At 45.6% G+C, this 142007-nt stretch overlaps 3 protein-coding genes and 1 pseudogene across 14 annotated transcripts; all 4 read left to right on the plus strand.

The window, feature by feature from the left end:
* Nucleotides 1-2241: 2241 nt before the first annotated feature.
* On the plus strand, nt 2242-79090 carry Fbxo42 (F-box protein 42). 5 transcript variants are annotated; one of them, XM_074081230.1, is made up of 12 exons: nt 2242-2447; nt 19731-19789; nt 25065-25093; nt 29725-29991; nt 36188-36304; nt 46191-46325; nt 69203-69356; nt 70561-70671; nt 72146-72242; nt 72722-72778; nt 73614-73730; nt 74239-79090. In XM_074081230.1, the coding sequence occupies exons 4-12, from the start codon at nt 29742-29744 to the stop codon at nt 75352-75354; spliced, it is 2154 nt and encodes a 717-aa protein (XP_073937331.1). In that variant the 5' UTR covers nt 2242-2447; nt 19731-19789; nt 25065-25093; nt 29725-29741; the 3' UTR covers nt 75355-79090. The 5 variants fall into 5 exon arrangements, with proteins under 5 accessions (XP_073937331.1, XP_073937330.1, XP_073937329.1 ...); XM_074081229.1 differs by lacking the exon at nt 25065-25093; XM_074081228.1 differs by lacking the exons at nt 19731-19789; nt 25065-25093.
* LOC109688108 (large ribosomal subunit protein eL33-like) lies at nt 36965-38743 on the plus strand (annotated as a pseudogene).
* Nucleotides 79091-87249: 8159 nt separating the features above from the next.
* Nucleotides 87250-92745, plus strand: Cplane2 (ciliogenesis and planar polarity effector complex subunit 2). 4 transcript variants are annotated; one of them, XM_020166380.2, is made up of 6 exons: nt 87250-87409; nt 87682-87795; nt 90005-90157; nt 90737-90861; nt 91209-91345; nt 92113-92745. In XM_020166380.2, the coding sequence occupies exons 2-6, from the start codon at nt 87684-87686 to the stop codon at nt 92360-92362; spliced, it is 777 nt and encodes a 258-aa protein (XP_020021969.2). In that variant the 5' UTR covers nt 87250-87409; nt 87682-87683; the 3' UTR covers nt 92363-92745. The 4 variants fall into 4 exon arrangements, with proteins under 4 accessions (XP_020021969.2, XP_073937340.1, XP_073937341.1 ...); XM_074081239.1 differs by adding an exon at nt 89728-89807 and having other exon boundaries at nt 87269-87795; XM_074081240.1 differs by adding an exon at nt 89731-89807 and having other exon boundaries at nt 87269-87795.
* Nucleotides 92746-97083: 4338 nt separating this feature from the next.
* Nucleotides 97084-119623, plus strand: Arhgef19 (Rho guanine nucleotide exchange factor 19). 5 transcript variants are annotated; one of them, XM_074081234.1, is made up of 17 exons: nt 106114-107098; nt 109120-109241; nt 110247-110690; nt 111076-111360; nt 111522-111630; nt 111704-111771; nt 112102-112364; nt 112847-113007; nt 113114-113266; nt 113504-113633; nt 113766-113840; nt 114050-114139; nt 114287-114447; nt 115942-116100; nt 116525-116604; nt 117949-118053; nt 118341-119620. In XM_074081234.1, the coding sequence occupies exons 3-17, from the start codon at nt 110276-110278 to the stop codon at nt 118496-118498; spliced, it is 2412 nt and encodes an 803-aa protein (XP_073937335.1). In that variant the 5' UTR covers nt 106114-107098; nt 109120-109241; nt 110247-110275; the 3' UTR covers nt 118499-119620. The 5 variants fall into 5 exon arrangements, with proteins under 5 accessions (XP_073937337.1, XP_073937336.1, XP_073937335.1 ...); XM_074081233.1 differs by having other exon boundaries at nt 109164-109241; XM_074081237.1 differs by having other exon boundaries at nt 106119-107098; nt 109164-109241; nt 111076-111339; nt 118341-119613.
* Nucleotides 119624-142007: the final 22384 nt, after the last annotated feature.

A 142007-nucleotide genomic window follows, 5' to 3' on the forward strand; every position in this document is an offset into this window, starting at 1 on the left:
CAGAAGAAAGGTTCTACAGAGTTTAAGATCATAGGCTTTGAAGTGAAATCTGTTGGGTTCAAACCCTGCCTATGGCCATGGGTGAACTACTTAATCCATATGAGCCTCATCTGTATGAGTCTCTTCATCTATAGAACAAGCACAATAGTGGTACCAACTTAGCAGTGTTTGATACCTAATAAAAATATCAGTAAGCCAGATGCAGGTGGCTCATACCTGCAATCCTAATTACTTAGGAAGCTGAGATCTGGAGGATTGTGGTCCGGGACCAGCCCAGGCAAATAGTTCACCAGACCCCATCTCCAAAATAACCAAACAAAGCAAACCAAAATATTAAAGAAAAAAGAAAAGAAAACAAACAAAATAACCAAAGCAAGATGGACTGGAAACTGACTCAAGAAGTAGAACACCTGTCTTGCAAGGGCAAAGATCTGAATTCAAACCCCAGTCCTACCAAAAAAAAAAAAAAAAAGAAAATCAGTAAACATCAACCATCTTGTTATTTGCTCTAATAATACTTTTGTATTATTTTTGTATTACACGCTCACAGGAGCGTGTAAGAGCCCTTCATGAGGGCTATATTTAAAAATACACGTCATGTTCTCTGGTACATATTAGGTGCTCACCAAATGTGTTTACAGAATGCCATTTTAGTTTTCAAGTTCCCAATTTATTTGTTTTCTTATTTTTGGTGGAACTGGGGTTGGAACTCATGGCTTCATGCTCTACTGCTTGAGCCACACCTCTGGTCTATTTTGCTCCAGTTATTTTGGAGACGGGGGTCTCTCAAACCAGGGCTGGCCTTGAACCATGATCCTCCTGATCTCAGCTTTCCAGCTCTCACCTAGAATTATAGGCATAAGCCACCACTGCCCAGCTTTTTTGTTTTTTTAAGCTGTCGTGCAGGCTAGTAAGCGCTCTGTCACCGAGCTACTCTCCCTTTCCCTCTGTGACGATTTTCAGGTTTTTAATGGTATGATTTAAATATTTCTTTTACCAGTTATAATCGCCAAATGTCTCTTGTGGTGACATTAAGACTACAAGTTTCTTTCTTTCTTTTTTTTTTGGCAGCACTGGGTTTGTGAACTCAGGGCCTTACACTTACTGGGCAGGTGCTCTTACTGCTTGAATCACTCTGCCAGCTTTTTTTGTGATGGGCATTTTCAAGATAAGGTCTCAGGAACTATTTGTCTGGAACTGACTTTGAACTGCCATCCTCCGCTCTGTCTCCTGAATAGCTAGGATTACAGGCATGAGTTACTGGCACCAGGCTGAAAGACTGGAGTTTCTTAATCAGCTTCTTGTGGTAGGGTGCCATGAATGTATTCTCAGGGGTCTTGGCATTGTTTGAGAAATTTAAGTGCTTTCAATAGGGCCTGAGCTGCCAAGTTGAGAGAGGACTTGGCTTTTTTCACTTGGAGATAGGGTCTCCCTATGTTGCTCAGACTGGCCTTCAACTCATGGGCTCAATCTATCCTCCTGTCTTAGCCTCTGGAGTAGCTGTGACTATTGAAGTGCCACCAGGCCCAGTGGAACTTGCCTTCTGATCCAGCCCTATGTCCCTAGAACCTAGCCCAGGAGCTGTACTTTATCCCAGGGAAATCTGCTAGCAGCGCTGAGTAGCTGAGTAAAGACTGAAGCCCTTGAGATCTGTATTTGCAATTTCCTTAGACCACATCCTGTAAAGTTGAGCTTCCTTGAAGGGGGTATTTTCTGGACTCCATTCCCTGGTGATACTGATAGTGGAACTACAGGGGCTTGGGAACCACGCAGACCTGTGGGTTCCCAGGGCCCTGTTCACTGCAAAGTGGGTGGCTCCGTACCTAGGTCTCCTCATCTGGTAAAATGGAGTAGTAACAACTCATATACTGATTGGTACAGTTTCCAGAGGCTCCCCTTGCACAACCTAGGCAGTGAGATTCCTTCAACCCGGCCATACCCAAGGCACTTTGGCCACAGCTCTCCTCTATCCTCATCACGCCTTCAGGGATACAAGTGAATTAATTTCCTGGTTAAAAGTCTATAATTGCCCAGTTGTCCAAACTGTAGTGGAGGGTGGATGAAGGTCACAGGCTAGCCCTTGGGAAGCTTCCCTCTCCCAGGATACGTTCAAACCTAGGGAAAATCTTGCCCTTCTCAACATGGCGCCACTCTGAGGCCGCCGCGCGGCGGCCCGCCGTGGTGACGTCAGTGTGTGAGCGCGCGCGCGGCCTCGGCGCATGCGCAGTGGGTACTGTCTTCTCTTGGCTAGAGCAGCAGCGGCAGCGGCGGCGTTTGAGTGGAGGAAGATGGCGGCTCCTGGCGGTCCTGGGTTCCGCCAGCTGTGAGGACTGCCGAACACGGCCAGCAAGGCCTGAGGCAGAGAACCTCTCCTCTGGACCTGTCCCTGGCGCCCTCACCACCGTCGCCAGCGAAGCGAAGCGAGAGCGTGGAGCGGGCAGGGCCAGGTGAGGCCTTTCCCGGCTTCTGGGGCCGCGGTAGGAGCCGGCTCCTGCTGCTCTTTTATGCCTCGGGGGACCCTGGACGCCCCGAGTCTTGAGCGGGCCCTGTATCAGTAGTGGGCAGTGGGGGGCTCGGGCCTGTAGAGTTTTGTTGTCGTCATCCTCTATACCCCTGGGGTGAGGCGGGGAGGAGAGTCCCCTTCCAGCCAGACCTTGGGATGGGTGCGAACCTGTCTTCTGTTTCAGCAGAGCGATTCTGGGCCCCACAACCCGGCCCTCGAAGGTGCGTAAGGCTAGGGCAAGGATGGTTTTAGGGGTGTCATACAGTCTCATCCCGCCCTCCACCCCACCCCGAACCCTTAACTCTTTGCAAGAAGAGCTGGAGACGGGTGCGCTCTAAAATTGAGGCTGCCGGCTGCAAAGGGTTGATTTTGGAATTGGCTTCGAATATAAAGCCTTTCCTAACCCCTGGCTTCTTGAGTGTTCTGTTAGAAGTGGGAACTGCGGACCTCCTAGCTTGAAACAGCAGCAGCCCACGTTGTGATTGAGGACGGCTTTTCCTGGTGAGAATTTGTGCCGAGGTGGAGGGTGGGGACGAATTTGTAAATGAAAAAAATAAAAATCACAATCGCTGGTCCTGGTGGTCTCTGCGGAGTAACTTCAGTGTTAATGGAATTCCGTTTGGATTGTTGAGCTTCGGAATAACCGATTGCTTTGTCTATTGAATCTCCCGACTTTTATTAGGAAAAGAAAAGCCTCATTTTTAAATTGCCAAGTCTTTGGACTTTTCGGTGGTGGGATTCCTATCGATCTAAACGAGGATAAGACACATTAGCAGTTTTCACTTGCTGGCAGTGACATTAGACCGGTGCTTGGTTTTCATTTTTGAGAACAACTTTTTGTTGATGTTGTTCATATGCTAATTAGGAGACTCACATTTTGTTTCTGTCAGGTAGGGAAGCCGGTTTGATGCCCTGTGGTCTCTTCTTTAAGGAAGGATAGCTTCAATTGGAATTGGGCTTTGGGAGAATTGTTGGGGCCATTGCTTTTGCTTGGACATACCAAATAGCTTTTGTAACAAATCGGTCTTGCTAGTGCTTAAGAATGATGACATCATGGATTTAAGGGACAAAGAAAATTTGAGAAGAGATCCCATCTTCTAGAACCCACTCTATAGCTCTTACACTGTGTAGGAATGTGTCAAATTCCTAACTTTGAGTTTATTCAGGTGTACAATCTGATTAGGTGTCTTCTATTATATGGTTACTATTTTATACCCTGGACCTGCTTGCTTTTGACAAAATCAATATATTATCCAGTCTACACTGAGCCATGGGTGTGTTGTGCACTACAAAAAGTTTTTAATGACATTTATTGTTGAATGATGACTATATACTTAATATTAGCTAGTTCTTTGATCATTGTTCCCTCTTCTATTAAATCAAAGCGTTTTGTATAGAAATTTGTATATTTTCTCTGTGCATTTGGTAAAGATATAAACTTGAACAAATATGAAATTGGAGAGCCATTCTGCATATTAATTTGCTAATAAAGTGTCATGAAATCAATGCAGTAGTTTGACATTCTTCTTGGCATAATATATTGCATTGTTATGCTAAATCATCATCAGGTATTGATGCAACTTGATGACATCCATGACATCATTTGCTGTCCAACCTTTTGACTTTTATAATTCCTTTCCTTTCTGGGTTACAAAAAGAACGGGATCAAGAAAAATAGCTTAGAATTCTTCTTAATGTCTCATTTTTAGAAGAGTCTTTGTTTAATAAGCCTTCATGTAGTGTAATCCCATCAGTAAGATTCAAGGCTGTGTGATAGCTGCCTACTATAAAGAACAAGCAAAGAAAAGGCTAGCAAAACCTTGAGTTTTATGAGTGCATTGAGGTCACAAGTAGAAGCTATCTCAAAAATGAATGAATTTGTGACTGTCTTTGTATTTATTCGGTGTTTTCATTAGTGAATTTTCAACTCTAGAGAACCAAGTCATTTGGTTAAATAATGCTATTCCTATTTTACAAGATTGTAATGTAGATCAAAAGAGGCAATGTTTATGAAAGGGCTTTTTGTAAAATATGAAATAAAATTAAATAGAAAATTGACTGTTTCTGTTCTGTGCAACACCTATTGAAGGATCCTCTAAGCATTTTGGGAGGGAAGTACTGATGATTCTAAGACAAGACAGTACTGACCTGAGGTTGTGAGTACCTGGGAGCCAGACTAGGAGACCACCATGCTTATTGTAGTGTATGAAATGCATTGATATAACCAGGGGAATCAAGGGAGGCTTCTCAGAGCTTTGAGTGCTTTCTCCACCTTTTTCCTGTTATTCTGCCGAAAAGTCTGGTTTTTGTGAGTGACTTGCTTTTTGGGAAAACTCATTTTATTTTATTTTTTAATTTTTGAGACAGTCTCACTGTGTAGGCCAGGCTGGGCTTGAATTTTCCATATTCCTGCCATAGTCTCCTGAGTGCTGGGATTATAGCCCACTGTGCCGGGCTTATAAAAACTTTACAAAATTTTTGTCATGAGTTTTGTTTTCATTCACTGTTGTGACACTTCCCACACAGTATGCCCCAGTTATGGTTTCTAGATTCTTGAAACTCCAGCAGTCTTAGAAGATCCTTTCTAAGTGAATCGTAGGTCCAGGCAACACACAAACATTGCAGCTGCAATTAAAGTTTGTCAGATTACTAAATGATGACAACTTTGGAGTGATGCGTTTTTGTTTTGTTTTTCTTTTGTAAACTAGCATAAGAGACACTATATTCTTAATTTGTTCACATTTGGTTAATAAGTGTTTAGTAATCCTCCTTACATTTTTTTGTTATTTGGTTTTTGAGGCAGGATCTTGGTGTATCAACCAGGCTGGCCTAGCCCAGGCTGGTTCAAACTTATCATCCACCTGTGTCAGCCTCCCAAGTACTGAATTACAGAGGTGTGCCCCATCATGTCTGGCTTGTTATTTGAGATGGGGGGGTCTCACTAACATTTTTGCTGAGGTTGGCCTCAAACTGCTACCCTTCCTATCTCTGTGTCCTGAGTAACTGAGATTATAAGCGTGCGCACCACTACCCCCTGCCCTGCCATTAATCTTTTTTAAAATTGTTGTTTGGCCTGTATAAGCCTCTTTTAGCTGGTGTATGCTTTTGACATGCCTCATTATTCTTTTGGTGCTTCCCTGTTATTTTGTTTGTCTTGTTTTTGTAGTGCTGGGGGATTGAACCTAGGGCCTCATGCATGCTAGGCAAGTGCTCTACGAATGCACTACACCTTCAGCCCAGCTTCCTTGTATTTTATCACAACAAGCTATCACAGGTTTGTCTTGTACTCTTTTCTTTCTTTCTTTTTTTTTTTTTTGTGGCATTGGAGTTTGAACTCCGGGCCTCATAGCTTGCTACACAGGCACTCTTAACTGCTTGAGCCACTCTACCAGCCTTTTTTTGTGAAGAGATTTTTCAAGATAGGGTTTGAAGAACTGTTTCCCCAGGCTGTTTTGAACCTTGATCTTCCTGGTCTCTTGCCTTCTGAGTAGCTAGGATTGCAGGCATGGTTCCTGGCTCCTTGTACTCTTTCTGTTGTTAACCTGAAACCAGTTTTTCTAAGAAGACCTGTCTATTACAGGGAATGCCATTAGGGGCTGGAGGTGTGGCTTGAGCAGTAGAGCACCCTACTCTACTGCTTAGGGCAAATGGGAAGCCCTAAGTTCAAATCCCAGTACCACAAAAAAAAAAATGCCAACAGGGAATGCCATTGGGAAAAAAGATCTAAGTGCTAGGGAAGCTCACATCTACAGGGTTTTCATTTGTTTCTAGGTCCTTTCAGTAACTAGAACTAGAAAATATGTTTATTAGAAATCATAATTTCAGACTCTGAGCCCTATTCTGACCAAATCATGATGATGAGTAGTTGAGGGGGGGAGTAGATGGGTCGGGGGAGGGGTTCTGGAAGGGTATGGAACCAGCTTTTTCTGTACTTTGTATTGTATGTTTTCTTCAACATGTAGCCAGTCAGTATCACCTGACTGATCAACCTCAAAAAAAATCCTAACTTCGTATTGACATTTACAGTGAAATTTTATTACAGGAGTTTTTTTCTCCCTTTAGATTTTATATTTGTTCCCTTTTACATTGAAAATCTTGGTTTTAATAATGTTAACATTTACTTGTTTTGTCCTATGTATATATAAGGTTTAAGTGCAGGCCATTATGTATTTATAAATTTTAAGCTCAGACCTGTAATCCTAGCTACTTGGGAGGTAGAGATGGAGATTGAAGTTCAAGTTCAGACCAGCCAAAGAGTTAGCCAAACCCTCATCTCACCCAATAAAAAGAAAAAAAAAAAGCTGGGTGATGTGGCAGTGCCTGTCATCCCAGGTATGTGGGAAGTATAAATACAAGGATCCAGGTCTGGATGGGCTGGGGAAAAGTGAGACACTATCTCAAAAATAACCCATGTGGTTCTCACTCCAGAGGCGACCCACTTTCAGTCTGTTGAAAGTGTATTCCTTTTTAAATAAATTTTAGTATTACTTTTACTATAAACAACCAAAGCAAAAAGGGGGGGGCATGACTCAGTGGTAGAGCTCCTGAATATTAACCCCCTGTACTGCCAAAAAAAAAAAAAGTCCATATTATTACTAACAAAATTACTGAGACAGATTTAATATGTTTAGGGTGGGCACTGTGAGATACATGTATAATCCCAGCACTGTGGAGGGTGAGGGAGGAGGATTTGTGAGTTCCTGGCCAGCCTGGACTCCAAAAAAACAAAGAAACTTTTTTTTTCTTGTGCTAGGGATTCAACCCAGGGCTTTCCCATGCTAAGCAAGTGCTGTATCACCATCCTACATCCCCATATTTTGATTCTTTGTATCCTTAGAATATTTTATCCATCAGGATCCAGTGGAAAAACTCAATGTACTAGGATTTAAACAGAGAGGTTTAATAGAAGGGGTGGGCAAAATAAAAGAGAAGGTAGGGTAATTGAGAGATCAGTAACTATGTATAGGATGAAAAGGTTACCTCAAGGGTTGGAGGGAACAGAGGGGAGGAGATAGTATTGGAACTTTTAAAATAGAGGAAATGTTATCACCTCAAACACTGTTGCCACTTTCAGCACTTGGGTCACATGACTGGTGCTTGGCCCCCCTCCTCCTCCTATTTTTTTTGTTAGTTTTTGTTTATCTTTCATTGTTTGTTTTTGAAAAATAAGCAAGTATCTACATACATGTATTTCTTTTTTCTTACACAAAAGATTGTCCTACTACATACACTGTTCAGCACCTTGCTTCTTTTACCTAATAAATTCTGGAGATTGAGCCATACTCGATTGGGTAATCCTTATTCATTTTTACAGTCTCATTGGGTGCATATACCAGAGTTTGTTCAACTCTTCACATTTTAATGGATGTCAGTAAGTAATGCTTTACTGCTGAGCTTTTATTTTTGTCATTTTTAAATTTTGGAGGGGTCTTGGCTTTTAAATTTTTTCTCTGATTTTTTTTTTTGTTTATTCATATGTGTATACATTGTTGGGGCCATCTCTTCCCCCTGCCCCCTTCTCCTTCCCCCTCCCCCACCATGATGTTTGAAAAAGACTTTTGGGTATGGTATAAGTTTTAGGAGTGTTATTGGTGTTCTTCAGAACTTGTACCTTGGTGCTTGTTAATAAGACTCCTGGATCCATCCCTATATTTTGAAACAATCTTCAGGAATTCAATCCACTAGGTGATTTTTTTTTTTGGCAGTACTGGTGTTTGAACTCAGGGCCTACACCTTGAGCCACTCCACCAGTCCTATTTTTGTGTTGGGTATTTTTGAGATAGGGTCTTGAGAACTATTCGAAGGGGCTGGCTTCAAACTTTGATTCTCCAGATCTCTGCCTCCTGAGTAGATAGGATTACAGGTCTGAACCACTGTCACCTAGCTGCTAGGTGATTTTTCTCATTAAGCAAACGTGTGAAGCAAAGATTTACTTTATGTCCTTTTGGTTTCCTGGGAATAAGAAGCAGTGAAGAAAACTACCTTTCATGAATTTATAATGTGGTTATGGGGGAAAGTACACATTAAAAAAAAAAAAAACCCAAAAGATTGGTGATGGAAGGAAGTACTAGAAAGTTGAGTGTTCTAGGTAGGCAGGAGCTGGAGAGCACTGACCACTAGAAAAAAGACCAGTGGACATGAAAATTTCATCCCCTCCCTTACAGCTCATTAAAATGTATTGTGTTTTTGCACAATGCTTGAGCATGCCAATGGGGAGACTTCTTTATATCAAATAGAGATTTAATTGGAGTAGTGTGGACTTGTACTTTGAATTCTTCTTGAAATACCATTTCCCCATGCTTCTGTCTGTTTATACTTAGTGAATTCCTAGAGACTATAGAACAATTTCTAGAAGAAATAGATAGGGCAGGAGATTGGAGTCAGGGAAGTTTGATAAATGCCTGCTACTGTCATTTCAGTGTGGATGACAGTGACTGGCCTAGCAGGGGAATAATGTAAAGGGAAGGACTGTTTTTTTCTTTGCAGGACTGGGATTTGAACTCAGGACATTGCTTGTAAGGCAGGTGCTTTATTGCTTGAGCCATGCTTCTAGCCCTTTTTGCTCTGGTTATTTTGGTATAGGGTCTTGCTTTTTGGTCCAGGCCAGCCTAGACCAAGATGCTCCTGTTTTAAGTTCACCACCACCTTTGCTGGGATGGTAGTTAACATCCATATTTCCCCCTACTCCCTCCGGATCTCAGCTTCCTGTGTACCTTGGAGTGATAGATTTACTCCACTACTCCCAGTTACTGGTTGAGATGGGATCTCAAGAGCTTTTTTCTCTGACTGGCCTCAAACTGATCTCATCCTCTCAGCTAGAATTACAGTGTGAGCCACTGGCACTGGCTTTCCTTTCTTTTATTTAAGTTTAGGGTCTCACCATGTTGCTCAGTTTGTCCCAGAACTCCTAGATTCAAGTGATTCTCCTCATTAAGCCTCCTTAGTAGCTGCAACTACCGGCATGTTCCACGATTCCTGGGTTAAATTAATCTCAGTGGTTATTTCATACTATCTCTCTCTTTTTTTTTTTTAAATGAATGGCTGGGAATATAGGATAGTGGTAGAGTGATTGCTTAGGATGCATAAGGTCCTAGTTGGGATCTCCAGCACAGAGAGAGAGAGAGAGAGAGAGAGAGAGAGATTATAGAATTGATTCAAATTCTAGCTCTTTTTTTTTTTTAAATAAAGCTGTAATAGTGGACTAGTTCATTTATCTGAGTCTCATCTGTAAAACACAGCTAATATGTTCTTCATAGAGTTGAAGTAAGGGTTAAATGAGAAGGTACCTGGCCTCCTGTGCTTTCCATACATTTCCTTTTTTTTTTTTTTTTTTGCAGTTCTGGGGTTTGACCTCAGGGCGTCACACTTGCAAAGCAGGTGCTCTACCTCTTGAGGCACAGCTCCATCCACTACCGGGTATCTCCTTTCTCATGTAGTCTCTTTGGTGGTGGTGCTGGTGGCAGTAGCTGAGAATCTAATCCAGGGCCTGGCACTTCTAGCCAGCCAAGCACTCTACATTTGAGCTGTATTCCCATTCCCTGGATGTGTGTGTGTAGCATATAAATTTTTTTTTTTTTTAGTAGTGAAGCTAAATTAAAAAAAAAAAAGTCTGACAAGTTTTGAGTAATTTTAACTACTACATTAAACCTTGATGTTTAGATCTCTTTGGAAAGCACCCACTGGTACAGGGTTGCTTGGTTTGTTTTTCCCATTCCCTCCATTTGGGGATACATAGTTGTCATATGTAGATCACTTAGTACTTTGATTCTAAGTATTACAAAATTGTTATTTTTTTACAGAAATGTTGTAGTCTTGGATGCCTTTTGTTTTAAAATTAGACTGTAGACTGGGAGTGTGGCTCAATGGAGCGTTAGCATTAGCATTCTGGAGGCCCTGGGTTCAATATTTAGCACTTTTTTTTTTTTTTGATGGTACTGGGGTTTGAACTCAGGGCCTATATCTTGAAACACTCCACCAGCCCTGTTGTGTTAATTATTTTTTTATTTTTCAAGATAGGGTCTCACAAACTATTTGCATGATCCTCCTCCTCTCGACCTCCTGAGTAGTTTACAGGTGTGAGCCACCTGTGCCTGGCTAGCACCAAAATTTAAAACAAAATATATAATTAATGAAAATAAATACAATTACGCTATAGAGTATATTAATTTTATATGATGTATTATAAACTTAAAAGTCAGAACAAATTAGATTTATTGAAAAATTAAGACAGGTAAATATATTGTAGACTAGATACTTGTAACCCAGTAAAGTATTAAAAAGTGAATTCTTTATTCAAACTGCCACACGTAACAGAATTTTTTTCTATGGTTACAAAAATATATCCTCACATTGTCAGGCAAAATAGCCTTTTATTTCACAATATGTTATAGAATATTCTTTTGACATTATTAATAAGTATCCATTTCCTATCAGCTGTTTAGAATTACAGTTATATCAGAGTTGCTTATCTATTCTGTTATTAATGAACATTTTTTAAGTGTTAAGACAGCTCTACATTAACATACTTTTTGCAGTTGTGCCAAGGCTTACTTCAGACATATTCCTAGAAATAGAGTGCTTGGGTCAACTAGCATATGTATTTAAAATATTGACAAATGACACCTTTTTGATATTTTAGCAGTTAAAGGTAAACCTGGGAAATGTTATGCTATGTGCAGTAAGAAATATTGTATGATTCCACTTGCATGAGATACAGATTCATAGAGACAGAAAGCACAGTGTCAGTTACTAGAAGCTGGGGAGAGGGGAGAATGGGGGAACTGATGGTGGATGAGTATGGAGTTTCAGTTTAGGATGATAAAAATTCTGTAGTGAAGAGTAGTGATAGCTATCCAACAAGCGAATACTCTTGGTGTCACTGAACTGTACGTTTAAAAATAAAGTGGTAAGTTTTATATTTTAGTGCAATGAAAAATTTTTAACCTAAAACCTGTCATGCTAATGGCCTTGAATTTTTAGAACAAACATCAAACAATTGATAAAAGTTTATTTTTACTTCTCTTATTCTTAGTTTTTAGACATGGTCTTTCTATATAGCTTAGGCTGGCCTTGGACTCCATCCTACTGCCTCAGCCTCTCAAGTGCTGGGGTTACAGGTGGTCACCACTGTGCCCCAGTTTTGATGGCAGGTTGGGTTTTTTTTTTGGTACTGGGGTTTGAACTCAGGGCCTCATGCTTGCGTGCTTGCTATGCAGGAGTTCTGCCACTTGAGCCACTTGGCCAGCCTTTGATGAAAAGTTTTTGATCCAGATTTGCATTGTGAGAATTAACCCTGCACCAAGGGAGAGATTGGAGGGGAAGGAATAAGGAGTAAGGAGGTGGGAAACCAGGCAGTACCCCCTGTAGATAAGAGGGGGTATGGGCCTGGTATAGTGCAGCAGTTGGGGGTATTGGAAGGAGGGGTGAATGAGAGAGAAATTAGATAAGTGGCTAATAGTGGGAGTAAAGAGATAAGCCCAGGACTGGGAAAATGCTCAGTATGAGTTGTTGTTAGGTGTCCAGAGGAAACTGAAAACATGAAAAAGGCCTGGAGATGAATTTTGGTGCCATCCATCCATCCATCCATCCTTTTGAGCAAATCTGAATCTACATCTTTGGCCAGACCTCAGATGAACACATCAGTCCCTAACTTCATAGATATCACAATCTAGTGAGTCATTTTCTCAGAAATTATATTTGAATTTTTTTTTTTTTTTAGTGGTACTGGGGTTTGAACTCAGGGTCTAATGCTTGCTAGGTGGGAACTTTACTGCTTGAGCCCCTCCCCCAACACCAGATAAATTATATTTGAAACTCTGTAGTTTCCCCAGGAGAAAATGTAACAAGGAAAGAGGCAAAAGGGAATCTTAGAGGCTACCTCTTATTTAGGGTATGAAAGGAGAAGAGAAAACATAAAATGAGAGGTCAGAGGAATAGTAAAAACAAGGGGTAAGGAGGACTGGATGTGTGGCTCAAGTGGTAAAGCACTTGCCTAGCAAGCACGAGGCTCTGAGTTTACACCCACTACTGCCAAGAAAAAAAAAGAAGAAGCTACATTTGATGGGCATGGCAGCCCATACCTGTAATCCCAACTACTTGGGAGACAGAGACGGGAGAATGGCAGTTTTAAGTTAGCCCAGGTGAAAATTTGGGGAGACCCTATATCAAACAACAAGCCAGACATAGTTGTTTATAATTGTAATCCAGCTACTTAGGAGGCAGAGATAGGAAGATTGCTAGACCCTATCTGAAAAATAACTAAAGGAAAAAGGGCTGTAGGAATGGCTCAAGTGGTAAGAGTGTCTGTCTAGCAATCTCAATCTGGAGTTCAAACTCCAGTACCAGAAAAAATAAAAGAATTAAACTGAATTTGAGGAACTACAATAGTGATAACAGGTGAAGTTGAAAAATTTCAAGTATTTTTTTCATTAAAAATTTAAAGTTTGCTTTGTTCTTAGCAGTGGTGACAGAAAGCAATCTTAAATTTCCTTTTTTTCTTCTACCATTTATGGTATTTTTAAAGCTTCTGATGGATTTTCTTTTTTGGTGGGATTAGGGTTTGAACTCAGGGCTTTGTACTTGCAAAGCAGACACTCTCAAAGCAGGTGCTCTACTGCTTGAGCCATACTGCTTGAGTCCATTTTTCTGTGGTCATTTTGATGATGGGGTCTCGCAACCTATTTGACCTGGCTGGCCCAAACCTTGATCTTCCTGATTTCAGTCTCCCAAGAAGCTAGGATTATAGTCTTGAACCACTTTGCCATCCCTTTTTGCATTGGTTATTTTATTTATGGTTTGGGGAAGCAGCATTAATCTTTATTGTAAGCCAGATTACATATGTAATAAAATCTTATAATTAAACAAAAATTTTCTTTATACAGTGTATTAAGATATCTAAATACAATATTGTTTTTAAATGAAGCCATAAAGGGCTAGTGGAGTGGCTCAAGCGGTAGAGTGCCTGCCTAGCAAGTTTAAGGCCCTGAGTTCAAACCCCAGTCCCACAGAAAGAAAAAAAAAAAAGTCATATATATGTAGCTATATTCATAAGGTAAGGATGCTAAATTGAAATCTATACAACAGTAACACTAACTGGGCAAATGTAAGTACAAATGAAGACACTCCTTAATTTCCACACTTCATTGAGCATCAAAGCCCAACACATTTTCAGCCCTTATACAATATTCCACATTCTCTATATCTGATTGGATCCCTGGATTTTGTTTCATTTGCTTTGTGGCATTCTCCATAGATATATATCATTGGCTGCTCCTTTGAGGGTTGAACATCCTTCTTGGTGTCCTTTGCCCCCATACTGTCAACCACCAATGCCCTGTGCACATAGCACAGGGAAACTTCACTCACTTGAGTTGGTTACTTTTGACATAGGTCTTGCTTTATGCCCGCAGTTCTGGATCACATCCCTCCTATTTATGCTTCCCCTTGTTACTAAGATGACAAGTATGCACTGACTTGACCAGCCATCCATCACCCTTTTTGCCTGGACTGGCCTTGAACCTCAGTCCTCCTAATCTCTGCCTCCCAAGTAGGTAGGATTATAGGCTTGAGTCACCTTGCCTGGCCTAAATGCTAACTCTTAAACTTGAATGAGAGTGCTAATGATTTGTGGCTTTCACACTACATATCTGAAGTACATTTTATTAATAGCACACTTAAAATCAAGGACAGTTGGCACTGGCAGTTTTCATATTCCTGACACCATTCCTTAAGGCTTGTTTTCTGCTCTAAGGCAAAATTCTGGCTGTGCGTGCTGCATCTTGATTACCTTTGTGCTGTGCTTTTGTCTTTACTTCATTGGAAACCATAGCAATGAGAAGTGATAATGGGTTTTAATTAGGCAAGGAATAATGAGCAGAATTGCAACTTGTGATGTGGTGAAAGGTGGAAACCATTTGAATTATTTATCAAATGTTGGCTTCAGTCTTGTAGGCTGCTTCACTCAACAAATATTTACCTAACTCTAAGATAATGAAGATATTGTATAAAGGAGTAGAAGGCAGAAGGAGGACTTAATTGGCTGAAGGGAACAGAGAACCTTACAGAAGAGGTAATTCTTAAGTAATGAGTAGGAATTCACCCTACTGGCAAATGGAGAAGGGTGTTTCTAGAGGGTGGCCAGCAAGAGCAAAAGCCAGCGATGGGAAAAGACTTTAGGATAGTTCAGGAACATGCAGCTCAAATGTCTGAACTGACATGTGTAGGGGAAAGCCACTAAATCTTCTCATTGTTAACTCCTCAGTATGCTGTGGTAACTCTTGCCTGATAATTTTATCAAAATCATTTGTGTCGTTGGACTGGAGGAGTGGCTAAGTGGTAGAATGCCTGCTTAGCAAGTGTCAGGCCCTGAGTTCAAACCTCAGTACCACCAAAAAACAAAACAAAACAAAAAAATTTGTATTGATGATAGGAATAATGAAACCAAATTAGATTTATTTTTCAGGGCCCAAGAGAATAACCTCATTTGTTTACTGTCCGAATGATTTTTTTAAAAAAGTGTTTTAGCAGTATTGGGGTTCAAACTCAAGATCTTATACTTGCTTGACAAAGACTCTACCATTTGAGCCATACTCTCAAGTGATGTTTTAACAGGATTTCACCCATTAAATCTTTTTTTTTTTTTTTTTTGGTGGTACTGAGGTTTGAAGTCAGGGCATCATGCTTGCTAGGCAGGCACTCTACCATGTAAGCCACTCTACCAGCCCACAGGGTATTTTTGAGATAGGGTCTCTCCAGCTATTTGCCTAGGCTGGCCTTGAACCTTGATCCTTCTGATCTCTTCCTCCTGAGTAGGTTCTTCCTCCTGATTATAGGTTGAGCTACAGGTCCTTTAGATCTTTTCATCTGTTTCATAAATGTTCTTTCTTTGGAGAGAGATATGTTCTCTCTTCCTTTACTCAACAATAATAGTAATAATAGTACTCAGCCTTCTTGCTGTATTGGGGAAATTTTAATTTTTCATCTATAAATACGGTTTTTTTTTTTTTTTGACATGAGATCTTGGCTTATAGTCCATTCTGACATTGAATTCATGAGCCTTCTGCCACTGTCTCCTGGGTGCTGGGATTATGGAAATATACCACCATGCCTGTCTGTATCTTAGCTCAGGCTTCTGTAACAAAACACAATGGGCTTGGTGGTTTAAGGAACAGAAATTTGTTTCTCTCTTTCAGGGTGCTGGCAAGGTAGATTTCATGTTGGCTCAGGACTATAATCCTGGCTACTTAAGAGGCTGAGATTGGGAGGATCTCAGTTTGAGGGCAGCCCAGGCAAATAGTTTAAGAGACCCTACCTTCAAAATAACCAGAGCAAAATGGAGTGGAGGTGTGGCTCAAGCTGTAAAGCTCCTGCTTTGCAAGCTTGAAGTCCTGAGTTCAAACCCCAGTACCACCCAAAGAAAAGTGGGGGGGGACTATACAAAGAATCCAGGTTTCATAGATCTGTGACTGAATAATGACAATTATTTTATTTATTTATTTTTTGCAGTACTGGGGTTTGAACTCAGGACTTATACCACCAGCCCCTTTTTGTGATAGGTTTTTCAAGATAGGGTCTATGGAACTATTTGCCCTGTCTGGTTTGAACTTCAATCCTTCTGTTCTCTGCCTCCTGAGTAGCTAGGATTATAGGTGCCCGGCCATGGCAATTATTTATAATCTGGTATAGAGTAGTAGCCTTGCATATTCCCTTCCCCATTTATATTTGTTTTCCTTATTTATTTTACAGTTTTTTCCTCGATTATTGATTCATCTGGATAAAGTTCAAGTGCAGCAGTTAGTTTGAGATTTACTTTTATTTTAGTAAATTCATCAGTGAAGAAAAACTAGTTTTATGCTGTGCTCCCAACTAGGGGCTCTTAGAAAAATTATAGGCATTGTCCCTCATGAACATAGGTGCAAAAATCCTAAACCAAGTATTAGCAGACTGAATCTAGCATTGTAAAAAAGCTAATAAGACATGGCCTAGCTCACTTTATCAGAAGATATTAGATATTAAAAAACTAATTAATTCTCATTTAGCACCCAAGACTAGAGGAAAACTATATCCTGTTTTAATAACTGCAGCAAAACATTTGATATACTTCAATGCCCACTTACGGTTTTCCCCCTGAAGATAGGGTCTCATGAACTATTTGCCCAGGCTGGCCTCTAACATCGATCCTCCTGCTTTCTGCCTCCTGAGTAGCTAGGATTATAGACGTTAGCCACCAGCATTTGGCTGCCATTTGTGACTTTTAAGTCATTTAAATTCAAATCAAGTTAAATGTTACAGGTGAAAGTATACATTGGAGTTATCACTTTGGAAGACAGTTTGACCTTGCCTAGTAAACATATATACCTGTGCCCTGCAGCCTGGCAGTTTCAGTCCTAGGTGTGTACTCATCAAAATTCTTTTTTTGCTTTCTTTTTTTTTGATGGGGAAGAGGGAGAGTTGAGACAGGTCTCACTGTGTAGTCCAGATGGATCTCAGACCTGGGATCCTTCTTCTGCTGCAGCTTCCTGAGTACTGGGATATAATCCCGGTGTGTACCATCACAGCTGCCTACAGCATTTTTCATCCTATAGCTTGCAACCGATTACTAAGAATTCTTGGTAGATACAATGTTAAATACAATAAAAATACCTGTGTACCTCATTGTACGGGTATTATTTTTATACATTCGTTCCTAGTTATGTACCCTTATGTGAATATGTATAGAGGTACTGGTTTGGATTGACCTAATGTGTATTTTACTGTAGTGCAGTCAAGAATGTTTGAAAGCCACCACTTTAGAGAACCTTAAAAATGTTCATTATTTCATAAGAGCTAGGCACTGGAACCTTTGATTTCTGTCTATGGTAGAATGGATAAATTGCAGCATATGCACACAACGAAGTTTTACATTGTAAGGAAAATGAGCTCCAATTATAGCCAGCAGCTGCACAGTATACTCCTTAGGGATATATTCTTATGTCCTTTTGTGGTAATATATAAAGATAAGCAAGAAGCTGGGCACCACTGGCTCATGCCTATAATCCTAGCTACTGAGATAAATTCAAATAGTGTACGAGACCCCATCTCCAAAAGTAACCAGAACAATACAGGCTAGACGTGTGGCTCAAGTGGTAAAGCACTTGCTTTGCAAGTATGAAGTCTTCAATTCAAATCCCAGTCCTACAAATAAAAGAAAATGATAGAATATGGTTTTATTTATGTTTTCAAATGATGTGCCTGTATAGTTTTTTTTTTTCTTTTTGTGGTACTAGAGTTTGAACTCAGGGGTTCACACTTGCTAGACAGGCACTCTACCTCTTGAGCCACTGTGCCATCCCTTTTTTGTGATGGGTAATTTTGAGATAGGGTCTCAGGAACTATTTGCTCAGGCTGGCCTCAAACCTCGATCCTCCTAATCCCTGCCTCCCAAGTGGCTAAGATTATAGGCATGATCCAGGAGAATCCCAGCTATAGCTTTTAAAAAATAGTGAAAAATGTGCATTACGAGACCGGGTGTGGTGGTACATGCCTGTAACCCAGTACTCATGAGGTTGAGGCAGGAGGATTGTGCCAGCCAGGCCTGCATATGAGTTTGGGCTACATAGCGATATCCTGTCTCGAAGAAAACAAATCTCTTTCTCGACATATACATATATATTTGTATATATATTTATATATCTAATTATACACATGCGTAAGAAAATTTCCCACTTTTAGTTATTTAAAGTTTGGTGGTGTTAAGTACATTCACATTGTACAACCATCACCACCATCCATCTAGAACATTTTCATCCTCCCTTAAACAACTCCCCTGGTAACCTCCACTCTACTTTATATGAATTTGGCTACTCTAGGTACCTCATATAAGTGGAATCATACAATGTATATCCTTTTATGCCTATCTTGTTTCACTTAGCAAAATGTCAGCTTTTATCCATGTTGTAGCATGTACTGGGATTTCTTTCTATGTTAAGGTGGAATAATAGTACACTGTGCAACCCACTTCATTGCCAGCAGCCTACAGGCAGAGGTCAGGCAGTGATTTAGAGTCACAGTTTTCTCTGGCATGGGACACTGTTTATTTATTTATTTTGAGAAAGGGTCTTTTGGTGTAAGATAGCTGGCCTCAAACTCACAATCCTCTTTTCTCAGCCTCCCAATGCTGGAATTACTGGTGTGTGCTACCCCTCTGGGCTTCCTCATTTTGTTTCATCCATCCCCCAGGCAGTGGACATATAGTTGATTTCACCTTTTGGTTGTCAACTTTTTTTTTTTTTTATGGTACTGGCATTTGAACTCAGGGTCTTGTGCTTGCTAGGCAGGCAATTTACCACTTGAGTCACTCCTCTGCAGTCTTTTTTGCTGTAATTGTTTTTGGATAAGGTCTTGCCTGGACAGTGATCCTCCTACTTTTGTCACCTGTGTAGCTGTGATCACAGCTGTGTGCCATCATGCCCGGATTATTGGTGGAGTTGGGGTCTTGCTAACTTTTTACGTGGGTTGTCCTTGAACTTTAGTCCTCCCAAAATCTCTGCCTCCTGAGTGGCTGGGATTACACCTGTCACTGCTCAGCCAGATGATACTCTGAACTTTGATGTATGTTTTTCTAGATAACTTTTATTGCACTTGTGTGTACCACATGTAATTTACTTAATGTGACTATATAATGGGATTATGTTAATCATACTAATTTGTGTTTTCTTGCATTATGGTTTTTCTTGGAAATCTTTTCCCATCAATCTATGCCAAAATAATATTTTCTTCAAAACTGGATAATTAAATTCTGTAGCTTTGTTACAGCATAATTTATTCATTCTCCCATAATGGACAAGTTTTGAAAGTTTTTAGTACTGTAAAGAAGATGCATCAAACTTCCACTTGTGTATACATTTTTGTGCACATTTGTTGCTATTTGTGTTGGAAAGATGCCTGAAAATTACCTTGCTTGAGTCAACTTTCCCACCCCACTTTGCACATTTTAAATTGATAAAGATTGCCAAATCCTCAAAAAAAAACCTAAAAAAATTGTCAAATCCATTATTTTTTTTAACTTTTCCTTCCTGTTTTCATTCTGCCTGAGCAGTAGAGAAATAATAGGATGTGCAGATGTATTTATAAGAAATGTAGAGTGGCCTTTAAATTTTTTAATTATGAGAAAAAACATTTTATGATGCAGAACTCATTATGCAAAGTAAAATGCATTAAATTAATAAAAATATTCCTTTTATTGCAACAGATCTGCAATGGACGAGCGAACCAGAAAGATGTCCTTCTTAAAACTGAAGCCATGAAATGGTGATTGTTTTAGTCATTTTTAACTCAGGGGAAACTTTTTTTCTTACCTTTTTTTTTTCTTTTGGTAGTAGAGAGTGACTTATTAGGAAAGTGGAATCACATCTCAATGGGTGAAATGGGCAGTTTGGGTAAAGATGACATTTATTTTTGTATATAGATAAAATATGTAACATATGAGCAAAACATAAATTGGTACTGCCAACTGAGAAAAGAGCAGTTAAGCAATTTCTAGAAGAAAACAGGTTACCTTCATCTTTGCAGTTTGTTTTGCAGTTTTGCCAGTAGCCATCATCACATCATCAGCTATAATATTGGGGGTTGAACCAAGGCCCTTGTGCTTGCTATGCAAGCACCCTACCACTTGTTCTATGTCTCCAGCCTTTTAATGTCCTCCTAGCATAGCTGAGAAACAGATGGTTTTAATTTAAATTGGCTTTAAAAATAATCTACACACTTGTTAAAAATAAAATTTAGATTTTATCTATCTTGTTTTTAATTGCCTGTTTTTCACCCCCACAGAGCAAGTAAATAGCAAAATATATTGTCATGACTGAAGAATGGTTCCCAAAAATACTACAAGTTTACATTCTCTTAAGGATTTGTATATATATGTATGTGTCTAAAGGTTCCCTTCTTTTTTCTTGTTTTTGGTGGTACTGGGAATTGAACCCAGGGCCTTGGGTTTGCTAAGCAGGCATGCTAGAATTGAGCTCCATCCCAGCCCCTGTAGGGTTTCCTTTTTTTTTTTTTCCGTTAGTTTTTAATATCCTTTATTTGTTCCAGGGAGCTCATCCAAGATAATACATTTCTTTTCCTTTCTTGGTGATCATGACCTTCCAACATGTTCAAGGTTTTGTGCAAGGTACTGGGGCTTGAAGTAAAGATCTAAAGACCTACCTTCCCCCCCTACCTTTTTTTTTTTTTTTTTTTTTTGCTTTATTTTTCTGGTAAGGTCTTACTTTTATACCTGGGCTGAACTGGACCTTGAGCCTCCTATTTAGGCTTCCTGCATAGCTGGGATGACTGCTGTGTACCATCACACTCAGCTTTTATTGGTTGAAATGGGGTCTCTACTAACTGTTTGCCCTGACTGACCTTGAATAATGATCCTCTTAATCTCTACCTCCTGAGTAGCTGAAATTATAGGCGTGAGTCACTGTACCTGGTTGTTACTGTGTGTTGTGTGTGTTTGTTTTTATTTTTGTTTTTCCTAAAGTGATTCTGGGGATTAAGCCCAAGGCCTCACATGCTAAGCATGTGCTGTACCACTGAGCCACAACTCTAGTCCCTTGTTCAGGTTTGTTTTGGTTTAATTTTTGTTTGAGACAGGGTCTTGCTGTGTTTTCCAGGCTGACCTTGAACTCTCCATCCTCTTGTCCCAGCCTCCTAAGTGCTGGGATTGCAGGTGTGAGGTACCTGTGTCCTTTTATGAAACTATGATATTAGATGGTAAGACTGTGTGTTTTTTTTTTTTTTTATCTTATTTGGAAAAGAAAAGGGGACTGTTAGTCCCCTCCATGCCCTCCACCCCCAAATTGCTGATCTGTGGAATTCAGAAGTCTGGGGACCATTGTTTGTTTGTTTGTTTTTGCAGTCCTGGGGTTTAAACTCAGAACCTTTTGTGCTCTATCACTTGAGGTACACCTCCAGCCCATCTAGGGACCATTGTGATAAAATCTTTTCCCAAAAGGCTAGGAGAATCCTGGCATACAAAATAGAAAAGGCCTAACATTTTAAAAATAGTAATGATCTACTTATTCTATATTTTGTTTTTAGATTCTACTTATTCTCACTTCATTTTTAAGCTCCCTCCTTTATTTAGGTCTTTATCTGAATTCTGTGATTTTATTTTATTTATTTGGGGTTTGTGGGGGGGTTTTTTTTGGCAGTACTGAAGCTTGAACTCAGGGCTTCATATTTGCTAGACAGGCGCTTGACCACTTGAGCCACTCAGTCAGCTCTGTTTTTTAATTTTTTTTTTTTTTTTGAGATAGGGGCTTAAGAACTAATTGTGGGAGCTGGCTTTGAATTGCAGTCCTTCTGATCTCTGCCTCCGAGTAGCTAGGATTACAGGTGTGAGCCACAAATGCCTGGCTTACTATTTTTTAATAGGAAGTTTTTGTTTGTTTCTCATCGTATAGCTAGTAATTAAGATTCGGGTTGTCTTGACTTTAAAATGAATTAATAAAGTTGTGCTTGTTTAATTCATTCAGCAAGCAAAGATTGTGTGTCAGGAAATAGTATTGTTTTTTGAGGTGCTGGGAATGCAGGCCCTTGTGCTTGTAGGCGAGTAATCTACCACTAAGCTACATCCCCAGTCCCTGTTTTTGATTGTGTTCTAATGGGAGGAAAGGGGAGAGCCAAGCTCACAACTGCAATATAGTAATTCTTAGTATGCAGGCAAGAATTTAGTATTATGGGAGCAGAGAGGGGGAGGTGAGGTGTGCTGTAATTGAGTGTTTCTGTACAATAGCAATTTTGAGCATACTTGTTACACTGCACTTATTTGCATTTTGTGGGTTTTTCCTCCTTGGTTTTGCATTTGTCTTGCTTTAAGTAATTGCTTGGGGGATGGGGCGGATATCATGGCATTTCCTAGCCTCCAAACAGACACATTTTTGCTAGGTATGGTGCATATGGCTGTAATTCCAGCACCTGGAGGCTGAGGCAGGAGGTTAGTGAGTATGAGGCCAGCCTAGGTTATATAGTGAGACTTTGTTTCAGAAAAAAACAAGGCATCTTCTTCCAACTTCCCTTTTCATTTGTACTATGTCTTACGTTTAAAGCCTTCTGTATAAAATTACTATTACAGGCTGGGCCCTAATGGCTCGCTGATGTAATCCTAGCTACTTGAGAAGCTAAAACCAGGAGGATTGCTGCTTGAGGCTAGCCTGAGCAAATAGTTTGCAAGACCCCATCTCAAAAAATCAGAGCAAAATGAACTGGAGGCATGGCTCAAGCAGTAGAGTGCCTACTTTACAAGCATGAAGCCCTGAGTTCAAACCCCAGTCCCAGCAAAAAAAAATTACTATTATATGTTAGTTATAATTAGAATTATTCCATACTTTGCATAATTTTACCATCAATAAAAATTCACTCTCACAAAAATACAAATTTGAAGATTACAGTTCCTTTTCTACCAAATGAAACATTCTTTTGAATGTAGAATGTATGGTTCTCCATACAAGAATTTTAGAACCTAGAGTATGTCCATTGATGATTGAAACAGTACCTTTTTCTTGACCATTTGTACAGTATAATGGCAAAACCTTTGACTGCTCAGGGGAGAGTGACCCTGGGATAGAACTAGTTTTACAACTACTTTGTAAGTCATCAGGTGTTTTCATTTAATATAATAATTTTAAAGAATGTTAAGAAAGTATACTGATGAGTAGTTTGGGGAAATACTTTATTTTTCTGTTTCATTAAAGGGAACATTAATTGGGGAACAACAGTGTATTAACCATTAAAAAAAAACAAAACAAAACTCCAGCTGACATCTGTTACTAAATTTGGAATGTTTTGTAGAAAGAGCTCAGAATTGTGTCAAAGTACTTACAGTTTGCTAATAGCAACAGTAGTTATGCCAAATTATTTTATTTCTAGACTTTTCTTTGTCAAAACACTCTAAGGAGTCTCCAGTTCTGAGCGTCTGTTAATGTAGAGAAAGTATTAAATAGTATGTGCATGTGGTCAAAACATCCATTTGAGTACAAAAGGGGTTTTTGTTCTTATGTCTAAAAAGGTAATTCTGTAAGTAACAAAGAGTATCAGTTTAAGAAAAAGTTATTTGAAAATCTTTCATTGGTCTACCTTCCCCTATTTTCATTCTCTGAAACAAAGTCCAGCTTAGTGCTTGCCTCTTTGTAACTTCTTTTTTTTTTTTTTTTCTCTATGTAACTTCTTATCACAGGGGCTGGAGGCCATCTCTTTCCCTGACCTGCTCAAGTTTGTTTTGAACCATAGGTCATTTATCATATAATGTCTTATGTTGGTATTGTTGACTTAGGTGTCCCTAGCTTTTATTGGGATAATATCTCTGAGAGTGAATAGTGGCATATCCCCTTTTTCTATCTTCTTTTGGACCTAAGCACAGTAATTTTACATACCTCAAATATTATGCTGATGTTTGTTGAACGCATAATATAAGGTAGAGTTTTCTATTTTATCACTTTTCCACTTTCTAGAACTTTTCATTTGATGTGGTACAAGGATGATGATAATAGTGATAATAGATTAATAAGACTTATAGTTGTGAGCCACTGGCACCTGACTCTGAATTACATTTTTTAAAACCCTCTGAAATTTGAAGAATGGACTTACTGTATTTTAATTCTTCATGCTCTATTTTAAGTAAATTAAGTGAATTCCAACTTTAATAAAATATGCTTGCTCCAAGAGGGTTGTGTAGTTGTATAGAAACCAACCACACAAGTCAGATATGGTACTAAAATCTCACAGTGGCTTTTTATGCATACCAAAGTAATTTCATTGCCATGTTGAATTTCTTTGAGTTGATTTTACCTCTCCCACATCATGAATTTCCTCTAGTGGATTGAGAGCATTTGGTATCTTCAAAGAAAGTAATCCTTACATGAAGTAGGTGAAGGACTTTCCTTACTTAGAGATAGAGAGGTTTTGCCCTGGCTCACTTAACATTAAAGCTAGAAATTGTATCCAAATCTCCCAGTCTCAAAGTCTTAACCCTAATTTATACTTCAAAAGGGCAAGGTTTTTTTTGGATTTTGTTTGTTTATTTTTGGTACTGGGGTTTGAACTCAGGACCTCATGCTTGCTGGACAGATGTGCTACTACTTGAGCCATTCCACCAGCCCTATTTTTGTGTCAGGTATTTTCTTTTCCTCTTTTCTTTCTTTCTCTCTTACTTACTTTGTTTATTTAAAGGAAGGCATTCTCAGTTTTTATGATTGCTTTTTTTGGGGGAGGGGACAGCACTGGGGTTTGAACTCAGGGCCTCACACTTGAATGGCAGGCACTTTTACTATTTGAGCCACTCCACCAGCCCTGGGTCAAGTTAGGGTCTCCCGAACTATTTGTCTGGGACTGGCTTCGAACCTCTATCTTCTTAATCTCTACTTCCCCTGTAGCTATGAGTAGCTATGATTGCAGTCATGAACTACCGGTGACTGGCTGGTATTTGGATTCTAGAAGCTGATTTGTATTGAATTGAACTTAGTATAGTATTTTTTAAAAAAATCTTTTGAACCAATTAAATGGTTTCTTCAGCACTCTCCCTCTTTTTCTTTGTTCTTAGAGATGGAACCCAGGGCCTTGCCTGTGCTAGTAAGTACCACTAAACTACACCCCCTGCCCAGCATCTTCTCTGTTGACCTGGCAAAGGGTGATTGGGTGTCAGACTCATGAGAGTCTGACAGTAGACTCTTAGGCGAGAGTATACCTTAAGAGGTCAAAATTTCATGGGACCAAAAAGGTATATTCTGACCAATAAAATACCTTAACAACACCCAATGACGTAAGGGTAAGAGCTGCTTTTTCCTGAATGTACTAATGATGTTATTTTTATATAAGGTAATGTGAGAGCCACATAAAGGTGCTCTTAGTAAGGAATATCATTAAACCTTTTGCTCATTTGAATGCCTCCTTCCAGGAAGGCAAAGATGCCTAGGCGAATTCTTTTAAGTGTTCAGATTGTGTTTTTTTCCAAAGACTTCATCACTTTGGGAAAAGTGAAAAGGCTAACACAAATGGAAGAATGGGGAGATTTCTTTTAAACTGTTTCATGAAAACCACATTCACTGAGTTAATGTACTTTACATGTGAAATGTTTTATAGGGCTTCTTTTGGCATGAAAACAAAACTTGGAGCTTCAAAATGCCTCTTATGTCCTCAGGGACTATGAGTGATGATTTCATTTCTTAATCATGGAAGAGAAAATGAAGCCATGTATAAATTGGTGCTGGGCATATAATTACCAAGGAATTGCATCTGAGCCCACTCCTGTGTGTTCTTGGCCTCTGTGCCCCTGGGAGCATGGCCTGATGTTTTTGTGAATAGTGAAATGGCTGAATGGTGGAAATTACTTAAAACTGGCTTTGACAACTGTGTGAAGCCTTTATTACGCTTGCTAATTGTACTTTTAGAATATTTGGATAGGGAGTAAGTTGTTCTATTGAGTCAAACATTCATTTTGCTTGGGAAGAAATAATTACGTAAATGAACTTTTGTAGTCTGCACTGATGCAGTTCGTTCTGAAGCAGACCTTGGGCGCACAGTCTTTTGGTGTTTAGTGTTGTGCAAGGGAACAACTGTATTTCAGATTCTGCCTGATGAAACCAAACTTGAGTCCGTTTCTTTGGACTTTTTTGTTTGATGAATCTTAGAGCAAAGGGGGTTAATGAGAGAGTTGATAAGAAGATAGACAATGGGAAATAATAATAAGCTGGGGGAACAAATAGGAGGAATGCTGAAAGTGAGGTTTTTTCGATTCATATAAGGGACCATTTTTTGTTTGTTTTTGTTTTGCTCATTTGTTTTTGCCAGAAAAATATTTCTGATTTTTACTTTATATTTTACATAACTGCCTATTTTTTAGGAAATGGAAGTATCTCTTGATAAAAGGCCTTCGTCTGGGAAGTTATACACACTAAAAACAGCTCATTCAAACAGGAGTGGAAATGGCCTAACATCCTTTATCTAATATAATTTTCAGCAAACTCATTACAGTATTCCTGTCTGTTTGGGGGAATGGAGAGAAATGCTGCCCTTCTCAGTCACTGCCCCTCCCCCATACCACCAGGAGGATTTAGGCCATGTCACTACCAAGGAGCTAAGATTCTAGCAGCTACTTTGCTAAAACACATTTTTAAGTATCATGAACTGTAAACTTATTTGATAGGTAAGTGATCTTTCTTTGGAAGCAATGAAATCTTCTCCCTTCCTTTTTTCTCTTTCTTAAATATTTATTTTTTTCCTGTGTTGCAGATAGGCTTGGTACATGCTGGGCAAGTGCTCTACACTGTGCTGCATCCCAGTCCCACTGTCTCCCTTTTTTTTTTGAAAGCTATTAAGACATTTAATCATAGGATTCTGACATTTCAGAACTTGAGGGTTTGGAGTTTGTTGGCTTAATAAGCCAAATATTCTTTGGCTTTCTACTGGCAGGCTATAGATAACATTGAACAGGTTCGGTCATCTTTTCATGAGGAACATAACTCTTCCTTTAGCATAATAATTTTTAAGGGAAATATATACATTGATTACCAAATAATAAATGAAAGACCAGAAGGGCAGTTGCCTTTCTCATTTTTTTCCATGATTAAAAAAATGTTTAAGGGTTGGGGATTTAGCTCAGTGGAAGAATGCTTGTCTGGCAAGCGCAAGGCCCTGAGTTCGGTCCCCATCACCAGAAAAAAAAAAATGTTTAAGATATTTTTAAATGTACAGTCTTGACCTTTTATTTTATTTACATTGTTTTGGCAACAGACAGGGTTACGTAACAGTGCAGTCTCCTACCAAATAGGGCTGGGGGCAGGGCTCACTATTTAAATTTAGAAATCATGAATGTTTAGTTGTACAGGAATTTGTATCCCCTGTCTCCCTTTTAAAGTATAGACTATTTCACAAATTTCTTGTGTCATTCAGGGACCATATCTTCTCTGTATTGAGCAATTTTTTTTTTTTATAGTAGCCCATGTCTCAGACTCCCAAGTGCTGGGATTACAGAAGTGCTCTACCACTCCAAGCAAGCAATGAGGTTTTTGTTTTTTGGGGTTTTTTTTAAAGTTTTAGCAAGGATTTATTTTAGTATAACAGGATAAATTAGGGAAAAATGGGTAAGGGCGAACATTTCTTGGTCCCCATGCAGGAAATGAGAGTAAAGACTCCAAACAATGAGTTTTGGTTCATGTTTCCAGTTCCTTAACTGATTATTCTTCCAGTTTTTAAAGATGTATATAATGAATATATGAATTACAGCAGTGGTAGAGATGAAGTAGGTCTCTGTTCTCTGTTCTCCCCTCCTGCTCATCTTTTGGAACACTTCAGATCTTTTTCAAAGTCCCAAACTAGATTTTCTTTCCATTATTTGTCTTTTCTTGTTTTTTTGTTTTGTTTCGTTGGGTGGTACTGGGGATTGATCTGCTGGGCAAGGGCTCTGCCTCTTGAGCTACACCCCCAGTCCTCTTTCTGTTAATTTTCATCTGTGCTGGGGGGGAATGGTGAATATTTGTTAAGATGGAGTAGCATATTAAATGGTCTGGGTAGATGAGTATGGAGCAAGGTGCATAAATGTATTAAAATAATAAAATTAACTCAGATGTCCTTTTAAGAAGGGACTTGGCTGCCCATCTCTAAGAAGTATAGCTACAGTGTTTGCCCCTTCAGGGTCTTCCTCTCCTTTGGAGCCAAGGTGGTCATGGTCTTGGTCCAAAGCTGTGACTAAGCAAAGCAGTGATACAGGTGCTTCACCCTGCCCACCCAATACTGGCCATCTTTGCCCGCTCATGTCAGGCATTCTTTGTCAGGTCTGTGTCGTGGTCTGAGGGCTCCTCCTGCCAATCCTGCTTTCTCCTTGTCTCTAGGAACTTCTCCCCATTAAACTTTTTGCATTCCTCATTCTCTTTAGCATCTGCTCAGGGCTCCCCTTAGAGTCTAACTTGGGATGAAGTTCTTTTTTTTTTTTTTTTTTTTTTTTGGTTCTGGGGTTTGAACTCAGGGCCTACATCTTGAGCCACTCCACCAGCCATTTTTTGTGGTGGGTTTTTTTCCAGATAGGGTCTCATCATGAACTCTTTGCCCAGGCTGGCTTTGAACTGTGATCTTCCTGATCTCTGCTTCCTGAGTAGCTAGGAAGGGTGAGCCACTGGCACCCATCTGGGATAAAGTTCTTATATAAATCACATTTTTGTTTTCCTATTTTTACCTCAGGCTTTGCACATATAAGTGAGTTGCTGATCTCTATGTTTTAATATATTCTGGTCATTTTGGAAAGCTTAGGAATATAAAATAGCACAAAAAGGAAATTTTAAAAAGTACCCATAATATCACCACAAGAAATAACTACTTATAATAGCTTATTTTGATAAACTCTAAAAGTGTGAATTTTTCACAGTACCCAGTTAGGAAATAGAACTTTACCAGCCTTTTAGGAGTTTCTCACTGGTTACTTCTGGTAACTACTTGAACAGCACAAACTAATTTTGCCTGGTTTTGAACTTGATGTAAGTATAATTGTATAGTATATATTCTCTGTCTTCTTTTGCCTGGCGTTGCGTTCAAGAGGTTGACTTGTGTGTGTGTGTCCCTGCCATTTTTAGCTGTGAAGTAGTGCATTGTGTGACTATTTCCACTTACTATTCTGGTTTCAATTTTTTATTGCCTCAATCCCCTGTGATGTTTTGTATTGTAAATGTCTCCTAATAATTTATTACTCCCTTAAGTGAATTGTCTTGTGTAAAAGCTAGAAAAACTTATGTTTTGTTTTCATAGTGCTGGGGGTCGAAACAAGGTTTTATAATGCTTGGCAAGCTCTCTACCACTGAGTGCTACTGAACTAATATTTCTTTTTTTTCCTTTTTGGTTTTTTCTTTTACATTATTTGAGACAGTCTTGCTATGTAGCCCATGTTGGTCTCAAACTCTCAATCCTCTTGCCCCAGCCTCCTAATTATAGGTGTGAGGTCTTTGGGTTGTTTTTATTTATTTTTTGGTGATACTGAGGTTTGAACTCAGGGCCTTAAGCTTGCTAGGCAGGCATTCTACCACTTGAGTCATTCCTCCAGCCCAAAGCAACTGTTATTTATTTCTTAATTCATGTCAGTACAATGTGCTTAAGCTCCTACTACTCTTTGCAGGACCCAGAATTAGTTTTTCTTCTTAAGTTTGATCAATTTGAGTGCTGAGTTATTCCTGAGTTTCTGACAGTTGTATACTGATGTGTGTTTCTTACTACTATAGCCATCAAGTGGAATGTCATGGCCAGCTCCTCAGACAGTGAAGATGACAGTTTCATGGCCGTGGACCAAGAAGAAACTGTGCTGGAAGGGACAATGGAGCAAGATGAGGACTCCCACCCTGTATTGGAAGTTGAGGAGACTACACATAATAGGTCCATGTGTGAGCTGCCAGAAGAGGTTTTGGAGTATATCCTGTCCTTTCTCTCACCATATCAGGAGCACAAAACTGCAGCTCTTGTCTGCAAACAGTGGTATCGACTTATCAAAGGTACTGTGGAATAGAGAAAGATTTATTTCAGTTGTTGTTGAATGACTTTTAGGCTCCCAATTCATTTTTCTGTTTTGTCTCTTAAATGTATTATGGTTATAAAAGTTAGTGTTAGATAATTATCACATTTTCTTTTTCTTCCTATTCTGGTTAGCTTGAACATATAGTTTTTCTTTTTTTCCATTTGGGGATTCTTTTTTTAAAAAGCAAAAAAAAAAAACAAAAAAAAACAGGGTCTTTGTAGCACACTCAGTTTATCTTTTACTTTTTAAGATCTATTTATCTTTTCTTTTGGTTCATTGTTTCAACTGTTAGCTAAATGTTGAGGTTGCCAGCCATGCTGTATTTTTACTTAAGAGATAGCAGTTATTTGACTTTAGTTCCTTGTTAGAAAGGACCCAGGTTTCTTTTTGGTTTTTTGTTGTTTTGTCTTTTTGGTCTGAAGATGGCCAGGCCAGTTGAAAAATATTTGGTCAAAGCACAGGTTGTATAAGTTTGTTCTTTTCTGATAGGAAAAAAGCAACCAAAAATAGGACAAAGAAAAATCTTTTGATCAGAATCATCCAGCTTTAAAATATTTTCCTTGCGTGAAGGTGGTTCTCATGGGGAGTAGGGTCTTTGTTAACATCCAAAGTACACCTAGAAATTAAGGACCAGCTATGTGGAGACTGCTTGCCCGGTTCTTGCTCACTCCATCACTATTGGTAATACTAATACCCACAGCCTGCTTCGGTTTTCTGAGTCACTTGGCTGTTTAAGCAAGATTGGCTATATTGTAGAAATGCCATGTCACCTCAGAAATAAAAGTGGAGGGCTGGTGGAGTGTCTCAAGTAGCAGAGTGCCTGCCTAGCAAGCATGAGGCCCTGAATTCAAACCCCAGTACCATAAAAAATAATAAAAGTTGAGTATTCAGAAGAGAAGGGACTATAACTAAATATATGGCTCTCTCTGTGTGTGGGTGTGTATGTTTATGTACTTGGGTTTTTTTTTTTTTTTTTTTTTGGCAATCTTACTGTTTTTATTTTTTTATTTAGTTATTTTGGAGGCAGGGTCTGGCTATATAGGCCATGTTGGCCTCAAACTTGTCAGTCCTTCTGCCTCAGCTTCCTGAGTACTGGGATTACAGGCATATGCCACCATATGGCATATGCCATATGGCTGTATACTACTGTTTTTATATTACGTTTTTTTTTTTTTTTTTGTGGTACTGGGTTTATTTTACTTTTTTTTTTTTTTTTTTGTTCTGTACCTGGATTTGAACTTGGCCAACCCCTTGAGCCACTCCACTAGCCCTTTTTTATGTTGGGATTTTTTTGAGATAGGGTCTCTGGAACTATTGTCCGGGCTAGCTTTGAACCATGATCCTCCTGATCTCTGCTTCCTGAGTAGCTAGGATTATAGGCATGAGCCACTTGCACTCAGCATTATTTTACTTTTTAAAGAAAGTGGAACCCTAATTTAGTGTTCATTCTTAGATCTTCTTGTGGAAGATATTGCCAAGATAGTTTAGATTTATTGATTGATTGATTTAAGTAGTCTGTTGTTATTTGGCAGTAATTGAGGTTAACTCAAGGCCTTGTGCTTACTAGGCAGGGGTTCTACCACTTGAAACCCACCATCAGCCATTATTTTTGAAATAGGGTCTTGCTTTCTGCCCAAGCTGTCCTGGACTGTGATCCTCCTGTTTATATTTTCCTGGATAGCAGGGATGACAGGTACATGTCACCATATCTGGCTTTTGTTGGTTGAGATAGTCTTTTGAACTTTTTGCCCTGGCTTTCCTCAAAGTGCCTTTGAACCTTGAGCCTTCTGATCTGTAGTGAAGATTACAAGCTTGAGCCACTTTGCCCAGCCTAAACTTTATTTTTTTGGAGAATTTTTAGGTTCATAGCAAAATTGAGCTAAAAATACAGAGATTTCCCACGTACTTCCCGCCTCCATGCATGATAGCCCTTCTATTATGAACATTCCCCACAAGAGTGGCACATAGATTATAATCAGTAAGCCTCATTGATCATCACCACAGTTAGACATTAGGTTTAGTTGTTGGTGGTGTACAGTGTATGGGTTTAGACAATGTATAGTGATACATATCCATCATTATAGTAGTATATAGAGTAGCTCTACTGCCCTAGAAATTCTGTGCTCTGCCTATTCATCCTGCCCTTCCCCCAAGCCCTGGCAACTACTAATCTTTTTACTGTCTCTGTAGTTTTGCCTTATTTCATAGTGTCATACAGTTGGTGTCATACAGTATGTACCCTTTTCAGATTGGCTTCTTTCTTTTTTTTTTCTTTAAAACTTTTTGTTAGCATAGAATAGTTGTATATGTGGACACATTGTGTCATTTACATATGTGTTTACGATATATCTTAATTAGGTTCACCCCCTCAGTTGATCTCCCTCATCCCCCTTCCTCCTCTTGTTAGAACAATTTCAACAGGTTTCATTGTTCTATTTTCATACACAAATATAAAATAGATCCACCATATTTGCCCTCCTTCACTATCTTCTTTTGCCTTTCCTAGATTGGCTCACTTGGTAATGAATACTTAGGTTTTTTCTCCTGTTTTTTGTTTGTTTGGTTTTGGTCCTGGGGTTTGAATTCCAGGCCTTGTACTTGCTAGGCAGGTGCTGTACCACTTGAGCCACGCCCCAGTCCTCCTCCTGTCTTTTCATGGTCTGTTGGCTCATTTCTTTTTTTCTTTTTTTTTTTTTTTCATTTTTCTTTTATTATTCATATGTGCATACAAGGCTTGGTTTATTTCTCCCCCCTGCCCCCACCCCCTCCCTTACCACCCACTCCACCCCCTCCCGCTCCCCCCCTCAATACCCAGCAGAAACTATTTTGCCCTTATCTCTAATTTTGTTGTAGAGAGAGTATAAGCAATAATAGGAAGGAACAAGGGGTTTTGCTGGTTGAGATAAGGATAGCTATACAGGGCATTGACTCACATTGATTTCCTGTGCGTGGGTGTTACCTTCTAGGTTAATTCTTTTTAATCTAACCTTTTCTCTAGTTCCTGGTCCCCTTTTCCTATTGGCCTCAGTTGCTTTAAGGTATCTGCTTTAGTTTCTCTGCATTAAGGGCAACAAATGCTAGCTAGTTTTTTAGGTGTCTTACCTATCCTCGCCCCTCCCTTGTGTGCTCTCGCTTTTATCATGTGCTCATAGTCCAATCCCCTTGTTGTGTTTGCCCTTGATCTAATGTCCACATATGAGGGAGAACATACGATTTTTGGTCTTTTGAGCCAGGCTAACCTCACTCAGAATGATGTTCTCCAATTCCATCCATTTACCAGCGAATGATAACATTTCGTTCTTCTTCATGGCTGCATAAAATTCCATTGTGTATAGATACCACATTTTCTTAATCCATTCGTCAGTGCTGGGGCATCTTGGCTGTTTCCATAACTTGGCTATTGTGAATAGTGCCGCAATAAACATGGATGTGCAGGTGCCTCTGGAGTAACAGTCTTTTGGGTATATCCCCAAGAGTGGTATTGCTGGATCAAATGGTAGATCGATGTCCATCTTTTTAAGTAGCCTCCAAATTTTTTTCCAGAGTGGTTGTACTAGTCTACATTCCCACCAACAGTGTAAGAGGGTTCCTTTTTCCCCCGCATCCTCGTGTTGGCTCATTTCTTGTTAGGGCTAAGTGATATGCCTTTGTCTGAATGTACTACAGTTCCCACTGAAGGACATCTTAGGTGCATCTGAATTGGGCAATTAAATGAAGCTGCTATATGCAGGTTTTTGTATGGGTATAAGTTTTCAGCTCCTAAATACAAACGAGCACAACAGATGAATCATATGGTAAGAACAAGTTTAGTTTTGTAAGAAGCCCCCAAACTTTGCTATAGAGGCTGTTTATATTCCTATCAGCAATAAGTTAGAGTGCTTGCTCTTCTATATCCTCTTTATTATTTGCAGTTGTCTGGTTTTTGGAATATCCCCGTTTAAGTAGGCAGCAGAGGATCTCATTTTAATTTGCATTTCTGGAACGGGGGAGGAGGGAGGTAGCCCGAACAATGTATACACATGTAAGTAAATGTAAAAATTATAAAATAAAAGAAAGAATAAAAGAAAATAAATTTTAAAAATTAATTTGCATTTCTCTGATGACAAGTGATGTGTGTTTTATATGCCTATTATCGTCCATACATTTTTTTCTTTTGAGCTTGCTCTACCACTTGAGCCACTCCACCAGCACCTTAGCTTTTATAAATCTTTTTTAAATTTTTTTAATTTTTGGTGGGACTGGGGTTTGAACTCAGTGCTTCATGCTTACAAAAGCAGATGCTCTATAGCTTCAGCCATGCCTCCAGCCTGCTATAATCACTTTTTTAAAAAAAATTTGGATTTTACCGTGATAATTCCATACATGCATACAGTGTACTTTGAATAAGTCAACTCCTTCACCATATTTCCATTTCTCTTCTCCTCCTTTCAGACAGTGTTTGGTGGGTTTCCTTATGCTGTCTTCATAGGTATCTATGTAGTGTACTTCCACCCTCTTTATCCCTCAGTATCCTATCCTCCCCTCAAACTCCCCTGCATGTTCTCCCCCCACACACTCCCCTACAATCACTTATTAATTGCAGGTTGACGACAAAAGTTTTTGTCTCCTTTATTCGCCACTACCTTAACCTCAATTCAACATTTGCAAATCTGTGTTTATTACAGTCTCACCTCAATTTAGCATTTACAAATGTGTAGTATTTACTTCAGTGTATAGCTGGCAATGTTGTTACCAAAAATGGCCATGCTTTTTAAAAATACTCCAATTCTTGGTGGAGTGCTTGCCTAGCAAGCATGAACCCTTGAGTTCAATCCTCAGTACTGCAAAAAAATAAAAATAAGCTATGTGCCACTGGCTCACACCTATAATTCTACCTACTTGAGAGGCTGAGATCAGGAAGATCAGTGTTTGAGACCACCCTGGACAAATAGTTCAAGAAACCCCCATTTCCGAAATAACCAGAGCAAAATGGACTGGAGGTGTGGCTCAAGCGGTAGAGTGCCTGATATGCAAGCATAAAGTCCTGAGTTCAAACTCCAGTCCCACTGAAAAAGAAAAAAATACAATTCTTTTCAACTCTTTTGAACTGAGTTCAGTGAAGTGGAATTTTATAGTAGGAGGATAGTGACCATCATTAGAAAATGTTTAAGTATGTATTATGTTCTTGCTGAGGATACCCTAAGGTGGAATAAGTTCAAGATTGATACATTCTTTCCAAACATAATTTAATTGATTGTACTCTTTGATCAAATTTTTGCTCTGGTCCTTGGAAAGAATGTATTAGAAAAATAGGTTGTTCCAGAAACATGAAGCTTTTACTTTTTTTTAATAGACTATATTTTTCACAGAAGTTTTAGGTTCACAGCAGATAAATAGGTATAAAGATTTCTTATATGTCTCCCACCTCTTTATCAACATCACCCACCAGAGTGACCACCCAAAGCCCATAGTTTACATTAGGATTCACTCCTGGTGTATGTTTTATTTACTTGGACAAATGTATAACGACATTTGTCTACCATTATAATAAGAGCTTGCTTTTTGAAAAGCCTTGAATTTGTAATCTCATAATCTATAATAAACTAATTATTGTGTTGTTGCTTAAGGTAGGAGAATGCTTGATTTGTATTGTCAAGCTACAGATATTTATTGAATACCTGTTATATTACAGACTTTTATCATAGCTTCTCACAAAGCTAAATTACCTTATCCATTTTACTTTGGAGTAAATAATAGCAAGTTTCTTGATGTTTTGCCTCATGATATAACTTAAAGGGAATCAGAGTTATAGCGTGAGCTAATTTTGTGACTGTGAGCAAGTCGTTAACCTTTTATCTGATAAGTTAAAGGATTGTATTTTTTTATTTTGAAATTCTGGTTCTATTTTCTCTCTTTGAGTAAAAATGAAAGAAATTTGGACACCTGCAAAAAAATTTATGACTTATAAAAAAGTGACAAAACAGTTGAAAGATAAAGTTTTTTTTAACTAGCATATGTGTTAATAGTACAGTGGAGTCTCATTTTCATTCCGCAGATGTATACAGTATGCTTTGAACAGGTTTGCCCCTTCATTATGTTCCCTTAACACCCGTCCCCTTTCCTAACACACAGTTTTAACAGTTTTCCCTGAAAGTAAGTGTCCAGGCTGAGGCATTTGTCCTGTTTATCTTTAGGTGTAGCCCACCAATGTTATCATGGCTTCATGAAGGCTGTCCAAGAAGGAAACATTCAGTGGGAGAGCCGAACTTATCCTTATCCTGGAACCCCAATCACTCAGCGGTTCTCACACAGTAAGTATTGTATGAAAGCAGATCCCATCGTGTCTGTGTTCATGTTTCCAGAGACTGTTTTGGAGGCATGTATTTTGTCTGACTTTTTAAAGAAGAGAATGGAAAATGTGAGTTTATATTAAGTTTATAACCAGTATTAGGAAAGAGTGATCCTAAATATATTATAGGGGCTGAGGGTGTAGCTCAGTGGTAGAATGCTTGCCTTGGTGTGAGGGCCTGGGTTCAATGCCTGGCATTGGACAAAACAAATGGTGCTTTGCTAATAACATTAATAGTCTGGGTTTTTTTGTTTGATTTTTCTCTAAAGAGGTCATGATGTTCTTAGAATTTTAAACATTTGACATATCATTTGAGGGGGAAACCCATGAACGATATGCATTGAGAGTGTTTCTGAGATCCTGCTTAGGGCATAGCCAAGCTTTAGCACTAACTCTGAAGATAACTGTTTTAACATAGTATTTTATGTTCAGCAATATGGAATTTGGAGTCACAAACAGATTGAATGAAGGGTATTGATTATAAAATAAAAATTTGATTAGTAAAATTATAAATAAAGCATCCTGGTAAGTAAATGTGATTTAGAGCTGTTTATATCATTCTAGATTTAACTTTTTTTTTTTTTTTTAACAGGTCTGGGAGTTTGAACTTAGGGCCTCATGCTTACTAGGTAGGCCCTCTACCACTTGAGCCACACTCCCAGTCCTTTAACTCTTTATTTTAATTGATTTTTGTAGACACTATCTTACTACAGTAGTGATTCATATCCTTCCATCAAAAGTTAGATCAGGGCTGGGGATGTGGTTTAAGTGGTAAAATGCTTGCCTAGTAAGCACAAGGTCCCGAGTTAAAACTTCAGTACCACCAGAAACAAAAGTGACATCAAAGTATGGTATATTTTGCTCTTGGAGCCTGTGGAGGCCTACTGGGGATAGGCTTCTTAAGGGCAAATATGTCAGGAAGGCTATGGTGCAAGGCCATTTTTGCTGGAGTGGGGTATCTTCAAACAAAGGGAGCATACGACTGTTCTTAAAAATTGAAGATGTTTATCCCCATGATGAAACCAAATTCTACTTGAGCAAGAGATACGCTTATGTACATGAAAAAACAGTGACTCCTGGCAGCAAACTGAATAAACCCAGAGTAATGTGGGGAAAGGTAACTCATGCCCATGGAAACTGACATGTTCAGGCTAAACTCAAAAGCAACATTCCTGTTAAGGCCATTGGACACAGAATATGTACCCTTCAAGGTCTGAAACTATTGAAAAGTAAATTTGTCCTTTTTTTTTTTTTTTTTTTTTTTGGGTGAGACTGGAGTTTGAACTCCAGGATTTGAGTTTGCAAAGCAGATGCTCTACTGCTTGAGCCACACCTCCAGTCCATTTTGCTGTGGTTATTTTGGAGATGGGGGGGAGGGGCGGGTCCCAAGAACTGTTTGCCCGGGCTGGCCTTGAACTGTGATTCTCCTGATCTCTGCCTCCCAAGTAGTGAGAATTACTGGCTGAATTTGTACTCTTGTATTTAAAAGAAAGTATGGTGTATTTTAGATCAGTAAAGGTGTATTTTGTTAGTGGTTACTCAAAAAGCAAGTTCATTGAGGTTTGCAGAAAGCGATGGTGGGGGCAGAATTGAGGGGACCTCTTAGAAATCTCATAATTTCTGCTCTAATTGTGTTAACTTCCTGTTCAGAAATCTTCAGTGCCTATACATTGCCTATAAAATAAAATCTAAACTTAATCTTATTTTTGAATTTGACCTGAGCCTAAATTTACCACTTACTCTCCCAGATTTTCACAAGGCTGTCCTCAACAAACTACCACAAGTCTTGCTTTTGCCAGACTTGCTTTCTAACTTCTTGGACTTCCCTCCACTTTGCTGAACCTTGCCACTCCTTGAAGACTCAGTTGTCTTCTTTACAAAGGCTACTTTGTAAAACCTTTTCTCAACCCTTCAGCTAACAGCAAAAATTTTCCTATTCTACTTAGGAATTATTAGTATTTGATTCTTGATTCATATTGTCTTTCATTGGTAGTTTGTAAGTATGTATCTTTAAAAAAAAAGTCTACATTTTGAACTTTTGGTAGATAGGAAGGAGCATATATTGGTTATCCATGCTGCATGAAAAATTACTCCAAAACTTAGCAGCTTAAAGCAATATTTCTTATCTCACAAAGTTTTTGAGGGTCAGGAATTTGGGAGTGGCTTATTTGGGAAGTTCTGGCTCAGGATGTTTGATGAGGTTGCCATCTGTCAGCCAGCCAAGTTATGGTCACATGAAGGCTTGACTTAGGGAAGGGAGAATTTCTTCCAAGCTTGCTCAGATAGCTGTTGACAGGAGACCCCTCTGTGGAAAGCCACAGAGCTGCTCAAACTTGCAAAGTGAAGCTGTTTTTATTGAAACAATAACAAAAAGTGCTGCTTAAACATGACAACTGGCTTCCCACAGAGCAAATGATATGAGAGAGGCAGACACCAAGACAGAAGCACAGTAATCTCAGAAGCACAACCTAATCTCAGAAGTGAGTATACCTCTTCTCTTCTGTTCTCTTGATGACACAGGGATTGACCAGGGGTATAAATACCAGGAGATGAGAATCATAGGGCTACCCCAGATCATATGTTACACTCCTATATTCCAGAGGTGTTCAATAAATACTTAGAACTCATTGTCTTTGAATTGGATCTAAATAGGTCAAAGAAACAGGCCAGACTATTACTGTGTTTTCAGTTTTCTCAGGAGCTATGTTTACTTGTGTTCTTGTTAACCAGCTAGAGCAGTGGACCTCAAAAGTAATTCCTGGACCTCTGGAGAGGAGGGCATTCTAAAAACCTATTCAAGAACTCTCTGCAGTCCAAATCTTTTTGTTTATTTTAAACTGTGAGTGCCTGACAAACACTGATTATAATAGTAAATACCACTACCTTGAGTGATGCTACAACTCCAGCATTTATACCTACCATTGCTTCTTTTGGAGCTTTAATTCAGGGCTTCTTGCTTGCAAAGCAGGTGCTCTACCACTTGAGCCACACATCCAGTCCAGTTTGCTCTGGTTATTTTGGTGATAAGGTCTTGAGAATTGTTTGCAAAGGCTGACCTTGAACCACAATCCTCCAGTTCTCAGCCTCTCAAACAGTTAGTATCATAGGTGTGAGCCACCGGTGCTGGCTACCCACCATTGCTTTTGTGTTGTGAGTGCCAGTGAAGAATATAAGGATGCTGGGTGTAGTGGTGTATGTGGGTAATCTCAACACTTGGGAGGCAGATGCAGGAGGATCAGAAGTTTGAAACAAGACTTTGTCTTAAGGGAAAAAAAGAAGTACTGTTACTACTGCTATCATATAAAAGCAGTTTTGAAAGGATCTCAAGAGTTCATAGACCACACTTCAGAACTGCTGGACTAAACTATAAATGAAGTTACAGGAGAACCATTAGGTTCATTATTTATTATTGAGAAAGGGATAACTTCACTTACTGACAGATAATTGGGGTGAGAAGTGGAGATAAGGTTTCCAAAGACTAGTCTTTGAGGCAGAGTTGTTTTAGAATCCACAGTGAGTGAATTTGAATGAAATTGGGTGTATTAATTTCATGGTAATATAATGAAATACTTGAGGAAATGAACTTTTTTCTTTTTTTTTTTTTTTGGTGGTGGTGGTAGTACTAGAGTTTGAACTCAGGGCCTCACACTTGTCAGGCAGGCACTCTACTGCTTGAGCCACTCCACCAGACCAAAAATTAACTTTTGAAGAGAAAAAAAGTTTATTTAGTTCATAGGTCTGGAAATTCCAGAATGAGATTAGCAGGCCTGAACCTCATGACAGTGCATGGTGGAGCAAGCCGGGAAGTAGAGAGAGATAGAGAGACTGAGGTTCTTCAAAGGCATGCCTTCAGTGATCTAGATCTAAGGGCCTCTCACTAAGCCCCACCTCTTAAAGGTTCACAGAACCTCCTAATAGGGCCACTCTGGGGAGCCAAGCATCTTAACACATGGATCTTTTTGGGGAGAGGGAGATTACCATCCATATTCAAACCATAACACTGGGTTAAATAGAAAAATCTTATTATGAAAGATGAATAATTAGCTTAGCAACAGCTCAGCCTTTTTTTTTTTTTGTACTGGGGTTTGAACTCAGAGCCTCACACTGACTAGGCAGGTGCTCTGCCACTTGAACTATTATGCCAGCCTTTTTTTTTTTTTTTTTTTTTTTTTTTTTGTATTGGGTATGTCTTTTTTGGTGGTATTGGGGTTTGAACTTGCTAGGCAGGTATTCTACCACTTGAGCCAGACCACCCCAGCCTTTGTGTCTCATTATTTCTTTTGGTCTGTCTCCCATTATTTTCTTCCATCTGTCTAGCTAACTGGCAAACTGAAAAGGACCTTACAGGGAAAGGAGCAGTTTTTAAGATGGATTGAAACAGAGTTCTTTAATTTTTTCTCTCAGTTCGTTCCTTCTCTTCTGTATCTATCCCTTGATGTCAGTTTTCTTTCTTATCTGCAATTCATGTTGAGCTCAAAGATTCACATTTCTAATTCTTTGCTTTTGTTACTATAGAGATACTAGATAGTTCATGTTCAGTCAGCTAAAAGTGGAACTCAGTAGTTCCCCCCCACCCCCAGTTTTTCTCCTTTCCTTAATTTAGCTAATGCCATTATCATTCTCTTAGATGAATTTTGGATTTATCCTGATTTCCTCTCCTCAGCAAGGTCCAAAATATTGATTCTGTTCTAGCTCCCTCATACCGTTTCATTTTTTCCCATTATCCTGTTCTCAGTCTAGTCATTATGTCTTCTCTAATCTGTTGTGGTACACTCCTCGCGCCTTGTAGTGCTGGGGAGTGAACTCGGGGCCTCAGAGCATGCATTCAACCACTGAACTGAGCTACACCCCCCACCCAGGATATGCTTCTAAAGGTCTTCTTGCCCTTCTCTCTTTATGTGAATCTGGATCAGACACTATTGTCTAAAACTGGGGACAGTGCTACCTTCTAGGCTTTTGGAAATGGGTGAAGTCATTATTTTTTGCTATTGTTAATTTGTTTGTTCATTTCTACTGGAAAACACTGCAGTCAGTAGTAGGCAAGAGCCAGGGATGCTAAATGTACTGCAGTGAGTAGGATGGTTGATTCTGTACATGAAGAATGAAAAGAATTGTCCTGGCCAGAATGGCAGGAGCCCTTGTCAGGACACGCCATGCTTTATTGAGCCACACAAGCCTGCAGCCTCCACCTTATGTCTTAAGCGTCCCTAATTTATGACTTTGCTTGGAAACTGTGATTTCCTTCTCCTTCTCCTTCCTTTTCTCTCCTGTATCTTTTTCATCCCTATAATTTTTTTGCCCTTATTAATTAAAAGTGTCCTATGTATATATAAAGTGTCATTTTATATATAAATATATGTCAGAGGCAAAGCCAAAAGCCACATTATTCACAGTTATCCTCAAGTTCCCACCTTGGAGATTAAGCTCTTCCTCTGCCTGTATTCCCCTAGTACACTGTGCACACCTTCCTTGTGTTTATGACCATCTGTTTTTGCTGTTATTATCTATGTTATTAAGAAAGACTGCATCAGTAAAGGAAAGAATTTTGAGCTTGGGAATGAAGTTTGGCCCCTCTGACCCACAAGTTCTGCATTTGTAAAATGTATGTGACAAATTTTATTTATGTGACAGGGTTACTGAGAAATGTAGTTGAGGACATTCTTCTAAAAACATGTTTTAAGCTGTGTAATGGTGGGTTAATAGTGGTGTCTCTCCTCCACAGCATTGTTGCCATTTGAGGACAGATAGGCTCCATGTCGTAGACATCTTGTACTTGTTTGTAGTACTCAGTTAATAGCTGAAACCAGTAAAATTTAATATCTCTAAAGATTTGTATACTTAAACACAACAAAGAATAAATATAGTAGTTTTTCCTATGTAAGAAAAACTCTAGGACAAAAAAGGTAGGTGAAGCAAAAAGCCTAATTCTCCTGGGTGGTCTTTTTTTTTTTTTTTTTTTTTTTTTTGTGAGTTAGTGCATGTCTAATCAGGCCAGTCTTAATTCATATGGAATATCCTTTCCAGGTTCATTGACCCCTGCCCTCCCCCCTCAAAATCATGCTTTGGAAAATTTTTTTGTATTTAGGGAGTTCAGGGAGTTCCACATGCTGTCAATTCTCCTGTAGGAGCCGGCAGGCCCAGGCTGGATAACCTGTTCCTGAGTTAGGTAATTATAGACTTTATCAAATATGTTCTGGCTTGTAGAATTGAGACCAGGACAGCATAGTCTCTTTAAGCATGGGATAAATGCCTCAGGCCCTTTCCCTGGAGACAAGTGGGGAAACAAAAAAGAATTTAACATCTGAAAGTCCAAAAATTGGAATGTGCCATTTGTTCAGGAAATGCTCCAAGCACCATGGAAATAGGAAATTACAGAAAGATCTTGCACTTGAGATGATTGAAGTATAGAAAAGTATTCTGAACCCTGAAGAGCTGTTTACTTGCTGTGTGTAATTAAATCATGAATATTTGACTTGTGTTTAAATAGGGATTATTAGATAGTAATTTGAGATATGTATCTTGTAATACTTATTCATGGAACAATCAAACCCACTTCAGTTAGAATAAACAGTCTCAATACTGTACTGTGAGCCATAACTTTTTAATTTTTAATTTTATTTTCTATTTTTTGCCATGATGGAGATTAAACCCAGGCCTTGCCACATGCTAGGCAAGTACTACTATAGCACATATGCCTCCCACCCTTGGTGTTTTTAATACAGCATCTTGGTATGAAACTTAGGCTGGTCTCCCACCTCATGTTCCTCCTTCCCTCTGCCTCCTCAGTGCTGGGATTACAGACATGTACACCACACCTTCCCTGTCAACCATAACTTTTGTATAACACATTCCAGTGGTCTAGATACTCCAAAAGGAAAACCTTAAATTTGGGTAGAAAGCTTGAGAAGAAAGGAAATGACTATTTGAACACTGGGAATTGCTCAAATTCTTAATTTTTTCTGAAAGGCCTATTTGAACTTGTTGATTATTCCCACTACGATCAATGTCTAGGTGTTTTAAATAAAAAGGAGCAGGAAGCAAAAGTTCAGCAGGGTGCTTAAGATAGTTGAGTGTGTTGTTGATAACTTTCTCAGTATAATATCTGAGTTCTAAACATAGTTCCCTAAACTGACTTCCTTCCTTTTCCAGCTTAATACTTGACTTTGGTCAATAAAAGTAATTGTGGGATAGTGAAAGTGCTGTTGAAATGAAATGACAATGAATGTGCAATGAAAGGACACACTCCTATAATTCCAGCTATTCTGGAAGTAGAGATAGGAGGATTGAAGTTAGTGTGAGACCCTGTCTGGAAAAAACAAAACAAAAGGGACTGAGGGGCATGGCTCAAGAGATAGAATACTTGCCTAGCAAGTATTGAGGCCCTGAGTTCAATCCCTAATACCTCAAAACACACACACACACACACACACACACACACACACACACACAGTTGTGTATGAAACTTATCTTACTAGTCTTACTAGTTTTCACATTTGAGGCTGTCCCTTCCTCTTCCAGAAACCTTTGTTTTTTAAAAGAGAAGCAGAAAAATATGGATTGCCCTATTTTAGTATAGGATTAAAATACATGTGGTAAAGACCTCATGGGGCCCAGCTACTTGGCTGCGTTTTCAAGCCAAATAGAGAAGAAGAATGCTTGCTATCTCTTTGAGAAATAAAGAATCTATGCTCTTTTGCTAAATGAAGGGAGCAGCTAAGAGTTTATATCTGAGGAACAAGGAGACATAAACTAGCCCTTGACTCATAGTTTTGAAATGATGGATTTATCTTATTAAGCAACATTATAATGGACACTAATGAAGGTTTCAGAAGCCAGAGAACATTGCTAATTTTTGTCCTGAAGGTCTGGATTATTAAAAGGAGAAGAGTATTTTCTGCCTAGTACTGGTTGGCTCAGTTCAAAATTGCCGCATTTGTTGGGGTTTTTAGTTCAAGATAGGTTGAAGGGCACCAAGAGATCTCCAGTTGATCTCCATTAATGGAGATCAAAATGTGGCTCTAGTAATTACCCTTTTTTTTTGTCTGTTGTCCTCTAACTTAATCCTTCTTATTTGCAGTTCTTAGCAAATCTGAAATGAGCAATGGAATTTTATCAGACTCTACTTTATTAAGTAGAGTTTCTTGTTGAGATGTGGATTAAAAAAAACTCACTTAGATATAGACTCAAAGTTATTTTTAAAGGTAGTCAGTGGAAGATGTTAGACCACTTAAGCCTTATGTATCATTGTACATGAGTTTTGGGCATATGGTACATATTTTACGAGTGTGAGCCTATTGATTATTAGATAAGGCTTTCTTTCTTCACATCTTGTTTTCTCTAGTTTCTTTGGTAATTGAAAAGCCTGAAGTTCTATTATTGTACAATGTCAGCTGTCAGATAATTTGAGTTCATTTCACTGACTGAGATTACTCAGTCATCAGTCAACTGATGAAACACACTGTTTTTTACTGTCTCATTTGCTCTTTTGACTTGCCTTCCTAATGTAGAGATTACTAATGGGCCTAACATGGGGGGTTGAGTTAAGAAAAAGAAGAGGTTACTCCCAGAGCTAGTGTATATCACAAAGGTAATTATATCATGGCATTGGATGAGTCAATAGTAGCATTTCTCTTTTCTGGACTTGAGTAAGTGGTGTCATAGTTCAGAACAGATCTTAAAAATAGTCATGTGCGAAACTGAACTACAAATAGCTTGGTGATCACTGAAGTCAAGCACTGGTGCACTGAAGCCCTGGATTTCTTTTCCCTTTGTCCTTCCTTTTACATGAAAATGGAAAGGTCTTTTTCCCTTCTGGCATTCATGAAGTAGGCAAAATGGAAAGCTTTGCCTAGGTCTTTTCCTGAAATCTAAGATGGTTAATGCAAGGCTGTGAGGAGTATGGTCAGTTTTTCCAAAGGCTAGGATTCCAGTGAGCCGCCAGTGAGAGGCAGAGTAGCAAAGCTCAGCTCTCAGCCTCATGACTGTATACTCTGGAGTCAGTCCTGGTTTTAGAGCAATAGCTCTTTGCTTCTTTTTCTAAGGAATTGTGCTCAGTCATGTGTATATAATCACCTAATTTAAAAAGGCTCTTGTCTGGGACTTTGGTACTTTTTAAATGTTTCTTACCATGCTAATTTTGTAGTAAACAACAGCCACCATGTGTTGGTAGCTTTGGCTACACTTAGGGACCTAATAACTTCCATGCTTTTTCTTTCAGCTGCTTTGGGACCAGTTCAAAGCCATACTACTAAGTTCCCCTGGCCGTACTTTGGAATTCATTAAAACTGTTGTTTTAGTCACATTAGTCTTTATGTGTGATTTTCATGGCATTGATCAAAATTGTTTTCACATTTGTTGTCATTGTGTTTCATAGAGATTTGTGATACAGTTGTGTTTCAATTTGTGCTTCAGTTTTCATTTGGAAATATAAAATGACTGGAAGAGAGGAATGAGGATAGAAAACATCTGTTAGCATCATCTTTGCCTTGCCCTAGAGGACAGTGAAGCAAATTTAGACTAATTATGTAGCTGTGCTGAAATTTTACTCATTGAACACACTTGATCTGAGTTCTTGTGTGCTTGCTGTGTTTATACTATCTTGCTTAATGACATCATTGTCAATTTGCTTAGAATGCTCAGAAATGAAATTTTCATAGCTTTTTGTGCTTTATTTTAAAAAAATGATGTGATATAGATTAACTTGAAGAGGCTAATTATAGAAATTTGGTACCTGGTAACAGAGTTGCTGAATGTATAGAATATTTGAGTTTTGAAAAATATGGGCTATGGCAAAGGTGTTGGAGGGGCCTCAATTAAAGTACAGTTACTTACTTGTTTTCCCTCCTTAGGTGCATGCTATTATGATGCAAATCAGTCTATGTATGTGTTTGGAGGCTGTACCCAGAGCAGCTGCAATGCTGCCTTCAATGACCTCTGGAGACTTGATCTAAATAGCAAAGAGTGGATTCGACCTTTGGCTTCAGGTAAGAGATGAAATACTGATCTTTGTCTTTTTTTTTTGCAGTACTAGGGTTTGAACTCAGGGCCTCAGCACTCTACCATGTGAGCCACTCCGCCAGCCTTTTTTTTGTTGGGTATTTTCAAGATAGGGTCTAGCAAACTGTTTGCCCAGGCTGGCCTCCTTGTCTCTGCCTCCTAAGTAACCGTGAGCCATTGTCACCCAATGATCTTTGCCTTCTTGATCTCTTTTTGGTGTTGGTCTCAAGCATAGGTTACTGGTATTTTGTTAAATTTGCTGTGTAAAAATGCTAAGTAAAATGTTCATCTGCATTCCAAAAAAATTACACTTTACCATTAGTATTACTTTTGGTGCCCTGCCAAAATCATTATGCTGCTGTGTGAATTCATCTGTGTGGTTTTCTCAAGTACTTGTACAGGTGTGATGTGCTGTTTGGAATGAAGTTGAGGTAAGAGCAGAAACGTGGAGTCGTGAGAACTGTAAGTGAGTGACAGAAGCTATTGTCCCAGGACTAAGGTCTCTGAATATCTTTTGTTCTTGCCAGCTCACATATTTGGAGAGTGTATGGGACATGCCTCTGCTAGTTACTCTTAACAACTCAGGCATGTGGGAAGATTCCATAGTAAGTGCACTCCTGTTCTGCCCCAGTATTCCAAAATTCTGGCAGAAAAAAACTAGATTATTTTCTTCTTTTTGATTTAACTTTTCCTGGGTAAGGGAAATAAATAAAAACACAGTTGCTTTGCACTGTCTCAAACTAGTGCTGCCTCACCCAGATCTATAATTAGAGTGTAGTTTTAGAGGGGAAGAAACTGAGCTTTCTGACCCACCCAACCCACCCTGCCCCGGCACTGAGGTTTGAACTCAGGGCCGCATGCTTGCTAGGCAGACGCTCTTACCGCTTGAGACACTCGGTCAGCCTGACATGACTACTTAAAAAAAAAAAAAAAAAAAAGGTTTAATAGAGTCCTGTGAGATTCTCATTTAGGCAGAGATCCCATGAGAAGATTCCCCGAGGGAATGTTTCTGTGTGCTGTCATAAATCCTGACTAAAATCAGTTCCTAACTGAAACACCAGTGAGTCTTTTGAAACAAAACACAGTTGTTTGTGTGTCGGTGTGCCTGACTCACCCACCCATTTTAGTGCATGGGGGTAGTTAGTGGGGGGGGGACAAGGTGCCTGAGGGGAGGGTGCTATCCTTACCTTTTGATGCTAGTTATGGGGTGGTGATCTTGCAGCATTTGAAGGTGTGCGAGCATTGACTCCATTTCAGAGCAGCCTTGATTGTTCCAGTTACAAAATAACTAGTAGTGTACCCTTTACTACTACTAATACTAGTTAGTACTCCTCCGTTTTGTGACAGTGCTTTAGGCCCTTGATAAATTGGGCATGGAGGTTGCTCTTTCTTGTTTAGTTCAGTCTTCAAAAGTACAACTGTTTGGCTAGGGCTGTGAAATGTTGGCAAGTTGGACTAGGTGTTGGCAGAAAGATGAGTGGACTTGCTAGAGGAAAAGCGCTTGCTCATGGTTTGGTATAGACACCCAGTTTTAGCCTGGGTATTTGAGAAGGTGCAGTTGTGGGTAATTAGGGTAAACGAGGGGCAGGAACAATGAGAGATTCTATTTGAAACATGTTAAATTTGAGGTGCCTAATAAGGTATCCAGGTGGGCAAGTAGGTATTTGTTGTTGAGGGGAGGCACACAGGCTAGAGATGACCATGAAGGGATCATTAGCTTATAGATGGATTTAAAGCCAGGCGACCAAGGGAGTGAGTGAAATCCAGGGTGCCCCAGAATTTAGAATTCAGGGTACCAAAAAAGGAGAACTCAAAGTAGAACACCAAGAAAATGTGGCATCTGAAAAGCTCCATACTTGGAAGGTGTTTCCAAGAGAACAGGACGTGATCAACCCTGTATGTCAATTGTAGCAAAGTGGTCAAGTTATATGAGGTTCAAGAATTGGTAAGTCCAGCATATTGGATGAGTGGTAAGGATAAAAGTCTATTTGGAGTAGTTTTAAGAGAACAAAGAGTTGAATACAGTATAAACAATACTTTTACCTATTTAGAGGCATTTTGCTGTAAGGATCAGCAAAGAAATGAGGTGCTATGTGGAGGTGAATGTAGAATTGAGAGGTTAGTATGTGTGAATGTTTTGCTGGGGACTGAAACCAGGGCCTTGCTTTTCTACTGAGCTACATCCCCAGCATATCCCCAGCACCCACCCCTTCTTTCTTTCTTTTTTTTTTTTTTTTTTTTTCTGGTGGTACTGTGGTTTGAACTCAGCTTCACACTTGCTAAGCAGACACACTAGTACTTGAGCCATTCTGCCAGCCCTTTTTGGATTAGGTATTTTCAAGATAGGGTCTCACAAATTACTTGCTTTGGGCTGGCTTGAGCTATGATCCTCCTGATCTCCACTTCCCAGATAATTAGGATTACAGGCATGAGCCACCAGCACCTGCCCTCCTTTTTTTTTTTTAAGACAACAGATTTTGTAGCATGTTTATGTGTTGATGGGATGATCTTCTAGAGGAAGGAGCTAATTTGGATAAAGGGGAGGGACAATTGTTTGAGCAGTGCTTTTGAATAGTGACAAAGGGAGAATCAAATGAAGGGGTTGGTGGACTGGAGATGGGAACACTGACTGTGTATAGGAACTAGAGGGAATATATGACCACAGATGCTGTGGAGTGAGACCTAGTATAAGTCCTCTACTGATTGTTTTATCACTCAGATAAAATAATTGAGAGTGGAACAGAAGCCATTGGGAGTCCTGGCCAGTGATTATGAATGTACAATTGTGTACATAGTTCTGGTCTGTGCCAAGTAGTTCCAGGAAGTTGAATGTTCAGGTAACACCGTAATTCTTTTTTTTTTTTTTCTTTTATTCATATGTACATAACAATGTTTGGGTCATTTAATACCGTAATTCTTAATCAGGTTTGGCTCAGCCTATGTTCAATTTCCAAAGTAAATAAGCCATTCTTTGAACAGGTACTTTCTTTTTTTTGCCGGCACTGGGGTTTGAACTAACAAATACTTTGAAGAACTAATGTTTAAACCACAGTTTATGAAATAAATTACCTTTTATTCAAACTGAGACTAATTTTGGCATCCGTTTAATGACTAGCCATCATAAGTCACACAGACTTTTTCTGCTACTTTAAGATAAATTATTTTAAAGTAGAAATTTTACATTTAAAATTTGAATGTTCTGATTTTAAAAGTTTCTTTTGTACATCCATGTACAAAAGGGGAGCAAATTTCAAGGTTTTGGGGACAAATTTCCACAATTAGAGCAGTCTATAACCTATATTCAAATAAATTTGAAAATCTAAAAGAAATGGACAGATTTCTAGATATATATGATCATCCAAAACTGAACCAAGAGGAAATTAATCACCTGAATAGACCTATAACACAAAATGAAATTGAAGCAGCAATCAAGAGTCTCCCCAAAAAGAAAAGTCCAGGACCTGATGGATTCTCTGCTGAATTCTATCAGACCTTTAAAGAAGAACTGATACCAACCCTCCTTAAACTGTTCCATGAAATAGAAAGGGAAGGAAAACTGCCAAACACATTTTATGAAGCCAGTATTACACTTATCCCAAAACCAGGCAAAGACACCTCCAAAAAGGAGAACTATAGGCCAATCTCCTTAATGAACATTGATGCAAAAATCCTCAACAAAATAATGGCAAACCGAATTCAGCAACACATCAAAAAGATTATTCACCACGACCAAGTAGGCTTCATCCCAGGGATGCAGGGGTGGTTCAACATACGAAAATCAATAAACGTAATAAACCACATTAACAGAAGCAAAGACAAAAACCACTTGATCATCTCAATAGATGCAGAAAAAGCCTTTGATAAGTTCCAACATCATTTCATGATAAAAGCTCTAAGAAAAGTAGGAATAGAAGGAAAGTTCCTCAACATTATAAAAGCTATATATGACAAACCTACAGCCAGCATTATACTTAATGGAGAAAAACTGAAACCATTCCCTCTAAAATCAGGAACCAGACAAGGATGCCCACTATCTCCACTCCTATTCAACATAGTACTAGCCAAAGCAATTAGGCAAGAAGAAGGAATAAAAGGAATACAAATAGGTAAAGAAACTGTCAAAATATCCCTATTTGCAGACGACATGATCCTATACATTAAAGACCCAAAAAACTCTACTCAGAAGCTTCTAGACATCATCAACAGCTATAGCAAGGTAGCAGGATATAAAATCAACATAGAAAAATCATTAGCATTTCTATACATTAACAATGAGCAAACTGAAAAAGAATGTATGAAAACAATTCCATTTACAATAGCCTCAAAAAAAATCAAATACCTAGGTGTAAACCTAACAAAAGATGTGAAAGACCTCTACAAGGAAAACTATAAACTTCTGAAGAAAGAGATTGAGGAAGACTATAGAAAGTGGAGAGATCTCCCATGCTCATGGATTGCTAGAATCAACATAGTAAAAATGTCGATACTCCCCAAAGTAATCTACATGTTTAATGCAATTCCCATCAAAATTCCAATGACATTCATTAAAGAGATTGAAAAATCTACTGTTAAATTTATATGGAAACACAAGAGGCCACAAATAGCCAAGGCAATACTCAGTCAAAAGAACAATGCAGGTGGTATCACAATACCTGACTTCAAACTATATTACAAAGCAATAACAATAAAAACAGCATGGTACTGGCACAAAAACAGACATGAAGACCAGTGGAACAGAATAGAGGACCCAGATATGAAGCCACACGACTATAAGCAACTTATCTTTGACAAAGGAGCTAAAAATATACGATGGAGAAATAGCAGCCTCTTCAACAAAAACTGCTGGGAAAACTGGTTAGCAGTCTGCAAAAAACTGAAACTAGATCCATGTATATCACCCTACACCAAGATTAACTCAAAATGGATCAAGGATCTTAATATCAGACCCCAAACTCTTAAGTTGATACAAGAAAGAGTAGGAAATACTCTGGAGTTAGTAGGTATAGGTAAGAACTTTCTCAATGAAACCCCAGCAGCACAGCAACTAAGAGATAGCATAGATAAATGGGACCTCATAAAACTAAAAAGCTTCTGTTCATCAAAAGAAATGGTCTCTAAACTGAAGAGAACACCCACAGAGTGGGAGAAAATATTTGCCTACTATACATCAAAGGACTGATAACCAGAATATACAGGGAACTTAAAAAACTAAATTCTCCCAAAACTAATGAACCAATAAAGAAATGGGCACGTGAACTAAACAGAACTTTCTCAAAAGAAGAAATTCAAATGGCCAGAAAACACATGAAAAAATGCTCACCATCTCTAGCAATAAAGGAAATGCAAATTAAAACCACGCTAAGATTCCACCTCACCCCTGTTAGAATAGCCATCATCAGCAACACCACCAACAACAGGTGTTGGCGAGGATGTGGGGAAAAAGGAACCCTCTTACACTGTTGGTGGGAATGTAGATTAGTACAACCACTCTGGAAAAAAATTTGGAGGCTACTTAAAAATCTGGACATCGATCTACCATTTGATCCAGCAATACCACTCTTGGGGATATACCCAAAAGACTGTTACTCCAGAGGCACCTGCACATCCATGTTTATTGCAGCACTATTCACAATAGCCAAGTTATGGAAACAGCCAAGATGCCCCAGCACTGACGAATGGATTAAGAAAATGTGGTATCTATACAGAGTGGAATTTTATGCAGCCATGAAGAAGAACGAAATGTTATCATTCGCTGGTAAGGATATAGTGCTCAGCCTCTCCTCTCTACTTAATCCAGGAGCACAATTGGTTTTCCCACCACATTCTCTCCACAGAATCTTCTTTCCCAGGTTTTATTCCCCCTTTCTATTTCTTCATTTTCACATGCAATTCCAAGTGATGGCTTGTGAGTTCAGGCCCTTTGTTTTAGAAGAATATACTTACTATATTGCAACCTAGAAGTTTGTTCCACTCTTAGCCTTGCCTCTCCTAAGCTACTTGCTTCTGAATTTTATCACTTCAGCAGTCTCTGGGCCTCAGTTTCCCTCTCTGTAGAAAGAGGACAAGATAAGCTCTTTGTCATTTCCATCCATCACCAGAAAGCTTACTCAGGTGACAAATTCCTTGGCCCCATAGCAGACTCACTTATCTAATCTCCTAGGGTTGGGGATAGGATGGTGGATACATGACATTTGGACTTTTTCCTCCCAGGCTTCCTCTGTCTGTTAACAGCAGTGGTGAAGTCTGTGATCAGAAGATTTCCAAAGTCTTTGTGTCCCACTTGGAGGAATCTATAGCAGGACATGTGGGTGTAAATGGAGTTTACTAAAAGTTAGGAAAGGGAAATAACACGTGGAAGCCAGGAAGCACAGAGAGCATGCCTCTCTTCTCCAGGTGCTTTTAAAACGTAAGCTAACCCATGGGAAGGGAGGAACCAGGAATTCCCATCCATCCCCATCAGTGAGTGGGGAAGGGCATGGGTGGTTCCCGGGTCAGGTGAGGGCAGTCCGGCCATCCCTGAGTCAGTGCATGGTCAATCTGAAATGTACTGTTAAGTCATATAGTTTCTGTGAGTCCCGAACTTTCCCTAACTCTAGCCTTTCTTTTTTTATGACCTACACAGTTTTGAGGACTTCTAGTCAGGTATTTTGTAAACTAAACTTGAATTTGGGTTTTTCTTATGGTCACTTGGGAGTTACAGATTTTGAAGGGGAACCAAAGAGGGAATGTTCCATTCTCATCAGAGCAAGAGTACATTTTGAAAATCAACATGATTATCATTGTTGATGTTAACTTTGATTACCTAGTTGAGATAGTATTTATTATATTTCTCTACTGTGATATTACTACTCTTCTCCTCCTTTAAGTCTTTTTCTATTTATTTATTTAGTGGTACTGAGGTTTAAACTTGGGGCCTATACCTGAGCCACTCCACCAGCCCTTTTTAGTGATGGAATTTTTTGAGTTAGGGTCTCTCGAAGTGTCTCTGAGTAGCTAGGATTACAGGCATGAGGCACCAGCACCTGACTGTACATCCTCACCTTTTTTTTTTTTTTTTTAAGTCCAAACCAAGCTTTCTTAACTCAATCTCCACACTTGACTTCCTACTCCCTGACCCCCTGTCTGCCAACCCCTCCTGGACTCTGTAATCTGCCTGCACAGCCTCGGGGGCCAAGGCAGAGCCCATTGGCTCACTTGACTTTGAATCCTGAGTCTAGCTGCACCTCAGAACCTCCAAACACAGTCATCACAAAGTTTCTGTCCCTCTACTTTGAGGCTGTGAAAAAAACACTCCTGCTGGGAACAAAGAACCACGGGGTGTCCTTCTGGGCCAGCTAGTGGCCAGGAGTTGTTAAGTTGGGCTCTGGATTCCTGACCCTCACAGCTGCTGCTCCCAGGGCCACCTGGACCCCCGATCTTCAGACACACTGGCTACTCAGATCCAAGTATGGGAGCCTCCGATGACCACGATGGAGTTGGTGGGGTACCTGATGACCGTCCAGCCTCCAGGTTGTAGGATGGCGGTGGCTCCTGCAGCAGGGGCTTGTGGTCCATGGTGGCCCTGGCCCGGCCTAGTGGGGCACGCGCCAGGCTCCATCCACGCTTTGAATGGGGACTCCAAAGCATGTCTTTCAGAAAGAAAAAATGATATCTTATAGGACTGCTGAGCTTTAAGAAGGGTGAGAAGCACCGGAGTGAACAAGGATGCAGTGGAGTGACTGTGAAATTTGTCTTTCAGTCTTTCTTTTTTGTCCATGGTCCTTGACATTCTGTTAATTTTAGAGGAATAACTAAGTTATTTAACCATTTCATTTATCATCAGAATCAGAAAAGGATAAGGAACAGAGGGTATATTATTTGAAGAAACTTTCACAGCTTAGAGAATTTGATTTTTGTTTTTGGTGGTACTGGGGTTTGAACTCAGAGCTTCACCCATGCCAGGCAGGCATTCTACCACTTGAGCCACTCCTCCAGCCGTGTGTGTGTGTGTGTGTGTGTGTGTGTGTGTGTGTCTGTCTGTCTGTCTGTGTGTGTCTGTGTCTGTCTGTCTGTCTGTCTGTCCTGATATAGGAGTAGCTAGGATTACAGGTGTGAGCCACCAGGGCCTGGCCTTTTTAAATTTTTGATTGGGAAAGAGATGCTTGAGACAATATAGCTCTTTTATTATGACCCAACACAATTAAGCTCTTTCTGGTTTCAGAATTAGAAGTTCCATTGGAAATAGTTTTCTCCCTTTAGGGCTATTCTCTAAAAAATTAACCCTGTCCTCCAAATTACTGACTAATACTGCAGATAAGTTAGTTTACTTTTTGGGGCTGGGGGCAGAAGAAAATATTGTTCAAATCAGATGTCTGTAGGAAAGCCAAGATACCTTAAATGCGGGAAAGTGCTGGAATTGTCCAGAAATACGTGTCAAGAGTATCACTGAACTGGGTGCTGGTGGCTCATACCTGCAATAATCCTTGCTACTTAGGAGGCAGAGATCAGGATCGAGGTTTGAAGCCAGCCCAGGCGAATAGTTTGTGAGATTCTTGTCTTGAAAAAACCCAACACAAAACAGAACAGGCAAAGTGGTTCAAGTGATTGAGTGCCTGCCTAACACATTTGAGGCCCTGAGTTCAAACCCTAATACCACTAAAAAAATAAATAAGGTGTCATTGTTTTTCTTACAATGTAAATAATACCTTAAAAAGAGCACACATGGGCTTTTCTATCCATAGAGTAAATTGATTATCTTGTGTATAGTGGAAAAGTTTAGTCCTAGTCCTGTGTTCCCTACTTCCCTTTCCTGAGCCTGTGGTAATACCACTAACAAATATTAAAGTCAGGGATTCTGGGACTGATACAGCTGAGAGGAGAGTCTGTTCTGGGAAAAGACTGCCCAGCCCTTCTTTTGGCTTAATTCTCAGGTGTCAGTGGTCACATTGGATGTGGAATTTGTTAGAATAATGTATTAGTATACTCATAGGAATTAGATTCTGCTTTAGATTCTGTTGTTTTACCTCTAAACATTTTGTACATTTAAAAAGAATTGTGGACATGAGGCATAGCTCAAGTGGTAAAGGTAAAGTGACTGCAGTGTGAAGCCAAGTTTAAACCCCAGTACCACCAAAATATATGCCAGTATTTCTGAGAATGCCAAATCTGTGGAGATGAAGAAGAAGTAGATACTTACTGATTACATAACCAGAGGATATGCATGCCTTTCAAATGCACTTCAGGCTTCTTATTCTCTGTCTTAAAAACAGATAGTGTTGATCTCATTGTTTTAACATTTTCTTTGTAAATGAGAAGGCCAGTTCTACTTGTGAATTTTTTTCTTGTTTACCAAATGTATTGATTGCCAAAATATTAACATCTATCCTTAGCCTTTTCTCTTCCATGTTGAAAATCCTGCGCCCGTTGACTTTTACTCACTTGGTCAAACTCATGAGCCTTTTTTATCCTTAAGATCTTCAAAACTATTTCTCATTTAAGATGGAAGCCTGTAGTATTACTGAGAATGAGCAGTTCCTTTCCTTAGAGCTCTCAGCTTTCAAATCTAGTAATTCTGTCTGCCTCCTGTCTCCACAAGCACTTTTTGGTCTTGGGGTATCTGTGCAGTAAAACTCTCATATTGTCTAGCACTGTTTCTGTTTATTCTGAGGTATACATGGAGTACCCTTGTAACAGTACTTCATGTTTTATGGTCATAATAAACTTCATTTTGTATGAAGCCTTATCTCCCTGTATCTCCAGTGCTATCTAGAGCTGAATGAAATTGTAGAAAATTGTAGAAGGCTAATCCTAATTTAGTTTTTTTGGTGGTCCTGGGATTTGAACTCAGGGCCTCACACTATCTAGGCAGGCACTTTACCACTTGAGCCACTCCACCAGCCCTTAGAAGGCTAATCCTAAATGGGGAACATACACAGTTTCAAATCATTTCTAGTTACACTTCCCCAGAAATGACACTCAGAAGGGATTATATCCAGGACAGTCAGCTGTGCTGGGGAGCAACTCCTGCCTGGGACTCACTTTTCAGCTGTTTGTTCTCTGTGTAATCAAGATCAGGTCAGTTTCTCAAGTTTTCCAGCTCTTGTCACTGTGTGGTGATTTTGTAAAGAATCGACTGGGTGTTCTTCCTAGGCAGGTGAGAATTGTGATAATTCTGGGAGGCTACTTTATCCTCTCAAAGTTCAGAAGCTAGCTTCCTTTCATCTCTTCTTTGGGAGATAGACTCTTGAACTATGCTTTAATTGACTCTACTTTTCAAATAAGTACTGCCCCTGATAATTCCTCTTTTCCACAGCTCTCTCTGGTGGTAATTTTATATTTGATTAGTTGGCTTTTTTGTATCCCTTTTTTATCTTCTTTCCCATTTTAATAAGCTTTCTCAAATCCTATTACCTAATCTTAAAATGTTAACTTGCCATTTGATTTACATATGTAACTTACAAGGTGGTTGCATTTTATGTAAGGAATGGGTTCTTGAACACCTAACAAGGAATTTTAATTCTACTAATAGTTGCTTCCTGGCTAAAGTAGTTGATGATGCCCTATGACAACAATGGGAATGTGGTTTACAGTTCATTTCACTGTACCAGCTTTGATGTTAGCTATTCTGTTTCCCTCCCACCACCACCACCAATAATGGATTTTTTGTTTTGTTTTGTTTGAGCAGGGCCTCACTATGTAGTTGAGGTTGGCCTCCAACTTTTGATCCTCCTGCCTCAGCCTACCAAGTGGTGTGCACTGCTTCTGGCTCCCAACAATAGTCTATTAAGACAGTGTATGTACAGTAAAATGAACAAGTTTAAGTGCACAACTTAAAAGCTTTATGTATGTATATAGTTGATATGGGAAAAACAATGCTTTTCCCCTACTTTTCACACCACCGTAATCAACACAGAAGACTTCTGTGCCTTCAAAAGGTGTGGGGATTTCTTCTCCCCATTAGCAAGACAGCATCAAGTTCTGAAGCCATCGTCAACAGTTGGGTATCTTCTAATTCAGCTCAATTCTGATGCCATCTAAGTGACCCCCACAGGTCGAAGGCTTAGTCCCCAAACCTGCCCCCATTTGAGATGGCAATCTCAAGCCCCTTGTGCTTCTGACTGTCAATTGGGGCTCCCACAACTTTGTCCTCAAGCTCAAGTGACTCACAGAACTGAAGGAAACACATTTACCAATATATTGTAAAGGTATTACAAAGGATACAGGTAAAGAGATGCATATTCGGGAAGGGACCTCCAGGGACCTCCACATGTTCAGCTATCCAGAACCTCCAGAATTCTGTCCTCTTGTGGTTTTATGCAGATTTACTAGACTAGGTAGAGAAATCCAGCAAGGCCTGTCTGTTCAGATTCTTCCTGGTCTCTGCAGCATTCCTACCTACCAGGTATGGGGCAGGACCCCTTCAGAAATGAGAATCTGTCATCTATCAGACAGGGCAGAACAGAAGATTTCTGTAGGACCAGAATGGTTTCTGCAACTCACCTTGCTAGAAGAGAAATTCTAGTTTCTATGACTTGCCTAACTGAGGGCGTTACAAGCCAGGAACTAGAAACCATGTACTGTAACCAAGCTACGAATCTCCTATCATGCAGTCATGTGATGATCACCTTGATCATCACCTCCAGAAAGCTCCTCAGTCCCTTTCTTTTTAGTACCTCCCCCTACAGAGATAATTAGTATTCCACCTTCCAACAGTATAGCACACTGTCTGTTCTTGAACTTCCTATAAAATAGAAGTTTACAACAACGTAGTTTTTTTGGTCTGAGTTCTTTCTTTCACATGTATTTGAGATTTGTCTATATTGTTGCATCTATCAGTGGTTTTCCTTTTTTGTTGCAGTGAGTCTTCCATAATATGAATTTGTTCCCTTCTTTTAAAAAACAAACAAGCTGGGTGCCAGTGGCTCATGCCTGTAATCCTAGCGACTCAGGAGGCAGAGATCAGGAGGATTTTGGTTCAAAGCCAGCCCGGAGAAATAGTTCTTGAGACCCTATCTCGAAAAAAAAAACCCATCAGAAAAAAGGGCTTGTGGAGTATCTCAAGGTGTAGGCCCTGAGTTCAAACCCCACTACCACCAAAACAACAACAACAACAACAACAAACTATTCTCCGGTTAATAGATACTTGGGTTATTTCTACTTTGATTATAACTGCAGTCAACATTCTTATATAAGTTTAGATGGACATATGGACTCAGTTCTTACTTGAGACCTACTTGGCAACTTTAAGAAATATTCCAGACATGGTAATTATCCCAGAAAGCTGTGTTCTCTTAGTCCTGTTTCAGGTAGGAAGACCACTTGGCAAATAATAAAAGGTGGTACTTACTGGTAGGAATAGTGAACTAAAGCGAGGGAGGGATGTGTTGCAGGAGGAAAGTGACTGGTTGATAGTACACAAATGTAGTTTTGTGCCATGCAGATGCCAACTAGCATTCCAAAACCTGTGTCAGTTACAGTTACTAACTGAGATGTCATTTAACATCTCAATTACCTTACCTTTAAGATAGACATGGTAATTCCTTCTTTTCATAGTTTTTGTTTAGGTTATATGAAGAGCAATACCCAGGTGGAGAGAGGATGTGGAAACTGATAATAGTTGGCAGCTTGGTATACTGAGTTACTAGCTTAGTAATGGGCAGAGGTAGTTAAGTTATTCAGGGCTCTTTGGATGAGAGATCAGGCAAACTGGCTTTATCTCTAGGGAATCTAGATGAAACCAAAAGAATCTAGGAATTTCACATCCATACCATATGATTATTTTTGCCATTGCTTATTCTGGGGACCCTGGTTGGCATTTTTATGAAAATGAAATTGTTACAAGAATTCCTCAAGCCAGGTGTGGTGGCACACCCCAGCAACTCAGTAGATTGGAGTGGGGATTGAGAGTTCAGCCAAGCCAGCCTGGGCTACATAGTGTGAGACCTTGTCTCTAAATAAATAAATGAATGAATAAAGCATGAAATGGAAGACAGTGCCCACATAAAGGACAGAAGCTATAAAAAAGTAAGTGCTGTGGGGAGTCATAAAAGATGGTGACACCAGAACTCTTTTTTTTTTTTTTTTTTTCTGGGAGGTTTTGTGTGTGTGTGTGTGTGTGTGTGTGTGTGTGTGTGTTTTCTTGAGACTGAGTTTCATGTAATATAGGCCTTAAACTTGCTTTGGAGCCCAGTATAGCCCTTGTACTCCTAATCCTGATGCTTCATCCTCCCAACTGCTGGGAGTACAGGCATACACCCTTCCCCAGAACTGAGTCTGGAAGGATAAGTAGGAGTGCCTTGGCTGAAGGGAGATGTCATTTCAGAGGAATTGGAGTAAGAGAGTTACGTATGTTCATGAATTTATAAATAGGTTTGTGTTCCCCACAGACCTGTGTTCTGAGGAGAGAGTAGTGAGAGTGGGAATAGGAAGGAAGTTAGGGATGGAAGGAAATATGGCCAACAAGGCCTGTTTTCTTCTCTCTCCCACCCTCCCTAACCACCTCCCCTGCTGCATCCTTGCCTCTCACTGGGATTTAGCTTTGCTGTTGAGGTTCTGCACTTATTCTTTGTATGTTTGTTTTGGTGGGATTGGGGTTTGGACTCAGAGCTCACATGATCTGTAGCTTGAGCCACACCTCCTGTACTTGCTCTTTGTTATGCCTGAAACATTCTTTTCCTGAGTATCCTTAATGGTTTTCTCCTTCACCTGCTTTACAGGACTTCATCCATATGTCATCCTCTGTGAGGCCTTTCCTGACTCCTCCAACTCCCTTTCCTTCTTCATTTCCCCCTCAGCATTTACCACCATCTGGCATACTGCCTTTCTCCCCACAGCAAACTATAGGCTTCCAAGGCTCTGTGTGTGTGTGTGTGTGTGTGTGTGTGTGTGTGTCATTGCCAAGCCTAGTACCTCACACATAGCAGGCACTGCAAGAATGAAGTGCTATGTTTGTCATCCTAAGTAAAGGTTGGGCTTTATCTTAAAGGCTTTGATAACTACATGCAGGATATAATGGAGGGAAGGAACATGGTCTTATTCATGAATTCTCTTCCATTCTTCTCTTGGGAATTACTTTCTGGATAGATGCTACCCACATTGCCATCTGGTTATTAGACCTCATCAAATGGTTATTTCTACTTATCGCTGCCAATTTCATCTAAGAGTGACATTGGGAGTGATGGACTTATGGCAAACTATTGTTATAATTCAGGGGCTAAAGAAAAGTCTTGGACCCCTACCCCACTTTGTTTCCAGTCTTCCTGTGCTTATATCTGAGGCCTGCCACAGCAGAAAGAATCTGAAGAGTGGCAGCAGAGTGTCTGGGCGTGGTGGATCTGAGCTTCAACCAACTACTGCCTTCCTTCCTCCTGCTGATAGGCATTGGAGCCTCTGATCAATAGAAAACAATTTCTGTTTTTTGTGTTGGTTTTTTTGGCAGTATTGGGGTTTGGATCAGGGCGTCACACTTAGCTAAGCAGGTGCTTTACCACTTGAGCCACTCTCAGCCCTGCTTTCTTTTTTTGTGTTGGGTATTTTTCAAGTTAGTATCTTGAGAACTATTTGCCTGGGCTGGCTTTGAACACCGATCCTCCTGATCTGTGCCTCCCAAATAGCTGCGGTGATAGGTGTGAGCCACTAGTGCCTGGCATTCTATATGTTTTCCTCCTTGATGGGTTCAAAAATAGAAAAATGAGAGAAAATGTGTTCAGGAAGTACACTGAAAGTTCAGTCTAATTAGAGCAGGGCGTCTCCAATTTTTTTTCGCTAACCAGGGTCTATATGTCTCCTTTTACTTTTTATGGAATTATAGTTTATTAGTGTTACTAATCAGAATCTATTAAAAATAGATGTGTGAATGTGTTATCTCTCGAGAGAATCCCCAACTGTAGGTTCCCCATATACTTATATGTGCATACCCTTTGTTGTAATACGGCATTAAGAATTTATACTGAGCTAGAGGTATGGCTCAAGCGGTAGAATAAGCCCTGACCTGAGTTCAAACCTCAGTACCATACAAAAAAAAGAATTTTAGTATTTACTTTTCTTTTCCTTATAAAAAGTTGTCTGCTTGATACTCTAAAATAAGCCCGTAAGTCCAGTGTTTCAGCTGCTATACAAGTATCTGAAATCTTTCCTATACATTTGTTTTTATGTTTTCATTTGGTCTAGTAGAAAAAACTGACATTTCTTTCAATTTAACAGTTTTAGGGGTAATGAACATCAGAAACTGATGAATTTGGTAACCTCCTTCCCTAATTCAGTAGGAGCTGTAGGACCCCAGGCGAATCAGTATGTGCAGCCTTTTCCTAATACAGCACTAAGGTGTTGCATCCCACAGCCATAGGCCAGCAGACACAGGTGGTCAGGAGGGTGGGCATGAGGAGAAACACAGCCCACCATTGGAACTTTGGGCAGTTTAGTTTCACAGTGGCCTGGATGTGTGTTTTGGTAACCTGTTTCTCTGGAAATTAGTGTTGATGAGATTTTCCTGCCAGAAGAACTTCATGTTCCCAAAGTTGGAAAAGTGACTACATCCATTCTTTTGTTTATTCATCTTCATTCCTTTATTTATTGTTTACTGTATCCCCAAGTGCTGTTCAAGATATTGCAGATAAGAGTGTGAACAAAAAACAGGATCTATGTTATCAGATGTGTTGGTAACACCTATAATCACATTTGGGACGCAAAGGCAGGAGGACCACTCTGGACTACAGTGAGACCTTGTCTCAAAAAAGCAAAAAAAAAAAAAAAAAAAAAAAAGTCTATGGGGAAAAGACAAACAGTAAATAAATAAAGTTATAAAATGTCTAGAGAGACAAGATTAGATGGATGGATAGATTTGGTTTTGTGATGTTGGGGTCAAACCCAGGGTGCTTTGCACATGCTAGGCAAGCACTCCACCTCTGAGCTATATCCCCAGCTCATGTCAGTGGATTCTTAAAGGTAATATGACCCATGAGAAAGGGTAGCAAACTAGTGGGTTAGGCTTCTGTTCACAGTTGGTTGCTATTTGTTTGGTTATTTTGGGACAGGGTCTTACTGGGTCACCTAGGCTGGCCCTGAACTCCAGCAAGTAATCCTTCTGCCTCAGCCTCTCAAGTAACCAGGACTATAGGTACACCACCACAGTTAGTTTATTACAATTTATTATTCTTTCTTTCTTTTTTTTTTGGCAATACTGGGCTTGAACTCTGCTTTACACTTGCTGGGCAGGCTCTATCACTTGAGCCACTCCACCAGCCATACAATTTATTTTTAAAGTAGATTATTTGCTCTTATTAAGATGATTTTTTTTTTTTTTTTTGCAATACTGGGTTTAAACTCAAGGTCTCCCTAGCTTGCTTGCTAGACATGTGTTCTACCACTTGAGCCACCCCATCAGCCCTTTTTTTTTTTTTCATCAGCCCTTTTTTGTGTTGTTTTTTTTTTTTTTTTGAGGTAGGGTCTCCCAAACTACTTGCCTGGGCTGTCCTCAAATGGAGATCTTCCTGCTCTCTGCCTCCGAGTAGGTAGTTAGGATTATAGGCGTGAGACACCGACACCCAGCTGAATTTAGGGCTTTGTTCTTGCAAAGCAGACACTGGCAAAGCAGGCACTTCATTGTTTGAGCCACACCTCCAGTCCATTTTTCTGTGGTTATTTTGGAGGTGGAGGTCTTCTGAACTATTTGTCTAGGCTGGCCTTGAACCTATATTCTCCCTCCCAATCTCAGCTCCCAGTAGCTAGGATTACAGACATGAAACACTGGCACCTGGCTAAATTAATCTGCTTTGGGTAAAATGACTAAGCTGTATTTGGATATCCATCTATGTTTTCCTGTTTCTTTGAAGGAAACACCCAAGGTACAGACATGCAAAGGGACATAAAAGGATGTCACTTACTTAAGTTCTGTGTTGTATTCACTCCTCCCTGATCCATGGTCTCATACCTGGTTAACCTTCTCTATGAAGTGGTGATTTTTTTCTTGTTTCCTCTAGCCCTATGCAGTCCTGGAACAACCTGGATCTGTGGTGGTCTTGGGACTTATGAAAGAGAACAGGGCCAGTGGGGTCCCCTAGGACAGGAAGAAATCTTTCCTGTTATAAAAGTTCAAATCCTGAGATTTTTTTTTTTCAAGAATATTTTTTCTAAGGTAGGTATACATTCTCTCCTTCTGGAAAGCAGAGTGGGAAATTTTGCATTGCACAGATCTGGGTAACCTTTGATCCTCCAGGGGAGAGAATAAATAAGATTTTACCATATTTCAGTTTGGCTCTGTCCCCTGGCTGATTTTTCTGTTCAACATCAGACCAGAAACTTTATGACTAGCAACACTGTTTTCAGTGCTAAATGGAGCCACTTGAAAGGTCCCCTTTCCCCATTAGAACTGCAATGAGCAAGTTATCAGATTAAACTAAAGACTCTGGACCTCCTCTCCTCCCTAGAAACTGAATCAAAAGACTACTTGAAATGGTTACAAGGAGCTATTACTGGTTTTCACGTTGTTAACTTTTAGCTGATAAGTGCTGTCCTTTTCATCAAGTGGTCTTTCATGTGGGTTTGTTTATTGGCATTCAACAGTGCCAATAGAGAATTTCTTTTTGTTTGTGCCTGTGGCATATATAGTTATACAGGATCTGAAAGTTTCTCATGGTCAATACAATAGGCCCTGTTGTATGAATATTCCATAAATGACGAATGCTTTTGAAGGTGTGAGTATAGGTATAATAATAAAAATGTATCCATGTGAATATAGGTATAGTAATAAAAATGTATCCCTGAAGCCAGAGATCCTGACAAGCTTTCTCTAACATGGTGAGTTTTGATATCAATCAGTAACTTGTAGGGTTCTGTTCCAGCTGAGGAATAGAAGTGGGGCTAGGGAACCCTCCAAAAAATATTTGGATTTATCATACTGAAATGTCTGCCTGTACCTGCAGGATCTGCCCTGATTAGCTAGAGCCAGTGCACAAGGCATCTGTACCCACTGGGCTTCTGCAATGGGGTTCAGTTCAGCAAATATTTTCCTAAGTTTGAAAGTTCTGTCCTCTAGGATTATGTATTATTGAGAGACTCAATGCATCATTTCTGCACAGTGCACTAGTGTTAAGGTAGGTGACCGAATGAATGCTCTCTGCTCCAGGAGAGCCATTACCCATCATGGGTCGAGCTGTGCTGGCAGTGTCCTGGAGAAGGCCAGGCCTACCCAGAAGACATCCAGTACCATGTCCTTGGGGGCTCTCTTAAATTCCTATTTCAAACTGAGTTCAAGAAACACTCTTAGGTAGACCCAAGTCTTAGAAACTAAAGGTTCTAAGACTACTTTCTTATTTTAAAGCATTGTGTCTTTTTATCTTCTATGGGCATCCATACAAATGTAAAGGTTTTTCCTGTTAGTAAATACATTGATGTCATGTTGGAAATTTTTTTGTTATCTGAAGAGAAATGAGTGAATGTTCCCAATAGAATATAAGGTCCTTGGGCTGTATACATTGGAGATTACTCTGAGTAGTCATCAAGATGCTTATAGTAAAGACAGACTTTATACTAATGAGTTTTAGAGTTTTCTTTTGTCTCGCCTCTCTTCAAATCATAAAACCATCAAACTTTACTTTTGTTCCTGTTACAAGTATTACCTGTAAAATCAAAGCAGTTTACAGATGTAAATACTTTAAGAAGGTAAATTATAACTCCAGTTTTTCTTTAAGGAAATTGATGTCTCTTAAGTTACAAGTACCAGTTTGTCCTCTGTGCCCTCTAGGTCTACTGAGTATATGGTAGTGTGGTATTCTGGGAAATGCCTTTCCAAACTATTCTTCCTCTGGGCTCCCTCTCAGATTGGCACTTAACACACTACCATGCTGACAATTCTCCCAAGCCAGAGGCACACAAAAATGTGAGGTAGTCTTGTTGGTTAACCTGGTCTGTCTTTATCGAAGGCCAGTTTTGTCCTGGAGAGAAGGGTGTGTGCATGTGATCATATGCATACTGCTTATAAAGCTGCAAGCAAATGTCATTCATTAGACCTAGTCAGAGGAGATGAGTTTGTGTGCAGGGTTGTTAGCATGAGATGGGATGCATGCTAGGCAAGCACTCTGCCACTAAGCTGCATCAGTACCATTGTTAATTCTTTACTATCCCTTTTAACGTCATTACTATTGAATAAGATAATTTGAAAGTGTCCAGGGAAACTTTCACTGACAGTTTAAAGGCAGTTTAGACTATGCCCCCTTTAAAAAGCAAATCACACAACAAAACATCTTGAAATATAGGAGCTAAATAGAGATTTTGCCCAGTTCTTTTTTTCTGGATTCACTGGCACACTACTGAGTCTCAAGGTTAAAATTTTCATGCTCATGGCTTTATTGTTTTCAAAATTTTTCTTCTAATCTCTAATTTCTAGTCCTAGACCTATTTTCAGATTCATGAAGAACTATTAACAAGTCACATATGTTGCTAAGTCTTAAAGTGATGTGCCTGAAAGCTAATACTTGGATCTGTTTTTCCTTTTACTTACTTTGCACTATAGGTTCAATGACCTGTAGATGATAATGGTCAGGAAAGATTTATATGTTGAAAATATTAAAGTAGTTCCTTTAGGCACCTCTTTAATCAGAGCTTTTATCAAGCTGGGCACTGGTGGCTCATGTCCGTAATCCTAGCTACTTGGGAGGCTGAGATGAGGAAGATCAAAGTTTGAGGCCAATTGGGCAAATAGTTCAAGAGACCCTATCTCCAAAATACCAGAGCAAAATGGACTGGAGGTATGGCTCAAGTAGTAGGGCGCCTGCTTTGCATGTTCAAAGCCTTGAGTTCAAACTTCAGCCTCACCGAAAAAAAAGAAGAAGAAAAAACCTTTTGTCCATTGAAATCCATTTTGGACCTTTTTGCTACTATGCTATTGAATGAAGTAGTATCTATGTACAGATTTAAATAGATCCATCGTTAAGAAAAATCATCCAAATTTGGAAGGCAAAAGTATGTTTGCATGCCCTTTTAATGTCATATTGGAGCATTGTCTTAGCAGGCTTACCTAAGACTTATTAAACTCTCTAGATCATGGTTCTCAAAGTGTAGTCCCCAGACCATCAGCATTACCTGGGAAGTTGGTAGAAATGCAGCTTATAGGCACCGTCCCAGACCTGCTAAGTAGGAAGCTCAAGAGTGGGCCCTGCAGTCTGTGTTTTAACACATCTTTCAGCTAAAGCTGAGAACTTCTGTAGAGAATTTGCCTTTCTTAAACTTACTATTTATAACTAATTGGGTCTGCCTGTATTGATTGTAGTTTTTTTTTCTTATAAAAGATAAATACAGGCTGGGGCTGGGGCTCAAGTGGTAGAGCACCTGCCTAGCAAGTGTGAAGCCCTGAGTTCAAACCCCAGTACCAAGAAAAAAAATTAAAACATTTAAAAGCTAGATGATTTCTATCAAATAGAAAAGATCAGAGTTTTATTGTTCCATAGATATTAACTGTTTTTTTTCTTTAACAGACTTATTTTAGCATGTTTCTGTGCCTCAAATTCTCTTTTGAACCAGCTTTTACTTCTTGCTTGTTCCATTATTAATGAGTTAAATAGATCTGAACACATTTGTCTTTTACATATGTATGTACTTTTGTCTTGTACATATGCATATATTTTTTTTCTTACAAGCACTAAGGATTGAACTCTGGGCCTCCAATGTGCTAAGGCAAATGCTCTTACCACTTGAGCAACACCCCAGCTCTTTTTACTTCAGTTTTTTGATAGGGTTTTATACTTTTGCCCAGATCAATCTTGAATCAAGATCCTCCTCCCTCTACCTTCTTAGTAGCTAGGATTACAGGCATGCATCACCACACCTGGGCCTCTAATTTTTTTAAAAAACTACTTTCACAGTGGTGAAAATACCTGTTTTTCCAGGGAGTTGACAAAGCTCCTAACTTTTCTTTTAAATGTTTGATTATTTTATTTTTTTTTTTTTAATTTTTATTTCTGGCAGTACTGGGTTTTGAATTTAGGGCCTTGCATTTGCTAGGCACGCACTCTACTAATTAACTATACCTCCAGCCCTGATTATGTTATTTTACACTATCTTTAGGGGCTAGTGAAATGGCTCAAGTGGCAGAGCACCTGCCTCCCAAGCATGAGGCCCTGAGTTCAAGCCCCAGTACTGCCAAAAAAAAATTTTAATTAAATTTTTAAAAATCTTAAATACTTTTGTTACTTTGAATTACAAATTAAGTAATAATAAGTAATTTGTCCCAAAGGTCTGAAATATGCTGCCTAGATAATCTGAGACTTAAGTAACAATCCTAGTTGTTGACTGTAAGTGATACTGAGAAGCCGATGGAATTGTAAACATGGCTGTTATTGCCATAGCCACTTGCACTCATTCAGCTATGTAGGTCAACGGCACCCTGGCCCAGAGATCTCCTCCTGGAAACCTTGACGGGGTCTTCCCTATGGAGATTCACTAAACCTAAACCTTTAAGGGCAAGGGATTAACTCTTCTTGCATTAAGTGACCCTTTAACTTAGATTTCTTAATGACTCAGAGCATGGGATTTTCTTTTTTTCGGAGGCATGTTGAACAGTATCTGGCTCTCAGTGAGCATCATACGTTAGCTACTGATCTCATTAGTCATCTGTTAATGGTAATAGCATTAAATAGGTGGTGATACCTACGTTTTCAGATCATGGTGGTTAAATGACGTGATGTCATAACACCTAACCATAAACTAATGACATTAATAAACGGTGATCATAGTGTGGCAGTGTAAAACATATTTTTTACTCATGCGAAGTCCATGCACCCCAATTAAAACAGGTGCTGTTTTATCTTGTGGAGCAGTTAAGCTGCTTTTAGTCCTGGGGCTCTTTGTGAGTTGAAACTGCAGTTGTGGGAACGTAGCACTGACATCAGGCCAGAACATAGAATCGCTTCACTGCTTGCAAAAGTAATCGAGAATATCTTGAAATCCTACCACTGCCTTTCACATGTGAAATTTTCTTCTGATTTTGTAGGATCCTTGGGAGACATCTGAAGCAATTAGTAGTTTTTGTGCAGGTTTTTTTCAAGATAGGGTCTCAAGAACTATTTGCTTTGGCTGGCTTCAAACCTCAATCCTCCTGATTTCTGCCTCCTGAGTAGCTAGGTTATAGGTATGAACCACTGGCACCTGACTTCTCTGAATCCTCTTAAATTCTTTCCTTTGTGACCTTTAGTAAGCTTGTTAAAAGGCTGAAAGGAGAGTCAACCTTTATTGAGCACCTACTGTGTGCCAGGTGTTCTAGGTGTTTTGACTGTATCACAGATGCTTCCTGACTTACGATGGTGCTATGTCATAATAAACACATTGTAAGTTGATAATGCCATAAGTCAAAAATACATTTAATATACCTAACCTGCCAAACATTATAGCATAGCCACACAGCATGCTACAGGGTATTGGTTGTTTGCCCTCATGGTCATGCTGCCTCCCAATGTTGTTAAGAATGTATTGTCCAACATATCACTAGCTAAGTAAAGATCAAAACTTGAAGTGTAATCTCTGTTGAATGCAGGTCACTTTAGCGACATTATAAAGTTAAAAAATTTTAGAATCAAACCAAGGTAAGTTGGTGACTTTCTGTATTTAATAACTCAAACAGCCTTATGAGGTGTAATTTCAGGTGAGCAAATTAAACCTGAGAGAAGCTAAGTAACTTTCTTCTAACCCAGGTTTCTCCGTGTTAATTATAAAGCTGTGTAAATCAGTGATGATTTTTCTCTCAGACCTGAAAACATAGTTTTGTCTTTCCCCTTTGCTTTATAGTGTTGGCTCCCATTTTGTCATTCTTCCAGTGAAAGGTAAATAGATAGATAGCCTAACATTGGATTGTTGTGAGATTCTGAACCCTAACCATAGTGTTATTGACTTCTCCTAGGATCCTATCCTTCCCCCAAAGCTGGAGCAACTCTGGTTGTGTACAAGGATTTGCTAGTGCTCTTTGGAGGCTGGACGCGGCCAAGCCCTTATCCCTTACACCAACCAGAGAGATTCTTTGATGAAATACACACTTATTCACCATCTAAAAACTGGTAGGTCATAAAGATCTTTTAAATATGGAAGAAGTTTTTTGCTTTTTTTTTTTTTTTTAAGACAAAGCTGGCCTCAAACTCATTCATTATCTTTCTGCCTCAGCCTCCAAAATTCTGGGACTATAGGTGTGGATCACCATTCCTGACTTAATAAAAGGGGTTTTTTTCCTTTAACATTTTTATAAACATATTAGTTATACAGGGGTAATTCATTTTGACAGTTCTGTATATGCTCCTTGGTTTCGGTTCACCTCCATAATAAAAGGTTTTAAATCAAAGGATTTTCTTTTATCTTTTTTGGTCAAGAATCCCTTGGAGAAATTTTTTTTTTTTTTTTTTTTTTTGGGTTTGAACTCAGGGCCTCACACTTCCTAGCCAGGCACTCTACCCCTTGATCTACTCTGTCAGCTCTTTTTTGTGTTGGGTATTTTCAAGGTAGGGTCTCCTGAACTAGTTTCCTAGGCTGGCTTCTAACTGATCCTCCTGATCTCTGCCTCCCTAGTAGGTAGGGTTACAGGTGTGAGCCACTGGCACCTGATCTCTTGGAGAATTTGATGAAGAGCTATGGATTCTTTTCCGGTTGGGGGACGTTTACCCAGATTTTGGCTATAGAGGGCTTACAGGACCCTAAGTTTAAGAACCCCTTTTCCAAAGAGAAAAAGTAGAAGAGAGCCAATTAAAAAAGAGGGAGCTCTTCAGCTTTGGCAGCTGATTTCCCAGAAAGTATAGTTCCAAATGATTCTTTATGCTCTGCCATGTCCCCATAACAACTCTCAGTTGTTTTTTAAACATGTTTTTCCAAATGCCAACAACCCCTGCTCCTTGTAATTGGATACTTAGTACATGCCTCTTGGCAGCTGGTACTGATTAAGACCATAGAAAGAAGTGACAGGTGATGCTCTTCAGCAAGTCAGGCTAAAGAGGCCACCAAGTCATGATCTTGTCCCTTGCCATGATCTCCAGACCACTCATAACGAGAACTTGAAAGTGACTGTAACTTTAAGGATCTGTAGGAAGGGCATAAATATCTTGTGCTGTCCTCCCTTTCTTGTTCCATTAATATCTCTGCTGAGAAAGGTGTTGGGGTTGTCATTCTAAATGGATACCTACTGAACCATTTTTTTTTTTTTTTTTTGCCTTAAGCCTGTGAAATCAGAAGCAGATGATGCTGACTTTTTGGCTTCCTCCTGTCTGTTTACATTAGGTGGAATTGCATTGTAACGACCCATGGGCCACCTCCTATGGCTGGCCACTCTTCCTGTGTGATAGATGATAAAATGATTGTCTTTGGTGGCTCTTTAGGATCCCGGCAAATGTAAGTATATTTGATTTGCTTCATTTTAACCTGAAGGTAGTTACTAGTGGGCATAATAGGTCAAAAAAGTGAACTAGTCAGGGCCGGTATTTTTGAGCCTGGTTCTAGTTAATCCAATTAGTTATTTCACCTCATACTCAGTTTTTTGGTCCTCTAGTCACAGACCAGTAAGTTGAAAAACTTGCTTCTTAAAATCAAGGTTATGTAGAATCTCTTTCTGTTGAAGTGTGATAGGATCAAGTTCAGGTGGAGTCTGTACCTAAATAAGGTATAGTAAATAACTATACAGAAAGCCACCTTTCAAGAGGCAGGGTGCTTTATTACCCAGCTCGGGCCCTTTGGGAAAAGAAGAGAGGTAGGTAGAGTGACAGGACAGTTAGCAATTGATGTATTGGGAGAGTGGATTAGAAGCAAGAAAACTGCCTCTAGTCATAACTGACCAGCTCAGTCCAGAGTCAAGAGCCAGAGCAGTTCATTTGCATCATTGGCTGTCTGTCTGGTCAGCAGCAGCCACAGAAGTGCTCATTTCTCCCATGCTCTGGAATGAGTCAGTGAGCTGTTGGCAGTAAAGTCATTGCAGACCCAAGCCTGTCCTCTCTGGCAAAGTAGCCACGACCTTCACATTTTAGAACAGTTAGGGAGAGAGATGAGAGGAACTTCCCTCCAGATGAGAGGGTTTAGGGTTTAAGTTTGGGAGCTCTTATTCCTGTATGAGGTATGTGAACAGAGGACTTCAAAAGAGGTGTTCATAAAATAGAGACTGCTATCCAGGAGTCTGTCCTCGTAATGCCATATTGAGAGTTGGAGATTTGGAGATGCCAGTTGGTCCTTGATAAAACTGCAGCTTTCCTTAGCCATTGTGAAATTTTTGGAGTTTGAATCAATAAAGCTTTTAACTCCTAGACAATGACAGAGCTTCCTTTTGAGTCATTTTTTCTCTTCTTTGTGGTTTTTGCTTTTGAAAGATGGTTGCTTAATCCATAGCTCCTTCCGGCTTATAACTGGTACTTTGGATACTAGTGTATGGCTACAAACACAACTCAGGCGAGGGCTCATGGTCATGGAAAGAACAAAGATTTGAAGGTCTTAAGAGGAGTTTTAGGGAAAACAGTGGTATAGAAATATAGCTTCAGCGCTAGGTATGAGCATGGAGCTTTTCTGGGCATATTTATAAATGTGACTTTATGTCAGTTCTTTAGAGTATCTTTTCAAATATATCTATTTGATAGATAAGGAACCCAAAGTTGGAGAAAATTAGCTTCTTATTTAGGCTGCAGAGCTGGGATTTAGCATAGTTTTTCTGGCTTTGAAGCATCTGAACTCTGAGGAGTCCATTTCTGAAGCCTCTTCTAGTCTGTGTGTATGTGAAAGTGGTGTAGTTTCCCAGGCAGGCATAAGCATATAGAACTCCCCAGCCACTATTGTGGTCCCTGGGAGTTCCCTATTTCCTCATTCTTCTGTCCTTATCTCACAGGAGCAACGATGTCTGGGTCCTTGACCTTGAACAGTGGGCATGGTCCAAACCGAACATCTCCGGTCCCAGTCCTCATCCCCGAGGTGGCCAATCTCAGGTGCTCAGGAATTAAAATAACTATTCAGCAAACACTGTAGCATCTTTCAGTTAGGACGGGAGAGGGAGGAGGGAGTCAGGTAAGATGCTAGTGTGCACTAAGCCAAAGATAATTTATCATTCTTTTTTGCTGCTATTTATTTTATATCTTCTAATGGGTCATATTATTTATAGTGGCTTTAGTAGTATGCCTCTCTTCAAAGCATTTACTTAGAAATTTCATTTCTTAAGAGAATCCTGTATTTTATGAAGTTGATATTCTCATGTTAATAGTTTATTAAATAAGAATGTATATTTAAGCGAATCATTAGTAATTTGTTCAAAAGGATTAGAATTGACATGGTTTGGGGAGAATGAAGACTTTATGGTAACTAGAACACTCTGGGAGCTGGGTATTCTATTTTTATATTATCACTGAAGCATAGGAGTCAGATGTCTATATCTTTGTAGGTTTATTTTAAATTTTTTTTCCCTCCCTAGATTGTCATAGATGATACAACTATCTTGATTCTTGGAGGGTGTGGCGGTCCCAATGCTGTGAGTATTGCTGTGTGACATTCTCATGCATGTGCTCCTGAGTGCTCAAAACTTGCTTTCCTTGTCGTACTTAGTAAGCGTAGACAGCACTGTTCCATGGCATTTTTTATTTAGAGAATGTCTTTTCTACCTTGGGTATATAGCCGTGGTATTATCTGGCTTTTTCTTCACTTTTTGGGGGGTGGACAATGCTTTTAACCAAAGACGCTTGTCTGTTGAATATTCATATCTATCTTTTTCCTATTTCTATTTCCTCTTTAAGCCATAAGGTTTGGTGTTATCATTCTTTCAAAGGAGAGGCGGGCAGGGGGCAGTGGGATAAAAGCAGATTGATAACTGACTCACACCTGTAATCCTAAGTACTCAGGTGACAGAGATCAGCAAGATCGAGGTTCAGAGTCAGCCCCAGCAAACAATTTGTGAGATCCTCTCAATAATATCCAACACAATGAAAAGGGCTGGGGCAGTAGCTCAAGCAATAAGAGTATCTGCCTGGCAAGTGTAAGGCCCTGAGTTCAAACCCCAGTGCCACCAAAAAAATAAAGATTCAGAAAGTTAAGGTTATTATTATTATCTTCCTCACAATCCAACACACACACACAGACACACACAACCATGGACAAAACCAGTTACAGTTGATTCATGGGTTATAAGTACAATTCCATGTGCCAGCACACATAATCAATGGTGACATATGAATGAATGAATCAGCCACAACTGAATGAGGAACTGAGAGCTGTGATCTCTCTGAAGAGCCCACATAGCCCAGCTTCAAAACTGAAGCTCTTGTATGCACTGCCCCACCTGAGTCCTGTTGTCCATCCTTTTCTTGCAGCTGTTCAAGGATGCTTGGTTGCTGCATATGCACTCAGGTCCTTGGGCCTGGCAGCCACTCAAAGTAGAAAATGAAGATCATGGGGCCCCAGAATTGTGGTGTCATCCAGCCTGCCGGGTAAGTAGGGAACTCACAGGCCAGCAAAAGAGGTCCTAAACTGGAAAACCAAATTAATTTGTCAAATTTGAAAGGAAATTTGTACAGAAATAGAATGTTTTGGTGTCACAAGAAGTGGATATTAACCACTTACTGTGGCATTTCTGACGTATATGAGCTACTAGATGGGAAAACTTATGTGGGCTTCATTTACCCTTAAGTCCTTATAGGAGCTTTTTGTCTATCAAATGTTTTCCAGAGTCCCTCAGACAAAAACAGAATCCTCCCTTTACTCTGCCCCTATTCTGTAGACATAACTAATGGCAGCACTTGTCATACTCGGGCAGCAGTTGTTCCCGTATCTGTCTGCCCGTCTAGCCTAGAGAATAGACTGTCTCATTTTCATCTCTGTATATCAGGCCTACAAAATGCCTGGCACATTCCAGATGATTCTGTTCAGATGTTTTATAATTGAATGAATGATCAGAATTGTAGAAGAGGCTGTGAGCACAGGTCCTTTGTCTTCCAGGTGGGACAGTGTGTAGTGGTCTTCAGCCAGGCTCCTAGTGGGAGAGCCCCCCTCAGCCCCAGTTTGAACTCTCGCCCATCACCTATCAGTGCCACTCCTCCAGCTCTGGTTCCTGAGACGCGAGAGTACCGCTCCCAGTCTCCAGTGAGGAATATGGATGAAGCTCCATGTGTTAATGGCCGCTGGGGAACACTGAGGCCCAGGGCTCAAAGGCAGACTCCCTCAGGTTCCCGGGAAGGGAGCCTCTCCCCAGCCAGAGGAGATGGCTCCCCTATCCTCAATGGTGGGAGTTTGTCTCCAGGAACAGCAGCTGTTGGTGGCACTTCCTTGGACAGTCCTGTGCAGGCCATATCTCCAGGTACTCCATCTGCCTCTGAAGGATATGACCTAAAAATGGGACTTTCTTTGCCCCCACGGCGAGGCTCGCTACCAGATCAGAAGGATCTGAGATTAGGGTCAATAGATCTGAATTGGGACCTGAAACCTGCTTCCAGTAGCAATCATTTGGATGGTCTGGACAGCAGGACAGTCGGGGGGAATCTGAGACACCCTCCAGAACAGACCAATGGTGTACATACGCCACCTCACGTGGCCAGTGCCCTGACTGGGGCTGTGTCCCCCGGTGCCCTGCGTCGGAGTCTGGAAGCCATCAAAGCAATGTCATCTAAAGGCCCTCCAGCCTCTGCAGCACTAAGTCCTCCTCTTGGGTCTTCTCCAGGCTCCCCTGGGAGCCAGAACCTGAGCAGTGGAGAAACGGTGCCCATCCCTCGCCCAGGGCCAGCTCAAGGTGATGGCCATTCCTTACCTCCTATTGCCCGCCGCCTGGGCCACCACCCTCCACAGTCCCTCAATGTTGGCAAACCCCTGTATCAGAGTATGAACTGCAAGCCCATGCAGATGTATGTGCTGGACATTAAAGACACCAAGGAAAAGGGACGAGTCAAATGGAAAGTATTTAATAGTAGTTCTGTGGTCGGACCTCCTGAAACCAGCCTGCATACAGTGGTGCAAGGCAGGGGTGAGCTGATCATATTCGGAGGACTCATGGACAAGAAGCAGAATGTGAAGTACTATCCAAAAACAAACGCCCTGTACTTTGTGAGAGCAAAGAGATAATGTGCTCAAAACCCCTTTCCCTTTCTTTGACTTTTAATTCAGAATTTTCCAGTGTGCAAGCATTTGGACTGAGAATTGGGAAAACTACAGCATTCCTCCCATATACCAAAACTAAACTCTGATTTCCCAACCTAACTCACTTAAGGCTGGGATCAAATCTCCATTAAGAAAAAAATTATATATAAATATAAATATATATATATATATATATTATATCGCCAACTCTGTTTACAAAAAGGGAGAGGTTTCCATCCTGGTTCAGATAAAATTATTGCTGTGTTTTAGTAGAGACTGTGCTGCCTTTTTCTACTTTGCTGGTAACTAGACCAAGAAATTAGGGAACAGACTAACAGCAGTAACTTTCCAAAAGAAACTGAAGAGCCCCCTATAAATCTTATGTGGCCTTTTCAGAAAACGGACAGGCTTAGCTAAGATGCAAAGGAGGAAGCATCAGACCCCGTGCTGCAGGGTAAAAGTAACTTGAAGAAAACCGTCCTTCCCCTTCTCTTTAAAACCACAAAGGACCTGCCACAGCTCTGCAGGTGTGCCTGTGCCTGCTTCCTTCTGCCCTCTGTGACTGCAGGAAATCACCCAAGAGATTTTGTCCACACATGCCAGGATCATGGTGAAATAGTGTTTGTGGAGTTGACATCTGCCTCCCTATTGTCCATTGGTCTTTTGAGTGCTCCCTACATATCTCAGAAAACATTTGGTATCTGATTGTGGAATTTTCTGACAATCGCCTTTGGTTGCAAGTTGCCAAAAAGCATATTTGTTCTCCTTTTCCTTTTAGAATTGGTCCTCAGAGGCTGCTTTTGCCTTTTCCATTTTTAGACTGCATGTCCCCCTACCTGTCCCATGTTGGGTTGTTTTTCGTTGTTGTTTGTGTATGGATTTTTTTAAGCCCTGAAACTTTTTCTCACTTTCTTTTACAAAACTCAGGTGTCTACAGAAATCAGATGCTTGTTAGAAATGTTTTTGGAACCCTTTCCTTGGTATTACTTGGGACCTAGTAGGAATCCTAAATGACAGTATTGTGGGAAAAAAATCCCTGCATCAAAAGACATTTTTTTCCTCTGTGAACTTCAAACCACCCCCTCCCCAGACATTTACTAGTGTATTTGCTTTGTTTCATAAGCCTGTGGGCTTTTTATTTCTAATTTACATGAGGCAAACTCAGTGTAGAATGTAGAAATTGATCCTGGATAGGAATCATGATAACAGTTCTTTCCAGAATTTTTTTTCTCTTGTGACTTGTGATCTTCCGCCTTGACAGGTGACTAGGTCGAGTGTCTGTACTTGATCTTCATGACACATGGCTGACCTGGGGAGCAGCTCCATCCTTTGTGCTTGTTTTGTTCATGTGTCACCCAAGCAAGGCTTGGGTTTTTATTTTCACTTCTTTTCTCAGATAAAGTAGAACATTTCTTTGGTTAAGATAGAAAGTTACAAGGCACTAGTCTCTAAACTGTGGCCTGGTCATAGGGATGTCAAAATAAGTTTACGTCAAATGGCACCATTTAAATACAGATTTTTAGTGATTTTTCATCATTGGATAGAGGACTTTTATTTTTGTTTTGCCTTTAAGAGTTCAATATCAAATTATCATGTTTCCCAGCCCCACGCTCCCCTCTTCTTAACATCTCCCCTTAGGCACATGCTCACCACAGCTGGTCCCGGGTCCTGGCTCAGCCAGCACTTCAAAGTCTGTCTGATAAGTGTGTGTCCTCTATTACATCATGCCTAATCTTTCCTCTAGAAATTAGCTTTCCCATCATGGTCTTGGTAAGAAAACCCCCTGCTGCCAAGCCCAGGAGAGACCTCGCTTGTGGAGAGGGGTACATGCTCCAGAAACTGCTTCTCATGCTCCCTCAGATGAGGAAACATCCAGGTGCCTACTCCCCATGGTGTTCCACTGCTCAAAGCCATGAGCTTGGCTTTTCAGACTCCCTGCTCTGTGGCTGTTACCAATCCTTCTTTGGCCAAGACTGTTCAATTCTGTGGGGTCCTGATTACAAGGTGAAGCCAGCCCAGAGATGAACAATTTCAGCATCATTGCTGTTGCTGAGCTTTGTTTGCAGGGCCCTTGTGTTTGTGCATGGATAGTGTACCTCCAGACTTGGTTTCTACTTAAACACACAGTATTTGGAAGCCTGAAAGTTCAGAATCGCCACTTTCATCTTTCCCTTTGTCCTATGGCCTTCCTAAGCCAGCTATTACCTATTGATTCCTTGTACTTTTCCCATGTAGGCAGGCAGCAGAAACGTTGATTCTTTTAGTAGAGAGCAAGCCATTTCTAAACTCTGTGGCATCCCAGTATTAACCACACCGCTGGGAACCAGACTCCGTTTACAGACCTTTGAGAAAAATTAAAATGGGTCTGGTCTTCTCACAGTGGTGCAGGTCTCAGTGGCTCCTGGGCACTTTGGACCTGTACTGTGGGAAGGTGAGTGGACATAGTCAAGGTGATTGTCTCCTCAGGCCCTTGTGAGACCACAGGCGTCTCAGCTGAGGTGAGCATTCCTCCAGCACCATCAGAGAAGGTTTTACCACAACTCCATTTTTGATGTGATACTAATTTTGTCCTAAAGTTCACTGAGAGACATGAGACAAAATGTTTTTTTAAACCCTCACGAGCACCTAAAGCAAATACTTATCAGTGTTTAAATACATCTTGTCTCTACTTGAGCTTTAACCCTTCCGTTCCTCAAGTGTGCCTTTGAGCTGCTGGGTCGTACTGACTCCTCCAGTCACCTCGTTGACTGCCAGGTAAGAATTTTAGTCTCTTCTACCCTCTTGGACAGAGCTTCCTGTTTCTCATTTCACACATCGTGCAGCAGAGTGCAATCTGTATTTTCATTCTTTTATCCACCCTTCTTCCACACTTGGGTGGTAGGTAGGCTCCACAACCCATCTCCTTCCCATTTTGGGACCACTAATTGGGTATCAAAACAACCTTAAATTTCGTTTTAAAGAGTATTGAGCTCACTCTCCTCCCAGCCCTCTGTGGGTTGGTTTGCTTTTAATGTTTGAGCTGAAACTATGAACTATCGAGAAACTATGTTGGAACTCTAAAGAAGAGACGAGGAGGAAGAAAGAAAACCATTGTAAGAAGTCTTGACTTTGGAGGATAGAAAGCCACTGGCCAGCCGAGAACAAAAGGAAAGTTCACTCCCCTTCACCTTGTCTGTTTGGGTTCCTTCTGCTTCACTTTTTTCCTTCCCTTTCAAAGTAGTATATCTGGTGGGTTTGTCTGTCTATCCTTGTCCTGTGGTGATCCTGGCATGGTGATGTGCTCTGCTTTGCATTATCTGTGGCCTCTCACCAGCACACAAGTCAGTGGGGAGGATGTGAACGTGGCCAGGACAAGGAAGCTTGTGCTGTGTGCACCTCCCCTTGAACTGTCCATGGTGTGTTCTGTTTGTCACCATGTTTGCTGTGAGTGAGAGCAAACCTAGGTGTCAGCTCTATTGTACTCCCTCTACTGGTTCTGCCCCCTTCCCACCAACCAGGGCTCATGTCAGTGCACGCCTACTGTGCCCTGGTGAATGAAGCTGGTGCTGAGTGATGTTTCCCATACAACTTAGGGGTGCCAGGTAACTTACCCTGGCACCTAACAGTGTAGGAATGAAAAATGGATTCCATGGATATTCAGATCTCTGTCAACTTCATTTTTTGTTAATGTTTCCCCTGATGACTTTTTAGCAACTTAACAAATAAAACAAAATGGACCGAATTGTCTTAGCTGTTTTATTAGTACAGGGAAGAAAAGAATCACTGAGACACAGAATAGTTGTAGAGATGGTCCTCTCCTCTTAGATGGTCGTGTTTGTTGGGAGAGTAAAAGCAGCCCTTTCCTGGGACAAACTTCAGCTGTTTTCATCATGCATGAGGAGCAGATCCTCAGTGCCACCCGTTGATGAACCCAAGGGAATAATGAGCTTGGAGCAGAGCCCCAAGAGCCAGAACATCTGCACCTTCTCTGGCCACCTAAGCAAAGATGAGGACACAGGGCACAGATCTTAAAGCAGCCTGCTTCCCTTGAGGCTTAATCCTGTCTCCCCTGTTTACTACTTCCCCCAATAAACATATAGGTAGTAGCTTCTACCCTATAAATGAAGAGGACTAACAGAGTTATATATGCAGTATGCTAGCAAGGTGCCTGGAGCTACCTAGGGTCCAGTCAGGACAGGAGGTGTCACCTCAAAACCCCACAGGCTGGTCTGGGCATAGTGCTGTCACACATAACTGGAGCTTATCTTTGCTTCTCTGAGCCTCTTCACCTCCTTCCAGGCAGGAGACAACATCCCCAGCTAGAGTCTGTCTTCTGCTGTCAGTAACCATTATTGGGCTAGGGATGTAGCTCAGTGGTAGCATGCGCAAGGCCCTGGGTTCAATCCCCAGCGCTGCCAAAAAAAAAAAAAAAAGCAGTTGCAGTTTCAGTTTGGCACATAAGTAATCCCAGGTACTTGGGAGGTGAAGGGAGGAATATCAAGAATTAGAGGCCAGGCCCAGCAAAGGTATTGATGAAACCCTGTATCAAAACAAAAGGAGGGTGGAGGTGTGGATTAAGCAGTAGAGGGCCTGCCTCACAAGCTCAGAGACATGAGTTCAAACCCAGTACTGGGGACAAAAGAATGAAATCTATGTATGCTTTCAACATCACTGAATTCAGAAGAGACTTAAAAGGAGGCAACAGAACAGGGACAGTATGAACTTTGGACCAGGACATACCAAAGGTGTCACTGTCACTTTGAGCTGGGGCAAGTCATTCCATCTCTGAGCATCAACTTTATGAGTAAAATAGCATGATGACACCAGCCTCACTAGCACTTCACCTAGAACCCGCTAAGAATTTTCTTTGAATGGCTGTGGTACCCCCAAAAGGCCACCAGGGGGCACCCTGTGAAAGGCTTTAAGTGCACCTGGGCACTATCAGACAGTGAAGGAAACTGAATGGGCAGGAGGAGAAAATGGCTTGTTCATTGCTCTCCTATCTTTATCAGGAAAGCCTGGATGGCTCTCCCTCCCTGGCATCTATCTCACTTTGAAGCACCATCCTCAGCCAGGGTGCTTTCTCTGCCCCAGCCCCCAGCTGTGGGAAAAGTTGCTGTCTTCCCCCATGAGGCTGGGCACTGGGCCCAGATGCTGTGGCATGCACAAAGCCAGGCTAATGTCTCAAGTAAATGCCTAAAAATCCTAGTTTGCACCCCCTCCCCAGCCTGTCTTCTCACTCAGTGTAGGGAAGAGAAGGAGGGCTGTGCTAGGAGCAAAGGCCAGGGAGGTCCATGGGAAGCCTGGAACTGACCCAGGGGTTAGTCGTTTTTAGCAAACTTCCCTGAGCAGCTGGGATACATAGTTGACTGAAAAGAGGCCCACCCTTGGAGGAGCTCACAACCTAATCATAAACCACATTGGCTGAACAAAGGTGACAGATCCCGAGCTTCTGAGGTCAAAAGACACAGGTAAGACACCAAAAAACATCTGCAACTAACACAGCCAGCCAGGGCAGAAGGGCTATTGGGGAAGCCAGAGAGCTAGGAAGTTATTCTTTCCTTTGGTGTCTTAGTCCATTTTGCTGCTATAACAAAGTACTGGACTGGGTAATATTTATTTTTGGTGGTGCTGGGGTTTGAACTCAGGGCCTTCTTCTTGCTGGGCAAGCACTCTACAACTTGAGTCACACCTCCAGCCCTTTTTACTTTAATTATAGATAAGATCTGCTGCTTTTTGCCTAGGATCAAGCCTCATACCTTATGCCTCTAAAGTAACGGGGATTGCAGGAATACATCATGATGCCTGGCATATTTGTTGAGATGGGGATCTAACTTTTTTGCCCAAATTGATCCTCCCGTTCTCCACCTCACTTGTAGCTGGGATTACAGTGCTGGGGATAGAACCCAGAGCCTTGAGCATGCTTCAGCTCAACCACTCAACTGCTGAGCCACACCCCCAGTCCCAGCTGGGTAACTCGTAAACAACAGAAAGTTATTTTCTTACAGTTCTGCAGATTGGGAAGTCCAAGATCAAGACACGGCAAATACCTCATGACAGCCCAGTGTCACTCTAAGATGGTGCATTGTTACTGTACCATCAAAAATGTATGTCCTCATAAGCAGAAGGACAAATTTACTCCCTCCAGCCCTTTTATTTTGTTAGTGGTGGAGGTGGGGATTGCACCCAGGACCTCTCCCATGGTAGGCAAGTGCTCTTATCAATGAGCTACACCCCCCCCAACCCTCCCCCTCCCCCTTCCCCCCCCCCCCCCCCCCCCCCCCGCCCGAGCCCTTTTATAAAGTTGCTAATCCCATTCATAAGGGCTCTGCCTTCACACCATAGTCACCTCCTAAGGTCCCACCTCTTCACACTATCACATTGGAAATTAAGATGGGTTTTTTGTTTGTTTTATATTTGCGGTACTGGGGTTTGAGCTCAGGGCCTACACCTTGAGCCACTCCACCAGCCTTTTTTATGATGATTTGTTGTGGGTTTTTTTTTGTTTTGTTTTGTTTTTTGAGACAGGTTCTCCAGAACTGTTTGCCTGGTGCTGGCTTCAAACAGTGATCCTCCTGATCTCTGCCTCCTGAGTAGCTAGGATTATAGGCATGAGCCACCGGCACCCAGCTGGCAATTAAGTTTGAGCCCATGATGTTGGGGGACACTCATTCCATAGCACTTAGCACTGTGGTGGGAACATACAAGGATGGAGACTGGAGATTCCTATGTGCAGGATGGAGATCTGAGCCTCAGTGCAAACAGTACTGCAGCGGGATAAGAGGCCGCAGGGCTTCCACAGGAGGGACAGACCCCATGTGCCAGGCAGGGTGCCTAGAGCAGGCAGTGGTGGGGACTGAGGCCAGTGAAGAGTGAGCTGTGGACTTGATGGTGAGGCGTCATGCCCTCAGGTGTGGTAGGGGAAGAAGCTTATGAGCAGACTTCACAGCGGGAGGAGACAGTTACAGAGACCAACATGGCTAGCTGGGTAGAGTCTCACTGGAGCAGAAGGCCTAGTATCCCTCTCTAGCCATGCCTCCCTGGAATTTGGGTAAGCCTTCTCACACCAAACATGACCCCCAGGGCTGGAGGAGGGGAAGATGAGAAGAAATTTGGAGTGTTGATAATGTAGAGAGTGAGAAATAGCTGAACTTAAATTTCAGCATTTCTGAAATCACTGAAGTAAAAAGCCTGCATCAGAGAAGCTTGGGAGATGGGTTGAGTCAGAGAAGATGAAATGTTTTCAGTGTCTGAAGTTCTGGGTTTTGTTTTGTTTTGTTTTGTTGGACTGGGGTTTGAACTCAAGGCTTACCCTTGCAAAGCAGGAGCTCTTCCACTTGAGCCACTCCACCAGTCCCTGGTCTGGTTCTTTTGGAGATGGGGTCTCATGAACTGTTTGCCCAGAATGACCTCGAACCACGATCCTCCTGATCTCAGCCTCCCAAGTAGTTAAGATTACAGGAATGAGCCACCACTGCCTGACTTGAAGTTCTGTTCCTTAAACATCTGAGTCTCTGATGAAAAATGTGTACTTTAAGTACTAACATTAGGAGAGAAGTCAGGACACCGCAAAAGAAGCAAGGAAGAGAATCTCGTAGCTTCTCATGTCTGGTGGATCTGGGGGTAGAGGCAGAGGTGTCTGGAACAAAGCACCCATCCGTGTTCACAAACACAGGGTCCCTACTGTTTGCCAGGCTTTACCCCTGCCCTGCAGACTACATTTTAGCATGGAGGTGGCGGAGAAGGGACAGACAGTGTGTAAACGGGCAAGATGATCCCAGATGGTGATGGAATGGGACTGTGATGGAGTCAGGCTCATTCAGAACATGAGAAGCCCACCATGGGAAGATGTGGGAGGAAGAGCATTCCATGCAGGGGGAAGACAAGAACAAAGACCTTGGGGTGGGGATGAACTTGACACATTCAAGGAGAAGTGAAAAAGCCAGTGTGGCTGATGAATGTGAGGGGAGGGTGGGCAGGTGGGCCCTGTAGGCCCTGGTGAGAGAGGATGTTGTTTCTGGTGCAGTGAGAATCCATTTGAGGGTTTGTTTGTTTATTTTTAATTTTTTGATGGTACTTGGATTTGACCTCTGGGTCTTGCACTTTCTAAGCAGGCGCTCTATCACCTGAGCCACACCCCCAGCCCTTTTTGCTTTGGTTTTTTTGAGGTAGGGTCTTGTGTTTATGCACTGGCCAACTTGGATGGTGATCCTTGTAGATCCTGGTGATCCTTCTAGATCCTTCTGTTTATGCTTCCTACATAGCTAACCACCACACTCAACTTTTTATTGATTGAGATAGGGTTTCATGGCCCAGGTGCCAGTGGCTCACGCCTGTAATCCTACCTACTCAGGAGGCAGAGATCAGGAGGATCATGGTTTGAACTATTTGCCAGTCTGGGCAAATAGTTCGCATGATCCTATGTTGAAAAACCCATCACAAAAAGGGCTGGCAGAGTGGCTCAAGGTGAAGGCTCTGAGTTCAAGCCCCAATACTGAAAAAAAAAAAAGTTTTATGAACTTTTTGCCTGGGCTGGTCTTGAGCATCAATCCTTCAGATGTCTGCCTCTCAAATAAGTGGAATCACAAAGGGCACCCTGCCCTTTTGAGGGTTTGTTTTTTTGTTGTTGTTGTTCTCAGGACCTCATGCTTGCTAGGCAGACACTCTACCACTTGATCCACTCCACCATCCTGTTTTGTCAAGATAGGGTCGCTCAAACCATTTGTCCTGGCTGGCTTCAAATCGTGATCCTCCTGGTCTCTGCCTCCTGAGTAGCTAGGATTACAGGTGTAAGCCACTGGCATCTGGCCTTTTGAGAGTTTTAAGCCCAAGAGTAACACATGGTGCTGCCCAAGTTGAGGACAAACAACAGTGTCCACTCTCAGTGTTCAGCTCACCTGGCACCAAGTGTCATTTCCACCATCACTACCCTCTTCTTGGAGGCTCTCCAGAAGGAACTCTGCTACATCAGCTCTGGCCTCTGGCTACTTCATTTCAGCCAATTTCGGGTTTCTCTGCCTCTCCTAGGCCCGGGGTACAAGCTTAGCATCGAGTCCTCCGTTCTCTGTCCACCTGTACCCCGCGAGATCTCATCTGCCCATGCCCATTGCTTTAGAGTTGTTCATGTGTGGCTGGTAGCACCCAACTCTGCCCAGATAAGTCACTCGGAGCACCCCATCATCTGCTGTGTCCCTCCAGGTAGCCTTACCCAGCCCTTGCTCTTCTAGGGCTCTTCCTCTGACCCTCTGGTCTGCTCCCTCCCTCCCAGTTAGGGGGACCACCATCTGTTCAGTCGCCTGGGAGTTGTTCCCATGACAGGTTGGTGCTCTTGACTGACCAGCTGTGGCTCCAGCTTTGAGAATGGCCTGAAGATGGTGGCTGGTAGAAGGACCAGCTAGGAGGCGGAGTGAGCGGTCCAGGCAGGAGTGGATTAGGACTTGTGTCTGTTGAATATTTGTGTGCACACCCCATGCCAGGCCATAGTAAGGAGTACATGTCATTCTAGGTGTTATGGGAAGCCAGTAGAGCTCAGGTCTGTGTGTGTCTGACCACCTGGTCCTCCCATCCAGTCCTTCAGACTGCCTTGAAGAATCCTCCTTTCAAGGCCTATGGGGACTGTGTGCACAGATACCTAGCTAATACTTGTTTGGAGATCAAATCATGAAGAAATGAGTGAATGGATAACCAGAAGACTATTCTAGAAGGGTCCTTAGGGAGATGATCCACCTGCTTCACCTGGAGCCCTATAAGGAGAAGCGACTTGCTTAGGGGAATACACCCACTAGACCAAGATGGTCCCCAAGAATCCTTCTGTATAGCTGGCCTTGTCACTCCCAGGCCCCAGCCATTGGCTGGCTCGATCTCCAGTAGCAGTGTTTAGCCAAATGAGGTCTCTCAGACCTGGTCTGGTCTGAATTGTGCCCCCAGAAAAATCCCTGTGTTGAAGCCCTAACCCCACTGGGATTGTATTTGGAGATATATCCTTTAAGGAGATAATTATGGTTAAATGAGATCATAATGGTGGGGCCATAATCCAATAGGATTTGCAAAAAGTGGAAGATAGGGCTGGGGATGTAGTTTAAGTGGTAGAGCAGTTACCTAGCATGCTCAAGGCCCTGGTGCATCCCAGCCAGAGCAAGCACAGAGAACAGGCCATGGAAAGATATAGCAAGAAGGCAGCCTCACGAAAGACCAATGCTGCCAGCACTTGATCTTGAACTCCAGTCACCAGAACTGAGAAAATTAATTTCTCTTGTTTAAGCCCTTCAGGCTATGTGCTCTGTCACAACAGCCCAGGGTGACTAATGTAGACCCCAGTTTCAGAACTGCCCAGTGCTCTAGTTAAATGTTCAGATTTGCAGGCACCCCTCAGCCCTTAAGCTGAGCCTTTGGGGACCAGAGGCCCAGAATCCAGGTGAGATTGAGGCTGTTAACTGTCCCTTCCATGAACTCACTGAGGGTCAGTGAGAACTGAACTAAACCTCTGGCCACTAGCTTCCCTGACCAACAGGCTCCCTCTCTGTGCTGGAGGGATTTGCCATCATATCTAGCCTCCTAGTTAACTGGCAAACTCACTCTGTCAGGTACTTTGTTTTCTCACACCCTCACTGAGTCCCCCACAAGCCAAGCCAGGGAAGGGTTGGACATAAAATCTGCAAGCCCAAATATAATTCCATCTGAGCACTGCTATTGAGGCACTCCTGGTCCACAGAGAGCGTGTGAATAACCCTGTCTGGCAGATGTAACAGCTGTAAGAAAGGGAGGCATATGGACAAGGGATTGTAGCCACAGAATCCTGCAGGAATGGTTGTTCATGTGTTTTTGCCCAGCTGCAGCATAAGCAAGTTTCAGGGAAGCCCTCCATCTTACATATCTCCATCCCTTCCCTACTCACCCCCCTAGGAACATAATGAGCCTCAACCAATTGTGGGTTTGTGGCTTCCCGGCTGCTTTTCACTTCACTGGGAACAGCTCTCCTAGGGGCTGCTGATGACGTTTTAAAAACAAAACCCAATCAGGCAGAATAGATAAGTACTTTAGATAAATACCCAGGTAACCTGGGTTCTGATAGTTTTCCACTGACCAGCCGTGTGGGTGACAAATCATATTACCTCTCTGAGTTTCTTCCTCTTAAGAGAAAAGGAGATTATATTATTTACATGGAATTTATAGACTTTAATGCAGTAGCCTCTGCAAAGGCCTTGCAAAACAGTGGCTGGCCTTGCTTGAAAGCACTGCGTGAAGACAGTGGTGAAAATTAAGTACAATAGGTTCCTCTCAGTAATGGCCACCTGTCCAGCTCATGGGAACAGTGGAGAGGAGCTCACAGTCCCAGGGCTGGAAAATCCACTCCAGGAGGGCAGGAATTCCTGTTTGCCCGTGTGTTTCCAGTACCTGGACCAGATACACAGTTGGTGCTCAGTAATTGTTGAATGAAAGGAATGAATAAACCAATTAATAAATGACATGCCAGAGGCTTCTGACTCATTTTTAAGACTCTTTGAGCAGCTGTTTCCCCATCTGTGAAGCCAGAGGTGTTTCACTCCCTCGAGGTCCTGCCGAGCAGGATTAATAAATCAGTAATATTAATGATAGCAATAGTAACAACTAAACTCAATGACCACTGCTAGGGACCGGGCACTGTTGCAAAGGACACTGCGAGGTTAAAAAGCATTTTACATCCACTTTATAGAAGAGGAAACTGAGCTGTGGGGAGGGACCTGATCAGGCTTGAGAGGAAGTCTGGACTTGCACGGAGTAGTGAAGAGAGAGTGGGCTCTACCCGCGTGCTACTGCTTTGTGCAAACTGCAGACGTTTGTAGGAGCGACGAGCACCGCCACGCAAGCAGTAGCCGAACCGCCCCCTACATCTCCATGGCAACAGGCTCTGCACATGCGCCTCGGGCACCGGCGCCGGGGCTGGCGGCGCGCTCCGAAGCCGGACGCAGGCCGGGCGGAAGCAGGCCAAGCCCGCTGGGCCTCGGGAGCGCCGGGCAGGCCTTTAGAGGGATTTGTCTCTCTCGAGCCCGCGGGGCCGGCGGGGACTCCTCTGACTGTGAAGGTTATGTGGCCCCGGGAGTCGGGATCCAGGAGGCAGAGGACAAGCAGGGCTGTGTGATTGGGGCAGAAGGGTTGTAGAAACACTCCGGGGTATAAGCAGGAGCGATGTGGAGCAGAGGGCTATGGGGTTTCATCGTCCGGGTGGGGAGCCGGGGCTCCACGGGAGAATCCGAGGGAGTTTAAGAGAGAGCACAGATCCGCTGGGGATAGGTACCCCTTCCCCTACTCCTACTCAGCCTTGTGCCGCCCCTTTACACCTTGTTGCACGCACAGCCATGGCCAGACCTCCTGCGCACGGTTCGGTGATTGTCCCAGACTGGCACGAGACTGCGGAGGGCAAGGAGTACTTGGCCTGCATTCTACGCAAGAACCGTCGGCGGGTGTTTGGTAAGGGTCTTCCCCCCCAGCCTGTCTCCTTTCACCCACTAGGGAGGACAGTGTCACCTGTTGCTCAAGGGTGGGAGGCACAGAAGCAGGGTGGTGAGGCCAGCTTCACTGCACCCCTCAGCCCTGGGGACTCCTGGAAGCCTTATTCCTAAGCCCCTCGCCCACAAATCCCTTTAGAGCTTACTCTACCAACAGAACCAAGAACTTGGAAACAGCAGAAACTTTGCTAGCCATCACTGTCACCAGAGATGCTGTTGATGGAGCCCTCGCTTGGTGCCGTGCCCTCTACGGAACACGACACCATGAACTCCCGTTTAACCTCAACAGCACTTTTTTTTATTATTATTATTATTTTTTAGCGGTACTGGGGCTTGAACTCAGAGCCTGCACGTTGAGCCACTCCACCAGCCCTTTTTTACGATTTTTTTTTTTTTTCCGAGATAGTGTCTCATGAACTATTTGCCTGGGGCTGGCTTTGAAGAGCAATCTGCCTGATCTCTGCCCCCTGAGTAGCTAGGATTTGCAGATGTAAACCACCAGTGCCCAACAAGACTTTATCTGTTTAAAAAAAAAAAAAAAAAAGGAATTATTTACAGACCCTGGTTGCATTATTAGTAACAAATGACTCTAGTCTGTATATGTTAGATACCAACAGGAGGCTCCTAAGACTCTGCAGGATCCATCCTCCATGCATTGTTTGGAAACAATGATAGTTTCCATCCAAGATCTCAGAGGATGGTAGTTCTGAAATACTTAGTTCCTTGCTACTCACAGCATGGTCCATGACCCATCAGCAGTGGTGCTCCTGGGAGCTTGTTAGAAATGCAAAATTTTGCTGCCCAGACCTATTGCATTAGAATCTGCATTTTAACAGGATCCCAGGTGAGAGGCTTTGTCTAGAGCCCTGGGCTCTAGGAGCTGGGTCTTGGAATACTCAAATAAGCACCCCCCTCCACTTTTTTAAGTTTGCTGCAAAAGATGATTTTTTTATTATTATGACATATTCTGGATTTCCCACCTGTAACAGCATGGCTTTTTACAATTCCTTCTTTTATAAGGAAATATAAGCAAATGTATTTCCAATTACTACAAATATATTCCATAAAAACAATATATTGAAATCTTTATGATACAGCTATAGTCTAACACCTGAAGGTACTAAGCTGTGAGCTGCCCTTCATTCTTTGATCTTAAGCCTGCTAGTGCTTCATCTCTCCTGGCTGTAGTTGGATTCTCGAAGCTGGTGCCAGGCCCCTTAGCCTTGCCTTCATGAGCTAGCACAGTCTGGGGAACACCAGATGACAGGATACGGAGGAGGCTGGCCTCCACTAGAGCATGATCCTGACCAAGTCAGTTAAATGTGGCTTTCAGCTGGGCATTGGTGGCTCACAGCTGTAATCCTAGCTACTCAGGAGGCAGAGATCAGGCAGATCATGGTTCAAAGCCCAGTTCAAACCTCAGTAAAGACCAAAAAAAGAAAAAAAAAAAAGTTAAAGCAGATTTGAAATATGATTCTCTAATATGGCCATCCCACGATAGCTGGGAACACTGCATTTCAGGTCACCCAGACCCAGGTTTGACCCGGGCTCTACCACTGCCTAGTTGTGTGATGTGTGATCATGAATAACACTAGCCTTGGGCTCCTCCCCTGTGAAATGGGGAGGATCTTCATCTCTGCTTGATAGAGGTGCTGGGGAAAGGAATCAAGAGCGTGTATGTAGTATGCTGAGCAGAGGGTGTTTACTGAGGTTTGGTTCTTATTATGTTGCCAGTTGTATTGAGAGGAAAAGAGTTGAGGGAAGACAGAGCCAATTTCCTGGGAATTACATAGAGCCATTGGCCTTATAACTATGTCACAGTCAGTATCAAGAAGCCAGAACTCAGCAGAATAGCAGGGACAACTTGGAATTTGTGTCCTATTTTACTTACCAGCAGGTATTTTGGGAGTTAACAGCTAGCTGTGCCCATAGGAATGTGTCATCTAGGTCCCCACCCAAGGCCAAGAGCAGCTGGTAAGTATCAACACACTAACTATAAAGACTTAGATCATCTGTGTGTCCCAGGCCTCTGTAAAATTGGAACAAGTATTGAGAAGCACAGATGGTTGGTTAGCCCTGAGGAAGCCCTTAGAGATGAGGCTGTGATCCCAGGTCTGATAGAACAAGTGCAGGATCAACTCCCTGACTCATCTGGCTCCCTCTTACCCCAGGGCTGCTCGAGCGTCCTGTGCTGCCCCCACCTGTGGCCATTGACACTGCCAGCTACAAGATTTTTGTGTCCGGAAAGAGTGGTGTGGGCAAGACAGCACTGGTGGCCAAGTTGGCCGGCCTGGAGGTGCCTGTGGTTCACCATGAGACCACCGGTGAGTGGGCCTTGTCCTCTGCTCGTCCTTGGAGGCCTTTCCTGGGTGGAAGAAAAACCTGGTCCTGAACCCACAGCGGGGCTTTTACCCAGCTCCACTACTTTCTTTGTGATCTAGGCAAGTCACATCTCTCCTAGCTCACATTGGCTCCCCTGTCCCAAAGGGATAATAGTACAAACCCCATGGGAATGTCGTGGGGTTGGTACTGGAAACAACGGTGGCCACCAAGGCCTAGTGCCAAGCTGGCACTGATGGTGCTCAGGAAATGCTAATCTTCCTGTCTTAGGGCTTTCCACAAGCCCCAGTATCCCAGGCCCTTTGGGTTTCCCTGTACAGGCAGTGAAACTGCTCTGTCATGACAAGGGTTGCATCTACCTGTGTACCGGGGCTCCTCCAGGGCAGGTCTGTTTCCCTATGAGACAGAATTCTCCCAGCTCAGGGACTGTGCCTTCCTCATTAGTGACCTGGTGACCTGCCAGGCTGGGGAAGTATCTCTCCTTTTTGTTCCTTGTCCCCCCAGTCCCCTCTACCACCACTTGTCCCATGCTGAATGGCTGACCTCACGCACGCCCTCTTCAGGCATCCAGACCACGGTGGTATTTTGGCCGGCCAAGCTGCAGGCCAGTGAACGTGTTGTCATGTTCCGCTTTGAGTTCTGGGACTGTGGGGAGTCTGCGCTCAAAAAGTTCGATCACATGTTGCCGGTGAGCAGGCAGGTGGGCCTGGGTGGGCTGTGGGAGCAAGGGTGGTTGTTTGTGGTGAGTTTTGAGTACACTGTGTCTGCAGGAGCCTAAGTTGGGCATGAATAAGCTGAGGATAGTGTGCTGGGCGGAAGAACTCTGAACTGGCACTGGGGCCTGGGTCCCGGCTGCAGCTCTGCCCTAGGACCAGCTACTCCCTGCTCTGAGCCTCAGTTTCCAAATCTGTGAAAGGAGAGATTGTTACTGATTGTTGTCAGGGTGCTGCAGTTTATTAGAGAGGTCTGGTCCCATGGGTATGTGATTACATGGTCACGTATTCATGTGTCCTGAGCCAGTGTCTCCATCCTCAGGCTTGCAAAGAAAACACGGATGCCTTCCTCTTCCTCTTCTCCTTCACGGACCGTGCCTCTTTTGAAGACCTGCCTGGACAGCTGGCCCGCATAGCAGGTGAGGCACCTGGTGTTGTCAGGATGGTCATTGGCTCCAAGTATCCTTTGGAACGTCCCTGGGACTATCAGAGCCAACCCTTGATAAGCCAGAACAAGGGTCAGAGCCCCTGCCTCTACTCAGCTGTGAGGTACAGCCCATGGGCTCTTCCTTTCCCTCCCTCCCTCCCTTTCTCCCTTCCTCTCTGCCTTCTTTTTTGGCAGTACCAGTGTTTGAACTTAAGGCCTTGCACTTGCCAGGCAGGCGCCCTACCACTTGAGCCGCACCTCAGCCCTTTTTGCTAGGTAGTTTTCAAATAGGGTCTTGAATTTATGCCTGGACTAGCGTGGACCATGATCCTACTATTTAAACTTAGCTGAGACGAAAGCACTTGCCACCATGCCCAGCTTATGTTTATTGAGATGGCATCTTGCAGACTTACCCAGGCAAATCCTCTGCTTCTCAAGTAGCTAGGAGTACAGACGTGAGCCACTTTTTAAAAAATTATTTATTTATTTATTTTTGTGGTACTGGGGTTTGAACTTAGAGCCTACGCCTTGAGCCACTACACCAGTCCTATTTTTGTGATGAGTTTTTTCAAGATAGGGTCTCTTGAACTGTCTGTCCAGGCTGGCTTCAAACTGCAGTTCTCCTGAACTCTGCCTCCTGAGTAGCTAGGATTACAGGCATGAGCCGCCAGCACTGACTTGAGCCACTTTTTAAATGGTGCCTTAGGGCCTGCCCCAGTCCATGGGGTAGGACAAAGGCTGAGGTCAAAGGTGGGTGGTGAGCAGAAATGGATGGCCAAGCTCCTTGACCTTCCTCCAGATTTGACCAGTACATGCACACAGACGTGCCTGAGAGAGACCTCAAAGCCTTCCGGCAGGCCTGGGATCTGCCCCTACTGCGGGTGAAGAGTGTGCCAGGGCGGCGGCTGGCTGATGGGCGCACACTGGATGGGAGGGCTGGGCTGGCCGACGTTGCCCATGTACTCAATGGCCTTGCTGAGCAGCTATGGCACCAGGACCAGGTGACAGCCGGCCTGCTTCCCAACCCCTCAGAGAATGCCCCTGCCTGAGGGGTGATGGTATCATGAACAGGCACCTGTGATCCCCACCCTTAGTCCTCAGGTGACCCAGGACAGAGGGCAGGACCTAGGGTCTAAGGTTGAGGCAGGAATGCTGACCCCACCCTGAGGGCCTGCGAGGAGGTCCCCACCCCACAGGACTTTTCCTTGCAGAAAACATGGCAGAGGGGGCGGGGCACAAGACTCCAGAGCAAGGCCCCAGGGCTCTAGCACCTCTGACCTCCCACTGCCCTTCCTCTTCTGTGGTGCCCAGGATCATGGGAGTTGGGGGGATCAGTAGGTCCCTGGACTTCACTTGACTTCAACCAGAAGCCTCACTGGATGAGGCAACATTAGCTGCTGTAACAGATAAAGCTGTGAAATCTCAAAGCCAACTCTGTAGCAGTGTTTTTTCTGGCTTAGGTCTCACCTCTGAGTGGCCTGCTCCATGCACCCACTCAGAGACCCAGGCCTGAGATCCTCCGGGTTGGCCCCAGGCATCGACATGCAGTCCACAGACAGCACATGGGTGCATATGAAAGGTCTCCTGGGAGGTTCCTGTGGACAACTTCCATTGACCCAGCACCTAGTCACGTGGTCATGTGGCGCTGAGGGGAAGACTGGGAGATGCAGTCCACCTGTGTGTGCAGGAGGTCATTTGCCAATGCCTTACTTGATCATGAAGCTACCATCCAGCTCAGCCAAGTATAGAGTGACCTCTGTAGCTAGGGGAGTCCCTTCTTGAGAAGGCAACCCTGGTGGCTCACGTGACCACAAGCTCAAATGCACCAGCACTCCCTTCTAAGACCTCCCCCACTCCTACTTCCTGGCATTCATGAATGGCTCACATCATTCCCAGATGCATGCTCACGCATCCAGGCTCCCACGGGCGCACCTGATGCTGTGCACACTGCCAGGCTGTGCACCCTGGGTACTTCCCCCAGGTTCCGGACCAAAGATTTCGATGATTTCAATGCCTCCTGATACCCAGCTGAGGCTCAGAGCACAGACCCTGAGTTTACCCGATACCCTAAGAAGGTATGTGCTTAAGTAGAGCTCTGAGCCTCAGCCCACAGGCTAGCTCCTCCTCCTGACCATGGGCCCTCCCTCTGCAGTCCTCTGCCGGCAACCTTGCTTCCAGCAGGTGAGGCCTTTCCCTCTGTCCCTAATCTAGTAAGTAGACCCTACCCCACCTGAGCAGCACAGTGTGAGCAGGAACCAGTGACAGCAGTCCTGAAGGCACTGTGTTTTGAGCACTGTGTCCCCTAGCTATCTCTGGCCTTACCACTTCCCTGGGCACCAGTGCTGTCAAGAGCTACAGTGATGACCCAAATCCTCCTGCTGCAGGAGTAGCCGCCCTTCAGGTTTCTTTTTTTTTTTAACAGTACTGGGGTTTGAACCCAGGGCCTTGGGCTTGCTAGGCTGGTGCTCTACCACTTGAGCCATTCAGCCAGCCCATCTCTTCAGGTTTCTTGTGGTTTAGCACTGGCTCTGGTCAGAGAATTGAGCCCTCAAGCCACCTTCACCCCAAACCAAGAGGTGAACAATTCTTTCTGCGTCTCCATGAGGAAGAACAAAGTGGGGAGGCGGCGCAATGGCCTAGGCTTAGAGCACCCCCACCATCCAGGGCTACCTCTCAGTTACTCCAGGCCCGGCCCTAGTGCCACTTCAGTACTTAGTGGCAATTCCCCACTCCCAGGGGCCTCTACTGAAGTGCAGAACTGGGAGCAGGCAAAGGAGGAAAAGGAGGAGGTCTTTCTGTTAGTAGAGGGCAGAGCCCCTGAGAAGGCTCTGGACGGGCCCTGTGGAGGGGCAGAAAAGAGACTGCAGGGCCCTGCCACCTGTGCCCCCACAGAGACCCAGTTTAATGCTCTGCTCCTGTCTTGATAGCTGTAGTTTGTGAACAAAGCCTTCCTTTCATTTTGTACAGAAATTATGTAGCAAGTCCTGTTGCGGGGGAGGGGGTGCAGGGAGGGGGTCCAGAGCAGGAGTTGGCTGTGGGTGAAGCTTCTCTTCTCAGAACTCTGGAGACTGGCCACCTCTGTGCAGCATCAAAAGGCCACCAGGAAACCAAGAAGTCACCTTCTCTTTTGGTGCCAGAAATCCTGCCATTAGTTTAAGTCCCACAACAACAGCTCAAAGGCAAATATCAGAGCCAGTGCTGGTGGTGATGGGAGGATGCAGTTCAAAGCCAGCCCAGGCAAGTTCGTGAGACTCCATCTCCAAAATAACCAGAGCAAAATGTGTTGGAGGTGTGGTTCAAACTATAGAGTGCCTGCTTTGCAAGCAGAAAGCCCTGAGTTCAAATCTAAGTCCCACCAAAAAAAAAAAAAAGGCAAACATCACTTTGGAGCATTCTGCCCCTTCCTGGGCCCTGAGGCGCCCTGGAAGTAAAGACTGGTGATTATACCCCTGGCTGGTTCAGGGGTAGACCTGACTTAGAGGTGAGGGGACAGCTGGGAAAAAGGTAGCCATAGTAGCTCTTCTCCCTCATATCCTGGGCTCTGGAGGGAGCCAGTAGGAGTAGGGACTGACTCCACCTGGGGTGGGAGTGGGATGTATATGTGCAACTGGGCCCAGCCCTGATGTTTGTCTGAGTCACGACTTCCCAACCTCCTTCCCTCCCCTCCGAATATCCTAAGGATGAGGAGGCTGAAGCCCAGAGAGGGACAGACATTCACCCAAGATTGCAGAGCTAGGAACAGCCCTAATACTCCCAGCTTTCTGCACCCCCTCCCTTAAACCGTCTTTCCCTCTCTACTGTCCTAATGCTGCCTTCTGGGTTGGGCCTCTCACAGGCTCCCCCGGTCCACCTGCTTTTCCTACCAGAAGCCTGGAGCTGCTTGTAGGAGAAACACGATGCTGGTGCCTGCCTCCCTCCCTTCCTTTCCTTCCCTCACAGGCTATACACACACACACACACACACACACACACACACACACACACACACACACACACACACATTGACACAGGGGCCTCGAGTGAGTCCTGGGTGTGGATGAAGCTTTCTGATCAGGCCCTAGAGCTCCTTACTCCCTGGGCATCCTAGTGCCAGCTGGAACCTCTACATACCAGGCCCAGACTAGAGGAGGGAGGTGTGTGCCCAGACGGGGACAGGGGACAGGGTCCCGAACAGTTTGGAGTTATGTAGAGGGATTTGCCTCCACATAGCAGGCAAATCCCTCTAGTGGGCTGGACTAGGGAGTGAGTGTGGGGAATGGGGGAAGTGCTTAATTCTATTCTAGAAATACTGAGCAAAGGGAAGAGATTGAGGCTTGCTTCAGGGGAAGATGAAGAACTGAGTGACCTTAGACTATCCCTGAAATCTCCTGTGTTCCACTGGCACTTTGTGCAGAGAACAGTATCACCCACTCCTCTGAGTTGTGAGAAGTAATTGTGTGTTAACGTTTAGCTCTGTGCAACCACTAAGTTGCACACAGTGATGGCCACTGCTTCATACTTGTGAGATTAGTGGTGGTTCTCGCACTTTCAGTGAGTGGAGAGGAGTGAAAAGGGTCACAGATCTGCAGGGTGTCTCATCATTTTGGGAAGAGGGTAGGAAAAGGAAGGGTGCCTGATTGGACTAATTAAGAAACTCTAGACCCCAAAAAAAGAAAAGAAAAAGAAGCTCCTGATAGGCTGGTGGAGTGGCTTAAGTGGTAGAGCACTTGCCTAGCAAGTTTGAGACACTGAGTTCAAACTCCAGTACCATAAAAAAACAAAACAAAGCAAAAAACAAGCTCCTGTCAGCCAGCACAGTAATTACATTTTTGGGAGACTGAGATCAGGAGGATCACTGTTTAAGGCCAGCCCAGGCAAAGAGATAGAAAGACTCCTTTCAACAGAAAATCTGGGCACAGTACTACACATGGGTCATCCCAGCTATGGCTAGAAACTTAAATTAGGAGGATTGCATCTAGTCCTGGTGGGCAAAAAGTGAGACCCTATCTCCAAAGTATTCAGAGCAAAAAGAGCTGGTGACATTGCTCAAACGGTAGAGTTCCTGCCTCACAAACTCAAACCCTGAGTTCAAAGCCCAGTACCACCTAGGAAAAAAAATGATGAAGAATCTCTTGACACCTGCATCCAGTCTCCTCAGCCTCAGCCCCACGCCTGTTGTATGCAGGATAGGCAAGGACCAGGAGACTGGGCCAAGCAGGACTCTTGCCCCAACCTCTCCTGACAGACTTGATTAGCCCAGCCACTGTGCCTCCCTTAAAAGCCCTTTTCCCATAGCACCTCTTGTCCACTTTTGTTTTTCAGAGACTAGTTTTTATTGAACATGTTGCAAAGGGGTTTAGTCAAAATGACCAAAACCCACGACTCCATGGCTCCGTCAATTTTTTTTTTTTCGGTACTGCATTTTGAATTCAGAGCTTCATGCTTATTAAGCAGGTGCTCTACCACTTGGGCCACTCCCCCAGCCCTTGTGTGTGTGTGTGTGTGTGTGTGTGTGTGTGTGTGTGTGTGTGTGTGTGTGTGTTAGGTATTTTCTAGATACGGTCTCACAAAGTATTTGTCTGGGCTGGCCTTGATCTCTGTCTCTTCACGAGTAGCTAGGATTACAGGCGAGGCTTATTGTCCACTTCATGCAATGGGCAGTTTCCCCTTGAAAAGAGCGGAGCCCTAATTCCCCTCGCTGCAGCGCAATTTCGCTTCAATATTTTCCTTAGTGCACCGCCTCCCCCCTCTGCATGGAAGTGAGACAGGGTGCAGACGGTTCTGATCGGCTCCTCCCCCCACACCCCTCACCCTCCTCCCAACCTCCTCCATGGACCGACTGCTCCGCGAGCCGCGACCCCCACGACGCGGTAAGCTCCCGCGGAACCGCCGCCGCCTCAGTGGGGCTGCTTCTCCAAGAGGTGAGCGCGGCGGGGACGGCTGCACCCGCTGCGTCCCTGAGGCCGAGGCACAGTGCGCACTCTTCACCAGCTCTGTGACCTGCGCAGGCGACTCTGCACCTCTGCAGTGAAGTGCATTTGCCCCTGCTGACCGCCCCATAAAGCAGCTGTGATGGTTAAGTGAGCTCAGTGCAGAGGCGCTCAGCTCAGGGCCCGGCACGTTGGAAGTGCCATTGTATGGCGCCAGCCTGCTCAGCATGTCACCACGCTTGTAAAATGAGGGTCTTAGTTTCCCCCTCCCCAATAAATGCCTGTCAAAGCTCCTTTCAAGGCGGTGAGGACCCGCTCGCGAAATGAGATCAGTTACCCGGAGACCCCGGCTCCCCAGAGCGCAGCACCTCGGGGCGCAATTCCCGCGCGGTGCACTTAGCCGAACTGAGCGCACCTGGGAACAGTGGTTTTCTATGCGGAGGAACTGAGCCTGCGCACACTGCTGCAGAAGGGGGAGGCAGGGGCGGGGTCAGCCCAGGGGCGCAGTCTCCCCTGGCTTCGGCGATCCTGCCATGGTGCCCCTAGCTAGACCCGGAGCAACTCTGTCTTGTTGCATTCTGCGGAGCCGTGGCGGCGCCTGCCCCTGCGCCACCCTCTGCAGCAGCACGTGCCCAACTAGCCGCTGGATTTCCACCCGAGTGCCCTCTGCCGCTCCTACCTGGGTAAGTGGAGCCGGGCGGGGCCTCCGGGAAGCCAGGCACCCGCAGAGGCTGGTTCATTTGTTCCAGCAAGTCAACAATAGCCTAACTCGCCTTGGGTCTCTGGCCCTGTTCCTCAGCCTGGGGTCCCAGCCATGTCCTGGCCACCCCCTGGCCCCTATTCCCACCGGCTGAACTTGCCTGGGATGCCCCTCTAACTGGAACATGCCCAGAATCAGGCTGGGGCCTTGTGGGCAGATGGACTCTCTGGCAAGAAGCAGTTGGCACCCCCCTGCCCTCAGCTGAGCGACTTAGAATTCCCATAGTGTTAGGCTTCAGACTGAGCAGAGGGTTGGGCTTCTGCCTCCTGCTCTGCTTACAGATTTCCATGACTGCTGCTTCTCCAACTCTCAGAGGCACCACACTGAGTAGCCAGAAGGCTCACCAACAGGATGATTCAGACTTGGTGAGGTAAAACATCAGGAGTATTTAAGGTATGTAGCTATGCTTCAAAGAGATCCTGCCTGGAACAGAGAAGGGAAGAAGCAGTCAGCTCACCCACCCATCCAGTCACCCCCCTGTCCATCCACCCACCATCTGATAATTGATCCTGAAACTGTTCACTACCCTTCACCTCCACTGCCACCCCAGTCTAAGCCACTATTCTCTCTCACCTGGATTACTGCAGTAGCCTCCCAAAAGGTCTCCCTGCTCCTATGTTTGCCCCACTTAATCCACTCCTAGCTACCAGAGCCATCTTTAAAAGCACAAATGACAGCCAGGTGCCAGTGGCTCATGCCTGCAATCCTAGCTACTTGAAAGTCTGAGATGGGGAGAATTACAGTTCAAGGCCGGCCCGGGCAAATAGTTCACAAAACCGCATCTCTAAAATAACCAGAGAAAAATGGACTAGAGGTGTGGCTCAAGCAGTAGAATGTCTGTTTTGCAAGCACGAAGCACTGAGTTCAAACCCTAGTCCCACCAAAAACAAACAAATAAACAAACAAACAAAAAAAACACTTAGAGAACCAAGTGCCTTCCTTGCAAGGCCCTGGGCCATCTGGCCTCTGTCTGGTTCACCAACACTGACCTCTACTGGTCCCTTGAATAGGTCATTTCCACCCAGCTCCTTGGCACTGTCTCTTCTCTGCTAGGATCCTCTTCCTCCAGAGTTTATATGGCCTACTATATGCTATTAAGGACTCAATGTCACCTTCAAAAAGAGGTTTCCATTGACTACCTAATCTAAAGAGACTCCCTGTCACTATTTAATTTTGCCAAGGCATTTATTATATATAATTTTGTTTATTGTCTGTCTTCTGCCACTAAAGTGTGAACTCCATGAGAACACAGACCAGTAATCCTAGCTACTCAGTAGGCAGAGATCAGGAGGATTGTGGTCCGAAGCTAGGCAAATAGCTCATGAAATCCTATCTCGAAAAAACCCATTACAGAAAAGAGCTGTCAGAGTGACTCAAGTGGTAAGAGACCTGCCTAGCAAGTGTGAGGCCCTGAGTTCAAATCCCAGTGCCACCAAAAAGAGAAAGAGAACAGAGACCTTGTGTATTATGTTGACTGCTTTATCTCCAGTGACTGAAATAGTCTCTAGCATATAGAGATGCTCAATAAATGTCTATTGAATGACTCTATGATTTATCACTCTTTCTCTCCACCTACCCATCAGTACATTCAACAGTTGAGGTTATAGGAAACTAGACCAAAATATTTCAGCAGAGAGAATTTAATATAAGGTTTGGTTAAATAGGTGTGGCAGAATTGAAAGCAGAAAGGGAGCATTAAGGTAACAGAGTCAATGTCAACGGTGCCCTCAGGCTGGAGCACTCAGTATGCAACTCAAGTGGGTCTACTGAGCGAGCAGCGGCACTGCCTCACACACACTTCCCCTCCCTGAAATGCTTCCCCTCCATTGTTCTTGTGCTTAGCACCTTCTTCCCTTTTACATCGCAGCTAAAGTGTCATTTCCTCAGAGTCACTATCCCTGAGAAAGTTTTCCTTTGTAGGACTTACAGTTACATATCTGTGTTCACTTATTTAATGTCTGTCTCCCCAACTAGTCTGTAAACTCGATGACGACACAGATCTTGTCCAGTTTGTTCACCACAGAATATCTACTGAAGAGTATGTGGTCAGTTAATAGTCATGGCTGAATAACTTCATCTATGTCCATCCATCTGTTCATCCTCATACCCATCAACCATCCAACCAGAGTCATCCACTTATCCACCATCTTCCCTGCTACCCACCTGTGTGTCACTTACAGAGATTTACTGATGGTTTATTCAGCCAGTTTAACCACCTATTTGCCTACCTCCTGCCAGCCAGGCCCTTGCTCCAGGAGGACTGGCTCCTTCAGGGTGTGCTGGAATCCTGGTGGCTCTGAAAGCCCTCCCTGCTGGTCCACAGCATAGTGATGACTTTCCTGGTGTCTGTCGTAACTTACCATGACACTGTTAGCATCACAGTGCTCCACACTGACCACCCTGGCTCATGACCCAAGTGAGTGCCCACGGGGTAATGGAAGGTGGGAGCACTTTTCTGGGCTCCAGGCTCAGTGTGGGCACGCTCAGCTTCCTGCTAGCATGCCACAGGATGGGCTCTGGGTGATGGCTTGTCACTCTGCTTAGGCTGACAACATTGTCACCGTCAGTAGCTCTGTGCTCAACATGGTACTGATCCCACTCTTGGGCCAGGTCTGCACTTTGCTGGCTGAGTAGCTCACTGCAGCTCACCAGACGGGTGAACGAAGCCATGGGTTGCAGGGCTGTTTTGTTGTCAGTTGGGAACAGGGAGCCCTGAGGCAGGGCACATGGCTGACATTAGGGGATGGTGAGTTGGGAACAGGAGCATAGGGGGTGACCTGATGAGTGGTAGCTGCCCCCTTGTACCCAGTAGAACTCTGATCAACTCTGCCCTTGGCCCCAGAGATACATAGAAACCAGACCCAGACTCCCCATGAGGACACCTTTGCTTGCAAGGATTTCATTTTCCCTTTGTCAATTTCTACCCCTCCCTTCTGTGTGGCAGTTTTCATTTCTTTTTCTGTACTAGGGATTAACCCAGAGCCTCAAGCTTGCTGGGCAAATGCTCTAACTCTTGAGCCCTGCCCCCAGACTATTTTTTTTTTTTTTTTTTTAGTAATCAGTTTGAACTAAGGACTTTTCACTTGTTAGGCAGGTGCTTTACTGCTCGATCTTGACAAGGTCTTGCTAACTTTGCCTGGGTTGGCCTAGAACTCATGAGAACTTGCAATCCATGTGTCTCTGTGTCCTGGGTTAGCTGGGATTACAGGCATGAACCGACAGCCACCACACCCAATTTATGTGGCATTTTTCTTTTTCTTTTCTTTTTTTTTTTGAGATGCTGGGGCTTGAACTCAGGGTCTTCAGCTTGAGCCACTCCACTAGCCCTATTTTTGTGAAGGGTTTTTTGAGATAAGGTCTTGCAGAACTGTTTGCCTGGGCTGGCTTCAAACCAAGATCCTGCTGATCTCTGCCTCCTGAGTAGCTAGGATTACAGGCGTGCCTGGTTTATGTGGCATTTTTTCAAAGGCAGGTGAATACACCTCCCACTGCCCCCCTACACTCCCAACTCCAAGGCTGTTGCCTCTCAACCAAGTGCCCAGAGGAGTAGCAGCGCTGTTTGAGTTCCAGAGTTGTCTCTACCCAGGTCTGGCTTTTGACCTTAAAGCTGGTTCTTGATTTCTCTGGGCTGGAAGCTTTAGCAGGCTATCACTGGGTAGCTGTGAACATCTACCACCTACATTCTTTCCTTCATTCAGCCCTTACCAGGTGGCCCCAGGCCCCTCCCCTTCTCCTCCTTGGCTAGCTTGAGACCTTTATCATACTTGGAAGGAGCCTCCCTGCTACACACCCTGGGCTGGATGCTGGGGGCGCAGACGTGAACCAGAGCTGTTGATTCCCTCAGGAATCTTTAGGGAGGACTAGCTAGGAGTCATATGGCCAGAATCTCAGGAAGTGGTGTTATTGTATAATTGCCATTGTCACTGGTGGGATGGGAGGGGGATCGCTAAAAGAGTCCACTCCCCAGCACCGTGCTTCCATCTTTCTAGGCCACAAATAATACTCCTCTGACCAATCATGGGCTAGGCAATAAATATAGGCCATGGTCCCAGCGGGCTCTGGGGGATGTGGCCTTCTGGAGTTTTGGATGGTGGACAAGACTTCCCATCATCTCTCAATGGGGAGAAAGCCAGAGAATCAGAAGGGGAGTGGGGAGTTTACCTCAGTATAGGCTTTAGCTGTGGCCTGGTTCCGGACAGGGAGGGCACATTGCCACCAGACATGGTGGACCCACAGTGGGGTACCCTGCACAGCTGGCTTTTAGAGGAGGGTGGAGGTCATTACAACTTCGGGTCTGTTGGAGGCAGGATCTGCCTTTAGGGCCTCCAAGATGTTGGAGGGAGGAAGCAGGTGGCCAGCTGCCTGCATTGGTAGGGAGCTGGAGTCACCCCTGTGCAGCCCTAAAGCCGAGTGAGGTGTTCGGTCTGCTGACAACAGTGTGGCCCTGGCAGCCGCCTGATCAAGCTTGCTCAGCTGCTCTTCATCATCATGGTGGGCAGATAGCTGGCCAGCAAGGTGGAGGAGCTCATTGTGCTGTGAGGGTAGGGGATAGAATGGGGGGACAGGGTGGGAACAGCTTTTATGAGAACAGAACATAAAGAACATTTGACTGGGAGCTAGGGGCACAAGTTCAAGCTCTGCCTCTTAGGAGTTGTGTGGTTTTGCTTCCCTGAGTCTCAGTTTCCTCACCTGTACAATGGGAATTTGTGAATGGGGGCGGGGCGGGGGGGTTCTGGAGACCAAAAATGACCATGTAAGACGCACTGAGTTCCAGAACACTGAGCAAGAGCACTGAACCTGAGTCCTACTGACTGGATTTGAGCTCTGGCTCTGCCACTTACAATTTGGGGAGCCTTGGCAGGGTCATTAGGTCTCAGTTTTCTCATCCATAAAGTGGGAATATCTTGGTGCCTACCTGCAAGGGGTGTTAGGATAATAGAAATGGCAGTTCCTATACAGGCTACTGTTGTGACCATTGTCCAGTTTCACTGCCCGGCTGCAGAAAGTGGAAGACCTGGTGGCAGATGTGGCAGCTGGCAGTGGGGCAGGAGCTGCAGCACTGTGAGGAGGACTCTAAGGCCATGGAGTAGGAGGACCGGTTTGATGAAGACCTGGAGGTGGGTGAGCAGCCACCAGCAGTATGGTTGTCATAGGTGTGTGGGGGGGGGGGGGGCGGAGCCTTGGGGACCTAGCATAGTGGGGAGGTGGCCCCAGGCCTGACACTCCTGCCTTCCAGTGCTGTAGTATGGATTTCTTGGCCATCCTTGTGGTGGCCTTCCCGCTGGCACCCCTGTTCACTCTGCTCAACAACTGGATGAAGATCCAACTGGAGGCCCAAATTCTTGAGAGAGTAAAGTGGCCAGTGGTGGAGAAGGTACAGGGCATCTTTCAGTCATCCTGAAAGTGAGTGAAGAAGATGGAAATACAGGGTTTGAGAGGAGGAGGAGCTCAGGAATAGGGAAATGGGAGCTGCGGAGGGAAATCAGGGTCAGAGCTTTGGGAAATCTCAGAGGATTATGATAGAGGCCTCAGGGTCATTCTGCTGAGTTATGGCGCTGGGCCCTGAAGGTCCTCTAGCCTTCCAGGCTTTCCTCATCATCTTCACCTCGGGCTTTCTGCCCAGGCCTCCTGTACCAGTAGGAATGCCACAAACCCCTGCTCCTGCATCCCTCACCTATCTGGTCCAAAGCAACCACACACCCAGCCTGTGGAAGCTGGCTGCAGGGCGACTAGAGGGGCGTGGCATTGAGTTGGGAGGGGCAGGACCTGTCTGAGGGGGTGGCTCTGAGCCTAGTTGGGGCGGGGCCTGTCGGGGGTGGGGGACGTGCACTGAGCCTGGGTGGGCGGGGCTCTCAGTCTCATAGGCAGGACTTAGCTGGGACGGCAGGAAGCTGAGTCTGCCTGGCCTACAGATGTTCAGAGTGGCCTGAGTTCGGGTTGAAGGACAGGGCCAGGTTCCAAGTCGAGGAGAGGGACGGGAGGTGCAGGGCTCGGAGCCGACGTCCCAGGTATAAGGCCTATCAGGACGTCCAGGAGGAACCTCGCCCTCTTCTACTGGAAGCTGTTGTCTGTGCGCCTGGGCTTCATCATCACCTTCGAGGTGCGCTCAGCCTCGGACGGATCTGGTTCAAGTTCACGTTCTGCCATCAACCTGCTGTAATGGAAATATGATATAGGGTGTGCTTCATAGGGTCGTTGGGAAGATTCAATGTCAAGCACTAGCGCAGTGCCTGACACATTGTGGGTGGTCAAAGAATTAATATCACTAATAACATATTATTATGATCTCTTCGCAAAAGACCTGGAGAGAGGAGAGGAAGCTAGCAGAAGACGCTCTCACCAGTCTGCCTCTAGTGCTAAGGCCTTCCAATCACCACCTGCGCCTTTGGGCAAACCCTTTATGCTTCTGTTTCTTCCCTTGTAAAACGCGAGTAATACAAATATCCAGCTCATGGAGTTGTGCGGATTAAATTAATTAATATGCGGGAAATCCTCGGAATAGTGCCTCGCACATGGCAAGAGCTCTGTAAATTAAGATTCATAAGGGAATCATTCTGTCTTTGGTCCCCCTTCTCCCCTTCTCCCCAGCACGTGGGGTTCTTCCTGCTCCTCATCGCTACCTGGCCAAGCCAGTGGACCCTGGTCCCACCCGCACAGACTGACCACGCTCCTTGACCCGCCCCACGCTTTAGCTCAGCTCAAACCTTCTTGTTTGAGCTCCCCCAGAAGTGGAGATGGGCCGGATTCCACACGACTTCCTCCTGGCGACGTCTTCATCAAACTCCGCCCTGTCCCTCCCCCGCCCCCCTTTACTGGCTGGTGGGTACTGGGGTTTGAACTCAGGGCTTCTCAGTCACTTTGCCGCTTGAGCCAGGCCTCCAGCCATTTTTACTCTGGGTATTTTGGAGATAGGTTCTCACTTTTTTCCAGGGCGGCCTGGATCAAGATCCTCCTATCGTTCCTCCGTCCCCCACCCCCAACTGGGCCACCACGCGCTTGCCACCATGCCCCGCTATTGGTTGAAATATGGGTCTTGAGAACTATTTGCCAGAGTTGGCTTCCAACCGTGATCCTCCAGATCTGGGCCTCCCAAGTAGCTAGAATTATAGGCGTGAACCACTGGCGCCCAACCTACCCCCTTCTTTTGCATTATATGCATTGGGGTAAGGAGAGGCTTTCTGTCCTGGAGGGTCAGCCTGCTCAGCTTTGGGCTTTGCACCCCTGCAGCAGTGGGACATGGGAAGTAATGACCCTGGGTCCCCCGGGATGCTCTCTCAACTGAGGTCCTTGGGCTTCTAGCTAGGGATCTAGGCAGGGTCTCAGCCAAGGATGACTATCCATCTCTATGTCCCTGCTTACCACCTATCCACAGCCACCTGATTCCCACTTACCGTGGGCAGTGTGTCCTCACTATGTGGATAGGAGGGAGCAGAGGAACCTAATCATGCTGAACTCGATGGTCATCAGTTGGTAGCTGAAGGAGGTACTCTGGGGGAGGGGTTATTGGGTTCTGTGCCATGAAGTCCCTACTCTGTATGAGCAACAGTAAAAGGCTTTAGCTGGGTCTTCCAAGACTTCCACCTTCCCAAAGGCCTGGTGAGGCAGTATCAGGCAATGGTTAAGGACTAGTTTCGATCCTAATTCTCCATATTCATGTGATCTTGAGCAAGCTATTTAATCCCTGGAACCTCAGTTTCATCATCTGTAAGATAGGGAGTTCATAGAACTGATGAGAAATTCAAACAGGACAAGGCTTAGGTGCTTACCTGCTGGGTAGCAATGGTCTCGGTCACCAGATCTACCAGATCATCGGTTGTGGTGGCGATTAAGTGAGTAATGCATGTGAAGTGCTCAAATCAGGGCTGGCAGAGCACACACAGTAAGAGCCAAGAGCAGCAGCAGGAGTAGTAGTTCTTGTATTCATCCTCATACTAATAGTACCTGCGTGGCAATTGCAGCATAGACTCAAATGAATGGCAGTTTAGTCCTGGGGAAAAGCAGATTCCTCTCTCTTTCACAGGCTTGTGAAAGTTGCATGCCAGGGACTGGGGGCATAGCTCCAGTGGTAGAGTATTTTCTTAGCAAGCATGAGGCCCTGGGTTCAATACCCAGTACTGAAAAACAATGCAAAAATATTGTATGCCAGGCAACATAGCCGGCACTCCTTATGGAGGCTGGTTCAATTTGGTCAATTTAATTGCATTCTTTTTTTTTTTTTTTTCAGTGCTGGGGCTTGAACTCAGGGCCTACCCCTTGAGACAATCCACCAGCCCTTTTTTGTGGTGCATTTTTTTGAGACAGGGTCTCAGGAACTATTTCCCTGGGCTGGCTTCGAACCATAATTCTCCTGATCTCTGCCTCCTGAGTAGCTAGGATTCTAGGCCTGAGCCACTGGTGCCCCAACTTCATTTGCATTCTTGAGGGCTCATCGTGGAGACGAATCAGGGAAGGTTTCATGGTCGGGGAGGCTGCTGGAGATGATGAGGCAGGTCAGACCATCTCAGGCAGTGGGAAGCGGAGGGTCAATTTTGCGGAGTGGCTGTACTGGAGGGGCCATCTTGGCTGACCAGAAGGCACATCTCCCAACCATGCAGCTTAGGGTTCCCATTTACAGAGGCAGTAACAAGTTTAGGATGTCTCAAGGTCCTGAGGAGTCTAAGGTTGGGAGGTTCTCTTTGAAGCTCAAGATGTTCCCTAGCCCCTGCCTGAGCATTACTTTACATTTGGGAAGCTACAGAATAGGGGTGCCTTGCCTGCTAGGAGCAGAACCGTGCCTCCCCACCTTTAGGATGTCGATCTGGGGTCCTTCAGAGCCCCTCCCGGGCATAGAACTCCCATTGTTCCAGCCCCCTTTTCTTACCCTAGACTGGCCAAACCGGTTCTGGGAAAGGGGGGTGGGGAGCAGGCACGTTGAGACAGCCGCCTTCCTCTCTGCGAGGTTCCCTCTGCCTTCGCCTCCCCCGTCCCTGCCCCACACAATACCCAGGAGCTTGCACTGCCCGGCTCAGGGGCCATGCTGACATCGCCCCCTGAGAACTTGGCAGCAACCTCAGAGCCCCCAGGGTGGCCTGCAGTCCTGGATTGTGCCGGCAGCTGGACCGAGCTCCCTGGCTGAGGTAGGGCCCCTGCTGGGCGCCAGCAGCCCCATCCTCCTCCCACCCTTCTTCCCAAGTGAGTCCTTTGTGTTGCTTGCCTGGCTTCTGCTCCCAGCCCTGACCTGCTTACGGCCTCCTGGGGCTCTGCACACTGCTCCTCAGCCTGGATCCCCTTTCCAGCCAGGACCTCCCACTTGCTTTTATCTTTTAAGGGGCAAAGAGCTCTGGCAGGGTCCCTGTTCCTCTGGGCAGCAGGGCAAGGGCCACTAGACAGGGGACAGGGAAAAGCTGGGTGCAGGGGCCAGAGGTGCTTTCCCTGAACCACAATAATGTCCAGGGACACTCTTTGCCAAGTGGGCCCATTTCCCTCTGCCGGTTAGAAATGCCCACTGGCTGGGACTCTCCTTGGCCTGTGCCCATCCTTCTTGGCCTGCAGACTTATGATGACACAGGTTTATTAGAGGAGACAGCTGGAGGCCTTTGGGACCACTTTACAGATGAGGATACTGAGGCCCAGGGATGGGTGGTGACCTGCCTAAAGCCACACAGAGCTGGTCAATGTCAACATGGGGCCTTGAACCTTGGCAGGGCTTATTTTTTTTTAACCTTTGGGTCACAGAGTAACCTTGCCTAGCGGGCACTACAGTCTGTCCTGTGATCATGTCCTGGACAGGTAATATCCCTTCTCCCTGTGGTCAGTTTGTTTCCTGAGGTTTTTCTCATCCTTTATCCCCACCTCTAAGAGATTAACTACACACAATATAAACCCAACTCTGGTTCTCCTAGGTCCCCAACATTAAGACTGGGTGGGCCACAGGGCTGGCCTCCCAGCTAGATGGATCATTGTCATAGCCCCATGGCTGGGGGAGTTGGGGGCTGATTTACTCCTGACCCCTGCTTGGGCCCTCCCCTCTGCACACACTCCCAGCCTTTTCCTCTGAGGCCTTACTTGGGTTGCTTCTGCCCTGAGGTCTCAATGTTTTGCTTATTTATCCCTGTAAATGAAGGGAGGGCCCCTTCCTACCCTCCAGGAGCTTTCAGAAGCCAAGGGCAGAGGATCTCCCAGAAACCAAGGGGGGAGGGGCTCCTGTATGTGCTTGCACAAGTGGGGCTTCTGTGTTGATAACTTCTGATTCCCCAAAAGAGACCTGTCTGGTGGACAGACAGCTAGATAGTTCCCCTCCCACATGCTCCTATGTCCTGTGTGTTCATTTTCCCCTGCAAAACCATTGCCCACCTGGAGGAAGACTGATGATAAACACTGCAGAGTGACCATCATGACTGGCTTGCCCATTCCGGCTGGGCACTCTACAGGCTGAAGGGACAGCTCCTTCCTTAGGAGCAGCCAGCCGCCCCCAGTTGGGGACTAGAAGAGGGGAAGTAGGAGAGGTGCTGTGCAGAGACCAGCCATTCCCACTGGGTCCTCCCTCCCTCTCTTCAGGGTCTCAGCCAAGAATCACTTCCTACCTATGTGCACTGTGCTTCTGGGAATTTTAGCCATGCAGCAAGTTTAGCTAGTACCTCCTCCAGGAAGCCATCCTGGCATACTGAAGTTGAGTTGGGCCCAGCACCCTGCTCTGATGGTGCTTCTTGCCAACCCAGATTGCAACTGCTTTTGTTTTTGGCTCTCCCACCAGACTGGCAAGCCCACAGGGCATGAATTGTTTGTCCATCTGTCTTCCTGGGTTTTTGTGGGCTTCACGTCTGTCTCTGAGTATCTAGACTGTCTGAAAGTTTCAGTGTCTCCCTCTGTCTCCATCGCTGGGTCCCTGAATGTCTCAGCATCTGTGGTTTTTCTGTTTTAGAGTGTTAGGGGTCTCAGTTTCTGAGTTGCTGTTGAAATGGCCTCCGTTTCTCCAGGTCTTCCTCTGTCTGTATCCTGGTCCTGCCAGGCTGGGCACTGCCCCTTTGGCCCAAGGGGCCTCTTGGTGGTGGTGGGGGGGGGGGTCCTTGCTGCCTGGCCTGCCACAGCAAGGCCAGACTAGGGTAGGCCCCCGCCCAGCCCGCTGCCTGCTCCCTCCCTCCTGCTTGCCTCACCACAGGGTTTGATGAATCAAACTCTTTGTCTGGGTGGGATCTCCCCCAGCCAGCTGGGCAGAGAGAGGGCTTCCCTTGCCGGAGCAGCCGACCAGCATCAGCAGCGGGCCTCAGCTTCACTGGAGAGGTGAGGGGCAGGAGGGGGACTGGCAGAGGGCCCCAGGGCAAAGGCTGTGGGGACTTGAACCCCTCGGATCATTATTCTGCCCAGAGGCTCTGGCAGACTCCCTGGGAATGATGTCCTGCCAAGGAAGGACCCATTTAGCCTGGCAGGATCTAGAGACAGTGAGCTGGGGTTGGGATAAACCCCTCTCTCCCCCTAAGCTGGGGGGCTGGGCTACCTCCCTGCCTTTCTCTGGGAGGACCCAGCCTGATGTGGGTGGTGGCCCGCCTGCCAGTCAGTGACCCTCCCAGCCAGCTTGGCATGGGTGTGGGCATCACTCAGCACTGAAGGCCACAACTCTGAGTTTGGAAGGGGATGGATAACAGCCAAGCAAGGACTTGTGGGCCCGTTGTGTTTGTGTCTGCTTCCTGGTGTGTACCTGCAACTGGAACGGTGTGAGAAAGCTTGAGTGCGTGTGTAGATAACCATGGATCAATGTATGTGTTTGGAAGATGGGGTCTCTGGAAATGTGTAAAAAGGTATGTATGTCTGTGAATTTGAAATGTCTGAATGTATCTCTGAAAGGATGTGGGTCAGTGTGCATACTTGGGAGAAAATGTGTGCTGTATGAGTTGGGACATGGATTTGTGTGACAACATATGTATCTGTATGTCTGGTCATACGTCAGTGTGTGTTAGAGAACACATAAGGTGGCTAAAAACACAGACATGAAAGATGGGATGCCTGTGTGAAAGTACTGGCTCTACTACCAATGGAGTAACAACTTCTCTGTGCCTCACTTTCTTCATCTGTAAAATGAGGATAAAACAGCATCCACTCATTGGATTATGAGGATTAAGTTAGGTGACATGTGGAAACCTGTCATCATTCAGTAAGTGCATGTGAGTGTGTTTGTGCAGGTATGTGTACACATGTGTATACAAGGGTTTGTCCAGACCTCCAGGACATGGTGGCTTACTGTCCAGCCCTACTATCCTGTGTCTGGATCTGATACTTTCTCCCTTGCAGGCCCAGGTGGGTGGCTGAGCAAAGGAGGAATGGACTGTGGGCCACCTGCCACCCTTCAGCCTCTCCTGGCTGGGCCACCAGCCACTGCCCGCCGTCCAGTAGCTGTGTGTCAGCAGGAGAGTCTGTCCTTTGTGGAGCTGCCAACCCTTCAGTCCTTGAGCCCTGTGTGTCTGGACCTTTTCCCTGTCACCTCGGAGGAGCTACGGGCTCCTGGCAGCCGTTGGTCCCTGGGGACCCCTGCCCCACTCCAAGGACTGCTATGGCCACCATCCTCAGAAGGCCCAGATATCAAGACCTCTACCAGTGGAGGGATGCGGCCTAGTAGGGCTGGCAGCTGGCCCCACTGTCCTGGTGCTCAGCCCCCAGTTCTGGAGGGACCCTGGAGTCCTCAGCACTCACAGCCGCAGCGCCGGGCCAGCCATGGCTCGGAAAAGAAGTCAGCCTGTGAGTCACCCTGGTGGGGGGGTGGCCCACTGGGGCAGACAGGGGAGGGGCTGGGTAGCTCTTTCCAAACCCTTTAAGCTCCAGAGTTCCCCCAAAGTCAAGACAAGTGGTAGATTTTAGTGACAAGAGAATGAGTGCTCAGGGAGGGCAAGTGACTTGTCAGGGTTACACAGCACATCTGGCTGTCCTGGGCATGCTGACCTCTTTGTCCACCCTTTGCCCTCTGTGGTCAGGCTTGTGCTTTCTCTACCCTCTTGCTGATCCCATTTTCTCTGGCATGGTGCCTGAACTGCCCTGGTAGCTCAGAGCCACAGGGCAGCAGCAGGGAGGAGGTTGGGAAGGACCCCAGTGCGTGCCATTCTGTGCCTCCCCCCACCCCATTCAGGGCGCAAGGTGCGGGTGTACCAGCGTGAAGAGACCACCGGCTGTCCGGAGACCCGTGATGTCTTCCTGGAGCCGGGCCGACCTGCACGGGAGCAGGTCTTGAGCACAGAGGAGCCCGAGCCGCTTGAGCTGTCTGGGACGACCCGAGTGGGCCTCGAGGGACCCGAGCGCAGGCGCTTCTCAGCCTCGGAGCTGATGACTCGGCTGCACTCTTCCCTGCGCCTGGGGCGGAGTTCAGCAGCCCGGGCACTGACCTCAGGGTTAGGTACTGAAGCAGCGCGGGAAGGTACCAGCTACTGCCTTGGGCCCTGAGGAACAGCCAGATGCGGGGTGGTGCGCCGCCCACTCACTAAACACCTGTAACTGGGTCTTGGTCAGCTGGGGTGTGAGGCTGGGTGCCCAGGGCCACTCTCTAGCCTGCGGGTCCTCAAGTCTTGTCCTCTGTAGGGAAAGCGTCTGGAAGGGAGTCTCGAAGTGTAGAGATGAGGGTGGACAGTGCACCACTGCCGGCACAAGTTGACACAAGCGAGGGCCATGGCAGCCGACTGGAGCCCAGGTAACCACCTCTCTGGAGCTCAGGTTCCAGGCAGGATGCAGACAAAGAAGGGCCCTGACACTCTCTTTCTTAGGCTGGACGGACAGGAAGAGCCACCTCCCGGTCCCAACGAGCGGCGACAGTCACGGTTCCTCCTTAACTGTACGTGCAGAGTTTCTGGGAGGGGGGTCACAGAGGAAGAGGGGCTGAGATGTGAAAACCAGGGAGCCGGGATTTGAAGATCTAGGAGTTAGGGATCTCGTGAGAGGGAGAGAATTGAGTTCTTGGTGTCTGGCAAGTGGGCTAGCACGCAGTAGGTGCTCAGTGAGTGAAAAGGAATGAATGAATTCACCCTGAACCAGAGCAGAGGCTTGTTGAGTGCGGCGGGCTTTGGGGGGAACGTGGAGGAACCCGGGGGGTGGGGTGGGGGCAGAGGAGGGGGTCCTGGCTGGCGGGCATCCCACGGCCCTGCCCCGCCCCCTCCCCGCCCAGCGGTCCTCTACCAGGAATACAGCGACGTGGCCAGCGCCCGCGAGCTGCGGCGGCAGCAGCGCGAGGAGGAGGGCCCTGGGGACGAGGCGGAGGGCGCGGAGGAAGGGCCCGGGCCGCCGCGCGCCAACCTCTCCCCGAGCAGTTCCTTCCGGGCGCAGCGCTCGGCGCGAGGCTCCACCTTCTCGCTGTGGCAGGACATCCCCGACGTGCGCGGCAGCGGCGTCCTGGCCACGCTGAGCCTGCGCGACTGCAAACTGCAGGAGGTGGGCGCCGCGGCCTCGGCGGGCCAAGTCGGGGCGGTCCCGGGGCGGAGTGGGAACTGAGTTGGAGGAGGGGGTGGGGGCTGGGACCTGAGCAGGTGGACTTGGCTGGAAGAGCGGACGGAAAAGCCAGCTGAGAAGTTAGACAAGCGGGCGGAGAGCGGCGGGGTCATCGGGAGCAAAAACACGTGGTGGGCGCGGGATTGGGCGGGATCAACGAGAGGGCGGGGCTTTTATGGCAGGGTGCACCGTGGGCGGGGTGGTGGGCAGGGCTAGGGGAAGGGGCGGGGTCGACGACTCCATCTGGGTTTATACTTGAGGCAGGAGGCAGGGACTTCGGCCCGTCAGGACGCCAGATTAGGAGTGGGACTAGAGATGGGGGTGAGATAGGGTGTCTATACAGGTGGCGTCTTGGCGGTGGTAGAGGCAGGGGGTCCAGGGTGGGCTGGCCCAGCCCTTACAACCCTGCGTCTGTCCTCTTTCAGGCCAAGTTTGAGCTGATTACCTCTGAGGCCTCATATATCCACAGTCTGTCGGTGGCCGTGGGCCACTTCTTAGGCTCCGTGGAGCTGAGCGAGTGTCTGGGGACTCAGGACAAGCAGTGGCTATTTTCCAAACTCCCCGAGGTCAAGAGTACCAGTGAGAGGTTAGGGAGTGGTCTGGCCTGGCTGGGTGAGCACCACACCTGTGGTTGAGTGGGCTCCAAGATCTGGGGTGTCTGCCCTGGTCCTGACCCCTTGCCCGCCCCTCAGGTTCCTGCAGGACCTGGAGCAGCGTCTGGAGGCAGATGTATTGCGTTTCAGCGTGTGTGATGTAGTATTGCACCACTGCCCTGCCTTCCGCCGAGTCTACCTGCCTTATGTCACCAATCAGGCCTACCAGGAGCGCACCTACCAGCGCCTGCTGTACGGGCAGTTCTGAAAGGGGGGTGGCAGGTGCTCAGGCAGGTGTAGGCACAGAGAATCGGGTGAGAATGGGTGACTGGGAGAGGAGGCTCCCTGAAAGAGGCTCTGTAAATGAGACCCACCCTATGGGGGCAGGATATATGTGCTGAGAGGCATCTGAAGACCAGTGGGTTGACAGGATCGTGGATCCCCGGGGTCTGGACGACATGTGACTCCAGACCTCTTCCAATTGTCCAGCCTGGAGAACCCCAAGTTCCCTGGTATCTTGGCTCGCCTGGAGGAGTCTCCGGTGTGCCAACGGCTTCCTCTCACCTCTTTCCTCATCCTGCCCTTTCAGAGGATCACAAGGCTCAAGATGCTGGTGGAGGTACCAAGGGGCCCCAGGATGTAGGGAGGGCTGGTAGGCGACACCCTTGACCTCTACAGCCCCTCCAAGGATGGGCAAGGTCACAAGCGGAGGATGGATGGCCTGTCTCAGTGCAGTGATGTTACTCTACAGAATATCTTGAAGCGGACAGCACAGGGCTCCCAAGATGAGGACATGGCCACCAAAGCCTTCAATGTGCTCAAAGAGGTGAGCTCAAAAAAAAAAAAAAAAAGAGGTAAGCTCAGCAGGGCTGGGCTATGGGCTTCCAGAGGTCTTCCAGGACCCCTGGCTCACTCTAAAAGAACCCCCAGCCATAGAGTCTCTGGTCCCCAGGCAGGGGAGCACCTGGGCTCTAAGACTGGGCTCTGGGAGCCCAGGTTTGAGGATTGCAGGTGACTGCCCCATGATCTCCCCAGCTGGTGCAGGAGTGCAATGCCAGTGTACAGTCCATGAAGAGGACTGAGGAGCTCATCCACCTGAGCAAGAAGATCCACTTTGAGGGCAAGGTATGGGCTGCGGCTGGTGGGATGGGGTCCATAAGGGCAGCTCTGGCTCCCTCCCTTCCCCGGGAGACTGCAGGCCAGCTGGTCTCTGCGTCCTGACCCCCATCCTGTGTTGTGCCAGTCCTCTCCCTTGTTGACTCTGTCCCGCAGATCTTCCCGCTGATCTCACAGGCCCGCTGGCTGGTTCGGCATGGTGAGCTGGTGGAGCTGGCACCACTGCCCGCAGCACCTCCTGCCAAGCTGAAACTGTCCAGCAAGGCAGTCTACCTGCACCTCTTCAATGACTGCCTGCTGCTCTCCCGGCGGAAGGAGTAAGTGGAGACAGGGGACAGGTTGATGAAATTGGGCTTCCTTCTTCACCTCTACTGAACTCTGCACCCCAGCTAGTGCCAGGCTGAGCTGCCAGGACACCCTGAGCTTTTGAGGATCCCAAAGCAAAGGCAGATAGTGAGATGGGTCCATTTTCTAGACAGGAAGGTCAAGGGCTGTCCTGTACGGAGGACTTGAAGCTGCTGTGAGCTTAAGCCAGTGGCAGCAGATGAGAGGTGGTCCTGAGGCCCAGCTCTTGCCTGAGTCACAGCAAGAACTGCTGGCATTTATGCAGCCCCTGCCTGGTGTTGGGTGTACTGAATAGATTGGTCCCTTCAGTCCTGAAGACGCCGTCCTAGGAAGCAGGCTCCCTGGTAGTCTCAAGTTCCGGGAGCTAGTGAGGAAAGTTGCAAGCAAGGTGGTGGCCAGTTTTGTCTAACGCTGGACCTTAGGCTTTTGCCCACTGTCCCATCCTGCCTTTTACCTATAAAGCAGAGGCCACCATGTAGGGAAATCCAGAGTGATAGCCTCATGCCTAGGGAGCATGCTCAAGTCCTAGCTGGGATTGTTCTGAGAGAGGGGGAATAAAGTAAGTCATAGGCTGAGTGGGATGAAGGGTGAGCATCTTAAGCTGAGAGTTCATTCCTGATTTATTTTTCACTCAGTTAACATCCCCAAACCCTGTTCCCTATCAGGCTGGGTGTTGGGGACATAAATATAAATGAGACTTGTTCTCTGCCCACAGGACCTCTCAGACCAGTGAAAATAACATCCTGATAACCATGTTAGGGTCTTTTTTTTTTTGGTGGGACTGAAGTTTGAACTCAGGGCTTTCACCTTGCAAAGCGCTCTATTGTATTGCTTAAGCCACACTTCCAGTTCCTTTTGCTCTAGTTATTTTAAAAGTGGGTTCTTGTAAACTGTTTGCCTGGGCTGGTCTCAAACCTTGATCTTCCTGATTTCAGCTTCCCAAATAGCTAGGATTACAGGCGTGAGCCACCAGCACCCGGCTGATGTTGGGGGTTCTGATGGGAGGGTGAACTGAGGCGGTTCCTGGTGTGGGGCTGAGAATCAGTAAAACTATACGGAAGGGACATTTGATTTTTTTTTTTTTTCCATCCCGGGGATTGAAATCTACTTCATGCTTGCTAGGCAAGTGCTCTATCACTTGAGTCATGCCCTCAGTCTTTGAGCTGAGTTTTAAAGGATGAATAGGAGTTTTCCAGGTAGAGAGAAGTTGAAAGCATGTCTGGGGTTGGAGACTGGTCTCCATCACCTTCTACCTCTGCCTATGATAAGCAGGAAGGGAGCTCCTGTCCCTGATAGGGACTATGGTGGCTACTGGGAGATGGTACCCTGTGGCCAGGTCTCTCTGGGGAGGTGGCTGGAAGGGTTGAAACCCTTTCTCACCTCGTCCATCAACTCACCTGGTCTGGGTGTAGCACTGGGGGTCCAGGCCCAGGCTCAGGCCAGGCTGACCCTTCTCCATCCTGCAGGCTTGGGAAATTTGCTGTTTTTGTTCATGCCCGGATGGCGGAGCTGCAGGTGCGGGACCTGAGCCTGAAACTGCAGGGCATCCCTGGCCACGTGTTCCTGCTCCGGCTCTTGCATGGGCAGCATGCCAAGCACCAGCTCCTGCTGAGGGCCCGCACTGAGTGAGTGGAGGGGTGGGTGAGGGAGTCCCAAAGGCCTGTACAAGTAGGCTAGGGGTGACCCCCAAGTGCCCATGTGGGCACAGAGCAAGATTGGGTGGGTCCAAGAGTCCCAGCAGGTGTGCCAAGGGAGGCTGCTACCTCCTCCCTGGGCCCTGAGCATCTCCTGGGTGCCAGCCACTGTGCCTTCTATCTCTGGCTTCAGGATGATATCATGAGGCAGGACATGGGCAGAGCTGGCATCCAGAGGGTTCAGAGCTGGAGGGGACTACAGGCTTGGGAACTGACTGTGGGGTAGACCGAGGTGGAGTAGACATGGTCCAGGTCCTAGGCCTGGACCTCATTCCCACTTCTCCCAGTACTGGCTTCAGCACCTGCTCTATTCTTGGCAACTTTGCCTGTTGTGACAAAGGCCTCCCTCCCTTAGAAGTGAGAAGCAGCGGTGGATCTCAGCCTTGTGCCCTTCCAGTGCCCAGGAGGACAAAGAGGTCATCAGCGAGGGGGAAGGTAGGTGCTGCCACCCCCTACCTCCCCCATGTGCCCTGGACCAGAAGCCTCACTGCTTTCCCCTCCCTGCCAGTGGCCCCTCCAGCCACTGGGAGGGGAGATCCTCCAGCCTGAGGTGGTCAGGGTGGCTCTGAGGATCCTTACAGGGTAGGCAGGGATAGGCTGACCCCAAGGGCACATGCAACATCTGGACATTCCAAAGCCCATTTTGCAAACTAGAAAATAGGGATCCTGAGAGGCGAGGTGTCCTGCCCTGTGGCAGGAGGCTGGCAAGCCAGGCAGCAGCCCAGTCACGGAGGACCTCTGTAGTGAGGAGTAGGTAGCTATGGAATGTTTTTGATTAGGGAGGTGGGGAATGAGCTGTGCATGGTAGTAAAGGGGCAGGAAGGGAACTCATTTCCACTGAGCACCTGCCAAGCCCAGGGCTGGGCTTTTGGATCTGCATTTATTTTGTTTAATCCTTATGACAACCCTGTTAAGTAGACTTGTTTTCTTCATTTTTCTCTTTTTTTAATTTTTTTTCTTCATTTTTCTTATCTTTGAAACCTGAGGCTCAGAGGGGTTAAGTAAGTTACCTAAGGTCACATAGCCACTAGGAGGCACAGCTGAGAGTCAAGCCAGGTCTGGCTCCCAACTCTGTGGTTTCCAGGGCTCCCAGTTCAGCTAGTCTGGTGGGAAAAGCCAAGGGCCTTGAACGAGGCATTCTCTGGCTTAAGCTAGGGTCCCACTTGAGCTGGGGATGAGTTCCCTACTCTGAACAGGTAGTCAGCAAAGGTCCCTGGAAACCCTGGCAGAGGAAACAGTATAATGGTCCTGAGGCAGAAGGGTACTAGAGCTTTCAGGAACAGTAGGGAAGCTTTGTGGCTGGAGCTGCATGAACAGGAGGGGGATGAAGACAGAAACGAAGTTCGCAAGGGACACTGCCAGATAATGCAGGGCTTCATGGGACCAGTGAGGACTTCGGATTCTGTTCTAGATGACGGAAGTGTGCTGGTTTGAATGCCAGCTGAGAAGAATGCCCTGGAGGGACCCAGTGGGTGTTAGGGAAATATGAGGACACCACAGCTTTCTGAGGGTGCCTGGGGCAGTTGGATGAGGGGGTCTAGGGTCAAGAGCAAGGCGTTGCACTAAGTGGGGAGGTGAGAGCCCTGGGCTAGAGCAGTACCCAAAGCTCGAAAGGCCTGATGTACCCAGGGTTTGTGCTCAGGTGGCTAGTGTGGACAGAGAGGGCCTGCGGTGTGGGAGGGGCAGAGGAGCAGCAGTGTCTCCCCACGTTCCTTCTTCCTACTTCCCCATCCTGCTCTACCACTACCTGGGAATCCCCTGACCCTGCCTGGCTGTCAGACCGCCCCCAGGTTCAGTGTGTCAGGACCTACAAGGCTCTGCAGCCAGATGAATTGACCTTGGAGAAGACTGACATCCTGGCAGTGAAGACTCGGACCAGTGACGGTGAGGGGTCCAGGTGTCGGGAGGCAGCTACCTGCTAAGATGTCACAGGGAAAAGTTATGTGAGAGAGAACATCCATCAGCCACAGCGTGTGGGTGTCAGGTTAGACAGGAAGGACTTCAGCTGATGGGGAGAGTGGGTGTCAAGGAAAAGCAGGTCAGAGGAGCATCTCCAAGCAGCTAGAGGCTGCCTCCTTCCTGGAGCTGGGCAATGCTGAGGTGAGGGCACCTGGGCTCAGGCTTGTGTCAGGCCTGCTGTACTTTCAGCGTCACGATGCTGCTGTCCCTAGGCTGGCTGGAGGGAGTGCGCCTGGCGGATGGTGAGAAGGGATGGGTGCCCCAGGCCTACGTGGAGGAGATTGGCAGCCTCAGCGCCCGGCTCCGTAACCTTCGTGAGAACAAGCGGCTCACGAGTGCCAGCAGCAAGCATGGGGAGCCCCTCGCATGATGGCAGCCACAACCCAGGATGGCCTCTCTGTGCCTGGCTCCCACTCGGTTCCCAGGTTCCTACAGTGGCTCCGTGCCCCAGGCCTCGGTTGCTGGCCCTTCCTTCCGTCTGTGGTCCTGGCCTGGACTCAGCAGTGGGGGCCTCCAAGGGGTCTCCCTGTCCTCATGCTCCCTGGTGTCCACACCTCAGGGCCGAGGGCAAGAGCTGCACCCTCCCTGTTCCACTTGCCGGAGCAAGGGCCTGTGGGAGACACTCTGGGGCTGATGGGTCTGGAACCTGCATGACTGTAGAGCCTTCTCCATCACCTTCCCAGCCAGAACCGAGTGGCTGCTGGTGCTGGTGCTGGTGCTGGTGCTGTGACTTCTCTGTAAATAAACTCCTGTGCCTTTGCTGGGAGTCTGCTGCCCGGCCCAGGCATCCCCAACTTCAGATCTCCAGGTCTCTGGCTGCCTCCCCGGGAATTGCCTTTGTCCAGAATTCTCAACTAGGAGAGGACCCTGGGGGCAGAGGGGCTGTGTGCCAGTTAGATTGCTTTCTGCTGCAAGTAACAAAACGTCTGGTTCAAGCAGACTGAGATATTAAAGAGACTGTTGGTTCTTGTATTATTTCCTCTGGCTTCTGTGACAAATCAGTGCAAACAGGGTGACATAAAACCATGGAAATGAGCAGGGGGTGGTGGTGAGCTACACCTCCAATCCATTTTGCTCTGGTTATTTTTAGAGATGGGAGTCTTGTGAACTCTTTGCCTGAGCTGGCCTTGAACCACAATCCTCCTGATCTCAGCCTCCCAGGGAGCTAGGATTACAAGCATGAGGAACTGATGCCAGGCTTGCTGCCCTTTTAAGAATGTGTAATTGCATTTGGAGTCCACCCAGATAAGCCCTCCCATGTCATAATCCTTAACTTAAATCACATCAGCAAAGAGACCTCTTCATCCCTTTTTTGTTTTTTGTTTTTGGCTACTGGGAGTTGAACTCAGGGCCTATACCTTGAGCCCCACCACCAGCCCTTTTTTGTGATGGGATTTTTCAAGATAGGGTCTCTTGATCAAGTGACTCATTGATGTCATAGAGGACCTAGCTCTTTCCCTTTCCACCCTCTTGTCCTTGGTGTGAGCTTCCTAGGGGCTTCTTCATTCACACCCAACTTGGGAAAACATTCCCAGTCTGAGTATGGGGATTCTTTGTGATTGAACTAGTTTGGGTCACATGGCTTCCTCTGGACCAATCCAGGAGATGGTGTGCTGATAAGCCACTAAGTGTTGGTTGGCTTTCCTTCACTAGGACAAGAGACCTAAAAAAAAAAAGGTTATTTTGACTCATGATTAAGAGGTTTCAGGTCTGTCACTGGGCCCTAGTACTCTGGGCCTGTGGCAGACGGTACATCATGGTGGGAGTGTATGGAAGAGAAATAGGAAGGGTCAGGTTCCACTATGCTGCAAAGGAGTGGTTGATGCTAGGAAGGCCAGTGCTCCCCAAAATTCCTTTCATCAGGAGCGTGGAAGAAGCTGGGATAAAAAGCTGAGAACTGAACCCTGGGCAGGGGTTGAGGGAGGGAAGACATCTTTTAGCTTTCAAAAGGAGGTCATGGGGAAAAGAAAACAGATGAGTCAGGTGGTCCCAGCTGTGCATAGAAGCCCAGTCCCACAGGGAAGTCTTCAGGAATAACTTTTCCTTTTTTTGGCAATACTGGGGATGGAACCCAGGGCTCTGCACTTGCTAGGTAGATGCTCTTTTGGCTTTTTTTTTTTTTTTTTTGTCAGGGTTTGAACTCAAGGCCTACACCTTGAGCCACCCTACCAACCTATTTTTGTGGTGGGTTTTTTTTTTTGAGATGCAGTCTCACAGACTGTTTGCCTGGGCTGGCTTTGAACCGTGATCCTCCTGATCTCTGCCTCCTGAGTAGCTAAGATTATAGGCGTGAGCCACCAGTGTCTGGCAGTTATTTTTCATATAGGGTCTTGTGCTTTTTTGGCCCCATGGCCAGCATTGAACAGCAATCCTTCTATCTCTGCCTCCCAAATAGCTAAAATTATAGGGATTATAGGCATGAGGCATGTGCTGCCTTGTCCAGCCTTTCCCTCCCTCCCTCCCTTTCTTCCTTTCCTCTTCTCCTCCACTTCTCTCTCCTTTCTTTTGCTAGGGATGGAATCCAGGGTCTCACACATGGTGGGCAAGCACTCTACTGCTGAGCTACACCCTCAATCCTGCTTCTGGTTTTCTTTTTGTGTGTGTGTGTGCACATGTGCAGTACTGGAGTTTTTTGTTTTGTTCTGTTTGAGACAGTATCTTACTTGTAGTCCAGGTTGTCCTTGAACTTGTGATCCACCTGCCTTTGCTTCCTGAAGCTTTTTATTTTTAAATACTTTTTGATTTACAGAAGCATTGCAAGGTGATAGAGACAGCTACACACACCCTCTTACATGTTCCTCATCGTTAACGTCTTCCGTGACTGTGGTGCATTTGTCAAAACCAGGAACCCAGCATTCACATGTGACCATCCACTAAGCTGCACGCTCTGTTCAGATTTCACCAGTTTCCCCACAAATGCTGTTTTCTGGTCCACGGCCCAGTCTAGAATCCCACGTGGCCTTTAATCGTCCTGTCTCAGTCTGCTCTGGTCTGTGGCTGTTTCTCAGTCTTTCCTTGTTTTGCACAAGCTGAACAATTTTGAGATGTTCTGGTCAGTGCTTTGTAGACCATCCTTCAATTTGGGTGTATCTGATGCTTTTCTCGTGACTAGACAGGAGTTACTGGGCTTTGGGGAAGAATACCACAGAAGTAAACAGTCCTCCCATGGTGTTCATGTGATTTGCCACTGGTCTTAATCTTTTCTTCTCAATTTCTTTTGGGGTGCTAGAGATAGTTAACTTTTTTCCCCCATGCTGGGAACGAACCCAGGGCCCATGCATGCCAGGCAAGCACTCTGCCACTGAGCTGCACCCCAAGTCATGTTGGCCTTGATATCTTGCATAAGGTGTATCTGCCAAGTTTTTCTACTGTGAAGTTACTCTTTTTTGGGGGGGACCCAGGGCCTTATGCATGCTAAGCAAGTGCTACCACTGAGCTGCACCCTACCAGGTGTTACTCTTTCTCCTTTCCGTTGCTTTTCTTTCTTTTTATTTATTTTGGCAGTCCTGAGGTTTGAACTCAGGGCCTTATGCTTGCTAGGCAGGCACTCTAATCACTTGAGACTTGAGCCACTCTCCAGTAGCTGGGATTATAGGTGTGAGCCACTGGCACCCAGCACATCTATTCATTTTATATGCTGAGTTGTAATCCAATATCATGGTGTTTCTTTTGTTCAAATTTCACCAACTAGCTAGTTGTGGTGGTATACGCCTATAATCCCAGCACCTGGGAGGCAGAAGCAGGAGGATCCTGCCTTTGAGTCCAGCCTGGCTACAGTTCTATCTAAAAGCATTTTTTTTTTTTAAGTCACTCCAATTTTTGCCACGGAGCGCTCTCAGGGTGGCACTGGCCCCTGTGTCTGTATGCTGTGCGCACCAGCCCTTTGTGTTCTGAGCACTCCCTTGGTGTCAGGCTCTACAGGACAACTCTAGGCTCACCGTGTGATTAACGCAGCCGAGGAGTGTGGTTCCTTTAATTTTAGACGGTGGATTTAGAAGGCAAGGCCTGGGCACTGGGTGCACTCACTGCATCTGAGGTATTACTGCTGTGGGGCCCTCCCGTCAGACACAGGAAGGAACTGTCACATAATACATAGGTACAGTGTAATTTTAGGCAAGGCATCAAGCCTCATGTTACCCCATCTGTGCTTCAGTTACCTCGCCTGAAAATGGGGAAGGCCATCATGGAGCCTGGGTGAAACAAAGTGTGCACATGCTCAACGGTGCCTTCTGGAAGAAGTTACAAAATGCTGGGACTTACTATCCCAACTGCACAGCTGGAGGACCTCGTCAAGAAGGGAGGCCTCCAACTGGCCTGGGAGGATTTTTGGCACTTGGACTGTGTGAGAATGGGAGGCCTTCGAAGAGTGAAGACTGAGGCTTCTGAATTGCCTCCAGTGCTGGGTCTGTGTGGGGAAAGCCAAGGTTGGCACTGGGCTGGCAAAGGCGAGGAAACAAGCTCTCTGTACCTACCCTGCCCTGGCACCTCTGAACTCCAGCTGGCACAGGGTCAGGGTCTGGGCTGGATGTCTGGTGGCTGGCTCTGGGCATGCTCCCAGACAAGTCGCCTCCCCACTCCCACCTGCTCCCTGCACCTGCCCGAGTAGACCCAGGCCAAGACCGTGGGGCACCTCTCTCTAAGCAGTGCCTGCCTCTGCCTGGTAGCCCCTGCCCTGGCATCCAGCCTTGGTCAAGGGTCTGGCTGCTGCAAGAGGAGTAGGTGGAGGTGGTACGGGCAGGATAGGAGACAGAGCAGAAACATCTGGGGCAGGGGTCTGGCCCAGGGGCTGTCTGTCCAGCTGACTTCCAGGCCCCAGGTCAAGTGCCTTTAGAAGCCAACCTCTTGGGCTTTCTGGCACTCCCTCCCCACTCAGGAGACCTGCTGCCCCACCTCTTCCCCTGGTCTCCAGCTGAGAGCCTGGGGCTTAGGAGACTGCTCTGAAATGAAACTGTTGAGAGAGAAATTTATTAACTAGGGCTGGGGGTGTAGCTTAGCATATTTGAGGCCCTGGTTTCAATCCCCTGCACTAGCAGGGGAGGGGAGGGGGTGTAGGGGTGGCACTTACTCAGTTATTCATTTCCATGGTATGCTGAGCTTTCAGTGCTGGGTACTTACCCCTTCCCTCCCTCCCTCCTTCCTCCCTCCCTCCCTCCTTCCTTCCTTCTTTCTTCCCTCCCTCCCTCCATCTTTTTGATCCTCTTCATTCTCTTCTCTCTCACCCCTCATGTTTGCCCAGGGGACCTTCCCCCCCACACACACACTTCATTGTGCTCCTGCTGGATAAGCAGGGGCCGCCGCAGACAGTCCTAAGAGTTGGCAAGCTTATAGGACAGTGAGGGTGGGGCGGTGAGGCCTGGGAAGGCTCCTGCGCAGCCTGTTGGGGTGCAGTTTGACACAACCGCTTAGGAAAACATCTCAGTTGCGTCAGCTACAGTCAAGCACCTGCCCCCGGGATGAGCCAGCATCTTGCCACCTTACTACACACCCTACAGAGAGGGGTGCACAGTCCCTCGAAGGCACAAGCGAGCATGTTCCAGCAGCAGTGATACGCACGATGGAACACTAGACAGTGACGGGAATAAAGCACCTGCAACCACGTGTAACATTTGGACATAAGAAGCCAGACAAGCAAGGCGATTGGAGCAAGGTGACGTCTCAGGTGATTGGATTTGCATGAAGTACAGAAACAGGCAAGACTAATGGAGGGAAGAGTCAGGGTGGGGATCCCCTGGGGCAGGGGTAGTAACCTGCGGGTGAGGCTGGCGAAAGCTTTCTGCACAGGGCTGTTCCCTTCGGAAGACTTTCATGCAACTCGCTGAGTATCCTGTGATCTTAATCCCTGACTCCAGAGTGCAGCTAGTAGCCCTCACTGGGAGTCGGGGTGGTGCCACTGGACCTGTATCCTGAGAGCTGAAACGGCAGAGGCAGGACAGGAGTGGGCTGAGCTGAGAGAACTAGCTGTCCTCTGGGAGGCAGTAGCCCAAGGAGAAGAAGTCCTTTCTGGTCAGGAAAAGACCAGTTTGCCCTTTTGACCTAACCATGACCTTGGCCTGCTTCCTTGTGAAGGCCAAAGGACCCTCCAGCTCCAATCTTTTCTCTGGGTTTTGATGGAAAGTCACCTTCTAGCTGGGGGTGGGGGGGTGTAGGTGGCTCATGCCTGTAATTCTAGCTACTCAGGAGGCAGAGATCAGGAGGATTGAGGTTCGAAGCCAACCCGGGCAAATAGTTCAAGAGACCCTATCTCAAAAAACCCTTCACAAAAATAGAGCTGGTGGAGTGGCTTAAGGTGTTGGCCCTGAATTCAAGCCCTGGAACAGCAAAAAATAAAAACCTGAGCGAGGAGGGAGGCCCCCCCTGGAGTTCCAGCTACTCCGAAGGCTAAGGCAGAAGGATCACATGAGTCCTGGATGAGGTCTCCACGCCTACCTCCTTATTGATCTGGACCTATTATTGGGTATTGTTTTACAGATAAGAAAACTGAGGCTCAGAGAAAAGGCACTGTGCACACTCAGGCCCTAGTGGGCCCCCTGCAGCTTCGCTGCCTGCCCAGGCTGTCTTTCTAGGTGGTGTTCAAACAAGCTCATCCCAACTATAGGGTTTTGTCCTGGTGGGTCATTCTTTCTGGAGTGTTCTCCCTGCAGGTCCTCACATCTTGCTCCTTCTTATAATTCAAGCCTTGTCTCAAACACCACCTTCTCAGGAGACCTTTCCTGGTCACTCCCTCATATGTGATCTCTACCCTCCCTCTGGCACTTCTCCTTGTTACTCACTTGTAGACCTGGTTTTTTGTTGTTTTTGGTGGTACTTGGGTTTGAGCTCAGGGCCTTGTGCTTGCTAGGCAGGCGCTTTACCACTTGTGCCACTCTGCCAGCCCACTTATCGATGTCTTTGCTATTACCTTCCCCACTGGACTTTGAGGGCCACGAGGGTAGGGACCTAGGCTGCCCTCTGGCACTGTGACTTTGGTGCTAAATGCAATGCCTGGCACCAACGTGGAACTCAGTAAGTGTGTGCCAAGGGGTAGCACAACTGGATTTGAACCCAGACCTGCATGAATCCTGTTCTTCACCCTCTCTCAGTCCCACTCTGCTTCCCAGTTCCCATGCCAGCTCCCCTCCCCCCATGAGCCCCAGGGTGCCAGGGTGGTGAGGGTGGCCTGGATGCCCTCAGGCTGTGGGTGAGACTGCCCCACCTGGGCCAGAAGACCAGCTCAGCCACTCTTGCCACCGCAACTATAGTTTGAACTTGGGCTCAGTACCCCAGAGTCCTTGCCTCAAGTGTCTTCACAGATCATATTTCTGACTCTAAAAAAACAAAGAACAAAAGGAAATGGGCTGACCTGGCAGCAGGAGGGACTGTGGTTAGACTGTGGTAGAGGCTGCTGGCTGTGGGAACTGTCACACGCACCTGGGTGGGTAGAGGAAGTACGGTCCAGGGTCTCCCTGTGAGCAGCATGAACAGGACGAGGTGACCTGCTCGGATGGGGTGGAGGCAGACAGGGAGCCTTTTGCAAGCTCTTGGCTCCCAAGCCGCCCAAGGGATGGAGAGTGGTCAAGAGGGGGATGGTCAGCTGCTGGCCTGCTTAGACAAATTAAATGAGACCATAAGAATGTGGAGTGGGGTGTGGAGCAACGAGCTGGAGTCAGAGTCCGGCCTTTCTGCTCAAAAGCCATGATGTTCTCGGCAAGTGACTTCCCCTTGCTGGGCCTCAGTTTCTTCCTCTGTTAAGGGGGAATAACAGTATGGATTCAAGGAGAGATGTGGCTGGGTGAGATGGTGAGCACATGTAAGGCTGAGGCAGAGAGATCTCAAGTGTGAGGCCAGTCTGGGCTATGCAGCAAGAATGAATGAATGAATGAACAAGTAGATAAATAAAAGGAGACACCTTAAAAAAGGACTCTGCAGCCGGGCGCTGGTGGCTTATGCCTGTAATCCTAGCTACTCAGGAAGCAGAGCTCAGGTGCATCGCTGTTCAAAGCCAGCCCGGGCAAATAGTTTGCAAGACCCTATCTTGAAAAAAAAATCATTCAAAAAAAGGGCTGGTGGAGTGGCTCAAGGTATAGGTCTTGGGTTCAAGCCCCAATACTAAAAACAAAAAGAGTGCTCTGCAAAGGGGTGGCGTGTCATAGCCAGAAGGGCAAGTGTCTTTCGGTGATGATGGCGGTGTGATTGTCTTCCAGTTAACTTCCATGCCAGGTACTAGGTCACTTAATCCTTCTAACATATATAATTTGGGGTTTTTGAGGCAGGTTCTTGCTGAGTAGCCCATGCTGTCCTCCAACTTATGATCCTCCTGCCTCAGCCTCCCCATGCTGGGATTACAGGTGTGAGCCACACACCTGGCTTCCAACAATTCTACTTTTGTGACGCCATTCCCTAGATGAGGACTCTGAGCATCAGCCAGGGAATTGCCTAGGGTTACATGGCCAGTTGACCCAGGACTTAAATCCCCATCTGGTTTCAGTCCAGAGCCCTACACTCTGTCTGTGCATCATAAGATTGACAGGGAAGGCTCTTTGCAAGCCATAAATGGAAGAGCAGCAGCAGCATTTTGGGTCTTTTATGGTAACTACTGTTCTTTGGGTTCCCAGGCTCCCCAGGCCAGCCACCAGGGGGCGGCAGAGCCCAGGGCTCACGTGGAGGGGTCCTGGGAGCGGTTGCCTGTCTGATCCCTGCATTTCTGAGTTGTCTCCTGATGCTTAGCTGTGGCCACCGGCAGTGGACTAGACAGGGGGAAAGGGAGGGTACAGAATCCAAGAAATAGGAGCAGACGCCCATTCATGGCCTCAGCTCTGAGGGTTCCTAAAACTGGAAGGTACTTAACCCTGGAAGGCTCCAAAGACCCTCAACCTGTGCTGCCCCAGTACTTCATCCAAGTTTTTGACAGAATAGTCGACAACCAAAATCACCAAGGGCAAGTACTGGGTGCTGCTTACCAGTTCATCCGTACTGACTACCTCCTTTAATCCCTGCAACAGCCCTATGAACAGATTCTATTTGTATCATCCAAATTTTACAAAAAAAGAAATCAAGATGCAGAGAGGGGATGTGATTTTCACACAGCAAGGAATCCAGGCCCACCTGACCCAGGGCCTCCTCCCTGAAGCCCTTCCTTCCAACAATGCTTTCCCAACACTCCCAGCTTGCAAAGCACATTCCTGTCCACCAGCCTCAAGGTTAGACCTCACCAAGGCGCCAGGAGGCAGGGAGCTGGGGATGGGGAGAACTTGCTAGTTCCATGCTGCAGCCCACACCCACCCTCAACTGAGTAACTCTTCCCAGCATCGCACGTGGGGAAGTCATGCTGGTGCCAGAAACTGGTCATACGACAGAAATCAGCTTCCCTCCACCTGTCAGCTGCCCCATGTCTGTCCCCATCCTATATCAGAGCCCCTTGTTAACCTATATTCACCAGCACCCCACTATGTGAACAGGAGCCTCGAGTCCCAGAGTGGACTCGAGAGTGGAAAGTGGTGGCACTAGAACACGCCGGGTCTGCTTACCTCCCCACCAGGCCTCACTCTCTGCCCCTTTCTGCCCGCACCTGCCTCGCTGCGGGGCTGATGCAATTCCTACAGCTGGGCCTCTGATCCCATTATCCCCGCTAGGGTGTGACAGGTGCCCATGATGGGCCCTACCAGGCGCCTGAGTACCTGGGGTGCTCCTGAACCCAGCCCCTCTTTTCGACCCCAATTGGGCAGTGGGATGTCTCACTCCAATCCCATGGAGGCCTTTGGTGCCCCTCCTGTTGCTGCTGCAGTAGAGCGGCACTGAGACCCCAGGGAGAGTGGCTCGGGATGGTGTCACGCACATGGCATCCACACTTGCAGCCTTCAGGGTGGGGCTGGACAAGGCTCTGCTGAAGGCAAGTGGGGACGTGCCCTGGAGGCGGCACTGCGTGGCTGAGGTGGGCACTCAGGCCGAGTGGGCTCGGACCCACCATGGCTCCTGGCTCTGACCCCTGATGCTGTGACTCTGGGGCTGGGCACACAGGGGAGGCTCCAGGGCAGCTGGAGGGCAGTCCACACAGACTGGCCAGTGGAGGGACTGCAGGGCAGAAGGACTGCCGGCACCCCTTTTCCAAACAGGTGCCTTCCTCCCTGGCACCCTGTGGGGCTGCTGCTTCCAGAAAAAGGCCCAAGCAATCACTGAGTCAGCGCATCCAGGCTGGGATGGCTGGGTGACTCCTCAGGATAAGCCTGCTGCTTCCAGGGGCCCCTGGCCTGGCCTGGCTCCCGTTACCCACCCTGCACCGTGGCATCTGGCCCTGCCTCTCTCACTCTCCTCTCTGCCCCACCCTGTGGCCCAAACATCATCTTATTCCCAGCCCAGCCTCTCTTTGATTCCACAGATATCAACTCTGCTTGTCCCTGTGGTAGGATGGGGTCTCAGTGATCTGGGTTTGAATGCAGGACCACAATTCCTGGCTGTGTGACCTCGGGCAAGTCCCTTGACTTCTCTGAGCACAGTTTCCTCATGGATGAGACACAAGTGTGTGTGTACGTGGGGTGGGGGCACCATGCTAAATGCATATGGATGCCCAGCGCTGCCTGCTGTAAGGACGGGTTCAGGGAGTGGCTTTTATGGAACCCAGCAGGTTCTTCCCCAGCATGACCTGTTCTCCCAGGGCCCACAGGGAAGGAGGAAGCCTGAATCTTCTGTTCGGCTTTCTACAGTTACTCAACATGCAATCATTATGCACCACATGCAGCTGCAATTTTTTGCTGGGGAAACGGGCTGGAGCTTCAGGGCTTCCCTCAGCTGGGATTTGAGCCCCTGGCTCAGGCAGCGCTGGCCTGGGTATCAGGTGTGGGCCTCCCAGTATTCTTGAATCTCAAGGTGTGGGTGGAAGGAGTCAGGACTTGGGAGAATCCAGCTGTCAGAGAGGGGAGCAGGTGAGGTAGCCCAGCACTTGTCACCTCTGGGCAGCTCAGGTGCTGGGCCTTGGCCAAAGAGCCCATCCTAGGGGCTGAGTAGTCACACCCTGGTTCTGGTCTTAGCTGACATTGTGTTGCCCCCTCCAGCCAGTTCCTGTTTGGGGTTTGGAACAGTTATTAGTAGCTCTGTGGCACCCTGTGGGGCTGACAGACAGGCTGAGGAGGCAGGAGGAGCGGCTGACACATGGGGATTGCCCAACAAATGACAGGTGAGGCGGCGGGAGCAAGCAGTGGATTGAATAAGGGAGTGAATCAGTGAGCAAATAAGTGAGTGCATGAGTAAATTAATGAATGTGTAAGCGAATGCCTGAGTGATAATGTAAGTGAAGGCTTACAGAATTCTCACTGCGTGTCTGGCACTGTTCAAGCGCTTGACTTGTGTGAACTCACTCAGTCCTCACAAAAACCCTATGAAGAAAGCAGCATTACTACTTCTGTCTTACAGAGAAGAGATGGGAGGCACAGACAGGCCAGGCAACTTGTCCAAAGCCACATAGCTGGGAAGTGACTGAGTTGGGACTGGAAGCCAGGCAGGCTAGCTCCAGAGTCTCTAGGTACCAAGTGGCATCCTGGCTTCAGTACCAAGTGGAGGGGACAGAACCAATGAGTGGAAAGATGGCTTCCTCTTTTGCAGTAGGACCTGGAGACTTTGGACTTCACATTAATCATTCATCCATTCATTCTGCAGATTTGTGGGTGCTTGCTCACTCATCCACTCACTAAGTGCTGGCTCTGTTATTGGGAAGGATGACGTTAATAAGATTCTGTCCTGCCCTGCCAGAACTCGCCCTTCAGGGCTGGGTTCCAGTGCCACTTCCTCCAGGGAGCCTTCTCTGACTTCCTCTGTAATGAGCCCCAGGCCCCTGGTTGGTACTCTCTTCCCTTGTGCCTCCTCCCCTTCTCTCCCCAGCCGGTCAGTGGTACTTTTGACTTGAATTCTTGGAATACAGTAAGTGTTCAGTAATTGCTTCTTGGGCATCACCTTGCTACTGACCCTCTTCCTGACTCTCCTGGCCTTCTCTGCTCCTTCTCCTCACCCCACCCAGTGTGCTCCATGACTGAGTGAGTAGCGGGGAGCACTCTCCACTCCCACCCCCTACTGGCTTCCCTATCCTACTGATAGAGTAGAAACTCCCCAGATACTGGCTCCAGCCCTCAGCCATGGTTAGCTAGGATTCACCCCTGCACTGGAGGAGGGCTGGTCCGCCCTGGCTCAGCAACCAGGGGCAGCCTCTTCCTTCCCTGGCTGTTTGTTTTCAAATTCCTGAAGCCTGTGTCACCCTTACCCCTGTGTCCGCTGGCCCTGGGCCTGTCTTTACTTCCTTCCTTTGCTGGCTTGACCAGGCTGGTCTGCAGGGTGGGGCACCAGGCCAAGCCTCTCCCTCTCACTGCCCACCAGCTAGGGATATAGCCTCAAGCTTGTGGCTTGGTGAGCCCCAGAGACTGGTGGGACATGGAATAGGGGACTTCAGGAGTCCTACCAGCCCCTCTGGATAGAGCCTGGGAATTAACCTGTTTGTTCTTCCGGGGGAACAGTGCCTTCTGGCAAGGAGTCCCAGGCTGGGAGCCAGATCTAGTTCTCTTTAAGCTGGGGGGTGCTGGGTTGGGGAAGCCTCCAGGGGAGCACCCTCCACTAGGCTGGCCTGGTCGAGGGTCCTGGAGGCACTGTACAGCAGACATCATGCTGTACAGAAGATTCAGACTGAATCTTCCCAGTTTCAGTCTTGAGCAACAAGGTTGGTCAGTCTCAAACTTGTCACAGTGTCAGAAGCACCTGTAGATCTTAACACAGATGCCTGGGCCCCGTCCCCCAAGACACTGATTGTGGGTCTGAGTGGAGCCTGGGAATCTGCATTTTAGTAGAGACTCTTTGAGTTGGATGCAGGCAGGTGAACTGGGGCTCTAAGGCCAGCTCTGTCCCTTTCATGTGACTGACTGACCTTCCAGACTGCATGATGGAGTTTGGTGGGAATGAAATTTAATTAAACTGAAAGAAAATTAAACTCAGTGCCTCATTTGCATTAGCTATAGTCAACATGCTTAACAGCCATGGTAGCTAGTGGCTGCCCTATTATGTAGGGTAGACACAGAACACATCTGTCTATCCACCCATCTGTCATTCCATCTGCAGAAAGTTCTGTGTGGACAGCGCTGTTCTAGAATGTCCACTTCACAAAGGCAGAGATATCAGCCTGTTTTGTTCATTGTGGTCTCCACAGCAGCCAGCACAGCACCGGAAACAAAGATGGGTATCAATAAATATTTCTTAGTGCTGTTTTTTATTGTGACAAAACATACATAGCATAAAACTTAACTTTTTTTGCTGGGGCTTGAACTCCGGGCCTAGATCTTGAGCCACTCCATCAGTCCTAGTTTTGTGATGGGGTTTTTTGTGATAGGGTCTCGAGACCTATTTGCCCAGACTGGCTTCTAACTGTGATCTTCCTGATCTCTGCCTCCTGAGTAGCTAGGATTGCGGGCGTGAGCAAGGCTGAACTTTTTTTTTTTTTGGCAGTACTGGGGTTTGAACGCAGGTTTGCTCTACCACTTGAGCCACTCCATTGTCAGCCCCCTTTTTTGTTGTTGTTGATGTGCTGGGGATTGAATTCAGGGCCTTGCACTTGCTAGGCCAGTGCTCTACAGATTGAGCCACTCCTCCAGCTCCATGGTAACCATTTTTTAAATTAGGATATATTTGGATATATTCATTGTACAGCGGGGATTCATTGTGACAATTCCAAATAGGTTTTCACTATACATTGGTTAGATCGTCCCCGCCATCTCCCCCCACCCCACAAGGCCTTCCCTGCCCCACTTAAAGCCATTGTTCTATTTTGTGTATCATGGGAGTCATTTTTAAGTGTAGCATTAAGTATGTTCACATGTGTGAGCAGCAATCACCGCCATCTATCTGCAGAACTGCTCCATCTTGCCAAGCCCAAAACTTCATCCTCATGAAACAGCTCCCTGTCAATCAGCAGTTTTGGAATGAACCAGTGAGTCAAGTCACTGCCCCTTTCTGCCCTTCAGCCTTCTCATCTGAGATCATACTTGCTCCCACCTGACAAGTTTTCAGTGAAGATTAAATGAGAGTTCATTTAGCGCAGGCCCCTATCCTGTTATCTCGTGCCCTGGGAGGAGACCACAGTCATCAGGCATCCCACAGGGGTATTCTGTTGCTGGGCAGGAATTATGGCAGGGTCCCAGCTGAACTAGCCACCCTGATGACCAATGGCTTCCCCTGGGACCCTGCAACACTCCCTTAGATGGGAGAGAGATTGGGAGGAGACCTTACACGGATGTCATCTCACAGACAGGAAGGCTGAGGCCCAAGGTAACACAGGAAGGCCATAGCTGGGACTCTAGCGGAAATCCTGATTCTCCTATCTTTCCAGACACCACCTGGCACAGGGAACCACAGGGCGAGCGAGTGGGCAGGTGACTGAATGAAGGAACCAGAGAGTGCAGTAGTCAGGTAGTCAGTTTGCATATGAAACAGATTGAGGAGGTGAATCAGAGGTGCCTGGTAAATATTTATAGAATTGAAGGCTCAGTGTCAAAGGGCAAGGGCTCTACAGGGCCTTTAATCCCTGCGCCAAAGGGACAGTCAGGACTGTTCCTTGCCCCCAGCAGGAAGCTGTCACAGTGGAGTAGAAAGAGAAGTCACTCTGCTCACAAGGGGAGGAAGGAGTTTCTTTGGCTTTGGGAGCAGACAGGCTCAGATCTGTCACAGCGTCTTGTCTTGCTAAGCTCCTGAACTCAGTGAGGGACCCTTCTAAGGGGTCTAGCAGGGGCCTATAGCCAGTATGAGCTAGTAACTGTTTAACAACCTGCAGAGAGAGAGAGACAGAGACAGAGAGAGACAGAGAGAACCATCAAGTGCAAGCCTTGTGCCAATGGCTCACACCTGTAATCCTAGCTACTCAGGAGAGATCAGGAGGATAGTGGTTCAGGACCAGTCTGGTCAAATAGTTCATGAGACCCTATCTTGAAAGTACCTGACACAAAACAGGGCTGGTGGAGTGGCTCAAGTGGTAGAGGGCCTGCCTAGCAAATGTAAGGCCCTGAGTTCAAATTCCAGTACCACACACACACACACACACACACACACACACATACACAAGAATTATCAAGCGCCCTCATCAAATCTCAAATCTGTTATGTTCACAGCCCAGAGGGAGAAGAGAAGGAAGAAAGGAAGGAGGGAGGGAGAAGCCCTGTTTATGGCATTTGCTGATGGCTGCCTTGTAAGTGCTCCTAAGATACCAGTGACACCTGGCTTGAAGAACTCCACCTGTCTGTAACAATCTTCCCTCCCTGAGCCAGTCAGAGAGGGCTCCATCTCCCGTACCCACTTGGTCAGTGTGAACTCAGGCCACCTCTTTCTTCTTCAGTCCTCATCCATAAAGTGGGTACTGATGGTCCCCGCCTGCAGGGCCATTGTGAGGAGGAAATGAGTCATTTCCATGCTCCAACACAGAGGTGAGGGGACCCGTGACAGGTGGGGATGCAGGAAGATCTCAACATCACATCCTCCAGCCCCTCCCTGGGGCATCTGGGGGTGGGGGGACAGGGATCCCAGACAGTAGAGAGGAGTGGGTACTTCATTCTCCCGACCCTGGGCTCCTGGCAGCTCTCCTTTTTTGCTGAGCAGCAGAGGTGCCCACATAGCCCCCGGCCCTTCTTTCTCAGCCACTTTCAGAAGTCGAGCAAGAGATAGGCCAAGTGGCCAACTGCTATGCAAGTTTGCCCACAAATTTGCCCACACCTAGAAAGACAGGCTCACCAGCCTGTCTCGCTTAATCCCCTCACATACCTGGCTTAACTCCTGGTACTGTGAGAGGGGGAGGAATTCCACCAGGTGCCTCTCCCATTGTCCCTACCGTGCCCTGGCATGACCCTGAGTGTGTAAGGGGTGCAGCTTCCACAGTGGGGTGCCACCATAAGCTGGCCGCTCCCTGGGTCCTTCACTCACCTGTGGCATCTGAAGCCCTTGTACACAGGGAACAGAGGGCCTGGGGTTAGGGGGTTGAGGTCGTGTTGAGGGGAGTCCTCCTTACTTTGGGAGGGAGATGCATTCCTGGCCAGATGTTCCAGAATTTCCTAACATGGAGGAGAGGGGAACACAATGAAGCATCAGAACAGGAAGGTGCTCCATGGTAAAGGCAAGGCTTCTGTTATAAAGAAGGGCAAACTAAGGCCAGGGAGGACAAAGGTGATGTTCACAGTTACATGAGGACCTAGAGCTGGGGCCTGGACACAGCCCCTGAATGGCCAGTCTCTCTTTTTGCTACCTTGCAGAGGGGCTGGAAGTGTGTATGTGTGTGTGTGGTGAGGGGAGGGGGGCGGAAATCATGCTGTCCTGGGGAAAGGGGAGCCCAGCCAAGGCCTGACATTTCCCTATGGGGGAAGGGAGCAGGTCCCTTGTGCTGTGCATCCACCTCAGGGGTGGGGGCATTACCCCGTTGGGAAGCAGAACTCCTTGCTGGAAGACCTAGGACCTAAGATGCAGAGACTGTGACTGTGAGTCTCGGCTGGGGAGGCTGACCTCCCCGCTGAGGCACAGGTAATGTTCCTGAACCAGGAGCCTAAGACTACCCAGCTGTGGCAGTCTTAACTCTACTCAGACAGGCCATGACCTCCCAACCCTATGATCCCCACCTTTGGTTGCAGAATGGGAAGTTTGGACCACATCTGTGTTTTTTCATTTGTTTTTGTTATTGTAGTACTGGGGATTAAACCAGAGCCCCGTAGAAAAGTGCTCTACCACTGAGGTACATCCCAGCTTAGGCCATTTTTTTTTTTTAAATCTATTTTAAGCTGCAGAACTACTTTCTACATGTCATATATAGGAGAAAACCACAGAGCGGCAGGTTCAGGAGCTGGGGCTGGGGAAAAGGCCACAGAATGGTGGGGCAATGGCGCCTCAGCTGCTCAGATACCCTCCAATCCCGGGAGGGGCAGGATCCGAACCTGGGGACAAGGCACCCACTGGAGGGTTTGTCTTTTTTTTTTTGTGGTACTAGGGTTTGAACTCAGGGCCTATACCTTGAGTCACTCCACCAACCCTTCTTTTGTGTTTCTGAGATGGGGGTCATGAGAACTATTTGCCTGGGCTGGCTTTGAACAGAAATCCTTCTGATCTCTGCCTCCTGAGTTGCTAAGATTACAGGCGTGAGCCACCAGTGCCCAGCAAGGTTTTACGGCAGAAACCTCAGCTTCACTAGAACAAGGGAGTCTGAAAACTGGGAAGAGAGGGGGTGAGAGACGGAGAAATCAAGAAGCAGAAAGCAGGAGAAAGGGAGAGGAGACAGACCCAAAGATGAGGCAGGGTGGAACAGAACAGGACAGAGACAGCAGGGAGGCACTACAAGACAGGAGAGGATGAACTGGAAGGAGAGAAAGGGGTGGTGGGGAGGGAAGAAACACATGTTTCTACTCAAAGTTCTTTTTTGTTTTAAATACAACCCACTCCACCATCTCTGCTGCTGATGCTTGGCCGGAGCCCAGGCCCCAAGCTAAGTGTGACCGCCTGCCTCCTGGCCCCCTGCCTGGAAAAGCAAGTCATCCTGCCCATTGGGCAGGCTCTCAGCCACCTCTGCCATGGCGCCCTGTCCCCTGATGCTGGCTCAGGTCTGGGGGTCCCAGGAGAGAGCCCCCAGCAGGCAGGGCCCTTGAGGCCAGGCCCAGTTAGCCCCAGGGGCTGCCTATGCCAGAGCCTGTGGGATTGGGAGACGCCAGTCTAGGGCCCTAGAGTCCTGGGGATGAAGACCAGGCAGGGGGCTGCAACCAGTTGGAAGCCTTGAGGGGGGATAGGGTCAGGCTGGGCTTTAACTTGGGGCCTAATCAGCAGGGGTCAGGCATTGGTCACATTCTGAAGGCTCCATTCCAACTTTTCAGGGACACATTCCAGTGGCCCTGTAGCCTCTGGCCCAGGGCACTTGGTAGGACGTGAGGCAGGAGCCCAGGGGATCGTGGGCTCAGGGGATTGTTGGGGGAGGAAGAGAGGCAGGGAGTAGGGTCTGGCAGCACACCTGGCCTGACCTGCTCTGAGCCCAGTCACACAGGTACCCACGCAGATATTCTGCACTCAGACCCAACCTTGGCTGTGGCCTAAGCCCTGTCCTGGAGACACAGGCAAGACTGCAGCTGGGTAACATTTGTAACCTGACGGCCCCTACACTGCCAGGTGCTGGATTCATCGCAAACTCTACCAGCTGGGGGCCGTTATGTCCCTTAGGGACAGTGAAACGGAGGTTTGGAGGTTAAAGCACTTGCCCAAGTCTCCTGATACCTGAGGTGTGGGATCTGACCCAGGCTTGCTGGGGCCACCACAGCCTCTTACCCTGGGGAGTGGAGGGTCCCAGTGTGTGGTGGTTCCCCCCCTCCCGCTTCCCATTCCAGGACTTAGAAGAGATTTGGCTCATCTTTTAGGCCCAGGCTTCCATCCCTTCCGGAGGGGAGTGGGGCAGGTCAGAGAACAGCTGATCCCAGGTTTTGTTCTTGTCACAAAGGTGCCAGATCCAGGCTTAGCAGTGAATGGTAGCCAGGCAGCCCCCTCCCCCAGGCAGGCCTGGCAGGCCCCACCCCTGCCTGCTTCCCCATGAGCACTCAACTTCCTATTCATATCCTGGCTCAGCCACCCACAGGGGAATCAAAGGCCAACAGATTTGGGAGGGATTAAAGGAAGCAGTGAGGAGCTGGAGCAGGTTAGCATGACACATGGGACTCTCACTTTCCACCTACTATGTGCTGGGCACATCATGGTCTCCTGTGCAGTATAGGTGATTTTCACATTAGGAACTTGGGTGCTCCTAATCTGAAAATCCAAAATCTGAAAGCTTGAGTGCCAATAGGATGCTCAGTAATTTTCGAATTTTGGATTTGCAGATTAGGGACGTTCAACCGGCAAAGTCTATGCAAATATTCCAAAACCTGAAAACTTCCAAAGCTGAAATGTTTCTGGTCCCAGAATGTTTTTTTTTTTTTTTGTGGTACTGGGGCTTGAAGTCAAGGCCTACACCTTGAGCCACTCCACCAGCCCTTTTTTTTTTGTGAAGGATTTTCGAGATAGTGTCTCATGAACTATTTGCCTGGGCTGACTTCAAACCGCGATCCTCCTGATCTCTGTCACCTGAGTAGCTAGGATTACAGGCGTGAGCCACCAGACCCAGCTAAGGCCTCTTTTCATGAAAGAGCTGTCTCTGCACTTCACACACCCCTGTCCCAAAAACTAGAGAAAGAGACAAAGTCAGATTGAGGAGAAGAGGATGAGACCCAGCTGCAGGGGCAGGCATGGAGCAGGGGGCCAATTTCCTGGAGGACATTCCTCACCCTGAGCTGTTGAAGGGGACTGGGAGCCAGGACAGCAATGATGGAGGCCCTGGCCTGGGCTAGCCCTTAGTCTCTTGGAAGAGCCCTGGATGGGATGAAGCTCCTGGAAGGGGACAGTAGAAGGTCAGGTTTTCCCACCAGAGCCCCCACACAGACTGGGTGGGGAGGGGTCTGGGGTTCTCCTGACCTCAGACTCAGACTTGCCCAGGAGGAAAGGAGGGTTGGCCTTGCTGTTGAGGCTCTGAGAGGGTGTGGAGTACAGAAGAACAGCATCCTGGGCAGTTAGGCCCTGGCTTCTGGCCCTGCTTTGTGGTCTCAGAGGTGCAGATCCCTCTCTGGACCTCAAGGTTCCCCTCTTTCTGTCATGGGAATGTGGACTCCATAACCAAGGGGCCCTTTCACTGAATTCCTCCTCAGGTGAGGCAGGCTTGTCTAAGCCCTGGGCCTGCCTTCCTTCATCGAGCCCACCCTAGAAGGTTCTTGCTTTACACATGAGGAAACTGAAGCAGAGAGGCCTTGTCCGAGATCACACAGTTTATAAAGATTTCAGAGCTTCCTGACCTTCCTCTGGCCCCTTCTGTTCAGTTATCAGCTGACTCAATAGCTTCAGGGCCCAGGCAACTATGGAGCCTGTTGCAAGGCTCCCTCTTGCCAAGTGCCAAGGTGGCAGAGGAAGGAAGGTGCCTACCTGCTCCCCCAGCCACAGGCCCAGTGCTGCTGTGGCCCCCCTCCAGGAATGTTGCTGCATTCCTGTGGCGGGGGTGTGGCTGCCTTGGGCTCTGTTTGCCTGGGGCCTGGCCGGTTGCTAAGGGAGCCCTAGCTCCAGGCGCTGAGTCAGCAGGCTGGGCACCAGTCACTCCCAGCAAACCCAGGAAGATGGTGGCAGGAGAGGAGGAAGCTTAACCTCCCCTGGAGGAGGGAGAGATGCCTTAGGGTTCACAGACTGGGTGTAGTGGGGGAAGGTAGATCCAGAGGTCTGGATGGGGGAGTTAAGACATCCCACTAAGATGTTGGGGGGGGCAGTGTGTTTCAGGAGTCAGAATGAGGATTTCAGACCAGAAGGAAGGTGACTGTCTTGCTGAGCATCTGCCATACTGTGTGTGCCAGGCGCCAGGCTGGCTGCAGGCCCTTGTCCTCTTATCTCATATAATAAAAATTGACTCACTCCTTATCTACTGCTTCACATGTGGGGAAACTGAGGTGCAGTATTCTCAGACCTGGCAATGGGAGCCTGGACTAGCTCTTCCCTTTGGACCTCAGTTTCCTCTACTGGCTGGGGTCATCTGAGGGTCTCTCCAGTCCTGGAAGGAAAGAGAGAGGGAAGGCCCCACTTCCACCTCAGGGCCATTTGCTCTTGACAACAGGCAAGTGAATTCCCTGATTGACGTCTCCCTCCCTCAGGCTGTCTTTGATCTCCCAGCAGTGCCTCCAGCTTCAGAGTTTCTTTATCTTTATGGGCAGTGCCCCACCAGCCACCCGCCCCACCCCAGGCTGACTGACACTGGAGAGCAAGTAGGGGTGTACCTTGAGTGGAGCAGAGTGCCCAGACCACAGGGGCAGGGGACTTTGGGGTTTTAAATGGTGGTTTTCTGGGCCAAGTCTGGTCCCTGGAGCCTCCTGGGAACTAAACTGGCAGGGTGTGGGCACTGGATGCCAGGGTGGGGCAGACGGGGTGGGACAGGGTGGGGTGTGGGGGTCAAGAAGCCAGGAGTTTCGATGGCTGGTTTTGGTGGTTTTGATAAGAGAACCAAGGGGTAGGCGGGGCAGGTGGAGCAGTGGGTCTGACTCCCAGGTGGCTGAGCATGTTTTGTCCACTGCCCAGCCCAGGTCTGAGTCCCACTGCCCTCTCAGAGCAGAAGAAATTGATTTGAAGTCAAGGTGGCTCTGTCTGCTGTGCTGATTTCCCCGCCCTGAGCTGAAGGCTGAGGGTGGACCCAGTCTAACAGTGGAGGCTGCCGATGCCCTGGGAACATCCTGTTCTGATGCAGGGGCCTTTGCCCCTGCCCTTGGGTACCTCCAGTCTGATGGTAAGGCACATACTCCATCCCTGGAAAAGCCCCCTCCTCTACTGGAGGAGGTGTCCCCTGCCATTTGCAGAGGAAGTCACAGCCATGGACCAGCAAGACTATTTGGAAGCCAGGCCCTTCTGCTGTTGGACCTGACCAGGTTTGGGACCCTGGGGTCAGACTATATGAGGAGGGGGTCATCTTCAGATGAGCCTAAGGCACATGTTCAGGCTTGTGACACGACCAGAGTGGATGTGCTGTGCAAAACAGTTATTAACACCGCTCCCTGGGCGGCGAGACAGGGAGAGTCTATTACAGGGTTGGTTCTACAGGCAGTCCTCCTTCCTCCCTCCCCTGCACGCGCACACACACACACACACACACACACACGGACAGGACATGCATGCACACACACACACGGACACACACATGGACAGGACATGCTGCATGCATACACACACACACGGACAGGACATGCATGCACACACACACACACACACACACACACACACACATACACACACACTCCTAGGCACAGCCCCACTCACCTGCACCCCCACCCAGGACCAGCCGTGCTAGTCCTATGATTTTGAGCCAATCCCTTCACTTCCCTGTGTTTCCACTTTCTTTTTGGTTTGTAAAAGAAGATAGCAGTGGGCCTGCCTGATACACATGTGCGGATGCCTCCCTCGCCCACCCTGTTCCAGCCATCACGTCACCTGGGCTCTCCCCTGGCCTGTGCAGCCGGGCTCATACCTCCTGCTTTCACAGTGTGCTTGCATCCTTGCTCTGGTGCCTTCACACAAGGACCTGCCCATAGCCTGGTGCCGATGGCTCATGCCTATAATCCTAGCTACTCAGGAGACAGGGAGGATGGCAGTTCAAAGCTAGCCCCAGACAAATCAGTTTTTGAGACCCTATTTTGAAAAAAACCCAACACACACAAAAAAACGGGGAGGGGGGACTGGTAGAGTGGCTCAAGGTGTAGGTCCTGAATTCAGACCCCAACACTACAAAAAAAAAAGGTTCTGCCCGTATGTCTAGGAAGTTGGAGGGCTGAGGCCAGGAGCCTTCTTCAGCCTTATGAAGCAATATGTTTTCTCTGCGGTGGGCACCCAAGTCAGCCGGGCCTTGGCACAGTCTGTAAGCTCAAGATCCCTTATAATTTGGTAGGAGGAAAATGAGCATGAGGGCCATGTGGCTAGATCTGGCTTCAAATACCAACTCTGCCTCTCAGTCTCAGTTTCCCTATCTGTACAATGGGAAAATGAGCAGTCATTGGGAGGTCATGGGTGGGGGATAAGGATGGATTCCAAGAGATGGTCTCTATCAAGTGTAACATGTGACATATATAAATTGTTTGGGACAAAGAAAACACTCCATACAGCCTGCATTGACTGACTCAGGAAGGCAGGATGTATCTGGAATGTAGAAGAAAGGAGGTAATTATCAGGTGTATTCAACAAACCTGTTATGTTCTTGGTCCTGAGTGGAGCACTGGAGCCTCAGATTAAACACAAAGCAAAACTGAACCAAACCCTGTTACCTTCCTTCTAGGAAGGTGCTGGCCCAGTGTTTTCATGTCAGTGAGAGGCTCTCTGGGAGGCACAGGGTATGAGGAAGGAGTAGGGTCACCACTTTCTGGGAGTGCAATTTTAGTCAAGTGACTTTTCCTCTTTGACTCAGTTTTCCTATCCACAAAATGGGCATAAAGTAGCTACCTCACTGGGCTACTGTCCATGATTAGGAGGTGTTGGGCACATAGCCAAGCTCACAAGCAGAAAGGATGATGATTCTGCCAAGTTGCTGTGGGCGTGGTCTCTGAGCCCTTTTCTCTCCTGAGCTTGTGCTGGGAAGGGCCTAAAGGTCTGGGCTAAGGCTGTCTGTTCTCATAGGAGAGCCTGCCAAGAAGCCAGCCCTGTAGTCACCAGATCGCAGCAGCAGGGTGAGGGCTGAGATGGATCCCTGGATGTGCACATCTGTGGAGAGATACGGTCTACCATCGGTTGGGCATTTCTAGTGATCACAGACCTAGGGAAGTGGCAGAGATGTACCAACCCTCTACAGCACCCACTCTGATAGGAGCTGCTACCCCCACCCCACCCCTGGTTCCCCCAGGAAGCAACCAGGGGGAAAAGGCAGTAGAGCAAGTCACCCCTCAGTGACTTTAAGACTTCAGAATGTTGGAGCTGGAAGGCTCCTTAGAGATATCTATAGTCACCAGCAACGACCTGGAGAGACCCACTGGGGGGTCACAAGGGTGGGACTCACTGTGGTGTAGCAGACATGGGGGCCAACTGGAGTCCACATTACCTGTTCCGAATGCCCAGCCCACCAAACCCAGACAAGTCTGTGGTCTCCTTCCCACCCCTGGGTGGTCAGTTGACATGACTCTGGTGTCATCCCTTTTTACAGATGGGGAAACTGAGACCAGATGAGATTTTTGTTGTTGTTGTTCTAGCTGCAAGACCTAGCCAGTCCATGCAGGGTCAGCATGAGGACAAAAAATGATTGCTGCCCAGTGTTCCACACCGACACGAAGCTCAACCAATGCAAGCTACGACGGTGATGATGATGGCAATTTATTATCATTGTTAGGAAG

Source organism: Castor canadensis, chromosome 7 (assembly GCF_047511655.1).
Source record: "Castor canadensis chromosome 7, mCasCan1.hap1v2, whole genome shotgun sequence".
In the NCBI taxonomy this organism is placed as follows: Eukaryota; Metazoa; Chordata; class Mammalia; order Rodentia; family Castoridae; genus Castor; species Castor canadensis.

Coding starts and splice junctions, on each gene's coding strand:
- Cplane2 (XM_074081238.1), top strand. CDS start 87,531: ATGGGGTTTCATCGTCCGGGTGGGGAGCCGGGGCTCCACGGGAGAATC. Junction 90,158..90,736: donor GGTTCACCATGAGACCACCG/GTGAGTGGGCCT, acceptor CGCCCTCTTCAG/GCATCCAGACCACGGTGGTA. Junction 90,862..91,208: donor AGTTCGATCACATGTTGCCG/GTGAGCAGGCAG, acceptor CTCCATCCTCAG/GCTTGCAAAGAAAACACGGA.
- Fbxo42 (XM_074081230.1), top strand. CDS start 29,742: ATGGCCAGCTCCTCAGACAGTGAAGATGACAGTTTCATGGCCGTGGAC. Junction 36,305..46,190: donor CACTCAGCGGTTCTCACACA/GTAAGTATTGTA, acceptor TTCCCTCCTTAG/GTGCATGCTATTATGATGCA. Junction 73,731..74,238: donor GGTGTCATCCAGCCTGCCGG/GTAAGTAGGGAA, acceptor TTTGTCTTCCAG/GTGGGACAGTGTGTAGTGGT.
- Arhgef19 (XM_074081236.1), top strand. CDS start 110,276: ATGGACTGTGGGCCACCTGCCACCCTTCAGCCTCTCCTGGCTGGGCCA. Junction 114,448..115,941: donor CTGCTCTCCCGGCGGAAGGA/GTAAGTGGAGAC, acceptor TCCATCCTGCAG/GCTTGGGAAATTTGCTGTTT. Junction 118,054..118,340: donor GAAGACTCGGACCAGTGACG/GTGAGGGGTCCA, acceptor TGCTGTCCCTAG/GCTGGCTGGAGGGAGTGCGC.